This window comes from Desmodus rotundus, chromosome 1, assembly GCF_022682495.2.
Source record: "Desmodus rotundus isolate HL8 chromosome 1, HLdesRot8A.1, whole genome shotgun sequence".
In the NCBI taxonomy this organism is placed as follows: domain Eukaryota; kingdom Metazoa; phylum Chordata; class Mammalia; order Chiroptera; family Phyllostomidae; genus Desmodus; species Desmodus rotundus.
This window is the reverse complement of record NC_071387.1, coordinates 143,456,395-143,600,573: the sequence shown is the minus strand read 5'-3', so window position 1 is coordinate 143,600,573 and position 144,179 is coordinate 143,456,395. Positions and strand designations below refer to the sequence as shown.

At 36.8% G+C, this 144,179-nt stretch overlaps 1 protein-coding gene across 2 annotated transcripts; it reads left to right on the top strand.

Moving 5' to 3' along the window:
- The first annotated feature begins 72,319 nt into the window (after positions 1-72,319).
- PJA2 (praja ring finger ubiquitin ligase 2) lies at positions 72,320-142,646 on the top strand. Of its 2 annotated transcripts, none has more exons than XM_024563253.3 (10): positions 72,320-72,471; positions 88,167-88,284; positions 89,913-90,113; positions 91,491-92,541; positions 103,061-103,243; positions 117,343-117,528; positions 122,815-122,926; positions 136,293-136,407; positions 136,820-136,941; positions 139,454-142,646. In XM_024563253.3, the coding sequence occupies exons 2-10, from the start codon at positions 88,254-88,256 to the stop codon at positions 139,577-139,579; spliced, it is 2,127 nt and encodes a 708-aa protein (XP_024419021.2). In that variant the 5' UTR covers positions 72,320-72,471; positions 88,167-88,253; the 3' UTR covers positions 139,580-142,646. The 2 variants fall into 2 exon arrangements, with proteins under 2 accessions (XP_024419021.2, XP_053767278.1); XM_053911303.1 differs by lacking the exon at positions 72,320-72,471 and adding an exon at positions 72,664-72,821.
- Positions 142,647-144,179: the final 1,533 nt, after the last annotated feature.

Sequence of the window (144,179 nt, the reverse complement as noted above, 5' to 3'; positions counted from 1 at the left end):
GGGGTACTGAGGAAAAAACCAAACTTCTGCCTTGGTGAAAAGGATAGAGCAGCTGTGTTTCTTGCTTTCTGTGCAGTCAGAGTGATGTCAGGCTGCATGTAAAACCCATAGCTCGATTTCTAAGGCGTAAACTTGCGAACAAATGTGATTGAAGGATGCCTCTTGTACTATATTTATACCTCTGTAGATAGTGTTGAGGTCTCTGAATTAGTAAAATTTTGTCCTATAGTCAAAACTGTGGATAGGGCCCAGTTTCCAATTTTCTAAAAAGTGGAGATACTTTATCACTTACTACAATTTAGGTCTCACACTATGTGTTTTCACATTTCTCAACTCATTTAAGTCTGACATCATTCCAGAGAGGTAAGTAAGCTGCTTCGACTTTTTTAAAAAATACATATTTAATTGATTATGCTATTATAGTTGTCCCATTTTTTTCTCCCCTTTATTCCTCTCTGCCATGTACCCCACCCCCCACCAGCATTCCCCACCTTAGTTCATGTCCATGGGTCATACATATAAGTTCTTCGGCTCCTCCATTTCCCATACTATTCCTCACCTCCCCCTGTCTATTTTGTATATACCATTTATGCTTCATGTTCCCTGTACCTTTTCCCTGTTCTCTCACTTCCCCCTCCCCACTGATAACCCTCCATGTGATCTCCTTTTCTGTAATTCTTTTCCTGTTCTAGTTGTTTGCTTAGTTCATTTTTGTTTTTGTTTTTGGTTCAGTTGTTGATAGTTGTGAATTTGTTGTCACTTTAATGTTCATATTTTTCATCTTCTTTTTCTTAGATAAGTCCCTTTAACATTTCATATAATAAGGGCTTGGTGATGATGAACTCCTTTAATTTGACCTTGTCTGAGAAGCACTTTATCTGCCCTTCTAAATGATAGCTTTGCTGGGTAGAGTAATCTCAGATATAGGTCCTTGCCTTTCATGACTTTGAATACTTCTTCCCAGCCCCTTCTTGCCTGTAAGGTTCCTTTTGAGAAATCAGCTGATAATCTTAAAGGAACTCCTTTGTAGGTAACTGTCTCCTTTTCTCTTGCTGCTTATAAGATTCTCCTTTTATCTTTAATCTTGGGTAGTGTAATTATGATGTGCTTTGGTGTGTGCTTACTTGGGTCCAACTTCTTTGGGACTCTCTGGGCTTCCTGGACTTCTTGGAAGTCTATTTCCTTTGCCAGATTGGGGAAGTTCTCCTTCATTATGTTTTCAAATAAGTTTTCAATTTCTTGCTCTTCCTCTTCTCATTCTGGCACCCCTATGATTCAGATGTTGGAATGTTTGAAGTTGTCCCAGAGGTTCCTAAGCCTCTCCTCATTTTTTTGAATTCTTGGTTCTTTATTCTGTTCTGGTTGAATGTTTATTTCTTCCTTCTGCTCCGTTGATTTGAGTCCTGGTTTCCTTCCCTGCTCTGTTTGCTCCCTGTACATTTTCTTTTATTTCACTTTTCATAGCCTTCACTCTTTCCTCTATTTTGCAACCATTTCTGTGAGCATCCTGTTTACCAGTGTTTTAAACTGTGCATCTGATAGGTTGGCTATTTCTTCATTGCTTAGTTGTATTTTTTGTGGAGCTTTGATCTGTTCTTTCATTTGAGCCATATTTTTTTTGTCTTGGCATGCCTGGTAGTAGTAAGGGGCAGAGCCTTAGGTATTTGCCAGGGCGGGGCAACCCACATTACTGTGTTGTGATGTTGTCTGTCGGGGAGGGGTACAAGAGGGAACAATGCCGCTTGCTTAGCTCTTGGCTTTCACTCACTTCCCCCCACTACCCACAAACAAATTGGGCCCTTCTGGTGCTGATCTCTGGGTGGATGGATGGGTTTGTGTATGTTCTAGGACGCTGTTGTTCTCTTCAATGAACTCTCCTGTGAGGCTGGGAGTTTCTCCCACCTCCTCAACACCAAGTTTTTTCAGTCAGAGGTTTTGAGGCTTTCTTTCCCTGTGCTAGAACTCTGGGTTGCATGTTCTGTCTCGCTCTCCAGCTATTCCTCCTGGTTTATCTGTACCCACATGTGGGACCTCCTGCTCACCAGCTACCTCTCTCCACTCTGGTCCTCCAGCTGCCACCTTGCTGTGAGTCCTTTCCACCCCAGCTGCCCATCTCCACCCCTCCTACCAGTCTGGATGAATGTTTCTTCTTTAACTCCTTGGTTTTTGGACTTCCATACAGTTCAATTTTCTGGCAGTTCTGGTTCTTTTTTGTTTTTAAATTTGTTGCTGTACTTCTTTTGGTTGTGCAAGGAGACAAAGTGTGTCTACCTATGCCTCCATTTTGGCCAGAAGTCTGCTTCTACTTTTTAAAAAAGATTTTATTTATTTTTAGAGAGAGGGGGAGGGAAGCAGAAAGAGAGAGAGAAACATCAATGTGAGAAACTTTGCCTCTCGCATGGCCCCAATGGGGGATGTGGCCTGAAACCCAGGCATGTACCCTGACCAGGAATCAAACCAGTGAGCTCCCACTTTGTGTGTTGGTGCCCAACCCATTAAGCCATGCCGGTCAGGGCTAACTGTTTCCATTTTAACATATGAGGGAACTGGGATAAAAAAAAAAAACCAGGAATATATTAAAAGTTAACCTGTTAATAAATGGAAAAGCCAAAATATAACCTTAGGTCTCAGGAACTCTAAAATCCTTTTAATGTACCCTTCTCATTTTCTATTTGCTTCTTGATTTCCCCTCTTTTCTGAGCTGTTCCTGTTCAAATTGACTTTCAATCAGCTTCCTTATTAGAAGGAATTTAATAGTTCACAAGTGTGTATTACCTTTTTAAGTTCTGGTTGCATTTGAATAGAAAGCAACCATGGAATGAAATTTCAACGATGAGACTTTAGATATGACTGACAGTTTGATACAGGAGATATTTCACAATTCTAGTATGAGAAGAGGAGGCTGTGGTTTCCAGTGGGACCCTAAAAGTCTCAATTCTAGAAGATGATGAAGTCAAAGACCACATGCCTTTGTCCATCTCTGTTGTAGTGACATTGACAGAACATGCTTTAAAAATATCTTCTGAAGAGAACAATGAAAAATTGTATCAAGGTTTCAAGGAGAAAATAGATATAAAGGAGGAGAAGGTAGTAGAATAAGAATTCCTTTGTATGAACATCAATATAATTTGCATTTCTTTAAATCCAGCCTCTCGAAAATATCACTATAAACATAAAACCTCACCTATCTCTTTCAACCCTAATTTATTAACATGAACACTCAACATAACTGAGTGTTAGTGGAAATGAAATAGTTTTCTTGTCACTAGATAATGTGTCGTGCAAGCCTTTTTGAGTGTATGTGTTGTGCTAATGCTGAGAGAAATTATGAATTAGAAGTAAAAGTTAAAATTTTTCCTGAGTTTACATAAAAAAATGTTAGCTCAGACCTTATAATGAATATGCAATTGAAAAGTTTATAGAGCAGATATTTAGCGACCAGGAAAAAAAGTGCAGGAGATCTAAGCCAGCAAAGAGCACTTGGTTATCATCTTCCACACTAAAACAAACATTTAATATTTATAAAAACCAGAAATAGACAGTGGAAAAATAAAAGGTAGACAATCTTAAGATTTACTCTGGGACATAAACTATACCTATGCACCCACCTACACATTAAAAGGGAACAAAGACAAGTGGATACTATTTTGATGAATGTCTTCCTTAAAACACCTCAGTTCATCCAGTGTCTTTATCATGTTACCTAATTATCTTTGCTTAGGAAGAGCAAGCTCTTGTATTTTCTCACCTTTTAACGTTATTACCTAGCATGGGAAATAAAGCCAAGGTTTTATCACTATGATTAATAAATAACTCACTTTTATTTTATTTTATTTTATTTTATTTTATGTCTTCTACCCTTGTTTCCTTTTTTTCCTTCTTATTGGATTTAATGGCAGCGACACAGGCTAACAAAATCACACAGGTGTCAGGTGCGCAGTTCCACAACACATCATCTGTGCACTGTACTGTGTTTGCCACCCCAAGTCTTTGCCCATCACCATTCACCTCCCTACCCTTGTCCACCTTCCTCCTCCCCTCTCCCTCATAACCACCACACTATTGTCTGTGTCCATGAGTTTTTTTCTCTCTTTCATTTTTTATTTTTTTAAATTCTTTTTATTCTAAGATAATTTGGGGCTTATAGAAGAGCTGAAAACAGTACTGAGAATTCCTGTGCACACATCATGCAACTTCCCTTAATGTTAACACCTCACATAATGAAAAAGAAAAGAGTATTTATCTCTAAACTAAGAAATTACCATTGGTACTTGCTATTAAACTATAGACTTCATTCAGGTTATACCAGTTTTTCTACTTATGTGCTTTCTTTTTATGTTCCAGGAGCTAATTCAGGATTCCACACTGCATTTGGTTTGCCATGCATTTTTAGCCTGCTCCAGTCTTTGACAGTTTCCTCAGTCTTTTGCTGTTTTTCATTAGTTTGCAGCTTTTTAAATATTTATTTTTCAATTATAGTTGACATACAATACTATATTAGTTTCAGATGTACAACATAGTGATTAAACATTTATAAATTTATATACCCTATGATGTGATCCCTCTGATAAATCTAGTATGCATCTTATACCATACAGAGCTATTATGATATTATTGATTACATTCCCTATACTGTACTGTACATCCTCCTGACTATTTTTTATAACTGGCAATTTGTATTTCTTAATCCCTTTCACTTGTTTTGTGCATTCCCACAACCTCCCTCCCATCTGGTGACCCTCAGTTTGTTCTCTGTATCTATGAGTTTGTTCTGTTCTGTATATTCATTTCTGTTCATTAGATTCCACATATAAATGAAATCATGCAGTAGTTGTCTTTCTCTGTCTGAGTTATTTCACTTAGTATAATACCCTCTTGGTCCATCATGTTATCACAAATGGCAAGATTTAATTTTTATGGCTAAGTAATATTCTATTGTATATATGTATAACTTTTTAATCTATTTATCTCTCAATGGACATGTATCTTGTAAATGATGCTGTTCCCTAACTTATAAATAATGCTACAATGAACATAGGGGTGCATATATCTTTTCAAATTAGCATTTGAATTTCTTTAGATAAGTACCCAGAAGTGGAATCACTGGGTCATAAGGCAGTTCCATTTTTAATTTTTTGAGGTAATCCCATACTGTTTTCCACAGTGGCTGCTCCAGTCTGCATTCCCACCAACAGTGCATGAGGATTCCCTTTTCTCCACATTCTTGCCCATACTTGTTCTTTGTTGATTTATGGTAATAGCCATTCTGTCAGGTGTGAGGTGCTATCTCATTGTGGATCTCATTTGCATTTCCCTGTGATTAGTGATGTTGAGACCTTTTCGTGTATCTGTTGGCCATCTGTATGTCCTTTTTAGAAAAATGTCTATTCATGCCCTATGCCCAATTTTTCTTGTAGAATTCCCTCAGTTTGGGGTTTTTCAATGTCCTCTCGTACTTCGATTGAGATCATGTATTATCACAAAGAATACTGTGAAAGTGCCGTGCCCATCATTACCATATCGCGTCAGGGCGGACAGGGAACAGATGTGCCTCCCTAGTGGTGATGCTAATCTTGGTTAAGGCTTTGTCTTTCCGATTTCCCTAATGCAGATCTTCCTTTGTAATTAACAAGTGTTTATTTACTTATAATAAGAACTACTTCAAAATTATTGAAATGTCCTATTTCTCCTTAAATTTCACCCACTAAAAAACTCACTTTTGAAGGAAAGGCAAACATAATCCATAGACAGGAGTATTCTACCAGTGACACTAAAAGCCGGAGTGCGAGAGTGATTGGTGGTTGTTATGAGAATTCTTAAATAGAAAATGTTCAGATTGCTAAAGGCAGAGCGCATGAAGCTGAAAGCTCTCTCAAAAGGGCATGAGGAGTCACACAACTTGCTGTTAGTATATAAAAAAACTCACCTCTTTTCAAATTCAAGGGCAGAGCTAAAATAAAGATATAAATCATGAAGAGAAACAGAAGGAATTCCAGACGGATTCCACAGTTATCAGAGCTACATTATCATTTGTATTTCTTAACTCATTTTTGCATCGGTAAGTTATATAGTTCACAGATGGTTTAAAAATCCTATTTCCACTGTTTCTCAGATCAAGTACATAAAGAACCATAGGCTTTGGTGATTTTGAGTCCTAAAATTTTGGCAGACTATTGAATGCCATTTGTATGAGTGGCTTATTAAATTTCTCTTTAACACTCAATTATAACTTTGCAAGACCTATATTTAAGTTATACTGTAAAATATGCCTTCAGAATTATTTCTGTATTTCCTGCCCTAGCTACAAGAGGCAAAAAATTCATGAAGCCTGTCTTTACAGACTTGACCCTCCAAGAGCCCCAATTGAATTAACTGTAGCATATACAAAGGAATGTCATATTAGTTTATCACATGCAAAAAGCAATTCAAAATTAATTCTTGTAAAATGTCAAAATACCCATATTATTAGTGACCCAATGATGTATTTTTTTCTGAGACAGTAATAGCATCAATATCCAAAATATATTTAGTATTTTCTACTGTGCCAGTCACAAAATTCTTTATGCAGATTTTCTCATTAATTCTCACAACTAGACGAGGTGTCAAGAATTATGAAGAGTTTGAGATTCTTACCCTACTTGTGAGCTCAGATAGCCTGCTGCAGTTTTATGGATGGGGCAGCAGACATGAGACTTGGGTCAGACACACAGGACTTTAGTACCCACAGAAATAGCAGTAACCAAAGTATTGGCGTTTCCTTGAGCCAGTTCTGTAAGCCCCAACTCCCCGGGACAACAGCAAGGCGGTCAGGTGACACAAGCACACCCACACAGTGGCTGCATTCCCGAAGAGGAGCCCTGAATTCAGGGAACCCGAATGTTTTCAGATGAACAGTTAGCATGCTGTTCTTTGCTCCAGGGGGGTAGACCATCAGTTCATTCCAAGGCTCTTTACTGTACAGACGTCCTGGAACAAATAGGCCAGAACAAAGGCAGTCAGCGCACCTACTTACAGAACAGGCAGGAATGTAAGACACTCATGGAGAATTATCTCCCAACATGATATAAGCACTTTAATTATTTCTCTTACAAATGAGAAACATTAAGCTTAGAGAGAACTTAAGGAGCTATTCAGTGAAGTCATGTAGTGTGTGCTTTTTCATGGGACTTGTAGTATTTACATGCTCCCCATAAAGTGTTGCAAATTGCACCTGGGTGAGTTTGCAAACTGTACGGGTGTGAGATTGGGTGCAAAGATGCACCCAAAGGAAATTTTCCATTAGGTGTTTTGAAAAATGGACTATGCCAACATTAACTTTCATATATAGTTTAACACCTACTTGTGCTAAAGCAGGAAGTACGCCACTGTAGACAAACACATGCTCTGAAATGAGACAGCATCAAGTTGGAATTTCAGCTCACTGCTCACTAACTTTTCTGATGCTCATTTTCTTCATCTGTGAAATGGGAATACCTTGTGGGGTCACTGTAAGAATTAAGTGAGGCCATGGATGTAAAGCTCCCAGCACAGTATGCTGACACATAGTAAGTATTTAACAATAAAGAGCAATACGGATCACTTGTAGGATGATTATTGTAGAGTCCCTTTAACTTCTGTTGCTCTCACAATTCAGAAAATTCAGCAATAAAATCAGAAAAAGATTTGAAAGCCTTGCCTTTCCACGTAAAAGCTTTGTCAGGCATTGTGGATCTGTCATATTGAATTTAACTTTTGTGTTCAAAGATTAATTTTAAATATGGGTAAAAACTCTTCAAGCTGTCAAAGCATTAGCTTTTAGCATCAGAATGGATGTTGTTCATCTGAAAGGTCTCCTAATATTTTTTTTACTGACTTTGAGCAGGAAAGCTTGTCATTTTCCCTAACACGATGTGAACAAAATACAACTGTGTGGGGGGAACCGGAGTTGAGAGGAGTTCAGTAATCTACATTTGCCATAATGTGTGTCCTAGTGATCGATTCAAAGGGCCCTATGACTACAGAAGGGAACTGTGCTGTGTTAGAGACAGCTCCGTTGAACTTTCATCCATTCACATGGAGAGGTGTTGGAAGATGAAATTGTATTTTGCATTCACTTAAAAGTTACACCACAGCCATTAGATAAAAGCAAGAATAATTGCCTGCTCCGTGGGCAGGCTGCTACAGAAGAAGAAACACACTCATCAAACAGTTGTGTTTTTCAGCTTTGACAGATGGAACATCACATTCTTTGGTGAGTTCCTCCACCCTGTAAAATTTAATGATTTGCCCTCCACACTGATTGCTGAACAAATTATGTCCACAATAGCTTGATGTAGATTTGCTTTCGAAAGCCTCTCAACTTTAACTAATAGTTGCAATCCAAATTAACAATAACCAAGGAAGTATGGAAATTATGGGTGCATCCTGGTAATTCACTCCAAACTAAGCTTGTTATCTGCATGAAATACAGCCATGGCTCTATGAATAATTCTCAAAAACGTTGCATTTAAAATGAGCACTGGGTAGGATAAACAGTAGTTAAATAATACTTAAACTCCACCATCTGGTATTTTAGTATTTTAATGTGAGCTGAATTTCTTTATTAGGTGTTTATTTCAGATTCTTTCTGTATGGATTCTTTTCTTATGCAGAGGGAGCTCCATGATTTGGGGAGGAGTAAGAGTTGCCATTCAGTACATTTTTCTTTTGTAGCAATGTTCTTAAAGAAAAACACAGATTTCAGAATCCTGGCCATTTCCCCAAAGGGGCAACTAAGTAATTCCTGAAAGATTGTGTCTTAACTCAGAGCACGTATTTGTAAGCCTACCTAAGGCGGCTGGGTATACGAGAAGGAAGGAGTTACTCGGGTAGTTGAGTAAAAAGGAGCATATGGTAAAGATCGATGTCAGGAAACAAACAAATAGATTTGATTAATAGTAGGAGACAGGTCAGGACCAAAAACTAAATATATGGTAATAGTCTTTGGAAGAAAAATAAGAGAATAAAATGAAGAATATTTGAAAAATGAAATGGGTGTCATGAAAGGAAGATTTAAGGGGCACATCATTATGGGAAAAAATCTTTTATTTCCCCTAAAATTTTATACTAAGCTATTCCAATGCCTTAATGTGAATTTTTTATAAGAATTTCTTTTCTTCTCCCCAATGTAAAAGGCAATATAAAGTCACATGGAGGAAGCAAGAGACAATAATAATGACATGGACATAGCTCCTTATTGTTTACCCAAATACTTTCACAGACATTACCCCCTTTGCTAGACAAAACGCCCTGTGGAAGCCAGGTAAACTGATCTTACCATCCCCGTTGTACACACCAGGAGCAAGCTCAGTCAAGGAGTGCCTTGAAGTCATTTTATTTTTTCAAAACACTTGACTTTAATTGTTATATTCCAAGTTAGCACTAACCAAAGTGGCAAGGACATTCTGGGGATGCTCCAAGCTAAACTACGATCTGCTTGAAATGTACCTTCCTCCTGACCCCAAATTCAGTTTTACTTGATCACACTAACCCATCTAAGGAAATCTGGCTCTAGACCCATTGAAAACCAGGCCCTGGAATAATCCCTTCATTTCTCTAAGCACCAGGTTACTGAACTAACGTTGGCAGAGCATTGACAAAGCACTTTCACATCCCTCATCTCTCTTAATGTTCACAGTAACTGTATAAGGTAAACATTTGTATTTTAATAGAGTAAATTTAAATGCAGAGTTGGTAAATGACTTACTCAAGACCATGCTGACAATGTTAGATCCAGTTCTCCACTCAAGATCTCTAAACCACCACCTTATCATGAAATCTGGAATAGGGTTAGATGCTTTTTAATGTCTCTTTCAATTCTACCTTGTCTGACTTCAAGGACTGACCGGGAAAATTTATTGTTATTTACAGGTGAGGAGTATTTTACTGGTGAACTGTATATTTGGAATAAAAAATAAAATAAAAATAAAACTATTTCCTGCCACCCCCTTTCTACAAGTATGGTGGGAAGAACAAAAGACGAACTAAACCCTCTCTCTACCCTTAAAGACTGCATGCTCTGGTTTGGGTTACAATATAGAAACATCCGCTGGCAGTACAGCACCGCAGACAAAGTGCTCTGGGAGTCAGAGCAGGGAGGTAGCCTTAAGGCTTAAACGACAGGATGGGTTTAAATACTCAGAGGCACTCAGAGTAAGGGAACAGAATGATAACCCAGAAAAATCTTGTATTCTGTCTTCCTTATTATCATATCTCTTTACCAAAAAGATATTACAATATATTTTCTAGTGAATGATAATAATATTATTGTCATCTTTATTGTTATTTACTGCCAATGTGAGCCTCCTAGTAAAAGAAAGTTAGGCAACATTCATTCATTCAGTACCTGAAACATGATTGGCATGTACACTCAGATCCAGAGAACATGCAGATTTTAGACAAGAGCTTCAGCTGTGTCTTCAAAGTAACTTTTTTCATCTATTTTCTTGCATCTTTATTAAGATCTGCCAAAAACTCATTCAAGTGACCAGTTCAATCTTTTTTCCTCTGTGTCTAACTTCTGAAGTCAAACATTGGAATGAATTTAAGGGAAAAGGACAAAATGGAGAATGGCAGTTACCCCTGAACAATTGAGTGTTGGCAGACTTTTCTATTATCCATAATTGTTCGGTGTTATTAAGTTGTACTCTGTAACATTACCCCAAAGCCAAAACAACTTGCCCACTTATACTTGTAACAATGTACATAGTGCAGATTTTCTCCACGAAACAAGTAAGATGGATGTCAGAGCAGACCTTGGAAGATATTGAGAACCAAGAGCTTGCTAATAGATTTCTCTGACAGCAGATTAAATAAGTAATACACGAGCATCAATTTCAAACACTTTTTCCATTTAAATTTCAGCACTGCATCAAACATCAGGCAACTGTGTAAGATGAAGTAGAACCAAAGCAAGAAGGAAATTATAATAATGTCGCTTGCAATGCAACTTCATTTCAAATAACATCTTTCATAAAAACTGATGTCCAAAGTGCTTTACTGAATGAAATAGTACAAAGAAGTGGACAGCATTTGATATAAATTACAGAAAACAGTGGTGTAAGGGTATTATATGTGGAGCAAATTAAAGCATTCCATCAGAAAGCCAGCAGCAGCGGGAAGGGGCATGGGGAGGAGCAGCAAACTGTGTAACTTTAGATGAGGTGGAAGAAACTTGGACATTGATTTTAAAAAAAAGTCATTTTTCTCCCCATTTATGTTTTCTAAAATGATTTAAGCTGTGGATCTTATAAAACTGAACTTTTGGATGTTTCACTTGAACATTGCAAATCAATCAGAAAGAATGAGGAGTTTGGTATGAATAAACATCCCTTCAAATGCACTGAGTGGCTAGAACTGTCTGGGCCACAGGTGACAAAACCCTCTTCCAAGCATTTCCTGCTCGTAGCTTAGAGCATGGGCATGGTAAGCAGGCCACTCAGATCCATGCCTGAACTCTGGATGGTCCTGGACCATGTATAACCTCTCTTTGCCTCAATTTCTTCATTTCTAAAATGAAAATTACTATAATATCTATGTAACAAGACTGTCATAAAGATTAAATAACAAAATACATATGAAAAGTGTAGCACAAGACCAGTAGCACAGCCACTTAAACCATTAGCTGCTTTAAATATTACATATAAAGAGGAGGTCTGAGTCCCCATGGGAACTCCAGAACCTCCAGTGAGGAACTAGGGATTTATCAAAGCCCAAAGGTGTTCAGAAAAGGTGGTCAAGATTCACCTCAGAGCACCCCCACGAGGGGTGTGCCGCCCACACAGCCGCCTCCAAGAGTGCTACAGCGAAGTGTGGGTACTCAAGGGTGTGGATCCCTGTGGTCACAGGACTTACCGTTTGCGGTCAAGAATCAAAACCACAGAAAACTGACACTCTAAAATTTGGTAGCGGATCCAGAGTAGGTCTTCTGTTAAGAGGTTCTTGAAGGGAAGTTAGGGCACATAAACCCATTCATTTAACACGCAATATTGAGGTTATAGAATCTGATGTCCCGGCCACACTGCTTCCTCCCTGCTCTGACTGGCTCCCTAAGTTACAGCTTTGCTGTGTGGCTGGTCTTGTTCCTCTCTGTCTTAGATGACTTCCTTGAATGTACTGTGTCCCACCCTGTCCACCATTCCCCCTGGTATTAGTTAAGTATTGCTACATAAAAAATTATTCCCAAACTCAGCAACTTAAAACAACCAACAATTATTATCACAGGACTCCTGAGTGCCCGGAGTCCAGGAGGAACTTAGCTGTGTGGTTCTGGCTCAGGTCCCTCAGGAGGTCTGTGCAAAGCCAAGCTGTTGGTCAAGGCAGCAGGACTTTTGCCAAGTGCACTCATGTTGTTACCAAACTGGAATTCAGTTGCCTCTCTCCCTCCCTGTCTCCCTCTCTCTCTCTCAGTGAGCACTTGTGGGGCTGGGTCTCCATTGCCCCTCCCCCTGGCTAGGGCACAATGCCAGATCACTGCAGCCTGTGGTGCCAGGGTCTCCGTCCATGGGTCCCCAGCGTCCAAGGGTCCCCAGCGTCCAAGGCTGCTCGTGCCCTGGGGGCCAGCAACTGCTCCTGACCCGCACATCTGTGTGCTGTGCTCAGAGCGAGAGAATGGGAGCAGTCCAGGGCCCGAGCTGTGTGGCGCAGGGCCACAGTGTCCTGTGGGCTGCTGCCAGGGAGGCACGTGTCCCACACAAGCCTGCTCCCAACTGGACCAGCAAGGGCAAGACAAGACCACGAGCAGGGCCCAGCATCCACCTGGCCCCATGAACACTGTGGCTCCTCCCGACCTGGTGGGCGAGGGGAACACAAGGAGGGACAAGTCTTTCCATGCCCCCCATTTAAAATCTTTTGTTCCAAAATCCTCCAGGCTGTGAGAGCGTCCAAACTTGTCAGCCAATTCAGGCTACCGTCCACCACTCCCAGCCCGCACAGTGTCTCTGCCCCTCCTCCTGCCACCGGGATCTGGAAGCAGGTAGGAGGATTTTATAGCCAAGCTCAGCAGCACAGCCTCTCTGCCCACAACAGGGCGTCACCATGTTCACCTCTACGATCCACGTGTGTTGTCACATTTTCAGCCCACGCATACTCAGTGCAAGTTGTGTCACGAGCCGTGTCAGGTGTTTTACCCTTCCCTGGGGGTAAGGAGATCTGTCATGCCTCAGCTGCAGCTTCAGCTCACCCCCTTGGGGGTTCCTGCAGCCCCTCCCTCATTTGGGGGAGTGCAGCCTTTCTCCTGTTGAGTCACACCCCACTCCTCCGTTGCTGGGGCAACACACACACACTGGCAAGTGCTAGCTTATTTACTGTTGCCCCAGGCAGCCTCCTCCTACCACCCCTCCCTTCTCCCAGGGAAGGCAGGCTCAGGGCTTTTCCCACCACCCCAGGGATCTGGCCAGATCTCCCCTGTTACAATGTGGCTGTTGGCAGGAGATTTTAGTTCTTCACCATGTGGATCTCTTAATAGGACTTATCATTTTATTTGTGATATAATGATTCCCCAGAACAGGTAATCCAAGAAAGTGAGAGACACTGGGGTAGAAGCCGCAATGTCTTCCATAAACCAATCTCAGAAGTGACGTGGCATTACTTCTGCAGGGCTCTATACAGACTCCCCTGGGTGCACTGTGGAAAGGTGTGAATAGCAGGATGCAGAGAGCCTTGGGCCCACCTAGGAGCCTGGCTGCTATACCTCCTGGTGGCCCACTGTTCTTCCGCCCTGGCCACTGCTGGGCATGCTTAGCCTGTTAATGACTCTGATCCAGTTTGTCTATATTTCTCTGCCCCTTCCAAGCTAAACTTCTAGTAAACTATTGAGTGATATTGAAGTTTTCCTTTCTCAAAGTACCCTATTATATATAACATAAATTCTGAAGGCTTTTATCCATTTGTTCGTCCAGGTAAATCTGAATATGTTTATTAGAGAGCATTAGCTAGTAGAACTCAAGGGTCACCTCTCTGTACCTGACTATACAGCATCGAACATGGCATCCTCATTTTTGAGACGTTAAACATATAGAGTTATCATCAATAAATGAAGCTTCAGAGGAATGCTTGCCTCGAACTGCCTTTCCTCTGGGTTTTTGCTCTCTATTCATTCAGTGGAGGTTTCTAACTCTTTCCTCCAAGTATTCCTATTCTTTCTCACGGCCTGACTTCAGTGACAGCACCTTCAGGGAGCTCCTCCGACCCTTCACAACTCCCTCTCCTTTAGAGCTGTCTTTACATTTCCTCTGTGTTTCTCTCTCCATTTTTGAACCATCAGAGAGGAAGAGGGCAAGGACGCCGCTCACATGACTGAACTTTGTACAGGGGAAGTGCTGGAAGACAGTCTGTTAGACAGGGAGGCATGGTGAGGAGCCCCGCTGATGAGGGATTGTCAAATTGCTGATTTAGGGGGAAAAACCCCACAATTTCTCAAAGGTCATTAGATAGGTTCATCTCTAGGATCATAGGATAACAGGTTTGTCTTCTTGGAAGGAAGGGATGTTTACCTTCCTGCAAGCCCCTGATTGTTAATGAAACAGCTTGACCTTTTAGAGCTGTTGGCTCAGTGACCTTCCCAACTCTCAGTCCAAATTTGGCTGTGGCTGAGGCAGAGCCTAGTGGGCGCCCTAGAGGCAATAGGTGGGACTGACCTCGGTTTCCTCAACCCTGACTAGCTCCGCACTTCTCCAGGGCCCAAATCCTGAACTTTCTGCTTCTGTGTATGGCATATTTTTATCACTTTTTATTCTAAAAACAATGTAGCTGCTTTTAGGAACATTTGAAGAAAAATACTGGAAAAGCAAAACTACAATAATCTCATATGCAAATGCATAGAAAACAGTCTGTGAGTTCTGAACCTGTGCATTCTATGTGCTATGTGCTTAGTAAATGAGTTCAAGTTCCCCAGCTACTTTTCCTTCTCCCCCCCCCTCACACACACACACACACACACACACACACTCAATCTTTTTTGGACACAAAAGCCAGCGGCACATGGCATGTGCTCCCTTCCAAGCCTTTGTCCATATGTGTATAAAGCTTCCCATAGTTGCATCATAGTCTGCATACAATTTCCCCTTTTCTTTTAGCAGCTAACATATAATCACGAGCAGTATGTCAGTGTTGCTACATAACCTTCCTAATCCAGTGTAGGGAGTTTTGGTGTCTAACAGACCTGGGGGCAGGTCCTACCCCTGTCGTTTAGGAGTCGTATTGCCCTGGGTAATTATCCTCTCAGGGAATCACTTTGTCTCTGAAATAGGGTTAACAAGACCTGCCCATCCTGCCAGGATTAATACATGAGTTACAGGATGAAAAGTCATAATGCTGACCTACACTGAATGTCCAATAAATTTTAGCTAAACATAACCTTCATGAAATATAAATGTTTATGTGATACAGTATTCCAAGTAGAAAATAAGTTATTTTTGATATATAAACACTCTAACATATGATGAAATGCTTATTATGTACGCACAGTCTTTTTAAATTCCAATTTTACATTTTACAATAGAAATGTATAACATCACATTGTTATACATTGCACACCTTAAATTTGCACAGTGTTTTACGTCAAACATTTCTACATAAACCTGGGAAAACAATTCCATTTCAGCCATTTGAGTCTGATGCACGTCTCTTGTCGCTGAGAGCGGTGGCCTCTAATTATAGTCCTTTTATGTGGGAATGTATTTCAGTAGATTCCCTTGTGTCCTTTCCTTTTGTCATCCTGGCTACACATTGCTTCTAATAAAAACATTCACCTCCTGGTGTTTATATTTACATTGAAGATATTCATCAGCTGATCCCTGGGTTTTCCTGTGACAGTCAACACTGCCTGCGATATGAAGTAGAATTTAAGGGTGTTTGCATAACTGGGAAGTAAGTGGTTAACCACCCAGTAAGTAAATAGAGGTTTTGCAGAGATCCAACAAGTGTTAATTAGGAAATTGTCACTTCACAGATTCTGGTTGAATTCTTGGATTATTTCTGAAACCAAGGAAACAGGAAGAATGAATTCTGCTGATCACTGTAGAGAGGAGAAGATTTGGCCAGAAAGTTCTTGTTCTTGTTCTTGTTCTTGTTCTCGTTCTCGTTCTCGTCCTCCTCCCCCCTCTCCCTTCCCCTCCTTCTCTTTCTCTTCTTCCTTCTTCTTCTTCTACCTTTTCTTCTAGTTGCTAAAGCTCTGTAAATAAATAAATAGCACTATTCACATTTAAAATTTTCTTGTTAATATCTATAAATGTGGTTGGTCTGCGTGGTAATTAAACGACAATCAATGAAATTGTACCAGGATCGGGCTTTGTTTTGTTCCATTTTGCTATGAGGGAGGAAGGAGTGTTTTGATTGGGATGATATATTGGGCAGAGTGCTTGCTTGCAATCTACAGAATTCACTTTTGCAAATTTAACCAGAAGAGGAATTGATGAAAGAATATTAGACAATTCACAGACTATCTGGTAGGGCCAGAGAACCTGACGATGAATCTGAATATCCTTGAGCAATAGCCAACTTCTCCTTTTCTGGCAGAAACACCACTGACACTAGCATTTAGCACTTAGGATGCTTGGGACCGGATTCCAGAAGCACTGCTGCTCCCCGCCCCCAAGAACTGGATTCTTCCACACACCTGGCCTGTTGAAAGACCAACATTTCTAGGTGCACCTGACTCCTCACATGCTTTCTCCAGATCTCTTTCCTAAGAATTGCGTGATTAGAGGAAGACAGGTCTCACGCAGGGAGTCTGGGATGCAAGATATCTGGCTTCCTCTTTGGGAAAGTGAGACAGAAGTGGGAAAATATCACAATATAAGAAAAGTGACTCAGAGATTTGAGGTAGCTCAGGTGATAAATGTACATCACAGGGCTAGTCATTCTGAGTGTTCTGTTTACACTAATTGTGGGGTTCTGTCCCTGAGGAGAAATTTCCCACTGCCTAGTATTTCTCAGCTCTCTGGAGATAGATTCCACGTTCCTCAGAATCCAGGGACATTCAAACCCTTTGCTGTCACAAAGAAAACTTGCCATTTATAAATCATGTATCCCTACTTCCTCCATCCTTCCCTCACCAACATACCCAATGTTAGCTGGGATACTGAGATGATGAAAATGAAACTGAGAAAGATGAGTGTGTGTGCATGTGTGTAGATGTACTAAACATCACATATTGCCATGGAGGAACTCACCACTGCTTGATGGTTAGACACAATTGTAATAAAAGTAAAAGTAGTAAACTGTTTCTTAGAAAGTTGATGGCATAAAAGGAAAATGGAGTGGATGGGTAAGATAATTAGAAAATGTCTAGTAATGCAAGAAACATATAATTTCACCATTATTAGGCATGCGATCCTAAGGCAGAATGCTAATTACTCACTCTAATTGGAAATACAATTACTAAAGTGGTCAATGTTTCCAAATAATAACTTGTAGAGTAGATGGGAAGAAAAACCTGTTCTTCAATGCTATATTTAGAAACCTTATCTATCTTTGATCTTCATAATTAAGAAGGACTGAATCTATTTTTGTTAAATATAATTGTAGGCCAAATAATTAGTGCATAGAGAGAATTAATGAAGATAAGTCAAAGTTATCACAAAACAGATTTGAATACCTGATTTTTACTAGTGATGAGTTTCTTACTAAATCATCTATATTTGCTGGAAATTTTCTGTAATACTATTTAAGATATTTTATAATATCTCATAAAATTACAAGCATAATATGTCAGAAAATACTTAGAAATATAGATAAGCAAAAAGGAAGAAAATAAATCTTATCATCTCATGTATATTAGTGTCTTCAGGCTGCCATAACAAAATGCCATAGACTGGGTGGCTTAAAATTTATTTCTCATATTCTGCAGGCCAGGAGTCCCAAATCAAGGTGTTGGGGAGTTTGGTTGCTGGGGAGACCTCTCTTCCTGACTTGTAGATGGCAACCTACTCACTGTGTTCACACATGGTGGAGAGAGAGAAAGAACAAGCTTTCTGGTGTCTCTTCTTATAAAGGCACTAATCTCATCATAAGGGTTTGTCCTGATGACCTCATCTAACCTGTAAAGAATATTCCTGTAATTGTATCTTTGTTGCGGCCCATAATTATTCTGAGTTGTGGAATTTCTGGGGAAAAGGCTATGCATATTTTGAGGCTTTTGATAGTATTGCCTAATTTCCCTTGAGAAAGTTTATTCCACGTATATTCTCAACTAGTAATATAAGAAAGCCTGTTCTTGATGTCTTCACCCTTAACCTTTATTAAGATAAGGAATCAACATTTTAGAATTTTCACCAAAGATATACTTGTTTTAACTTTTTTATTGTTCTATGGAAGTTTTTTTATCAACTTTTTTTCTTAGAAATTTTGTTCATCAGTAGAAAGGTCTTCCACACTTCAAAATTAAATAAGCTTTCATATGTACTTTAATCTTAAACTTTTAAAACCTGTTTTGTACATGCACATTTAAATACATGTTGAGATTCTTTTAGAGTTAAATATTCTTTTTTCAAGTGGTTAGCAAGTTGTCGCCATGTTTTTGAAATTCAATACAACTATACATAACATGTTATATCCTACACAAAGAAAAATTTTAATTGGTAAAGTATAAAAGTAGGCCTCATTTTAAAGGATCCTTAACTACAAGTAGTCCTCATTGACTAGATGCTGAGAATTATGTTATTATAAAGGTTATATGGATTGACTCTGGCCAGTGTTGGTAGTTATTTTTAAAACATTATCTGAACATGATCTATGATAACTCCCTGAATAACTATCCTGAAAATTAAATCTCCACATACACAATTTGGCTCCAGCATGGGAGGTTGTACATAATTTTCTCTGTAAGCATACCTCATTCTAATCTTGAAATCAGCAACACTTAAGACTAAAAGCATAATTAATTTGATGTGTCAAATTAATCCTTGCTGTTTCTTGACACTTCCAACAAGGATATTGATTGTTATGATTTTTTAAACACAAAGAGCTATCCAATAAAACCTGGAAGTGCATTTTCCAATTCACTTAGAACTTCAAATTGCCACTAGATGGGGTTGTTAAGTCTTTGCCAAATTGGATCTAATATAATGTACTAATCTTAAAGCAGAATATCTGCAATGTTTTAGTCAGCACTCCTATGCAGGTAATTTTAACTCATCTCTAGAGAACCATGACTTTAGCAGAATTAGAATGAATGTAAAATTTATGTAATAAAGATTTGTTAGTAAAAATTGCAAGTTGATTTGAAAAGCTTTCACCTCAAATGAGCATACAAAAATCTCTAGCACTACTATATAGTTACTCACAATAACCAATTGGAAAACATATGAGAATATCCCGTTCACAATAGGTACAAAAGTATAAAGTTCTCAGGAATAACTAACAACAGAAGTAAAGGCCTTTATACAGACTACTGTCAAGTATTATTAAGAAGCGTTAAAAAGTCCTGAAAAAAGATAGCTATACAATGTTCATGAATGGAAAAGCTAAATAATATAATGATGTCAGTTTCTTCAGATTAATCTACATATTAGATACAATTCCAATCACGATACCAATACAATTGTTTGTATAAGTTAACAGACTGATACTAAATTCATATATAGTAGCACATGACTTAAAATAGTTTGTTCAATTTGAAGAAGAACAATATAGGGGTAACTTGCCTAATTTGACCAATGAAATGAAATATAAATCCAAGAAAAAGAAAATCTGGAGTTCCAGCCAAGATGGAGTCATAGGTAGATATGCTTGGCTTCCTTCCACACCCAAAAGAAGAACAACAACAAATTTAAAAACAAAAAACAATCAGAACTGCCATAAAATTGAACTGTATGGAAGTCCAACAACCAGTGAATTAAAGAAGAAACATTCATCCACACTGGGAGGAAGCATAGACATGGGCAGCTGGGGCAGAGAGGACATGTGGCAAAGAGGCAAACCTGGCAGGCAAGGCGGTGGCTAGCAGACCAGATGGTTCCACATTCACAAGTAGATAAGCTGGGAGGAACGACTGGGGAATGAGACAGACTGCACAACCCAGGTTTCCAGCAGAAGGAAATAAAACCTCAAAACCTCTGGCTGTAAAAATCTGTGGGGGTTGTGGCAGTGGGAGAAACTCCCGGCCTCACAGGAGAGTTTGTTGGAGAGACCCACAGGGTCCTAGAATGTACACAAACCCACCCACCCAGGAAATAGCACCAGAAGAGCCCAATTTGCTTGTGGATAGCAGGGGAAGTAACTGAAAGTTGGGAAAGAGCCAAGCAAGTGAGCAAGGAGCATTGTTCCCTCTTGGATCCCTCCCCACATAAAGCACCACAACACAGCCAAGTGGGTTGCCCCACTCTGGGGAATATCTAAGGCTACCCACCACACAACGTAACATTGCACCAAGACAAAAGAAATATGGCCTCAATGAAAGACACATCAAAACTCCAGAAATAGACTAAGAAATAAGGAGGTAGCCAACCTATCAGATGCAGAGTTCAAAATATTGGTAATCAGGATGGTCACAGAAATGACTGAATACAGACACAAAATAGGGGAAGAAGTGAAGGCTATGCAAAGTGAAATGAAGCAAAATATATGAGAAATCAACACTGATGGGAAGGAAACCAGGACTCAAATCAATGATTTGGAACAAGAGAAAGATATAAACATTCAACTGGAACAGAATAAAGAAACAAGAATTCAAAAAAGTGAGGAAAGGCTTAGGAACCTCCAGGATAACTTTAAATGTTCCAACATCTGAATCTTTGGAGTGCCAGCAGGAGAAAAGTAAGAGCAAGGAATTAAAAACTTATTTGAAAACATAATGAAGGAGAACTTCGCCAATCTGGCAAAGGAAATAGACTTCCAGAAAGCCCAGGAAGCTCAGAGAGTTCCAAAGAAGTTGGAATCAAGGAAACACACACCAAGGAACATCATAATTATACTACCCAAGATTAAAGGTAAAAGGAGAATCTTAAAAGCAGCAAGAAAAAAAGGCTACAGTTACCTACAAAGGAGTTCCCATGCGTCTCTCAGCTGATTTCTCAAAAGAAAACTTACAGGCAAGAAGGGGCTGGAAAGAAGTATTCAAAGTTATAAAAGGCAAGGGCCTACATTCGAGATTACTCTATCCAGCAAAGCTATTATTTAGAATGGAAGGGCAGATAAAGCACTTCTCAGATAAGGTCAAGTTAAAGGAGTTCATCACCAAGCCCTTATTATATGAAATATTAAAGGGACTTATCTAAGAAAATGAAAACAAACTCACAACTATCAACAACTGAACCTAAAAAGCAAAAACAAGCTAAGCAAACAAGTAAAACAGGAACAGAATCACAGAAATGGAGATCACATGAAGGGTTATTGGCAGGGAGGGAATGGGGGGAGGTTGGAGGAAAAGGTACAAGGAATAAGAAGCATAATTGGTAGGTACAAAATAGACAGCAGGAGGATAAGAATAGTATGGGAAATGGAGAAGCCAAAGAACTTATATGTACGGCCCATAGACATGAACTAAGGATGGGTGGAAATGCTGGTGGAAGGGGAAGTACAGTGCAGAGGGAAATAAATGGGAGAAAAAAATGGGACAACTGATAGCATAATCAATAAAATATACTTTAAAAAAAGAAAATGAAAAATCCTCACATTATCCCAAAAATCAGAAAAAAGAGAAAATGGGTTATTTATGTGGGAAAACATTAATATAAATAAAATTAAATTTTCATGTGACGTGAGTGTAAAACATTCCAGGACAACTAATAGTCTTGCATATCTTTAAAATGTAAGAAGAAAATGTAGCGCTTTTTTCTTCTCATGATAAAGAAGAATCTCTCTCTTTTTTATATTCTAATTTCTTTTTTTATTATTGTTGTTCAGTTACAGTTGTCCCACCTTTTTCTCCATTACTCCCCCCTGTCCCACCTACCCACCCCCACTTCCACAGTCAGTCCCCACCCCATTGTCCACGTCCAGGAGTACTCTATTCATGTTCCTTTCCTTGCACCTTCCTCTTCTTTTGCCCATTATCACTCTCCACCCTCCCCTCTGATCCCTGTCAGTCTGTTCTTTATTTCCATGTCTCTAGTTCTTTTTAGCTCATTTGTTTGTTTTGTTGATTAGATTCAAATTATTGGTGAGATCATATGGTATTTGTCTTTCACTGCTTGGCTTATTTCACTTAGCATAATGCTCTCCAGTTCTATCCGTGCTGTCCCAAAGGGTAGGAGCTCCTTCTTTCTTTCTGCTGTGTACTATTCCATTGTGTAAATATTCCACAGTTTTTTCATCCACTCATTTACTGATGGGCACTTTGGCTGTTTCTAGCACGTTTGTGTTGTAAATTGTGCTGCTATGAACATTGGGATACATAGGTTCCTTTGAATTGGTGTTTCAGGATTCTTATGGTATAAATAATCCCAGTAATACAATTGCCAGGTCAAAAGGCAGTTCCATCTTTAGTTTTTTGAGGAAATCCATACTGTTTTCCACAGTGGCTGCACCAGTCTGCCTTCCCACCAACAGTGCACTAGGGTTCCCTTTTCTCCGCAACCTCTCCAACATTTCTTTGTTGATTGTTTATATTGGCCACTCTGACCAGTGTGAGATGGTACCTCATTGTGGTTTTAATTTGCATTTCTCTGATGGCTAGTGATGCTGAGCATCTTTTCATATGTCTCTGGGCCCTCTGTATGTCTTCCTTGGAGAAGTGTCTGTTCAAGTCCTTTGCCCATTTTTTAATTGGGTTGTTTGTCTTCCTGGAGTGGAGTCGTGTGAGTTCTTTATATATTTTGGAGATCAGGCCCTTGTCTGAGGTATCATTGGCAAATATGTTTTCCCATACTGTTGGTTCTCAAGAACTAGAATTTTTATTTTTATTTTTTTTCTTGAGAAGCAGTGATATTTCTACCTTCAGAGGCATAAAGACTATTAAAATAATGTTTCCAGGGCCCTACACTATAATGGGAATTTTTAAAGTATATTTTCAGTTATCTGTTTGGTTATTGGAGCCACTCATCTTGCAGCCACCCTAGGCCAGCCAAGAAAAAGAAATTATAATTGTACCCTTTGTGCAACAAAGATACAATTCTGCTGAACAGATTCCTCCAGCTCATGCCTCTTTCTTTTACATACCCATGTCATTTTTCAGTAATAAATTCAGGGCTCTAAACTACAAATTACCCTATTAAAGTATATACTAAGTAAGCATGAAAAAAATTTAGTCATAGCACTCCTGGAACCTGGATCAATGGCAAGAGCTACTTCTCTCATGCTGTTGAGTCTTCACCAAGTCAATTTGCAAGAGACTTTTGTGCTTTCAGTTTCCCATAAATTATACCCTAGTTACCTAAAATAATGGTAGAATAGTTGTGTGTCTGTTAGATGCCACTGAGTCATCTCTGAGTCCTGGTGATGAGTGATGACCCTGTGAATGAGAGTGATGTTCACAATGTCCTGCCCTCAACAGCCCTGCTCAGCTCTTGCAGACTCAGGCCTATGGCATCTCTTATGGAGTCAGTCCATCTCATGTTTGGTCTTCCTCTTTTCCTGCTGCCTTCTATTTTCCCAGCATTATTGTCTTTTCCAAAGAACCCTGCCTTCTCATGATGTGCCTGAAGTAGGGTAACTTAAGCTATGTCATTTTTGTCTCCAGCAATGTTTCAAGTTTAATTTGCACTAAGATCCACTTGTTTATCTTTCTGGTGGGTCATGGTATCCATAGAACTCTCCTCCAACACTATATTTCAGATGAATCCATTTTTTTCCCAATCAGCCTTCTTCACTCTCCAACTTTCCCATCCTTATACAATAGTGTGGATGATCTTAGCCTTGACCTCTAATGACACATCTTTACTCTTGACCATCTTCCCTAATTCTTCCACTGCTGCCCTTCTGAGTCTCTGCCTTCTCTTGATTTCTTGGCTGCAGTCTGTATTTGAATTCATGACTGAGCCAAGGTAAGCAAAATCTTTAACAATGTTAATGTCTTCATTATCTATGCTAAAGTTTTATATTTCTTCTGTACTCAGGATTTTTGTCTTCTTCATGTTGATATACAGTCCTGCTTTGGCACTTTCTTATTTCACTTTTATCAGAAGTCATTTTAAATCACTGTTTCTTTCTGTCAATAAGATGATGTCATCTGCATCATCTTAAGTTATTGATATTTCTTCCACCAATTTTCACTCCTCTTTCCTCTGAGTCTAGCCTAGTTTTTTAAATAAAAATGTGTTCTGCATACATATGAAACAAATAGGGAGATAAAATGCACCTTTTTCTGACACATTGGCCTATGGGAAACCATTCAGTCTCTCTCCATATGCTGTCCTGACAGTGCTTCCTGTTCACAGTACCTGCTATGCATCAGGACAATCAAGCGCTGAGGCACGCCCATTTCTTTCAGAGCAACCCATAGCTTTTCCTGGTCCATGCAGTCAAAGGCTTGGTCTATAAAACACAGACTAACTTTCTTCTGAAATTCTTTGGAGCACTCCAGGAACCACAAATGCCATAAATTAGATATTGAATGCCTCTTGCTTTTCTGAATCCAGCTTGTACATCTGGCATTTCTTGCTCCATATAAGGTTAATCCTTTGTTGCATCACCTGCGCACCACTTTACTTGTGTGGGAAATTAGAACAATGGTTTTATAGTTACTGTACTTTTTGGCATCTCCTTTCTTAAAAATTGAGATGTATAAAAATGTTTCCTGTCTATAGACCATTGTTTTGTGTTCCATATTTGTTAACATATTCTTGGCAGACTCAGTCTCTATGGCTTGAAATGATTGTCAGTATCCCATGTACTCCTGGTGATTTGTTTCTTACCAATACTTTTCAGGGCAGGTTTCACTTCTCTCTCAAGAATTACAGGTTCTTCCACAAAGCACTCTTCTTTAAAGGTATCTGTCATCCTTTGGTCTTTTCTTATATAGATTTTCAGAATACTGTTTCTACCTTCCTTACATTTTCTTCTGGTCAGATAATGTGCTTCCCTGTTGGTCAGGCAGCATTCCCAGTCAAGGTTTGAATTTCCCTTTTGTTTCTTGAATCTTCTGGTAGAAAAATCTTGTTTTTTCTTTTTTGTTGTCTAGCTCTTCACATTGACTATTGTAATAGTTCTCTTTACCGAACATGATCATCATTGAAAACCTGCACTCACAATGCTAACCCTACTTCTGCCATCTTTTACTTTTGCTTCTCACTTGCCCTGAACAATTTTTAGTGTTTCTTCTGTCAAGCATTTTGACTTTCCTTTCCTTGTTACTTCCAGCATTGTCTTTTTCACATTCTTCTCTAATAATATTTCTAGTTCCAGTTCATAGTTCTTCTAGTTCTTGGTCAATTAAGTTTAATAATGCAAATCTTTTATGTGGCCTCTGAATACTTCAGGAATGTTATTTATATTACACTTAAGGAAAGTTTTAGTGATCCATTTATATTTTATGTGAAAGAAGACTGATGTTTACATCTCTTCCTACATATCTTCACCCTAAATCAACTATCCTCTATCATCATTCCACAAAATCATGGAGTTCACATGGATTTTCATCTGATCCAGGGAAAATTTCAAAATATAAATTCTAACTTTGTTCCCCATCTTATATTTGTAAGAAAAGGGGGAAAATATGAGGATCAACAAGGAAGAAGGTGCTTGTATAAAAGAGAGATTTTCATTTACTCTGAAAAATTGCTTTTAGGGAATATTCACTAATATGTCAGCAGTTCAACTGTGGCAGTAGTTTAGAAGACTATGGGATGGATCTCCCAGCTTCTGGTTTATATGGCCTGTCTTCTAAATTAGGATTAAGTATGGATTCATACTAAATTAGGATTAAGAATTTGCCAGTTGGAATACTCTAAAAGTTGTCCACAGTCTTAACTATTTACAATTTTTTCTGATTATTATAGAAAATTTGGAAAACATAGTTTAGTTGCAATGTTTTCACTTAACATTGTTTTGTAAAAACATCATATTAAATAAATACAAATGTTTAAAAGTTTTAAAGTTTTCAGATTTGAAAATTGACCAAATAGAAATAAAATGTTAAGTAAAATGGGTAACTATGCTCCAGTCATATTTTATTGGTATAGTTGGATATAAGTTGATCAGTCTAAGAAAGTACCTACCCAATTCAGGCTTGAAAATTCTTCTCAAAAATCATTTGTCTACATAACATTATATTATGTTTAAAACTATTAAATTGGTCTCATTGCCATTCAATAATCACTTACCAAGAATTCATTGAGAGTCAAGTTGTTGATGCTCTTCCTGCCCCTCCAATTCTTTTTGTCATAGGATTGAGGAAAACATTAGCCCCCTGTAGAGTTATAAACAAAGATAAGTTGGGGAACAATATATTAAATTCCATTCAGTGTCTTCCCCAAGTTCCATTAGAATCATTATTTGTCTTGTACCTGATCCAGTGGTTGGTTGCAAGGTGCGTTTCAGTGTTCACTCAAATGCTGGTCTGTATACTTTCCACTTCCTGAAACAGTACAGGTAGGCCTTGTTTATGTCCACAGTGCAATCCTGGAAACCATATCATACAGTGATTTGTGGTAACCTCTCTCCCCCTTAAGACTAGTGTCTTAACTGAAGGTCACAGTCCTAAATAAGGGACCCCAAAGCAAATAAACTGTAGCTCTTTCCAGCTAACTTGCCATAAAAACAAAGATCCAACGATGAGATACATCCATAATAATTTCAACAGTGGAAATCATGCACCACATTTTATAAAATAAGCATGATTCTACCATCTACATTGGTTACACAGTGGGCAAATGTACCTATAGCATATAAAAATTGAAATTTAGCTATAATAAAGTGATCATAAAGGAATTTAATACATTCAATCAACACTAATTTTCTGTTCATTTTTAGAATTTGAAAAGGGAGGGTAACTTGTTTTTGTTGGTCCAGGTGTTTTTTAAAATCCAAGGAATCCACCAATGTGTCTCCTCTTTTTTTTCTCTATAAATATCTACATACAATCATTGAAAATCACTCAACAGACTAGGAAGTTTTGTGAATGGTTTTAAAGAAGATTATAAGAAAAAAAAACATGGCAATGACAATGGTAAGGGCCTCAGTTGAAAGTATTTTTTACCTCTAAGCTCCTCCAGTGCTTCAACTCAATACGCATTGCTGCAAGGGTCTTATATCATTTCTTTCTCGGATCTTTTGGCACTCCCCAATGCAGTTTACTTATTTACTTGTTTGTTGCTTATATTTATTTTTTTGCCTGCTCTGTCCCCCTAAAATGAATGGGTGGATGAAAGTTTGAGGAATGGCTTTGAGAGATGTTGTAACAGTAGATTCAGCAGAACTTGACATATTAAAAATGTGTTCAAATTCTTTACTACTTCTTCCAAACACAAACTCAGTGGTATTAGTGACTTGCTTGATCGATGTGGCAAAGGTAGCATGTTGGGACTCATGAGGTCACAAGAACTGTGACCTCATGAGTCACAGTTGCAGCTTCCTCCCTGGCCTCTTGGAACACTCCTTTTTGTTACTTAGCTTCTATGCTGTGAAGAAACCCAGGTAACCTGCTGGAGAGGTCCATGTGGAAAGGAACGCAGGCCCCAACTGACAGCCCAGCTAAGCTCCCAGCCTCTGGCCAGCACTGTCTTGCAGGATGTTAATGAACCATCTTAAGCCACTCATACTAGAGGACACCATGGGAGCAGAGCAAAGCTGTCCCTGCTGGGCCCTCCCCAAACGGCAGATTTGCAAGCAATTCATGAAGTCCTACTAAATGATTGTTATTATTTTAAGCTTACAAGTTTTAGGACACTTCGTTATGCCCCAATAGCTACCTGGAATGGGGAGAAAGGCAGAAAAGAAAAATAATTTTAATGTTTCAAGCCTGGATAAACAAAAAGATAATACTTTTTTCAAGAGTGAAAACAGAGGGGTAAAGATGAGACATTTGATTGGAAAGGTGGGAAAAAACTTGGGTGTATGAAGGGTATTGCCGGTGGGCCAGTGAGAGTTATAATTTAGATTCAGTTTTATTTATTAGCCATGGTATCATGCCTACCTGTCTGAAATCCAATTAAATCTAGAGTGAATTGCAAGTTTATTTAAAAATATACATAACAAAAAAAGGAAGCTTTTAAGAAAATAATAGACCATTACTAAGTAATTTGACTGGATAGTATAATTGACTTCTATAAAATATGAATTGTGAAAATAATAAATCATATCAGCATTGGTCTTCAGTTCTTTCTAGGAAACAAATTATCTGAAAATTCATTAAATAGCAACATTCAAAATTAACTTTCTCTTTGTCTCTGGTAGTTGTGAAGGGGCCTCCAGGTTTGTACATCTGCAGAGGGGCCTGCAGAGGTCATTTTTATGAAAATGTGTGATACCAAACATAAATTTCAAGAGAGTATTGTTATATTTCAAAAAAAATCAATATATTATATGTAAATAAGTGATACATATATATATATTAAAAGTTGTTGGCACCACATTTAAGTGCTCTACTCGTAGCCATATGAAAATTGTAGACCTCCTTTTTCTCTGAAAGTAGAACTCATAAATAAGTTGTCACTTTAATCAATAACTTTGGAGATAAACTATCGCTAAATAACATGAAGCTAAACATTTGTGTAGAACTATAAATTTCACTCTTAGTTATACCTCATAGTAATTTCCAAGAAATGATTTGCATCAACCCATTTAATATGGAAGATTTGCATTTTGTACTCCATTTTGATAAGATTATGACAACTATTTTTTAAAAATACTTCAGTGAATAGACTCTAAAGATCAAATTGGAATTATTTATATTTAATCTTTTCATATGTCAAAAATTTTTAAGGAAATATTTCACAGCATCTCTCTAGTGAACCAAGAGTCAATGTACTTTTACAGCACTTAACTTTTCATGGAATGGCTTTCACCTTTTTCACCTTAATCCCTTTCATCTGCTGTCCCATCAACTGTAAATATTCCTTGTATGCACAGTGCCTGGCATACCTCAGGAAAGAAAGGTGAAATGAAGGGAGGAAAGCAGGGCAGTCTCTCTTAGAAACGTGTTTTTGCATCATATTAAGAAAGCAGTGAAGGGATTAGTAAAGGAACATTTATGAAGGACCCATGGACATAGACAACAGTGTGGGGATTGACTATGGCAGTGGGCGGTGGGCTGGGTGGAGGGGAGGGAAAGGGGAAAATTGGGACAACTATAATAGTATAAACAATAAAATATTTAAAAAATAGAGCATATATGAGTAAAAAAAAAGAATTAACCTGAGACTTTTTTGTTCAGTCTCTGACTATGATTTACAAAGTGCAAATATACACTTATATCTGTAGGAAAATATCTTGTAGACTGGGAGGATGTAATTCCAACAAGGGAACCTGGTTTGACACACTAATCCTGTCTCATCTCTCACTATCATTAATACTATCTGGGTTTGCCGCACAGGCCTCCTGGCATGACTTTTATTAGGGCCACCTCCTACTATCCATGCCAGCAATCTACTTCTTGTCCAGTCCTGCCGCTGGAGATATAACAGAAAAAGGAGCACCTTTTACCATTCTGCTGCAGTGACTACCCAGGGCTGGAGGTAGAGTTTGGCTTTAACTTATAAAGCTTGAAAGGGTTGAGTTACATGTAACCGAGCCTGTTCTCTGTGCTGTATAATATCAGAACAGCTGATGTCAGGAGTGGTAACAATAAGAGTCATAATAACTACCCCTTGGTGAGTGACCACAAGAACCAGGAACTTTGTGATAGCTAAATTATAAGCTATTTTTTTAATTATTGTACTCAATTTATTATAACAGTCCTGCGAGGGAGTGTTGTTGTGCCTTTTTGAAGATAGGAAGGTAGAGTTTAAATAATTTTGTAAGGACCCAGGATTTCAACTCCAGAATATCTGTCTTCAAAATTCCTTCTCTTTCTACAACCCCTACAGTTATATTGAACTCCACTATCTTCATTGAAAAATCACTGAATGGCCATTGCCATAAGTGGTATTTGGTGTAGAGCACATGTGAGCTTCCAAATTTATTTAGAGACAACTACTATTAAAGTTCCCCTTATAGAAGTGCAAGCCCTAGAACTTATTTCTTCTTTATCACAATTTGATGGTTTTATAATTTATGTAAGACCAGTCAAAGTACCCAAATTTTGAGGACTCTAAGAGCAAATATTGAATCTCAGATATTCAGGATAGATTGATTCATTCATTTCACATTGACTGTGTCAAGCACTGGGTTTAACATAGAGGATATAGTAATAGCCTTGACCTTGATGAGCCCACAGCGATAGCTCTTCTTTAAATTCCAGTGAAACAAAAGGCAATAATGTTATTCAGGTGCGGAGAATATATTAAAGGGAACAAATGACACTAATCATTTAGAGGTCCCAAATTGCTAGGTCTGAAAATTGTTGAACTGCTAAATTCAACCCTAGATTATTCTATGACAGGTAAAAATATTGATCTCTCTAGGACCAACACTTAGGTTCCCTTTTTCAAAATAAATGTCAAAATATCATTCTGTTATGAATTCTCAGACAGAAATTGAAACTCACTGATGCACTTTAAATTCCATCAAAGGATTAAAAAGGAGAACTGTAAGAGAAGCTTTGGACATGCTTTGGTACCCTTAGATATGGTTAATACATCTTAATTCTGCTTACAAACAGTCTTGATATTGAATAACAAGGAGAAATTAAGATGTATAGTGAAGCATGCTTTGCCGGGAGAAGCAGTTTAATCTGTGACCTATCATATGGTCTTTGTTATCTAATACACTTGACCTTTGAACAGAATGGAGGTTAGGGGTGCCAACCCCCTACCCAGTCAAAAAATCCACAGGTAACTTTTTTTTAATCCTCACCCAAAGATATGCTTTTGGTTTTTTCTTAACTGATTTGAGAGAGAAAGACACACACACATTCAGAGAAAGAGAGAGAGAGAAAGACTGAAAGATTGAGAGAGAGAGAGAGAGAGAGAGAGAGACATCAGTGTGACAGAGAAAAACATCAATCAGTTGCCTCCTGTCCATGCCCAACCAAGGATCAAACCCACAACCTAGGCATGTGTGGGACAATCGAACCTGCGACCTTTTTGGTGCGCAGGATGATGTTCCAACCAACTGAGCCACCTGGCCAGGGCCATGTATAACTTTTGACTCCCCCAAAACTTAACTACTAATAGCCTACTGTTGATCTTACCAAAAACACATCAATCAATACATATTTTGTAGATATATGTATTATATACTGTATCCTTACATTAAAGTAAACTAGAGAAAAAATGTTATTAAGAAAACCATAAAGAAGAAAAATACATTTAGAGTACTTATTGAAAAAAATCCACGTGTAAGTGAACCTGCACAGTTCGAACCCCATGTTGTTCAAGGGTCAAGTGCCCTTCTTTCTGAAGCCTTACTCTGCTACTCATCTGCACAACTGTAAGTACATCATCCTATTTATTCATCCTGTTCCATGCTTCCAATTCACATGTCTACCTCAAGTTAGGGAAATCGGCTACCCCTAGAGTCAAAATAGTACCGACGACTCCAAAGTGAAGACAGTTCTAGTGGGAAATATCCTGGCACTTCTGCAGGGGCTGCCAGCCTGGCTGCTCCTGGCTCTCAGTTAGGAACTGGCAGATGTTACATTGACATATGTTAGGAAATAGCTTCTGGAGACTCATGTTTCCAAACACAAAAAAGAAGTCCAGATGATATTCCCCCATTTTTCTTTTCTTTTTTTTTTTCTTTTGGCTTAAACTGGATAACTAGAAAATCACACCAGATGTGTTAAGATGTTTCTCTTTAAAGGCATTTTTGTTTCCTGAGAAAGAATGAGCAAAAGCAGAAGTGAGAAATATGCTCCTCAAAATGTACTTTAGTTCTTTTTTCATACATTTTACATTTCTATTGTTGTTAAAATATTTGACCAAAATTGGTGAGTCCAAAAACAACGAATTCAGTAATTTTACAATAGGTATACATTTTATAAAATGATAAATTACTCAGTTCCCCATAAGAATTGGTTAGTGGGAGATCTAATAAAATCCCAAGGGAAAGCACATCATGGAGAAGCCTGAAATATGTAGGATAATTGAAGAAGGTTACTTATTCAATTCATTTGTAGAATAATTGAATAAGGTTACTTATTCAATTCATTAAGAACTGAAATGTTAACTCACTTGCTTGTGTGACATTTTTATCTTAAATGATTCATTCTTACAGAGTTAAGGTATTAACATAAGAAAAGGTACTTATGCAAGTTGACATTTTCACTGTACAGATTACAATGTGACTAGGACATTTGTTGTTTTTGCATGTTTTGTCACTCTGCTCCCTCAGATGACAGCACCTTTAATGTATATTTGAGGACAATCCCTTTCCACACTCCTTGTAGCTGTTCTCTCCAACTGGGTTACCTAGTCTCCATGGGTGGTATGTTTTCTGAGACCAGACAATGAATGGATTATAACCTCATGACTACAATGATTGATTTAGTATTGGGCACATGGTCCAAGTTAGTCCACTTAGACACATTTCTTGAAATCTTTGGTAGGGTTATGAAAAAAATGAGGCTTCTCTTTCTGTTGGAATTCAATTTGTTGGATATAATTATCATTGAACTCCCAGAAGACATTTTGCCATCATAAAAAAAGGTTATATTCAAAAATTAAGGCAACACAGAGTAAAGCAAGGGGATGGGGGAGGAAGTTTAGAGGAGGGAGGGGAGAGGGACAAAGAGAAAGAGAGAGGGAGGGAGGAAGGGAGCAAGCACCCTGATTGTATGTTTAGCCTCTGGATCCAACCTCTCTTTGAATTTCTCAATCAGATGAGCTAATGCCCTCTTTGTTTAAGCCCAGTTTGGGTCAGGTCTCCTTCTACTGCCTTCCAGGGAGCATGACAACTACATGAGAAATCAATAGGCTGAAGGAATTATGGAAGGTTCTGTGGAAATAGTGCTGGGAAGGATCTTAAAGGAAACTAGATTGGAGTAAGCAGAGATGGAGAGAAGGGCATTGCTGATGATGCCACTGCAAGACCCAAGGCATTGGGGTCCATATGAGAAGGGAAATTGCTTCAGGGTCACTGAAACTCAGGATACATGAAAGACTCCAAGCTGGGTCTTGGTGCCAGTCACCCCATCTAGACTCCAAACAGCCCCTGTTGACTACACAGTATTCCACGGGGTGGGATGTATTCTCCTAAGGAGAGTGACCCTGCTTTCTTGTGAGGAGACACACAGCTGGAGCCTGCATGAATAGGTCTCTATGTACCTTATAAGGGGTAATGGAGACACAAGTGGAGGGATGAGCCTTAAAAGGTGGGAACCCCAGATCCATGGTCTGAAAATACTGGCCCAACCAGGAGAGGAACTTCAAGATTTCCCTATTAACATATTGGTTGCTCAGGGACAACTGTGGAAGTCTAGATTGGCTGAGAAAGGTCACCACTGAGGATGGTAGCATTTTCATTTTTGAGTATAGTAAGGAAGCTATGTTATGTCATAACACATATATTAAAAAAATAAACAAAAGTTCACACAATAGGACTAACCTTCACTATGGGTTATGTAATCTGAAATTTTCTCCTCCTTTTGTTTTGAATGCTGGTTGGATCCACTAAATTGATTTCATGGCCTACTTTCAAACTAGCAGTTTGAAAAACACTGACCTAAAAGAGTTGTTGGAAAGCACCAGCAGATGTCACTGTGAGTGACCACACCACTGTAACAGCTGCAGTAGGTGACCATGGCAACAGCCAACAGCTCACTGCCAGAAACCACAACATCCATACATAGTCCATGAGGTGTTTGTTTTCATTTATTTAATTTTGTACAGGCTATGTAGTCATAAGGTTTTACATTCCAAAAAATATAAAAGGGCACTCAGTGAAAACTCCCCTTCTCATTCCTCTCTCAACTAACCAGTTCTCCTCCTCAAAGGCAAATCAATGTTATTAGTTTCTTCTGTCTTCTTCTAAAGGTATCTTCTGCATGTACAAGTATACTCAGATACATTCTTTATTCCATTCTTTTACACAAAGGATAGAATAATGATAAAAACTGTTCTATACCTTTCTTGTCTTTCCTTAGCATATCTTAGTGATACAGATACAAATACAAAAAAAAAAGAAAGCATCCCCATTCTATTTATGGCTGCATAGTATTCCATAGTACCTTGTGCCATTATTTATTGAAACAGAAACATAGTGACTATACATTTAGGTTGTTTCCTATATTTTGCTCTTACAAACAATGGGGCACTGAATAACTTTGCTGACTCATCATTTTCCACATATAAGAATATCGATCCTAACATCCTTAGAAATGTAATTCCTGACTGAAAGAGTAGATACACTTGTAATTTTAATAGAGATTGTCAAGTTGTCTTTCAGAAGCTAATATTCTAGTTTGTGCAAGTTTTATACTTAAATGTTCTTTAAAATATTATTATTAAGTTTCCTAATCTTTGTCAGTTGATAGGTAAAAGCAATATCTTAACGTGGTTTTAATTTGTTTCTTTTATTATGAAAGAGATTGAGCATTTATTATGAAAGAGATTGAGCATTTGTCTATATACTTGAGAGCCTACTGTAAATTTCCTGTTACTCTGTTTCACATCTTCCATCCACTTTAAAGAGTAATCATCAGCTGTCAGGTAAAGCAAGCATCAGCATTTGGCTTAGCTGGTCTAAATAGCAAGTAATTGTGTATTTAGTGAGGAATTATATCTTTGCAGAGAATTGTACAAAGTACTATGGATTAAATAAAAAATGTATCCTAGTAATCATTAATCTGCATAGAGCCAAACTAATTATTCCATCTACTTTCACAGCCAACATACTCTCAAAGTCCAGACAACTTACTCGTCCAATATCAACAACTGGGGCAGATAGAATGATTTGTCATCTAAATCCCTACTAGAAACAGACAGTACACTAGGTGATGGAGATGCAAAGATGAGTAAGACAGAGTTTTGAGAGGAAAAAAAGAAAATAAAGCAACAAAATTAACGGTGTTTGCACTGAAAGTTGTTCATGGTACAAAAAAGGATAGTTGGGGGTGGTCAGTCCTGGGGGGTGGAAGAGTTCACTAAGGGGGTCATGCTAGATAAGCCCTTGAAACTTTCTGAGAGGCCTCCTTGATTAAACAACCCTTCCTGGCTCACCAACCTTGCTTGCTTTAAATTGTTAAAACATACCTGGTTTTCTCGACAACTTTGCTCATTCCTTCTAATTACTTGGACATTTGCTTTACACTGATCATTTATCTTTCTTCTAAGCTGCAGACACCTGAAAGGCAAGGAGTGGATCTTACTCATACAAATGCCTGTACAATGTAGGCCTTCAGGAGATATTCTTGAACGAGTATAAGATGGGTAGATGGGCAAATACATTTCTCCCAAAAGGTCTTCTCTCATGGCAGTTACACAACTCATCACATTACTGATCAGCCAAAGTATTCTTGGCAGGTGCAACACTCTGCAGAAGTGAAAGCCAGGCCTGTCCTCTGCTCAGAAGCCACTGAGGAACCTATCTCTCTAAGGGTGCCAATCAATCCCTATTGAGCAATCCTTGACTAAGGAATATTATCAGGATAGTATCATCATGTTCTCTAGGGTGTTTATGAAAATAATTAATATGTATGTCTACTGTAGATATGGTCTTATATAAACTATTAATATCACTTTTTACCTGGGAGATATATGCATATAATATATATAAATATATACATTATTTTTTTTAATGAACAACTGGTCTGTCTTTTACAGGTGCCTGATCTTCAAATCAAGGTCCACAACCTTGGACCACCAGCTAGAATGTCCATGGCTGGTTCTTTAAGCCTAAAATTTAAGGATACTTCCATAACACTCCCAAATCTCTCTCATAATAGTACACAGCTTAACCCAAAACTATGCTAGCCAATGGAAGCCTTAAGCCAATTTGCTAACATGAACGGGATTGACTACAGAGTGTTCCATGGCTAGATCAATCTTGGTTTCTCCCACCATTGACTTTAATGATTCCTGTGGCTTATGTTTCACAATATTGTAAAGATAAATGTCTTCTGTCTGTATTTTGAGACTAGGAAAAATAGCTTACAGAAGAGAGCTACTTTTTCTGAGTGCTTTTCTGTTTTCATGCAAAAATTTCCCTTGGCACCCTGGTCCACAGTTATAACTTTGCAAATAAAAACTGCAGGAATTAACAAAAATCTTTATCTTTTCAGATCACTATTTCCAAGTCAATGGGAACTAAGAGATCAAAATGTGTTTTTTATGGTTTTTCATTCATTCTTAATTAGCTTTTGCCATCAATGTTGTTAATAGTAATGTGAGATAAGAAATCTTTCGTGGAATTTTTTTAAAGCTTTATTTAGCTTCCTGCTTCTTTGTCTGTTTGTTTATTTCCTTACTATTTGGGGTAAAGTAAGACTTTGCATCACTTCCAACAGTAAACTTACTGTTTTCAGGATCTCATCTGTTACTTATTTGAGACTGTATAGTCCAGGAACAAAGCCAGAACTCATAAATATTGCACCAATGCTCACATCTGCCAATCCAGCTGCCATATATAACCCTTATGTTGTACCCGGTAGGTTAACCCACAGACCTCAAATGACAGCTATATAGTTCGTTCCAAGTGCCCTGTGTGCCAAGAAAATGTCTAGGTATGTTAGATACATAAATATTGATTCTCTTCTGTACCCAGGATGTCTTCACATTCATAAAGCAAACCAACAGCAAATATTTCAACCTTCTCTGACTATACTTTAAAGTTTAGAAGGAAAGATTTTGTTTAAAAATATTCATTCTGTTGGAGTTCAAAATATCCTGAAACTGGAAAATTTCAGGAAAATTTTTATTCTTATTTTAGGTAAAAAATGTTCCCAGAAGAGAGAGAATTTCAAGTTATGAAAATACTCATTTATCTCTGTGACATTTATAGAGTATTTTTATTAGATATAATTTCATTTCTGTTGATATAAGTTCTCAACTTCATCAAATGCTTAATGCAGTAAAAGTTTTAAGACCATGTTTACCACCAGAGGCACACAAACCATTTCTGATGGCAACATTTTTAATAATTTATTTATTTATTTAAATATATGTTATTGATTATGCTATTAGAGTTGTCCCATTTTTTTTCTCCCCTTTACTCCCCTCAGCCCTGCACCTCCCTCCCACCAGCATCCCCTGACCTTAGTTCATGTCCATGGGTCATACATATAAGTTCTTTGGCTTTTCCATTTCCCTTACTATTTTTAACCTCCCCTGTCTATTCTGTGCCTAATTATGCTTCTTATTCCCTATACCTCTTCCCCGATTCTCTCCCTTCCTCCTCCCCACTGATAACCCTCCATATGATCTCTCTTTCTGTGATTCTGTTCCTGTTCTAGTTGCTTAGTTTGTTTTTGTTTTTGATTTTTTAGTTTCGGTTGTTGATAGTTGTGAATTTGCTATAATTTTATTGTTCATATTTTTTATCTTCTTTTTCTTAGATAAGTCCCTTTAACATTTCATATAATAAGGGCCTGGTGATGATGAACTCCTTTAACTTGACCTTGTTCGGGAAGCACTTTATCTGCCCTTCCATTCTAAATGACAGCTTTGCTGGATAGAGTAATCTTGGATATAGGTCCTGGCCTTTCATGACTTTGAATACTTCTTTCCAGCCCCTTCTTGCCTGCAATATTTTTAAAAGCTCAAGTCATTATAGGAGATTCTGCTTCGCAACACTGTAAACTGATACATTCTTGCATCTCCAGTCCCTCCTCATTTGCAATATCCCATCAAAACAAAACAAATTATGACATTAAATCTTGAAGACAATAATAAGCCACAGATGTTCATAAATCCCGTGATTGGACAGTCAATTGAATTTGGTACATAGCTTGTTGAAACATTTTCCATCATGAACAGAAGGAGTCAGAGATGAGTACAGTTCTAATTTGGTTTCAATCATAGAGGCTCCCCTTTTCCAAGGAGAGTTGGTATTGGAGAAAGTACTTTCAAAGGGTTTTGACTTAAAACTGTGGTGAAGGCAATGCTTTATGTTCACCTACTCTGGTTTTGTTTTCTCTTCCTGAACACACACACACAAAAATAGCATTTCACAACTTCCCTTATAGTTAGGTTGTGGCCATGCAACTCATTCGGGCCAATGGTCTGTAAGCGGAGTTACAGGTTCTGTCCACAGCAGTCAAGGCCACTATTGAGATGGAAGATCTCAAAACATGAAAGTTGCCTGAATCCCTGAGTCACTACTATATAGCTGACAGTATCATTCTTGCATTAGAATTTTTATGAACAAGCAATAAGCCTTTGTTGTGTTAAGTCATAGAGACTTCAGCATTACTTTTTTATGGTAGGATAACCTGTCCTAACTCAATTGGGAAAAAATTTTCAATATAAATAGTGGAAAAATTGTTTACTTGGGACATTATCTTATAAAGAAAAACAAAATTATAAAAATAAGTTTAATTTCTCTAATAGTTAATAAAGTATAGATTATAATGTAGTTGTGAACAAAACAGAGAATGAATCAAGTGTTAGGCTTTTGACATGTTTTTTCCCTAAGGACTCATATGTGCCTACAAGCTTCACAAAACTACTCTAAAGATGAAGCATGTCCCTTTTCTCCACTCTTTGAAATTAGTACATTAAATATAATACACATCCATTTACATATCCTAAAGATTTCTCTTAGGTGAAAATGCAAAATTTAACCATTGGAAAAAGCCTTACTTTAAAAATGTTAAAATCTGTTAAGCTCTTAGAAAGTCCTTTTGGGGAAAGACAAAAATCACATGATTATATCAATAGATATGGAAAAACCATTTGATTAGGTACAGCACCCATTTATGATAAAAACACTCAGCAAAGTGGGAGTAGAGGGAACATACCTCAACATAATAAAGGCCATATACAAGAAGCCTACTGCCAACATCATACTCAATGGGGCAAAAACTAAAAGCTTTCCCCTTAAGATCAGGAACAACACAAGGGTGTCCGCTTTCACCACTTCTATTTAACATAGTCTTGGAAGTTCTAGCCGTAGTGATCAGACAAGAAAAAGAAATAAAAGGCATCCAAATTGGAAAGGAGGAAATAAAACTGTCATTGTCTGCAAATGACATGATAGTGTACACAGAAAACCCTATAGACTCCACCAAAAACTACTCAATCTAATAAGTGAATTTGGCAAAACAGTGGGATACAAAGTCAATATTCAGAAATCAAAGGCATTTTTGTACACCAACAGTGAAATATCAGAAATCAGGAAAAAATCCCATTTGCTATAGCAACAAGGAAAATAAAGTATCTAAGAATGAACCTAACCAAGGAGGTAAAAGACCTGTACTCAGAAAACTATACAACACTGAAGAAACAAATTAAGGAAGAAAAACTAAATGGAAGCATATACCATGTGCATGGATTGGAGAATTAACATCATCAAAATGTCCATACTATCCAAAGCAATTTATAGATTCTATGGAATCCTTATGAAATTACCAATGACATATTTCACAGATATAGAAAAAAACATTTCAAAAATTTATATGGAACCATAAATTACCCCAAATAGCCTCAGCAATTTTGAGAAAGTATAACAAAATAGGAAGGATCACAATACCTGATATCAAACTATATTTTAAGGCTACTGTAATCAAAACAGTTTGGAACTGTCATAAGAACAGACACATCAATCAATGGAACAGAATAGAGAGCCCAGAAATAAACCCATGTCTCTAGGGTCAATTAATATTCAACAAATGGGGCAGGAGCATCAAATGGAATAAAAATAGCCTCTTCAACACATGGTGTTGGGAGATCTGGACAAGTACATGCAAGAAAATAAAATACAACCACCATCTTACAACATACACCAGATTAAACTCAAGATGGATGACAGACTTAAATATAAGTCATGACACCATAAAAGTCCTAGAGGAAAACATAGGCAGGAAAATTTCAGATATTCCATGCAGCGATATTTTCACCGATATATCCCCTAGAACAAGGGACATAAAGGAAAGAATAAACAAATGGGACTTCATCAAATTAAAAAGGCTTTGCATGGCCAAATAAAACATCAGCAAAATGAAAAGGGAACCAACCATATCAGAAAATATGTTTGCCAATGACACCTTGGACAAGGGTTTGATCTTCAAAATATATAAAGAACTCACACAACTCCACGCCAGGAAGACAAACAATCCAATTAAAAAATGGGTAAAGAACCTGAGCAGCCACTTCTCCAAGGAGGACATATAGAGGATCCAGAGACATATGAAAAGATGCTCAGCATCACTAGCCATCAGAGAGATGCAAATTAAAACCCCAATGAGATACTACCTCTCGTCAGTCAGAATGGCCATTATAACCAAATCAACAGACAACAAGTGCTGGTGAGGATGTGGAGAAAGGGGGACCCTATGACATTGTTGGTGGGAATGCAGACTGGTTTAGCCACTTTGGAAAACAGTATAGAATTTCCTCAAAAAGCTAAAAATGGAACTGCCTTTTGACCAGGCAATTCCACTACTGGGATTATAACATAAGAATCCAGAAACCTCAATTCATAAAACCTGTGTACCCAATGTTCATAGCAGCACAATTTATAATAGTCAAGTCCTGGAAACATCCTAAGTGCCCATCAGTAAGTGAGTGGATCAAAAAAATATGGTACATTTACATGATGGAATACTATGCAGCAGAAAGAAAGAAGGAGCTCCTACCCTTTGAGACAGCATGGATGGAACTGGAGAGCATTATGTTAAGTGAAATAAGCCAAGCAGTGAAAGACAAATACCATATGATCTCACCTATAAGTGGAACCTAATCACCAAAACAAACAAGCAAGCAAATATAACCAGAGACATGGAAACAAAGAACAACCTGACAATAACCAGAAGGGAGGGGGGAGAGGGATAACAGGGGAAAGAAGGGGATGGGTCATCAAGAAACATGTATAAAGTATCCATGGACAAAGACAACAGGGTTAGGGGGAGGAATGAATGTGGGAGGTGGGGGATGGGTAGAGCCAGGGAGAGTTATAGGGTGGGGACAACTTTAATTGTACAACAATAAAAAAAAGGAGGGGAAAGGAAAATTCTTTTAGAAGTTTTAGAAATGTTAGTATATAAAAATAATATTTCATATACTTCTAGAAAAGAATAGTTACGGATACATTTTCTGAACTTTCTGACTCTGGATTTTTATAAAAATATAAAAATAAATTAGAATTTATTTGTCTACTCAGCTAAAATCAGTGAGAAACAATCTCTCCTTCAGCTGCAAATAAACACAGAAAGGAGGATCCGACAGGTTGGGTGTCATCCCAAGACCCCATAGGGAGTTTTGATACAGAAAGAGATAAGAATTATAACACATGGGATAGAAACATTTTGAAAGCTTTAACACAGATAAAATTACCATAAGTAACCAACACATTTACAAAAGCATTTCTACAGGCAGCACTAAGAACCTTAATGATAGAATACACCACACATAAAACTAGAAAGAAAGCTTTAGCATACAACTATAATTGAATAACAATAAAAATTAAAAAAAAAAAAAAAGCTTTAGCCTACCCATGGGACCTTCTGAACACTAACACTTTGATACATATTCCTTGGAAAGCAGAACAATTCTATCATTTTCTTTAATACTTCATTTCTCCAAATGGAAAAGTATCTTTTTTTTGGAAGATATCTTTTTTAAAATTCTTAATTCTTAGATAAACTCCATGACAAACATAAAGATTTGATCCCTAATTATATATGTAAATCTTATAATTTTTGGTCAATTCACCTACTTATAAATAAACTAAGAGGATTCCAGAAGCTTTGTAGCATCAAGAAAATGCTTCATATGATTTTAGAATATTTTGATTCCAGTCCAAATGAACTGGAATGCATTCTGTTTTCCAATTTGTTTTCCAACAAATGCAATAATGATTTTTTCCAAGGATTTATTACACAAATTTCAGGCAAGTATTGATTATATCATTTGACCCATTAAACTCGATTTTAACTTATATACAAAATTTTGGAAGTTTGTATATTTTGCTAATTTGATTTGAACATTAATAAGAGTTACAATTTATTTAATTAATATTAATTTAATATATTAAATATGTGACATTCACATAATTCAAAACTCAGAAACTTTAGAAGGTACACAAAATATATGAGTAAAAGTCAACCTTCTATCCATATTTCTCATCTGCCCAGGGCCTACTCTCCTCTGTGGATAAACACTGTTCTTAGATTTGTATGAGTGATTCCAGCATTACTCGCTGTGCATGTGAGAAGATACAAATATGTACCAATAATGGTTTTCACTTCCTGGCTCATCAGTCTTCCCTGCAGCAGTAAACACAGTTCACTACGCTCAACACCTGGCAACAGTCTTAGCTTCTCCTCTAGTTTTTCTCCTCCCTCTCCAAACATTCCTTCTTCATTTCCCCTGTGAGCATTGCTTCCTCTGTGTGTCCCTTACAAAACAATTCTTCTGTGTTCATATGACATGTTCTTCCTGATTTTGTCAATTTCCATTGTGGCATAAATAAAAGTATTGGCATTGAGGTAGTTTGTGGGCTAAGAAAGCCTTTACACAAGAAATGAATTTGCAGGATTAGAAGGAGTTATGTATAAAAGAAAGAGGGTAAGATTCGTAGAGGGAGGAAGAGTATATTTATAGAAAGACACACATGGATAAAAGAGGGACAAGATTTGTACACTGAACGATTAGTTCAATGTCTAACTTAACTATCTCTTGTGAATAGTGAGTGAAAAAATAATAATATCAATGAAATTTTTATCAGAAAAAAGTATTGTGTTGCTAAATCAGCCACACAAATTATAGAAACTGAATGAGATTTAAACTAAATCTAAAAGAACTGGATCTGTGAGTGATTTGAGTAGGAATAGAAGCTAAAACTGTCAGATGCCCTGACCGGTAATCTAACGCCCAATCTGCGGGTTGTGGGTTGTTGCCAACCTAGCACTCTGCGTTAGGTCACCTTGATGTGGGGGACGGTCGTCAGGAGAGCTTCGCAGACTGACAACCTGTGAACCCGTCTCCACATTCTATGAAAGATTTTGCAGCAGGGATTTAAAGTTCACTTCACCACAGGGTGGAAGACCTTCATTTTCAGTTGCAGTGATTTGTGTCTATCAGCCATAAAAAAGGCAGGGTGCTTCCTAACGCAACACCCTGGTGACACATTAAATGGTCTGAAAAGCATTTGTTCCCTTTCGGATACAGTTTTTAAAAATTAATATTTTCACTTTTTATGCCAGCTGAGAGAATAGGCAAAATAGTCTCTCAAAGTTACAAATTTATGTCCAAAAGCAGAATGAGGGGAAGCAACTTTCAATGCATATAGCTGACCCTGAGAGAACAGGGTTTTGACAACCTAGGTCACAGGATTTTTGCCCTCAACAGAATGCTTTCTGTTCTTTTTTTTTTTTCTGATTTTATCACTCTTCATAAATTATTATTTTTTTTAATTTTAATTTTTTATTGTTATTCAATTACAGTTGTGTGCCCTTTCTCCCCATCCCTCCACCCCACCCTGGCTGACCCCCCTCCCTCCCCCACCTCCACCGTCCCCCTTGATTTTGTCCATGTGTCCTTTATAGCAGTTCCTGTAATCCCCTCTCCTCACTGTCCCCTCCCCACTTCCCCCTGCCCATTGTTAGATTGTTCTGAACTTCAATGTCTCTGGTTATATTTCGCTTCCTTTTTTCTTCTATTTATTATGTTCCAATTAAAGGTGAGATCATATGGTATTTGTCCCTCACCGTCTGGCTTGTTTCACTTAACATATCAACAAGGGCCAAGAGGAAATGAAGAATACAATTTCTGCTTTCTGTTCTTAATCTTTACATCCTTCTGGACCGAATGTTTCCATCTCTGCAAGATTCCTTTAGCTGCACCACAATGGACTAAGAGCCCACAGAGCAGTTCCTCCCACAGAGCCAGGACCATGAGAGCCCTGCTGCTTCATTTCTCTGGACCTCATTGTCCTCATCTGTGCTAGCATCGCAGGACCAATAAGAGGATTATAGAAATAAAATATCTTTTTAAATCCTAGAATGCTATCATACAGTTGTTGTAGGAATTTCCTAAACTTGGAATTACCTCCCGTTTGGGTTAAATTTCATTTTATTGCAATGAGAAAGAATTAGCAGAGTGCCAACCGATAGAGCATCTCATATAGAGCACTTCATTCCCTGTAAATTCCCAATCCACAGTGAGATCGCTTCCAGTTCTCTGCCTAAAAGTGAGAATCTTCATCTTTCTGAGCTGTGCTGAGCCCCACGACTGAGGTATAGATGACAGGAAATGTTTTTCCATAGTTCTAAATCCATCTGGTCTGTATAGGAGATCCCACATAAAGAAGGGTATCTCCTGACCCTTTTTGTTATTTCCCACAGGGTAAAACTGTGACCTCAATGAGAAATTCAATTATAGCTTTATTGCAGGAGGTATACAGATATTACCCAAGTGCCCTCAATACAGACATATGGCATCTTTTTCAGAAAGGATGGCATACTTGGCTGAAGAGCAATGGTCATGACCTAATAATTTCATATTCCTGTAAGAAAAAAATCAGTGCATGGAAATCTCAGAGGTCTCAAGCCCATTTGGAAGTCTCCAGGAAGCTCTCTCATTACAAGTAGTAGGCATGATTGGACAAGAACTCCCCCAAAATGAGGAGAGCTGGGTTCTACTCTGGCTATCCCAGTGTGTACTGTGTAACCCTGACAAGTCACAAACTTTGCAGTGTCTGTTTTTTACCAGCAAAACAGGTCTATGTGATCTCTGAGATCCCTTAAAACTCCACACACATTGAGTTTTCTCATCACAGCAGTCTTTAAATACACAAATCCGGAGGTAACATCCTGGGAAGAAGAACAAAATCTAGTTTGAGTTCCTCAGTCTGTTTCAATGACTTAAAAAAAAAAAAAAAACTACAGTTTTTAATCAGAAAGGCAAAATCTTTAGTGATGCTAATAAAGGCCTGATTATGGTGTTTTCTTCAAGTAAATGTGGAAGGATGCTATCTGCATACAGGCTAATTTTGTTCACAGCTGAAGCAGAACAGATCCAATGACTCTGCTTGAACATCTCTCTCAGTGAGATTGCAAAGGCCATTGATGAAAGAGTAGATGAGTCGCTGTATCAAATAAATCGTCTATTTGCATCTAAAAGCCAAGGCGGCTATTCAAATGCCACGTTTTTGAAAGGGGCAGATATTGCTTGGCTAGTTTTAAAGCTATGAAGCAATTCTAGGATTTCTATTTAATAGAATAAGAGGCAAGAACCAAGAGTCTAAGTTTAGTTCAGTACTGAAATACCCCCAAGTGTCAGGATGCAGCTAAATATACTCTAAATGCATACCTTCCCAGACATCATGGACTATGTCACTCAATATACTCATAACTTCAAAAATGGATTTGACTCAGTACAGTATTTGTCAACATATATTATTTTAAGGTGGTGAGAATTGGGTCTCAGCATAGGGCAAGTTGTCTTACAGAAAGATTGAGCCAAACAGAAAGGGCTTAAGTACCCTGGCTGGTGTAGCTCAGTGGATTGAGCGCAGGTCTGTGAACCAAAGGATCACTGGTTTGAGACCTAGTCAGAGCACATGCCTGGGTTGCAGGCCACGTCCCCATTGAGGGACACATGAGAGGCAACCACACAAAAAGGGCTTAACTTTCTCTATACAGAGGTAATCACGGTGAATTCAGATAGAAAAAATTAAAGTCACCTGCAAGTCCATCAGCCCATTAATATTTTCATGTGTTTCCTTATATTCTTTTTCTTACATATGTGGGGGTGGTTGTTGTTCAACAAATATAGGGCCACAGAGCACACACAACACTGTATATTGAACACCTTCACATATCCCTGGATTTTCACGTATAAACAGTTTCAAACCAGAACTCTGATGAGACCTAGAGCTGCCGCTGATATGCCTGAGGGGTGCTCCGGGTGTGGAGTGTGGCTGAGTGGACAGAGTTTGATCTATTCTCCTCCAGTCGAGAGCCTACCTTCATCAATAGGAGGTTTTTTTTAAGTATGCTTTACCTTTTTTTTTCACTCATCTGTTTAAAAGTTTCTGTTTTGAAAAAGAAAAGTTGAAAATCACTGTTCTGCATCATTTTTAATGTCTGTAATTTCCAGCACACATATATACAATATTCTGATTCACAAGTCTCTTTTGCATAGTAGGTAAGACTCAGCAGCTTGGCTACAAGCATGGTTCTCCAGCCTTTACAGCAGTCCTGTCACTGGCTTTAAAAAACCCACAAATTCTTTGACAGTCCTTCTATAAATATAGATATAGGTAGATATTAATCAAGATTCTATACTAATCAGAATGCTTCAATTTCAGACAGATAATCCAATCCAAAATGATTTGTGCGATAAAAAGAATTTTATTGACTTACTTATCTTACTTATTAGGTAGGTAAGCCAATAAAAAATTTCTTTTTTATTAGTTTTTGGCAAGGCTGCATCCAGGCACTCATCTCAGTCTCTAACTCTTGATCTCTTACCCATCCTTTCTTCTATGCTAATTGCATTTTCAAACAAGCTATCTTCATGTCAGGGTCCATGAAATTTCCAGCTTTATATCTACCACCTTTACATCATAGTCAGAATTTTACTTATAACCACAGAGTCAGGATTGAACAGAAAGGGGCTTGAGTGTGGCTCAGTTTGTTGAAACACATCCCATAAACTGAAAGTCACAGGTTCAGTTCCTGGTCAGCGCACATACCTAGGTTGTAGGTTCAATACCGGTACAGGGTGCATAAAAGAGGCAACCAATAGATGTTTCTGTCTCACATCCATGTTTCACTCCCTCTCTGTTCCCTTCTTTCCCCCGCTATCTAAAATCAATAAGCATGTCCTCAGATGAGGATTTAAAAAAAAAGACTACTCCGTAGGCTATGGAACTGTTGTAAAGGCTAGAGAACCGTGCTTGAGGCCGAGCTTCTGAGAAGCATGATCTAAAGAAACTACTGCCAATGCTGCATCTGCCACCACCAACGCTGGGTGCTTTTGTTGGCACTGGTGCCAAGAGCTCAAATGCTGCTGGTACCAAGGCCACTCCAGGTCCAGAAACTCAACCATGCAACCACTGCCACCCTCAAAAGCCATCCCTAAATCTATACATCTTAGTTAATATCCTTGCCTGCCAAATCGGGACCCCAGAACTTCCTTCCCTGAGTTGTTGACTTCCCAGAGTTTCACATGACTGAGTGATGGGTAAAGTCATGGAGATCATATAGACTGTTTCCTCACTGGACTGAATTTCTATAGAAAAGCTTTAGATATTTTGTTGCACCAATTAAATCACTCCTTCTCTACACCTAATGACTGCCCTGGAGTTACTGGCTTAAATACAGAGCCAATTGCCCTGTGGACCCATGAAGATAGTTTCCCTAGCCTCCAGGGTCAGAATACTGGTCTGTATGAACTAAATACAAGATTGATGTCTCCCTTTCAAGGATCCTTCCAGCAGACAACCTATTTCTTACAACTAACATATTGTGAGTTTCTTAAAAAATGTCCTAAAATAAGGGCCATGTGAAAAATGAAATTAACTTGGCAAGTAGTCAAAATATAAAATTACAAATGAGTTGGTGACATTTCAGAATTTTAAGCTTTCCCTAATTGAGAAATAATTGAGCATATCATTACCTCTTACATGAGAAGTTTAAGAAAAGAAAAAAAATGTGCAGACAACAGTATCTGAACAGTTCTTAGTTGACAACATGATTCCTTTGGTCTTGTTAACATGTTTGATCTTTCATTCAAACAAGGGCTATGATCTTCACTAAAAGGTTTTAGGACATTATTCACTCATTCTAGAAACAAACTTATCCTCATCTGATGCTAATCACTATCATACAGTTATTAAGATAAAAGTGCATCAAATATTGAAAACCAATTAAATCACAGAAAACACAATGAATGATCCAAAAGTACTGCATGCCATCTAGGCTAAGAATAAATTTCTGCTCTGAATATTTCATGGACATATCTTTTATAATTAATTTAACTTGACAACATTTTACACCTGTCTATTGCATTTTCATAATATAAAGATAAATTCCTAAGGCTATTATCCATCAGTTCGTTACAAGTTTTTCTCCATATGGCAGCAAATTGAAAGTGCTGTGCTTGTCAGAAGCTAGGTGTGGTGTGGTATAGCTCTCCTTGTATATGGAGAGCCATACAAGGTCTCTCCAGAAAATACCCAGCCATGTAATGTGAAAAATAGAGACAATTATTGAAGAAGATACAAGATACAAGAAACATTGTACTTAGGACAATGACACATAAGTCCTCTTCAAAGCAGGAACCTTGGGACCTCACACAGTTCTCCCAATCACCATCAGCTTCCCTCTTGTATTTCCCTGAATCTCATCAGTGGTCTGAAGTATCTTCCCTTTCAAAGGTGATCTTAGTTTTGGGAAAAGTCAGAAGTCACAGGGCACCAAATCTGGGCAGTAACAGGGCTGAGTCACCTGGGTCATTTGATGTTTCACCAAGTAACTTTGCATGAGATGTGATGCATGAGCAGGCATGTTGTTGTGATGAAGCTGCAAATCACCAGTTGCCCATAGCTGCAGCCTTCTGAATCATCTGAATAGTTTCCGCAGAGGAATGTTCAAGCTTAACACCAAATTTGATGCAGATTCATTGCTCTACTTGCTCTGTCATTTTGATTGAGATGACCACACAGTACACATGCTCACTCTACAGCCTCTACTGCCCCCACTGACTAGTACAGCGAAGTAGTCATCGTTCACACAAGCACATTCCAGTCCAGTCTTCCTGGCTGCCAGGTTACATTGATGTCATGCAAACTGTTCTTGTTATATTAACAGTGGCTGGACTTTTTCTAGACAGACAGACCTTGTATATAAAGGTGGCCCTCAATAACTCAGAAATTAAGGAAATAGGTTGATTTTTGAGATTGGAGCAGAAAAGTCAGCATAATTACCATATCTTTGGTGGGCATATTCTTCTGCAAAAAATAATATATCCTAGACCTTCAGAACTATAATGTAAACATGATGTTTACGTGTACACCAGTCAGGTCAGTCAAGGAAACTCAGGAAAAGAGGGTCATGAAGGTTAGTTTGGTATCGTTGCAGCACACACAAAGGAAAGTTATAGAAGATAATGTTGGCAGTGTCCGTCTTAACAGGTTCTTGATGAGAGGGGGTCTCAGGCATCATATTGTAAGTGCACTGGTCCCTTATGGCAAAACTATGTCCTTGAAAATATGGACACATCAGCCCTCATTGTAACAGATATTTGACTTTTTGTAATGACCATTGTTTAAATTCCTATGTTTGTCAGATAATCTTTTAATCTCACATATTCACATTCTGATACTTCTGGACAGTTTAGGTTTGATCAGTGTCAGACTCCTAAAAAAGGACCATTATCATTGGCCTCTCCCTGAGCCCACTTGCAAATGTGGACCTCTGAGGATTTCATACTGGGATTCTAAATGAGGCTACTACATCTACAATATTAGAAATAAAAGGATAAGAAGAAAAAGAAAAGAAAGAAAAAGAAAAAGTGTGTAAACAAAGTGATAAACCACAGCTTACTAGGAAAAAAAGAATTGGGGATGGCTGATATTACAATAGGAATTTCAACATCCACCACTGTATAGATGGGCCAGTCACTAAAACCAGAGCCTGGGACAGAGGTGAATGTGGCTCAAGCAGCCTTTGAAGTGAGATATTTTTCCCTGCATCTTTCTTAATTTTATCGTGGACAAATTATGTGTGTGTGTGTGTGTGTGTGTGTGTGTGAGAGAGAGAGAGAGAGAGAGACAGAGAGAGAGAGAGAGAGAGAGAGAGAAAGAGAGAGATTGATTCTCTAAATAGATTTTCCTTATGGCTGGCCTAGAAATCAAACTAATACCAGCCCAAAATTTGCACTGTTTGTTAACAGACAAGCACCATCAGGAGTCGGCCCGCCTCAGGCTGGCCTATAGTGTGTGGGTTCTTGACTTCATATAAGAAAAATTTCACAATATGAATCCCGGTGATTTCGAGAATATGTGTATTAAGGCTGGGGACAGTGAAACAAAGGAAGGACTTAGGGTGGAAGAAGTAACAGGAGAGAGCCTAGGCAGGGCTGCTGTCAGCTCACTTGGAAGTCAGAGGAAAAGGGGGCCTTGACCATAGGATCAGAGGGTAAGTCTGGGTCACACTGCTGCTGCCCACTGCTCCCCTGGCTGCAAGTCTCTTGGGGACCCTTAAAGTTTAGGAAGAAATAAAAAGTTCATGCCTGGGAAGGGGCATGGCCAAACTTCTGAGTGAGCCCATGCTGCGTCTTTGTTCTGAGGGCTTTTTATCTTTTTTCTGAGGATGAGAATCTTAGAGGAGGTTTTCAGCAGAATATTCATTAGCTTTCCAGGTCATTTTTAATATGCTGATGCATGAAAATGAGCACATATGGGGGTTTGGGAATATTCTTTAGTTCAGTTTACTGTTTTACTTTTATTTTGAGACTTTCCGGCTTTTAATGGGATTTCTGTTATATCTTCCCCTGACTTCATCCGTCCTTGGGTTTAGCTGGCACAAATGACATTAGTTGGGTCTCTGTTCTCTGTTTCCCAGACCAGGGAGACTTAAGCTATGTATTCTCTGGTTACGGAGGAGGGATATAAACCATTCACTCTTAAGTGTCCTCTGTTAGGGAAGATAAGTTCTTGTGATTCGCCAACTGGCTGTAAATTGCTCAAACTGAGTGGCCTTGTTTAACTTTCTTGTCTCAGTTTCCCCATTCCACTTGCCCAGGAATTTTTGTAGCTTCTTACTATCTTCATGGTGACCAATACGAGTTATTGGTCATACAGGTAGGAAAGGGGGAGCAATCAGGGTAACTCCCTGTGTAGGTACATATTATGTATCCTGGGCCAGACCCAAGAGAGTATCCTGGAATATGTATAATAGAATGTGTCCTGATATAATTATAACTCCCCTGCTTGAATTGCTGCCTCCAGCATGGCCACTATAATGACTATTACCTTCTTTCCCATCTCCTAGGACCAGGAGGGGACTATGTTTCAATTTCAAGCCATCCATGAATAGAAATTCTCTCAAGTGTGTGTTTGCCACAAGTCAGGTAATGATTTATTAGCTAACAGCAACTGAGTGCTTTGTTTGTATGGAGTGGTTGTGATCGACAGTTTTAACTAGAACACAGGGAGGGAGGGGGGTGGTAGAGTACTTTTTCACACAAAGGGGTACAGTCTCCAAAAGAGGAAAGATGTTCTAGAAAGAGAAAATAAGAAATGTTTTAATTTGCATTTTTCTAAATATGAGTGAAATTGAACAGCTTTTCTTAGATTTAAGGGCAATTTTTATGTCTTTCCTGTGAATTTTCTGTTTCTCTTTGCCCCATTTTTAATGACTTTGAACCTATTCCTCTCTACTTTTATCTTATTTTAAGTAGACTTTATGTTTCAGAATAGTTTTAGATTTACAGAAAACTTGAGGTAGTACGGAGAATTCTATATACCTCACACCTAGCTTTCCCTATTATTAACATCTTACATCGGTATGGCACATTTCTTACAATTAATGAGTCAGTGTTGATTGATTATTATTAACTCCAGTCCATAGCTTATTAAGATTTCCTTACTTTTTACCCAATGTCCTTTGCCTGTTCTAGGGTCACATCCAGGGTGGAACATAACATTTATCTGTCTATCTCTTTAGGTTCGTCTGAGCTGTGCAGTTTCTCAAACTTTTCTTGTTTTGGATGACCTTGATAATTTGAGGGAGGGACATTTTTCAGGATGTACCACTCTTGAAATTTGTCTTACATTTTACTCATTTTACTGAGGTTATGGGTTGGGGTAGGAAGACCACAAAAAGGAAATTGTCATTTTCATTACAACATATCAACGGTACATACTATCAGCAAATGATTTATGAATATTGATGTTGACCTTGATTATCTAGCTGATGTGGTGTTTTTCAGGTTTCTCCATTGCAAACTTAATCTTCTCCCCACTTTCTATACAGTACCCTTCAGAAGGAAGTCACTATCACAGCCTGAAGGCCTTCACCGAGGCGTGCGGAGTTATGCTCCTCCTGGGCGAGGGCGGAGTATCTACATAAATTTGGAATTCGGTACAGATTTATCTCTTTTCTCTCATTTATTACTTTATTTAATCATTTATTTATATCAGTATGGACTAATGGATTGTTACTTTATACTCTGGGCTGTGATCCAATAATACTTTATTTTGTTGCTCAAATTGGTCCGGCTTTGACCATTAAAACCACATGGGCATAGAGATTCCTTTTTTTTTTTTTTTTTTTGAAGGTCTTAAACTACTAATTCAATTTCTTTGGTAGTTATCTGACTATTAATTGTATATTTCATCTTTTGTTTTGTGGAATTTGTCCATTTTGTCCAAATTGTTGATTTTATGTGTGTAGAGGTTTTTTGGTGGTGGCCCTTTATTACCCTTTTAACTTCTTCAGGGTCTGTAAATGCCCTCTCTTGAGCTCCTGATATTGGTGATTGACATCTTCTCTGTTTTTCTTTGTCAGGCTTGCTAGAGATTTATCAATTTTATTAATCTTTTCAAAGAAACAGCTTTTATTGTAATTATTTTTTCTATTGTTTTTATGCTTCCAATCTCTTTAATTTTGGTTTAACTTTACTATTTATTTCTTCATGCTTACTTTGGGTTATTTTGTTTCCCTTTTTTTAGTTTCATGAGGTAGAAGCTTTGATTATTTATTTGAAACTTCTGCTCTTACGCAATTATTTAATACAACAAATTTCTTTCCAAGCACTGCTATAGCAGCATCTCACAGATTTTACCAAATTGTATTTTCATTTTTATTTAGTCTAATATTTTTTATTCCCCTTTAGAATTATTCCTTGACTGATAGTTTTAGAAACATATTTTAAATTACAGGTGTTTAAAGACTTTTTCTGTCATTTTTCTTTTATTGATTTCTAGTTTAATTTCATTATGGTCAGAGAATATATTTTGCATGACTGCAATTCTTTATAATTGTTAAAGTTGTTTAATGACCCAGAATATGACCTATCTTGGAAAATGTACTCTTCAAAAGAACATGCATTCTTCTGTTGTTGGGTGGAATGCTTTATAAATGCCAACTGTATTCAGTTGGTTGATAGGATTCAGGTTTTCTCTGTCCTTGCTGCCTTTCTTTCTACTAGGTCTATTTTACTGAGATGGGAGAGTTGAAGGCTTTCCTCCTTTCTTTAGTAACAAAACTTCTAAATTATAGCTGGGCATTTTACTGCCTAGCTAGAGGACACATTCTCTAACTTCTTTGTAGCTGAGTGTGAACTTGTGATGAGACTCTGTCAATGGGATAGGAGTGGAAGCGCTGTATGCCACTTCCTCATTTTACCAAACGCAATGGAACTGCCTTACTTTGACCTTTCCTTCTGTGTCTGGGAAATGGGAAGAGCTGGAGCAGAACCGTCTTTATCCCACAGACGGAAAACACACATTGGGGATGACAGCACAGCTTTGTACCACCCACTGGACTATTATGTGGGAAAGAAATATACTTTTATCTAGTTTTGAACTGCTTATTTTGAGGGCTTTAAAATTTTTTTAATTAAATTTATTGGGGCAATACTGGTTAATACCATTATATAAATTTCCGGTGTACAGCTTTATAATGCGACATCTGTATACTCCATTGTGCTCTCCAACTAAAGCCTAGCGTCCTTCTGCCACCATACATTTGACCCCCTTCGCCCCCTTCATCCTCCCCTACCCTCTTCCCCTACAGTAACCACCATTCTGTTGTCTCTATCCATGAGTTTATTTCTTTGCTTTGTTTGTTCATTTATTGCTTTTTGTTTTATATCTCTCTCACATATGTGTGAGACAATGTGGTTCTTGTCCTTTTCTGTCGGACTTAGCACAGCACTCTCAAGACCCATCCATGTAGTCAAAAGTGGCAATACTTCATCTTTTATGGTTGAGTGATATTCTGTGTGTGTGTGTCATATCTTCTCTACTCAATCACCTGTCAAAGGACACAGGTTGCTTCCATGCCCGGGCTGCTGTGAATAATGCTACAGTGAATATAGGGGTGCATGTATATCTTTACAAATAAGTGCTTTCAGATTTTTCTGGTAGGTATTCAGAAGAAGGATTGCTGGGTCATATGGTAGCTGTACTCTTAATTTTTTGAGGAGACTTCATACTGTTTCCCATAGTGGCTGCACCAATTTACATTCCCACTCACAGGGTGAGAGGGTTCCCTTTTCTGCACATCTTCAGGATTTTTATTTACTACTATTTTTAGTTTACATCTTGCCAGGTACCAAAACTGTAAGAACTTAATTAGGTTTATATATTTCATTACGGATAAAAGCCAAACATACAATTTTCAGTGAAAGAAGTGAGTTGCTGAATGATACATATAGGTTTATATAAATTTGAAATGGTGAAAAAGAAAATTATATATTTCTTATATAAATAATAAAATTATATAAAAACTGAATGGTAAACATGTGTATCACCATAAGTTTATCTGAACTTTTATATATGTTTGAAATATTTTACAACTCAAAAATAATTAAAAACACAAGCCTTCATGGCGAAAGTGATATTTGCCTTGAAGGATATATAGGATTTACACAATCATATTGTATCGGTCTATATTAGTTTCCTATTGCTGCTGTAACAACTACCACAAAACTAGTGGCGTGAAACAACATAGATTATCTTACAGTATTGAAGGTCAGAAGTCTGGGAAGATGTCGGCAGGCCTGTGTTTTTCTGGAGGCTCTAGGGAAGAGTCCATATTCTTACCTTTTCCAGTTTCTCGAGGTTGCCCTCTTTCATTGGCTTATGGTCCCTTTCCATCTTTAAACCCAACAATGGTGGGTCGTGTTTTTCTCAAGATGTCTCCTGTCTCTGACTCCTCCGTTTCTCTCTTCCTGGTTTACATACTGAGTGATTACATTGGGCCCATCTGGTTTAAGCTCTATCTGAAAGTCAGCTGAGTAGTAATTTTAACCTCATTTGCCACCTTAATCCCCCCTCGCCTATAGCATAATAAGATTCATAGGGGATTAGAATGTGGACATCTTTGGGAAGCCATTATACTGCCTACCCCAGGGTCCACCAGTATTCTTTGTTTATAAGCAATTGAAATTGTCTCTAATGTAAGTAGATAGGGAACTAATTAGGAGGATAAAGCTTTAGCTTATAGAATTACAGAAAAGCTGGGTAATTTTATGTTGAAAGGAGAGCAGTTCTGGATATAGAGAAAGTAGGAAATAAGTGACAATCTTTTTCGGAGACACTACAATCTTGACAAATCAGCTCCAATTATGTGTTATTATTATTCTGATTAATATTTAAATCCCAAGAAGAGGTAGAATCTAACTGGCTTGCCTTGAGTAATGAATGTATCGACACCTTAGCGAGAGATGGGATGAAAATCTTGATTGAGGGACCCATCAAGGTTGTATGCAATGAGAGGAGGTTCTTCCCCAGTGGAAAATCTAGATACCATGACCAGAAGAAATGTATGTTAGGCTGGCAAAACAAGGCCCACTGTAGTAGAGGGAGTTATACTGGGTAATAATAGCAGAGTGTGCTAGGTTGTACTGGAATCATAATAAACTGTATGTTTTTAAAATAAGTTTAGTTTGGCTAGCATGGAGATTAAATAGACCTCACAGAAATTAGGGTCAGCTGTGTACAACTGTCCCTGAGTGTGCAGGTGAAAGATCTTACCCAATGTCACAGGGAATAGACAGCTATCAAATTTTGAGGCCTGAAGAATAGTATAGTATGACCTGTAGTTAAGAAAGCTCAGGTTCATGGCTTTGGTAGCAAATGGAATAGGAAGTGAGATTCAGAGATACAGTTATGACACTAAGAGGTGAGAACAAATCTTACCTAGTTCTTTCCACACTTCTCTTGCATAAGAAACTGAACTTCTAGTTCATGTAACACTAGTCTGATTTCCTCGAAATCAATGATTTCTCCAGACCTTTGGAGAAGGAGAAAAGATTCAAGTTTTTCTGTGATGACAGAGCTAAAAACACCCACACACAGACAGAGCATAACCCCCCACTATGACCGCAGAAACAAGCACACACAGTACCTTCGTTATCCTACTCTCTTCATTTTTGTCTGTCAGACCCCATAATTATCTATCTCGTTGTTCTTCCTATCCTGTAGCCATTTTTCCAGTTACTTAGTAAAGGAATTATACATTCATACTAGCCACATTCTTAACTAGAATATGCTCCAAATAAAATTGCTAGATGATTTTCAAGGAAAGTAATTTTAAAAAATCAAAAATTTGAAGGTTGACATTTGGGCTTCATAAGGAGAAATTACTAAAGTTAATTGAAGGTCAAAAATGTTTGCAACTTACATACCTGATAAAGATAAAAAGAATTTCTGGTCAGAACTACTTCTCGGAAATCCTAGAAGCAATGTGAGATTCAAGCTGTGAATCTGAAAAGAAATGTAAAGTAATAGCAAGTTCCATCAATGTACCATCATCATTGCCTAGAAATATTTTCCTCTTGCTTCTGAAACATCATCCATTTTTATCTGGATTATAGCAGCTCCTCTTCTCTCTCACTTGTTTTTCTGGCCAGTGGAATAGATGAGTCATTTTACCATCTGGGCTTGAGGAAAAGGAGATGTATGGCTGAATAAAGCTGAATATTATCTATATAATGATGGCTCTACAGTCCAAAATATCTCTCTTTCTCAGCATCCTTGTCTACACTTAGGCTTCTTCCAAAACAAAATTAGGGACTATTCTACAAAAGCAATTTTTGGATACTTATTCCTACCTCTAAGTTAACATTGCCAAACTTTTGGAAAACTTCAGGTAATACTGAGTTTTCAAAGGTTTGGCAATGGCGGAAAAGGCTGAATTAAATTAAAACATTTTTTGAAGTGCCATTCAAAATTCTAAATAACACAACTCCCCAAAAGCAAGGCTGATGCTTGATGAGATCATTTCAGTTTCTGCTTAAAGGAAGAATTGTGTGTCCATGAGTGTGTCCATGTGTCCATGAGCAAGTACCGTTTGCTAACACAAGCAAACGGTGGTGAAAAATAAAAATATCTTGCTCTCAGAGAGTTTACAGACTAAGCTATATAGTTTATACATTATATGTACACTATATTTCAAAGAATATGAAACCTATATTTAAAACATTTTAAAATGATCAATTTTGGCTTGTGTAAGATTAGATGAATTTCTTTTAGTAAAGAGTTAATGTAAGCCAGATAGTTCATAGCTCCTTATTGTTTTACTTTGTACACACAAATTTGTTTTATTTTCAATTTTTAAAATATGAGTAAGAATTTCAGTCATCTGAAGAACCAATGCTGATGAAAGGTGACAGAGGACATGATGAGTCTGTTAATCGAGTATATTAAGTATATGTGAGTGAACTGGCAATATTCAGTATGAAAACCTGTTGACATACAGTTATAGAATCTCAGAAATTTGGAGCTGAAGGGATCTTATTAAGATCATTTAGTCCAAATATTTCATTTTAAAAAAAGAATAATATGGGTCCTGACTGATGTAGCTCAGTTGGTTAGGCGACATCCAGCAAAGCAAAAGGCTGCCGGTTGGATTCCTGATCAGGGCACGTGCCTGGGTTGTGGGTTTGGTCCCCAGTGGGGGTGCATTTGAGATTTGAGAGGCAACCAAAGGATGTTTCTCTCGCACATTGATGTTTCTCTACTACTCTTTCTCCCTCCCTTCCTGCTCTCTCAAAAAGTAAATAAATAAATAAAATCTTTAAAAAACCGAATAATATAGTAACTTCTTTTAGATTATGGAATTAGTTAAGTAGAATCAAGATTACAATGGAAATATCACATCAGTTCAGTGTTCCTTCTCTAATGTCATTCTGCATTTCCATGGCAGCTGACTTTAAATTCCAGAAATACTGCCGTCGTGGTCATCATTATTAATTATTACCATCACTGATACTTATTGAATGCTTACTGTGTGCTGGTTACTGGTATAAGCACTTAATTAACTCCATGTACCTCACAATAACACTTTAGGGGATAATCCTCATTTTCCAGTTGTATTGGGTTGGCCAAAAAGTCTGTTATGTTTTTTCTGTATGATGGCTCTAGTAGTGCTGTTGTCTTTAAGTTTATTTGAAACAATTTTGTTAGACTGTATAGTGATAACTGCCATATCAGTATGCATTTAAACAAAGCTTATCAAAATTGGTGAATTTTGGTACAATCACTTTAAAATTGAAGATGAAAGAAGATACAGAACATTTTTGTCTTATTATGCTTCATTATTTCAGGAATGGTAAAAATGCAACTGAAATGCAAAAAAAGATTTGTGCAGTATATGAAGAAGGTGCTGTGACTGATGGAATGTATCAAAAGTGGTTTGTGAAGTTTCTTGGTACTATTGACATTTAGTCAAATAATTCTTTGCTGTGGGGCTGTCTTATGCATTGGAAAATATTTAACAGCCTCCCTGGCCATTACCCACTAGAAGCCAATGGCAGGAAATAGCCAACACACTCAAAATATCCTAATCAATAAAGTTATTGGTGAAAATGAAAAATGTGTCTTTTATGGAAAAAACTAAATGGACTATTTGGCCAACCCAATAGAAAACCAGAATTAGAGAGGTAACTCAGCCAGTAAGAAACAAAGCCAGGGGAAAAAATAAAATGGAAAACAGACTCATGGACATGGACAACAGTGTGGTGATTGCTGGGGGGGAGGGAGATATAAGGGGACTAAATGGTAATGAAAAAAATACAATAAAGATTAAATTAAAAAAAACTAAAGTCAGATATTCATTTGATTCCAGTAGTTAAAATAAAACGTTTAACAACACTGCCCCCCCCATCTCAGGAAATACATTCTAAGACCTCCAGCGGATGCCTGAAGCCATAAATAGTACCAAACCCTACATGAACTATGTTTTTTCCTACACATACACCCTTTCTTTCACTTAGAAGAAGCAATTTATGGCTTCTCTTTGTCATATCTGAATGACCAGCATCACTACTCTTGAGCTTTGGGGGCATTACTAATAAGGGTTACTTGGACACAAGCATGGTGATAACATGAGGATCAGTGTGATAACCTAGCTGGCTACCAAGTGACTGAAGAGTGGGGAGTGTGCGCAGTGGTGATACACCAGACACAGGGATGACCCCGTGTACCAAGCAGGACAAGTTGCATGGTGCGCGATTTCATCACTCTGCTCAAAACAGCACACATAAATTGTTTATTCCTTGAACTTCCCATTTAATATATTCGAACTGCAGTTGACTATGAGTAACTGAAAACACAAAACGTGAATCACAGAGAAGGTGGACGACTGTACTATGCTCCGTTTTTGAATACCTATAGCCAGCAGGTCTGGGACTCATAGATGGATGTTACAAGAAGGAAAATTTCATCTGACATAAGGAAGAGATCTCTAACATTCCACTCCTAACAATGCAGAGTTGGAGAGAAATCCTATTTCAATGAGCTAGCTCCCCAAATACTACAAATGTTGAAATGGATCTTGAGGTAAGATTTCTGCATTTAGTAAGGAGTTGAACCTGTTGATACCAACTCTTTCTTCTAAACCTTCATTCTTTAAACATTTTCACTAGTCATTTAATCTCACAGCCTATTTACATTTTGCAATTACTATAATAATAGAAATGTATTTTCTGAAAGTATCTAAACATTTACATTTCCGAAAGTTATGCTGAATGTGGGTTCTGGAAATTGGCTATGTATTCTGAAGTGGACATTTGTGTTTTCTTGGGGCTGCTTGGAATCTACATTTCTTTCTGTTTGAGGAATTCCCTACTATACAAATCTTTACGGGTGGCGGAGCTTCCCATTGTAGTAGCAGAAACGCCAGCATCTACTTTCCTACCCTCTACTGGCACTTGACTCTGGCTCTGGCGATACTCAGATGCCCCCTCCAGGGACTTTGACTCGGGAGCTAGTAACATGCGGAAGCATGGTCAGAGAAGAACTGACAACACCAGCAGCCAAGTGTGAGTGCAGAGCTGTCAGGAACAGCATCCTGTGTTGGTGTGGGCTGTGTCACCCGGTGTTCAGGGGGCAGCAATGTCCTCACCAGCCTAGCTCTGTGGCATGCTCCAGTTGTGCACGCTCAGCCTCCATTTATTGTGGCCGGTGTTCCAAGCTTCCTCTCCAGTCTTCTGAGAGCTACCCGATATTTTTTCAATAATCTCCTTTTTCTCTTTAATTAACCAGTTTTGGTTATTACAACCCTAACTCAAATAGTTCCCATAATAAGGAAACAGAATGCATTACTTTCAGTTTAACTAGGTAGTCTCTTTATTTTACAAGTATGAGATTCATTAGCAATTAAATGCATCACTATTACACTGAGTGCTCTGTGTCAGGCAATGCTGAGGACATACCCAGCATGTGATCCAGAGAAGCTCCTCCAAGTTTGAATAGTCCAGTATGTAAAAGGGTATGCTCAAAACAACATGTTATCTCCTCTCCTTCCTGAAACTTCCATGTTATTTTCTCTTCTTCCTGAAAATATTATTAAATTTAGAAGTATAAATCCTAAAATATAAAGATAACAGGAAGAAGGACACCAGCACATAAGAGCTTTCAACAAATTTTAAGAATACAGAACTCAAATAGAAGAATGTAACCGATGGAGCCAGGCAGGAAAAAAGCTAAAAACCCAACAATACTTGGAAGGAATTATAGCTGAGGTGGGAACCTTGCAAACATAAAGAACCAAGAGATAGTTGGTATTTTAGAAAGTGAGGTATTAGTACTATGAAAAGGTGAAGATTCAAAACTAAAGAAAGATCCTTGAAAGCTACATATAACCAGTGAACAATAGAAGTATTCATGAGCCACATATACAATTTTAAATGTTATAGTAGCCAAAGTAAAAAGAAGTGGTGAAATTAATTTGGATATATTTTAATTACCCCAACATATCTAAAATATTAATAGTTCAACATGTAATCAACGTAAAATTATTAGTGTAATATTTCTTTTATTTTTGTACTAATTCTAACAGAGCTGTCCAACCCATGGCCCATGGGCCACACGTGGCCCAGGATGACTATGAATGTGGCCCAACAGAAAAATCATAAATTTACTTAAAACTTTTTTTTCCTCATCAGTTTTCATTAGTGTTTGTGTGTTTAATGTGTGGCCCAAGACAACTCAACTCGTCTTTCAGTGTGGCCCAGAGACGCCAAAAGGTTGGACACCCCTCGTCTATAATTTCGTATGTATCCTACACTTCCATGCATCTTAATTCAGACCAGCCACACTTCGAGTGTTCCTTAGCTATATGTGGTTAATGCTACTGTATTGGACAATGTAGCTCTATATAAAATTCCATGCAGAAAATTAACAGTCAAATCTCTATCTCTAAGAGAAAAGTTAAATCTGTTTCACTCCCCTGAAGAAATTAAATGACCCTGGAAAAAAATTTTGGCATTTTAGTATTTATAATCGCTCAGCAAAAGGGCAAGCTCCTCTTAAAGTGAAATTTTCCAGTCAACAACCCTAATTATATTCACAGAACTTGCAATTTACTTGTTACTTTCAAATCAGAATACAAATGAAGAGTTATCATATATGTGAAGAAAATTTACAATAAATAAGAAGAATATTAAGATTAAAAATACTATAAATAACACTAAAGGAAACAGAGATAGTTCAAGGAACAGAAGGGTATAAAACAGAATTAAAAGAAATAAAAACAGAATTATTTTTAAAAAGTCTGTTTCTAATTAAAGACAATTCTAATTATTTTTAAAAAGTCTGTTTTTAAAAATAATTAGAATTGTCTTTAATTAGAATCTTTGGGATTAGGAAGATGCCAGAATAGGAGTTTTCCATCATCATTCTCCCACAGAACATTGATTTTGACGACCACCCAATGATATCAATACCTTTGTGGGAGGTCCAGGATTTCAGTGGAGAAGTTGGAGCAAAAAAATCTGTGAACAGATGCAAAGAAGAGGGTAAGAAGAACAATTTCACTTTACCCATGCCGCCCCTCCCTCAGGGCAGCACACTCTTGTCAAGAGAGACCTCTGTAACCCACAATGTCTCCCACAGGGGAAAGTGAGAGCATAGTGGTGAGTGCCCGTGGAAGTGTGAGATGTACGTATCTCAGAGAGAGAGACACACACACACAAGCAAACAGAATATTGTTTTCCCTTAAAGAAGATGGAAACCCTGCCGTTTATCCAACATGGATAAACCTGGAGGACATTATTCTAAAGACACAAAGAGACAAATGAACACTAAGTGAGTGCCAAGTAAACACAAAAAGACAATACTGCATGATCTCACTTATATTTTGAATCTCAAAAAGTGAACTCATAGTGACAGAAAGTAGTTGGTGGTTCCCAGGGTGGAGGGACAGGGAAGATGTTGGTCATAGGGTACAGATTTTCAATTATAATGTGAGTAAGTTCTGGAGTGACTCCAGTTAGTAATAATGTGTTATATGGAATTTAGTGAGAGTGTATCTCAAGTGTTCACACCAAAAAAGAAAAGGTAACTATGTGATGTGATGAATATGTTAATCAGCTTAATTGTGGTAATCATTTCACAATGTGTATGCCAAAATATCACATTATATGCCTTAAATATACACAATTTTAATTTGTCAATAATACTTCAAGAAAGCTTGGAGAAGAACCTTTGGAATGAGTCAAGAAAAGATTATATGCAAAATTTAAGATCGCTATTGAATGAGAAGGAAGAAATCTTAGAAATTAAAAATTTAATGGGTAAAAAAAATAATTCAATAAAAGGAATTACAGTTTAAGAACTCTTAACAGGTTGGAGAAAAATGAATAAGATGAAAGGGTGAGAGAAGAACTGGAAGATATCTAGAGAGCAAAGAAAAGAGAAGGGAGGAAATTATCAATGTAATGATTTAGAAAAGGTTCGCTGGCCTCAAAGTTTTAATTTTTTTCCTCAGCCGAGGACATTTTTCATTGTTTTGTTGCAGAGAGAGGAAGGGGGAGAGAGAGAAAAACATCCATGTGAGGGAAAAACATTGATTCATTGCTTTCTTGGATGTGCCTCAAGCAAGGACCAAACCCATAACCTGGGTATGTGCCCTGACCAGAACTTGAACCTGTGACCCTTTGGTCTATGTGATGATGCTCTAACCAGCTGAGCCATGCTGGCCAGGGGTGGCCTGAAAGTTTTAAATTTTATACAGAAAAGATTTACCCAACACCAAAAATAGACCCACATTTAGAACAAATTGTTGTAAAATTTTAGAACACTAAAGATAAGGGAAATTAAAGTTCTGGGGCAGAGGGGAGGGAGGACAGGTCACCTACTGCATCATTTAGAATCAGTTTCAGAAAACTTAATCCTCTTCAATAAGTTTAAGCAAAAAAAAATGATATAAAATGACTGGGAGGGCTGATGAATAGGCTCTAATTTGGGCTTCCAAGAACTACCCCCAAAGTCACATTGCAAAACTGGGCCACCAAGAGAACTTCTGCACTTACCATGAGAAGAAAAACAGAGTATCAAGACCTGTTTATCAATTCAAAGAAGCCGTCACCACAATCCCCAGCTCCAGAACTGCATCTCCACCAAATCCACATCAACAAAATGAATGTCTCACTCCCTAACTTTGGATCGACACAGAACTGGAGACCAGACATAAGAATCTCTGCCACAGATAAAGATAATTTTGATTTCTCCAAACAGGGCTTTCAGCAGAAATAACTACAGCAGTACAAAGGTAACTTTGTCTTAGGACATTCACTTTGACCTTACAAATCTCATGTGTGTACATCTAATTAGCAGAACCTAAATTACATCTGGAACCCTAGCCGCAATAGAATCTAAGAAGTTGAGTTCTTAACTTTCTGGTTTCCACAGCTTAGGAAGATATGTTATAAAGTTGTAAGGAAGGCTGAAGAACCCAGTTGATACTACTTGTCATAGCTCAGCCCATACATTCCCTTTTTTTCTTTTTTTAGAAATCCAATGTGTTTGTTTTTATTGTATTTTTTCCATTACCATTTATCCCCCTTATATGCCCTTCCCCCTTGCAATCACCACACAGTTGTCCATGTCCATGAGTCCTTTTTCCTTTTTGCTCCATCCCTCTACCCCCTAGTCTGCCCCTCACCACCCCAGAGTTGTTGGCCTGCTCCCTGTCTATGAGTCTGTCTCTATTTTGCTTGTTGGTTCAGTTTATTCGTTCAGTTTTACATATGAGTGAAATCATATGGTATTTGTCTTATTCTGACTGGCTTACTTCACTAAGCATAATATCCCCCAGGTCCATCCATGCTCTCACAAAGGGTAAAATTTTCTTCTTTTTTTACAGCCAAGAGGTATTCCGTTGTGTAAATGTCCCATAGTTGTTTATCCACCCATCTACTGATGGACATTTGGGCTGCATCCATATTTTGGCTATTGTAAATAACACTGCTATTAACATAGAGGTGTTTATGTTCTTTTGAATTTGTTTCGGGTTTCTTCAGATAAATTCCTGGAAGTGGAGTCACTGGGTCATGAGGCAGTTCCATTTTTAATTTTTTGAGACATCTCCTTACTGCTTTCCACAGTGGCTACACCAATCTGCTTTCCCACCAACAGTGTAAAGGGTTCTTCCACTTTCTCCACAACCTCTCCAGCTCTTGTTGTTTGTTGATTTATTGATGATAGCCATTCTGACAGGTTAGAGGTGATACCTCAATGTAGTTTTAATTTGCATTTCTCTGATTATTAGTGATGTTGAGCATCCTTTCATATGTCTATTGGCCATCTGTGTGTCCACTTTAGAGAAGTGTCTATTCAGGTCCTTTGCCCATTTTTTAATTGGATTGTTTATTTTTTTGGTGTTGAGTCTTATAAGTTCTTGACAGAGGAAGCAAGCATATACAATGGACTAAAGATAGTCTATTCAATAAATGGTGTTAAGAAAATTGGACAGATACATACAGAAAAATGAAACTAGACCACCTTCTTATGCCACACACAAGAATATATTCAAAATGGATTACAGATTTATTTATAACCAAAACCATAAAGATCCTAGGAGAAAACATAGGCAATAAAACCTCAGACATTGCTTGTAGCAATCTTTTTTTTCCTGATATATCTCCTCAGGCAAGGGAGACAGAAGGAAAAAATAAACAAATGGGACTACATCAAACTAAAAAGTTTTTGTACAGCAAAGGAAACCATCAACAAAATAAAAAGACAATCCATGGAATGGGAGAACATATTCACCAACACATCTTTTCTTTTCATACTTAAAGTTTCACAGGAAAGAACAGAACCAAAGTCTTGTCAGTCACCACACCCAATTCTCAAATGTTGATATCCTGAGACCCAGTGGGTCTCAAGTCTTAGTTTAGCATGCTTTAAATGACCTGAGGGGCTCATTAAACAGAGTACTAGGTCCCACCCCCAATGTTTCTGATTCAGTAAGTCTGGGACACAGCCTTAAAATCGGCATTTAAAACAAGTTCCCAGGTGATGCTATTGCTGCTGGTGCAGGCTCAACAGTTTGAAAACCCTCAACCAGGACTTACTTGGTCCAAGTTGTTTAACTATTTGGTGGGAATTCTCAGAATAAACTTGGAACTTGGGCTGGAAGACAGCTCAGCTTCTGCCAGCATAAGTCAATGAATCATGGTATAAAAAAGTACCTCTCTCCCGCAACCTCTTTCTCCCATCACTAGGTGGACCTTACTTATATCTTCAGGAAATACCCTTCTATCAAATTTCTTCATAACATTTTAGGCTTTATTTGTTACATTGTCTAGTGTTGATTAATTAATACAAGATTTCTTCTACAAAATATTATAAATACATAGCTTTGGCTTAGCAGTTGGTCAGTGGATGGTGAAGCCACTTATACCAGATGCTAGAGAGAAAGAGATCTACGTTGTGCAGTCTCAGAGATTTGGGTAAATAACAGCTATCACTGTAGTAGTTTGGGAGGCAGGTAAGTGCCTCTAGAGTCTGTAACTCCAAAGATAAGGATTTGAAAACTGAATGTGTGTTGTTGCTGCTACTGGCTGTTTAGCAAAGTATAAGATGAAAGACAGGAGCTCAGGCAAGAAATGGCAAATAGAAATGAAATGGAGAAATTCTAGAAGTTTGGGGCTGCAATTAACTGGAAAAGTGGACTTCCACTAAACCCTAAACTGGGAGAGAAAAGACTGAGAAAGATTATGATCAACACAGATTAATTAAGATTAATCTGTATGAGAAAGTTCAGCCTTTAGAACTATGGGTTTCCCACTCAAGCCTGATGGCCTTAAAGCAGTCACCATTAAATTGAGAGGGAGGCATGGAGGTTAGAAGCAAAGAATAAAACCAGGCCTGAGAATTAAATCTGGGAAAGAACTTTGGATATGACTAATGACTTATACAACTGCCTGGAAGGAAAAATATCAGAAGTGTATCAAGATCTGGAAGGAATCCTATTGATGAAGAACCATGAGTCTAGACTAAAACAGCATGTCCCAGTTCAAACTTTAAAACAACCATCTGGTAGACGTCTGCTCCCAACAAGAACAGATTAACTTCTATCGACTGACCTTCTCACTAAAAGCAACAATAAAAACAGGGAAAGTATACAGAAACAAATGTTTGAAGGCATTGAAGAGTTTGTAATGCGAGTAGAACTTGACAGCCTATGATTCTTGAGAGAAGTGAAAAACAGGTGAGCTTTACATTATCCTGGCTTTTTTTCCTGAGAGGATTTACAAAAATTGTGTTGCTAAGGACTAGAGTTCAAGCAGAGAGTGGTACACAGAGGATGAGGGGTAGAGTAAAAAGTTTCCACAAGTGGCTGAACTCAAGTGGAAAAATCTCCAAGAGGAGGGAATTGCAAAGAAGGAACCTCAAATCCTGTATTATTTCCCATTAAGCTGTTGGCTGACTCTTAAATGATGCATGCAAAACCCCGGCAGAAAACAGCAACTGAAATCATGAAGAATGGAGCAGAGATTTCAGCAGGCATTTGTCAGTCTGGATGTCAAAGATAGGAATTTAAGTCCTGCCCTGAGAAAGAGATCTTGATAAATGTCTTGGTCTTTCGTTTGGGACTCCAGAAGGGTAACTTCAAAAGTCAAAACCACACCCTAGAAATAAGAGCTACATCCTAATATTCCATGCTAGGTCACTAAAAACCTCAGAAACTTTTCACATTCCCTTACTTTCTCCATTCTCCTGGATGGCTGTTGGTGCTCAGACTTACAGCAAAAGCCATGTATTAGAGGCACAGGTGCCTGAAGGTGAAGCAAAGCTTCTCACCCATCCTGCTGAATGCACTTTTAATAATAAATAATCTTGCATTGTGCTATTGAAATTTGAGGGTTTTATTTGTTACAGTGGCTTAACTATTTATCTCTATATTTATCACCTCACTGAAATGTGTTGACAAAGGTATTATTTTATTATCTCTGTTTTCTACCTCAAGAAGCTAAGGCTCAAGAAAATTAAATGACCAACTTAAGGCCATTCAGTTCGTAAATGAGAAGGCTAAAATTAGATTTTCTATTTCTTCTTGAACCAGTTTTTATGGTTTGTGTCTTCCTAGAAATTTGTTCATTTTGTTTAGATTTTCTAATCTGCTAGGATACAAAGTTCTGTTTCCCCATACAATAACTTTATTTCTGTAATTTTACTAGTAAAGTGTTTTCTTTCATTCCTGATTTTAGTAATTTGAGTCTTCTCTCTTTGTGTCCTTTATTCTAGCTGAGGTTGTCAATTTTGTTGATCTTTTTGAAAAACCAACTTTTAGATTTGTTGAAAACCAAACTTTTAAAAATTATGATGTGAAAACTGTGGAAATCAGATAATTTCTCCTGCCCAGCGAATTTTGTAATTGCTGTTTGTTATAGTAGTGGTTTTCTATTTGTTTAGTGATTTTTCTTACTTTTCTAAAGTCTGTATTCTCCATGTGTGGCCATGGAAGATTCTGCTTGGTTACTTAGTACTCAGCTAATGATTAAATGGAGATTTCCTTAAATCCCTAGAACCAATATATCTCCCAGTGTTGGTTGAGGGTCTGTCTTTGTGTGTCTGTGTGTGTTTGGGGGCATGGCTTCAACCCTAACCAGGCAGTGCCAACTTTCCCTTATTCTTCACTTTTTGCTTATAAAAAGCCTCAAGGTCAGACTTAGGTGATTGCATGGGGCCTTCTCAGGTGTTTCCTGGCCTGTGCACAGTTTAGCACAGCCCTGGGCGTGTATGCAGGTTTTTGGATCCCCATGAATATGTTGAAGCTTTTCGAAGTTCCTACAGACATCCTCCAGCTTTATTTTTTCAAGCTTTTTGGTTAACCTATGGTTGCCCCAATTGTTTCCATTGCACAAGCAAGTTAATCAATTCCCTCTCATTGTTTTTTTTAATCCTCATTCAAAGATATATTCATTGATGAAAGAGACGAGAGAGAGAGAGAACACTGATGTGAGAGAGAAACATGATCTGTTGCCACCTGTACTTGCCCTGACCGGGACTGAATCTGCAACCTAGGCATGTGCCCTGATCGGGAATCTGTAATTGGAAAAGTCAGTGTTCATGCTGCCTGTCACTACCAGAACTAATAAGTAGAGGCAAGGATTGAATCTTCATGGGCACTTTATTCAGATGCCGGTGATCTGAGAAGGTGATCTGGGAAGATGGCAGGTTATATACCCTCAAAAACCTTCTTAACATGTCATGTTGAGCCAACCTTTTTACAAGGGGAAGAAAAGGGTAGGTAAGGGGTTTGGAAAAAGTTTAATCAGATTAAGAGTTGCAGTCCAGTGGTGATTTTCCTAATATTTCTTTATCTGCTGATCAATGATATTTTATCTGCATCACTGACAGTTCCCTTCCTGGAACACAGTGGCTCAGATAACCCCCGGGGCACAAAGGTTGAATTGCTTGTTGACCTCCTAGACTCACATAGGCCATATATTCCAGTTCTTGGAATAATGGTTTTCCCCCTGCATTAATCTCTTAAACCTATCCACTGTAAATACAGCTAAAATCCTTAACTCTTGAGTTCCTCTATCAGATTGAACCCACAACCTTTTGGTGCAAGGGACAAAGCTCCAACTAACTAAACCACCTGGCCAAGGCCACTCTCATTGTTGTTTACAAACACTTCTAGGGAAAATGCTTTTTGCACTGGGGTTGGCTCTGAATCAAATCAAGTGAGATCTTTTAGGGAACCACTGGATAGGTGAAATAATGACTATTCTCTTGGAATTAGGCTTTGAAAGAATTCCAATCTCATTCTGCTTTATCTGGCAGCTGCCAGGCTGCCGGTTTTCACCATAATTGTGGGCTATTGTTTTTCTTTTTTGTAAAGATTTTACTTATTTATTTTTTTTGGGGGGGGAGAAAGAGAGGGAGAGAAACATCACTGTGTGAGAGATACATGGTTGCCTGTTGCACACCCCCAACATTGGGGACCCGGCCTGCAACCCAGGCACATGCCCTGACTAGGAATTGAACTGGCAACCCTTTCGTCTCAGGCCGGCATTCAATCCACTGAACCATGCCAGCCAGGGCTAGGCTATTGTTTTTCAATGCTACAGCTGAGCTGGACACAAGGGAATTGGCTTAGAGCAAGTCAAAACATCACAAAGCTCACTGTTCTTTCTGAAATTCAGCTGTTTTTGTTGCATCAATGCCTTCTGGACTGCTGCAAGCCTTCGGTTAATTTCCAGAGTTCTGAAAAAGTTGATTCTGATGACCTTGCCAGTTTTCTTAGTGCTTTGGTGAAGAAAAAAATTTTCAGAGGTCCTTATGCTTCAATTTTTGCTGATGTCAGCTCTAAGGATATGATTAGAACTCTCGCTCCTTGATCAATCCTTATTCTATTATAATGCACATATAGCTTCACATGCATTAGAATCACCTGGAAGGCTTGGTAAACTACAGATTGCTGGACTCTATACATAGACTTTCCAATTCAGACCTGAATTTGAACATACCTGAGAATTTGCATTTTAAAGAAATATTTAGGTAATGCTGATGATGTTGGTCTGGGGGAATCACTTTTTTTAAAAAAAGATTTTATTTATTTTTAGAGAGAGGGGAAGGGAATGAAAAAGAGGGACAAAAACATCAACATGTGGTTGCCTCTCACCCACACGTTCCTGGGGAGCTGGCCTGCAAACCAGACATATGCCTTGACTGGGAATAGAACCTATAACCCTTTGGTTCACAGGCCTGCTCTAACTCTGCTGAGCTACACCAGCTGGGGCAGGGGTTGGGGAATCACTCTTTAAGAACCACTGCATTACATTGCATGGTATCTTCAACCCATTGCCTTAGGGAGTGCTTCTCACCTCTACAATCAATAATAATAATACACATAAGTCAATAACACATATTATCTGTCCATACACTTAGTAATGTAATACATAAGCTAATAACAATATATTTAGTGTTTACTACATGCTAGGCATGACATGCTTTACATTTATTAGGTTATTTTAATCTATACAATGACCATTGGTAAGTGTTATTACCTTCCCAATATTTAAATTGGAACTTGAAGCCAGAGAGGTAAGTAGGTGGCCCAGAGACCTACAGCTCTAAATGCAGGTACTAGTATAAAAATGTGGTCTGTTTGATTCTAGAACACATGCTTTAAGCCTCCACAGCAATGTTTCCCAAAGAGTAACAGAGATCAGTTCTGATGCCTTAGATGACTTTAGTTGGGACTTGCATGAAGAATTAAAAACAATGACTCACATAGTGAGAAAGTGATTCCTATTTTGGTTCTATTTTTCTATCCTTTGATTACATCATGATTAAAATGCCATTTGCATGCTTGGTCTTTATATATATATATATATATATCTAATGTTCAGTAACCTACCCTTTTAACAGTGAGTGGGCGTTAGGCTCAGAGACTTGAGTAGTCAATAGTTTCTAGCCAGAACTTAAAAACATGGTTTTCTCTTCACTTACAGTTACTTTCAGCTTAGGATAATTGTTGGAAGTTTTTTTGTTTCTAGTACTTTTATAAAGTTTCCCCTCTAAAGAAATGGAAGAAAATGCACTTATTTAAAGAAAATAATAAATAATACTGTAAGTAGGATACACAGATATGATATGAAAAATATTGACATTTGGGTAAACTTGCCCCAACATACAAGTTAGTGTATCCAACTGGATCAACATGCAACATCCTAAAGGGAGATTAGGGAAATGTGATTAAAGTATGAATTCTCTTTAAAGAGGATGAGACATAGATGGAAAAGAGCCACCATTTCTAGAGCAACATATGTAAAGCAGAGAAATCTCAAGTGGGAAATGTTCTTCGGTAAGAAATGGGCTGCAGGGATGGTCTGAAACTTAGATCTGGTTTTACAATACGTCTAGCAAATTCTCATAACTTAAATTTTATAGTAAATCTTGGATAATTTGTTTTCATCAACACCAAAAAGATAGGTTTTGGTTCACTGGCAAGAGATTTTGCCGTTGTCATAAACAGCACAAGTAGTAGGGCTCTTAATTCTTGGGGGAGGGGTGTGATAAATATATCCTGAGCACCGGGTGTGTGTGTGTGTGTGTGTGTGTGTGTGTAAGGGGTGGAGGGCGTTGGGAGTAAGAGGAGGGGAGGAGAGAGGGACTGTAATTAGAAAAATGAAAAGCAGACATGTTCAGGATGAAAAGAGGGCATGTGCGGGACGAAGAAACAATTTAACGTCACTGACATGATTACCTAAACTGTTAGCCGGGTTTAAATTAAGCAAGGTGTTCACGGACTTTTCATCTTGAGGTGTTCCATCTCGACGACCGAACAGCCTCAAGATGAAAACTGGAAGGCTCTGGTCAGGCCAAGGCTATAAAAAAGAAAGCGAAGGCCTTCCCTATAACCCGCCCCCGCTCCAATAGAATCAGAAATGAGGGTGCAACGGTGCGACTGCGGGATCGGAGGGGAGAAAGCACTATAGAGTGCGCAGACTCAGGGCAGACAAACGTACCCTTCCTTAAGTCTATTTTTTCCTCGTGCCGCTCCTATCTGAACTGCAACGGAGCGAATATCATGCCAAGTGACCTTAACCTTCCTAGTCAGGTTTCCAGTCGAATTAAAATTGATTTTTAATGCCTCCATTTTGGTTGCTGTTGTTACAATTTCCGAAAGTCTAGCTGCGCCAGTCCAACCCTCAGTTCACCACAACCCCTTCCCTTTCCCCGAAACCCCGCCCTTTTTTCCCGGCCCAAACCACAAAAGGCAGCGCTGTTCCACCCCGGCGCGGTGCCCCGCCCCTCCCCGAAAGTCGCAGTGCTGCAGGGGAAGGAGGCGGCCCCAGACTGCGGTGCGGGGTGCGACCGAGTGTAGTTTCTGCTTCCTCTCTCCGGCCAATCTGAGAAGTCACCCTGACCGAGAGGGGAGGACTAGGGTGCAGAAACAGTGTAAGTACCTTTTCCCTTTTTCTGCCACGTCCCAACCACTGACGTGACCCACTCCGCGGGTTCCGATTGGGTGTGTGTACCCCCCCCCCCCCCCGCAGAAGTCCTTTAAAGTATTGGTTGACGTTGTCTTGGGGGCAGGGCTTGCGTGCCATCCTCCTTTGCCTCTACCGCGACGCAAGGGGCGGGACCCGCCACCACCGCCTCTGCTTCCGCCGCCGTCGCAGCCGACGCGGGTACCGCCACCTGCCGCTGTGCGTTGGGCGGGGGAGGAGTCGGAGGCGGAGAAGAAGGCGGTGGTGGCGGGTGGAGGATCAAGCGCTATTCTCGCTCCGGAGCCGCTGCACAGTTCGGTGAGGGTTTTTTTTTTTTTTTTTTTTTTTAAATCTGGTTTGTTCCATTGTCGGGTATGTGAGGGTCGAGCGAGGAAATTGCTGCCTTCAGCTGCTCCATTTCTTAATTTCTCAAAGAGGGAGCGGGGCCTGTCCCTGGTCCGCTGCGCCGGCCATGGTGGGTGGGGTTGATGGCTGTTAAGAGGCCTTCTTCGCCTCCAGGGCCGTGTCCAGCCGGGACCCGGTGCCGTGTTAGTGTCCAGGCGGATGACATCGATTGGTCTTGGGGGTCTCCACCGTCCACTTTTTCCTGCTGCCTCTTCTGCTGTCCTTGGTGCCTTGGCCAAGGACCCCGCTGCCTTTCTCCGCACACCCGCAACTGTATGAGTTTTCTCCCACTAATACCGCTCACCCTCCTTCCCTACCCATTTCCAGTCACCCTACATAGAGCTGATCCATCTTACGCCATAGGCCTGCTGCCCACCTCTCCCGAAAAACCGTCCGTTGCCGTCGCTGTGCTGGCTGTGTTTGCATTTTTCCCGATTGTCACCGAGGCTCGGGCAGGCAAGCATCCTGTACAAACCGTAGCAGTCCTTCTTCTCCCAACACTAGCACCATTCCATCAATCCTGCTTCCTACTAAAGATGTCTCTGGTCGGAGCACGTCTCTGGCAGAGGCACCTTCAATGTGGCCTCCCTAAGATTACTGCTTTTAATCATTTTGCGCACGTTCAAAATGGTGAGTTTAAAGCCGCTCAGCCAAGTTAAAGAAAAGGGGAGGAGATAATCTTTTTTCAGGAAGGAGGAAGAATACTTAGGAGATGTCCCTCTCAAGGCATTAATTACTATTATTTATTTTGCATAGGTATAGACACTGCTGTGAGTCTTCTGGTTCTGTGAAGTTTGCGATTTTTTTTTAAGGCTTAATATAGTTATTTTTATCATGAGCTATCAGTTAAATTTTTAAAAATGGCAGTCACCTCTGCTGAAGACAGATTTTTTGAAGAGTATGTAAATGTGCGTGAGGATAACAGAAATAAACGTTTGAACTATTTTTTCAATTTTATAATTGACCTATGGAATTCATGTCATTTTTTTATGCAGTACCTTTAATTAAAAAAAAAAACTAACCACAGACATGCAAGCTTGATGCAAAATTCTACAGTGTAGAAAAAGAATGATAAGATAAAACGTGAACATTTCTTTTAATCCCCCAGTCCTATTTCAGAGTGGAAAGTTAACACTTTACATGCATCTTTCTAGGCACTGTAAACACATATACATATATATAAGGTTGTTTGGAGGGGGTGTATACCAAACACATTGACATATTGCTTGCTTCCTTAATTACATATCTTGGACCACTCTACTTGTTATATATAGGTCTCTCTAATACTTTTTTCAAAAAAAGGCTAAGTGATATTTCATTAGTTTGAGCTATAATTTATTTAACCATGTCCCTTACTGAGGGACATTTAAGTTATTTTCTTTTTGCTGTCACAAATAATGCTTTCTTTAAAGCCAACTTTTGTATTTGTTGGTGTTTTTAATTACAAACTTTAAATCTTTCTAAATTTTAAAATCTCACACAGTATGAGAGAATGTAAAGTTCTCCCACTTACTCTGGTTCTACCTTCAGAGTCAACTATTCAGGAAACTTCTTCTGTCTGTATGTGATTATTTCTGGAGCTCGGATTCCTAGAAATGGAATTGCTGGGTTAAAGGGTATGCATATTTAAATGTTGATAACTATTTCTTTCTCATTATTCTTTTCAGGGTTACACATTACTGGTTTTTATGCATGTCTTCAGATAAACTTTAGACTCAACTTCCACACTAACTAAAAAATCTTTTAAGTATTTTGAATAAGGTTATATTGAAATTTTAGATTAATATGAAGCAAATTGACCCTTATGATGTTGAGTCTTCTCCCCTCAGAAATGTATGTGGTTATGGTATCACTCTATTTTATTCACATCTTGCTTTATATTCTTAGGAAATGTTTTATATATTTTTCCCATATATTACAGTCCTTAATATTTCCAGTTATTTTATGATTTGATTGCTCTAATGCATGGAAATTTTCAGTAACATTTTCCTTTTTTCTGCTGATAGGTCAGCTTTTGAATTTTTTCCCATTTAGATCACTTTTTCATGTATCAGATCACTTCATTGAGTTGATGACAATATTCACCATTTTGTGACTTTCTTTTCAATTTTTATAACTTACATGTTTTCCTCGTTGCTTTGCCTATTTTATGTCCTATGTAATGTTGAGTAGTAGCAGTGATAGGTAAAAACTTGGTCTTGTTTCTGACTTCAAGGGGAGTACTTCTGATGCGGTAGCATCAATTATGTTGTTTGCTGAAGGTTTCCCATAGAGACTCTTAGGTTAAAATTGTTTCTTCCATTCTTGGCTTTCCAAGATAATTTTGTTTTTCATTTCTGATGACATTTTAAAAATCATAAGTGGGTATTAAATTTTATTGATGTTTTTGACATCTTTTGAGTGGTTACATGAGGGGCATTACTAATATTTCCTGGTTAATATTTTCTCGAGAGCTCCTTTATAAAGAATCAACTGTAGTGAGGATAATTTACTTATAATAAAATGTAATATTTAAAAACAGCAGCTCAGTGTGTTTTGACAGATGTTTACAACCATGATACCACCACCACAGTCAAGAGTAGAATATTTTCATTATGACCATCAGGATCTAGAATATTTCTGTCATCCCCAAAAGTTCCCTTCTCTGCCCCAGGAAATCATTCGTCCTGTTTTTCTCACTCTGAGTTGGTTTCATTTGTCTAGCAGTTCTTATAAATGGAATTATGTAATATGTACACTTGCATCTGACCTTTTTTCTCTGAGCATGTTTTTTAGGGTCATTCAAGTTTTTGTGCCTAACTGGTTCACAACTTTTTACTGCTGAGGCCGTGGGATATTGATTTACCACAGTTTGTGGACAGTTTCACTTATTTATGGATATTTGGATTATTTCCAGTTTGGTGCTGTTGTTAATAAATAAAGCTGCTGTGAACATTCATTCATGAGTTTTTGTGTGAACATGTGTTTTCATTTCTTAGATAAATACCTAGAAATGGATTTGTTAGGTTGTATGGTAAGTGAATGTATAAATATAAGAACCTGCCAAACTGTTGCCAATTAGACAGTTCCAGTTGCTCTACATTCTCATTAACACTTGGTTCTTTCAGTCTTTTTAATTTTTGCCCCCCTAGTGGGTGTGTGGCAGTATCACACTGTAACTTTAATTTGCATACATCTGATAAGTGACACTGAGAATTTACTCATGTGTTTATGGGTCATTTTATGTCTTTGTGAAGTATTTGTTAAAATCTTTCACCATTTTTAAAGATTGAGGTATTTGTCTTACTGAGTTGTAAGAATTCTTTGTACATTTATTATATAGGTCCTTTGACCCACACAGACACATGCACACAGATTGCTGTCTGAAGCTTACTTTTTCATTTTCCTAACTCTTAAAAATAGAAGCACTTCCAATTTTGATGAAATTTAGATTGTCATTTTCTTTTTACTATTTGTGTTTCTGTGTTCTTACACAATGAAAAGTCATGCAGATTTTCTTTTGTCTTCTACAAGTTTTATGCTTTGGCATTTATGTCAAGATGTGTCATCCATTTGAGTTAATTTTTTTATACTGTCTGAGATAAAGGTCAAGGCTCATTTTCTGAGTTCTAGCACCATTTGTTGGAAACACTTTCCTTTCCCCCTTGAATTAATTTAGTCAAAACTGAATTGACCTTGTTATGTGAGTCTGTTTCTGGACTATCCCTTTGATCTTTGTACCTATCATTTTGCTAGTACCACATTGTCATACCATATTGTTGCTTTCTCAGAAGTCTTGAAATCAGGTAAGGTGAGTCTTTCTACTTTATTTATTTTCAAAATCATTTTGGCTATTTTACTTCCTTTGCTCTTCCATAAAATGTTTTAAATTTCTACAAAAAGTCTTGAAGGGATTTTCATTTAGATTGCATGAAATTCATTGATCAATTTGGGGAAAACGGACGTCTCAGTATGGAGTCTTCCAAGTAATGAACACATGGTATCTCCATTTATTTAAATCTTTGATTTCATTTATCAGCATTTTATAGTTTCAGCATACATATATATTCTGGGAAAAAATCTCATTTTTGCTAGGTTTATATGTAGATATTTTACCACTTTTGATCAGGTATAAATGATAATTTTCTTAAAATTTAGTATGCAGTCGTTCGTTCATAGTACGTAGACATACCTTGAATCTTGCAACCTTGCTAAAATCACTTAATCTAGTAAGGTCCCCCCCCCCCCCAGTTTCTTTGGGATTTTTCTCTGTAAATGATCATCTGCAAATATAGAGTAGTTTTTTCTTTGTTTTCAATTTGTGCGTACAACCTCCTGTCTTTTTTCCCTTTTATTTTATTGTGTAGGAACTTTAGCATGATATTAAATAGGAGTGGTGAGAACAGATATTTTTGTCTTGTTCCTGATTTTAAGAGGAAAGCTTTTAGTCTTCAAGTATAAAGGGCCTTTTATGAAGTTATTATATATATTGTTATATTTAGCGTAATAGGTCTTTTACCAAGATAAGGATGTTCCCACTGTTCATAGATTGCTGAGAGTTTTATTGTGAGTGGACATTGAGTTCACTCAAATTTTCTTGCTCTATTTATTGAGATGATCATATGGCTTATCCTTTTTGGTCTGTTAATAAGATGAACTACATTGATTTATTTTCACATTTTGAGCCAACCTTGCATTCTCTTAGGTGTGCCTCTCTTGGACATGATGTATTATCATTTCATACATTAGTGTATTTGATTTGCTACTGTTTTGTTACGTATGTCTTTGTATCTATGTTCATGAAAGATACTTTTTCATAATTGTATCAGGATAATGCTGGCCTCCTGGAGTTAGAAAGTGTTTCTTCTATTTTCTGAAAAATTTGGGGTAGGTTTTATATTTATTTCATAAATGTTAGAGTTTGCAAGCTAACCCATTTGGGCCTAGAGTTTTCTTTGTTGAAAGATTTTAAAGGATAAATTTAATTAATAGGTTGATTAGGGTTATCTATTTCTTTTTGAAAACTTTCAGTCTTTGTATGAGTCACCTCTCACTGTGTGAGCTTTAATAATTTGTGTCTTTCAAGGAATGTATCTATTTCATCTATTTATTGCCATAAAGTTTTTTCTTTATTATCCTTTTAATGTCTGTAGCATCTGTAGTGATGCACTTTGTTTCATTACTGATATTAATGTTTCCTCTTTTTTATCTTTATTAGTATATTACCAGGTTCATCAAAATCTGATTACTTTTTCCAAATATCCAGTTTATTTTATTGCTTTTTAAAATAAGTTTGTAATTTCTTTGACTTCTGCTCTTTTAGTATTTCTTTTTGTATGCTTTGGGTTTAAATCTATTCTATTTCTTAAGGTGTAAGGTTAGGCCTTTGAGACCTTCTTTTTGTATTCAGCCCTACTTTAGATGGTCCCACGAATTTTATGACAATATTTTCTAAGTTCTTATGAGACTTCCACTTTGACCCATAGGTTATTTAGAAGTATGTTACTTAATTTCAAAATATTTGATTATTTTCTCCTTCCCTTTCTGTCTTTAAATAAAATCTCTAAAAATATATTTTAAAAAATTCTTACCCACAGTTCAGTGTTACAATCTTAGAGTTATCAGAAACCTGCATTTTAGAGTACTTGTCAGGGTCCTTTCCATTAATTTCTTTGAAGGTGGAACACTTTTCCAGGAATGTGCTTGCAAAAGCAAGTAAAGCAGTAACTGTCTGTAAATGGGAGGAGACTTGAAGATGGCTATGGTTAGAGATCTGTGAGAGAATTCACACACACACACACACATACATGCACACTCACAAATGATTCAATTGACTTAGATATCCATTCATCCAAAGTGAGAATTAAAAGGTTCCAAAGGCAAGTACAGAAACTTACATTGTTGTAAAAGAACCTTAGCTCTTTTAATAGAGAAGACAGTTGTTTTTCTAAGACTTGGTAAAGACATTATGAAGCACAGGAAATAATTTAGTAAGACATAATCTTTGTTTCCTAGACAGAATGCATTCAAGGGGGGGAAACCCCTTTGTTTTTTTTTATTTCTCATGCAGAGCAGTTGAATAATCCAAAAAACAAAACAAAACAACAACAAGAAACCTGTTATTTCACCAGAGTAAAAACCAAATTCTAATTTTGCAATAGAATACTTTGGATATTAAAACTCTTTCTTGTCTTTAACTTTAAATAAATATTCTGGTCTTAGCATGACTACACATAAAATTCCTTTCTCAGTTACTCATTTTCTACAAAACTGCAAGTCTCTATATCCAGTCAGTTATTATCCTATTTCTAACAATGATTTTACTTTAGGACAAAATTTACTTTCTTTCCTTTACAAAACAAAACAAACAAAAGACATGCCATTTGTATTTTTCCTTATCCAAAAATTAAAAAACATACTCTATTTCCTTTACCTACTTTTCATATACAGTCATTTTCTTTCACTCTTGTCATTTCTGGTAGTTTTAATTACACATGTTAAAATTCATAGTCCTTAAGAATCCTTAATTCCTAATGAAAAACAAGCAAGCAATTGTGGACTAGAAAATTTATAAATACATTTTATAATTACTAGAAGTATATTCTTCCTCATAGTAAATTTTTCAAACTGGCACAAATGTGTTTATTAACAGACCCAAGAATCTTTTTTTTGACTTTGTAAAAAAAGTTTAAAAACCATAAGTAGATAAACTTATTGTTTAGCATTTAATGTTTATCTTACTTGGAAGTCCTTTAGATATTAAATGAATATCCACTATTCAGTTTAACTTATTATAAACTTTATTTTTATTTAATGTACTTGCTTTTAATAATTATGTGTGGATTAGGCATTAAAAAGCTAACCATCATCTTGTTATTTTTCTTATTGACAAATATTGAAGATACACTTCCTTTTATTGAACCAACAAACTTAAACTTTTATTTATCAAAGATTATCTTAGATCATGTGATCATAAAAAACATTTGGGCCGTTTCTGTAGTCTGAGAGTATACGTGATTTGTATAAACAATTTTTTAAAGACAAGTAGAGCTTTTTACAAATTCATCTTGGCAATACCATTTGGAGACAGTAAAAATATCTATAACATAGATCGACATACATAAACATAGAGGACACAGAGATCTTACAGCTTTTGTTTTAAAATGTTTAGCCACATCTTATGTATAAAACTCAAAAGTATTTGGATATAAATTGTGTTTCTCATGAAATAAGTTAATGTTACTTTCTCAAATAGCCAATGTTTTACTAAAGATTTTTTATTTGCATGATGTAAGGATCCTTTTAGAGCTGTTTGTAGAGTCATTTTTGTCTTTTAGAAGCTTCTATTTGAAGAATACATTTCATTGTTTCATAGTGGTTTGGAATCCTTTTAAGGGTACTCCTTAAGGTGGAATTTTCTAAGTTAAAGGTTCTCCCAGAGTGGCCACTGCAATTCCAAAAATTCACCCATTTTCCAAAAGGCACAAGATCGTCATCCATCAACCAGGTTGCGCTTATCTTTGCCTTTAGATTTCTGAAGATGTCTTAATTATGATGAACTTGTTTTCCAACAACCTGTATAAAACACAGGGAATCATGTATTCTACCCTCTTATGAATAGAGTAGGGAAACTTACCAAGAAGCTTCAACAAACTACAGGTAGGCACAATAAAGTCAGAGAGCTCAAAACTCCAAGAAAGTGGAGCTTAGATCAAAGAGAGGCTTCGCCTCAAACTCCAGGGTTGGCAAGAAAGCAGTGAGCTCATTGGGTCTGTGGGTAACAGTGCCTGTTTGCTTGTCCATCTTGGAGTCATTGGGGGTCTTTGGATTCTACTTCTGATGCCATGAACTGTCAAAAGTTCAGAAATAACAGAAGTAAAACCAATGAATCACTGAAGTAGTAGTAATTAGTAAAAGTTTATTATGTATACACCAAAAACAATTTGTAAACCAGGAGCACTCAAAGCAAACATGGAATGAGGTTCAGTGGTATATTGTTACAGAACAGCTTATGTAGTAAGAAAGTTATTGGTTACGATACAGATGATCCTATTGTAAATTGATAATGCATTTAATACACCTAATCTACTGAACATCATTGCTTAGCCTAGCCTATAATAAATGGGCTCAGAACACTTATGTTAGTCTACAGTCAGACAAAATCTTCTAACACAAAGCCTATTTTATAATTAAATGTTGAATATGTCATTTATTGAATACAATATCCAAAAAAATGCCACAGAGTACACTATAGAGTATCGGTTGTTCACCCTCACGATTGCCTGACTGGGAGCTGCAGCTCACTGCCACTGCCCAGCATCACAAGAGAGTATCATACTGCTAGCCTGGGAAAAGATCAGAATTCAAAGTGAAGTTTCTACTGAATGCATATTGCTTTCACCCACCATAAAGTTGATAAATCGTAAGTCAAAAACCATTGTAAGTCAGGGACTATCATAAGCAAAAAAAGGGACAGATCAATTTAGCCTCGCAGAATAAGCTAAATTAAGCTTTGTTTGTATGACTAAACTGGTTTTGCATGTTCAGAGAACTTTCAAGTCTCGTCTGTTTTTTATTTTAACACAACCAAGAGTGTGAAACCAAAGTTATTAAAGTACATTAAGAATAGCATCAAAATATGTAAGACACCTAAATAAAACTTTTACACTGAAAATTACAAAACAGTGCTAAGAGACCTGTTAAAATAAATAAATGGAGAAATATTCCATCTTTTTAAAAGGGTTTTATTTATTTATTTTTAGAGAGGGGAAGGGAGGGAAAAAGAGAGGGAGAGAAACATCAATGTGTGGTTGCCTCTCACGTGCCCTCTACTGGGGACCTGGCCCAAAACCCAGGCATGTGCCCTGACTGGGAATCAAACCAGTGACCCTTTAGTTCGCAGGCCAGTGCTCAATCCACTGAGTCATACCAGCCAGGGCATCCATCTTTATGTAGTAGAAAACTGAGTATTACTAAAATAATCACATTCCTCCAAGTTGAGCTATAGCATCAGTAAAAATCCCCGAATTTTTTAATTTTGGTATGAATTCCAAAATTGATACCAAAATGTAAATGTTTCAGATGTCAAGACTGGTTATGCAGTTATAGTAATTAGACAGTTTGTATTAGAACAGCAGTTGTCAACCAATGTGCTGCAGGATGCACACTGGTGTGCCACAAGAATTTTTAAAATATGCAGTACCTGGCCATTTGATCAGGGGCACTGACTCTTCCTTTAGATTGTTAAATTAAAAAAATGACAATGGCTCACATAACAATAGCCTTCTGGTGTGAATCAAAAGTATATCTAATTTTGTGTCAGATCGGCAAAAAATATATTTTTGGGGGTGTGTTACAGAATTATAGTAATTAGTTTATGTGTGCCATGAGCTGAAAAAAGTTGAAAATCACTATTATAACAAGGTAGACAGACTGAGGAAGAATAGAGTGTCTAGAAACTATAGACCTTCACATACGTGGTTTCTTGATCTATGACAAAAGTTCCACTGAAGTTAAGAGAAAGCATTTATTTTTATAAATTATGTTAGGTAAACTGGATGTCTGTATGGACAAAAAAAAAAGAACCGTGACTTTTACCTTATAATTATATTTAAAAGTTTATTTGAGTTGGAAAATAGATATAGATGTAAAAGCTATACTTATCAATCTTCCAGAAGAAAACCTAGGAGAGTATCTTCCATCATCTTGGGGTAGGCAAAAAATTCTTAGAATATAAAATTGATGTTAGAATACATAATATTAAAAATTTCTATTCATCAAGACATGATTAGGAAAGAGAAGGCAAGCCACCTACCACAAGAATATATTCATAATGAATCTGGTGAGGGACTTGTATCCAGAAAATATAAGTAACTCTTCCAAATCAAAAAGGAAAAGGCACAAACAACCTAATTTTTAAAATATGCAAAAAAGTGAGCAGGTTCTTCACAAAGGAAGGCATCTGAGAGGCAAATATGCATAGGTAAAGGTGCTCTACATTATTACTTATCAGAGAAATGTCACAATGCAGAACCATCACACCCCTATCAGAATGGCTGAAATAAGAAACTGACAAGTGTTGCCAAGAATGTGAAACAACTGATGCTCTTCTGTGTTGCTGGTGGGAATGTAAATAGTTTCAGCCACATTGGAAAACCAGCACTACCTGTTAGAGCTAAACTATGCTCTATACTGTGATTCCAGGCCATATGTACCTAATAAAGGTAAAAAAAACCCCAAAAACCAAACCCCAAAACCCAAAACATAAAAACCATGTGCAAGGATGTTTATAACAACGTGAATGAATATCGGAAATACCTTGTTTAGCAAAAGTAGACAGACACAAAATAATTTTTACTATATGATCACACTGGTATGAGGTTTTAAAACAGGAAAAACTAATTTGGGGTAATAGAAGTCAGGACATTGGTTGACTCCAGGTAGGAGGAGTTAATGACTTAGAAGGGACAAGCAAAAACCTTCTGAAGTAATGGTAGTGTTTAATGTCTTGAGCTAGGTGGTAGTTATTCACATGTTTATATGTAAAAATTCATTGAAGTACTATGTGCTCAAGAGTTTTATGCTTTATTATTGTAAACAATTCTTAAGTGAATGATTAGAAAGAAAATACTTAAAAGATTTGCCATGAAAATTTCCTAATTTCCGTAGAGTACAAGAAACCCCATGTACACTTCATCTCGTTTCAGCATTTTGCCATACTTGTTTCTTGTGTCCCCAACTCATGTGCTTTTTTTTGTAGTTAGCACACATTTGAATGTCTAAATATCAGATGTATTAATTTAGTCTGATCATATTTAGCGACTTTATCATCAAATGTAATTTGTAACATTTTGGTATGCATAACATTGAATTTTCTATTTTCTATTTCCTGTACCCTTCTTTTTTGCACTCCTGGCTGTGATGTGGAAATAAATCTCTGCTACCTCTTTATTCTGAACTGATTTGACTTGTGCATCTCAAAGGAGAGTGGGTTGAGGCGGGTCCTTCTTATTTGTACCACATCTGAATCAGAGATCTTTTTATCTAAATGAGAGAGAAGTTTGAACCATATTTTTCATCTTTTTAAATGGAATAGTATTTTATTCTTTCATCTCAGTTTGTCTTTGATTGTCCTTTAAATTTTTATCCTACTTAGCCAATTTTACTTCCATTAAACTATAGAAAATTTTTATTGTTCTAGTGTGTCGAGTATATGAGATCTGTCCAGAAGGTATCCAGCTATGTAATAGGAAAAATAGAGACATTAGTTGAAGAAGATACAAGATACAAGAAACATTGTGCATAGGATGCCTCAGTCCCCTTCAAAGTAGGCACCTTGGGACCTCACACAGTTCTCCAAATTGCCATCAGCTGCCTTGTCATATTTTCCTGAATATCATCAATGGTCTGAAGTCTCTTCCCTTTTAAAGGTGATTTTAGTTTTGGGAAAAGCCAGAAGTCACAGGGCACCAAATCTGGGCTATAGTGGGGCTGAGTCACCTAGGTGATTTGAAGTTTCACCAAAGAACTTCTCATGAGATGTGATTGATGAGCGGGTACGTTGTCATGGTGAAGCTGCCAATCACCAGTTGCCCATAGCTGCGGCCTTCTGAATCATCTGAATAGTTTCCATGGAGGCATGTTCATACTGAACACAAAATTTGATGCAGATTTGTTGTTCTACTTGCTCAGTCATTGTGAATGCAGTGGCCACACAGTACACCTGAGCACTTAATGGCATCTACTGCCCCCGCTGACTAGTACAGTGAAGTCGTCATTGTTCATAAGTGTGCATTTCAGTCCACTCTCCTTGGCTGCCAGGTTACATCAATGTTGTGCAAATCATTTTCATTATATTAATAATGTTTGGACTTTTTCCAGACCCCGTGTGTGTGCGCACGCGCACATGTGTGCGTGTTTGTGTAATAGAATATTCCGCAGCAACATGTATGGATCTTGACATTATGCCAAATGAAATAAGTCAGGCAGACAAAGACAAATCCATTTGATCTCACTTATATGTGGAATAAAGACTAAGCTGATAAAGAACAGACTGGTTGTTGCTAGAGGTCAGGGATGGGGGAGGAGTGCAGTAAAATGGGCAAAGGGGTTCAAAAGGTACTAATTTTCAGTTATAGATAAATCATGGGGATATAATGTACTGCATTATGACTGTACAGTTAATAATGCTTTGTAGCCTATTTGAAAATTGCTGAGAGAACAATAGGTCTTACAAGTTCTTTAAAAATTTGTGTAATTTTGTACGGTGATTCTTGTGATTGTTTTGCCATTTACACAAATACTGAATATTGTGTTGTATACCTGAAATAAATGTAATGTTTTATGACAATTGTACCTTACTTTTTTTTAAAAAAGTGAGTTCTTGCTCTCTAGATGGGTCACAGGAGTATACAGCCACACTTTCAGTTGAAACTCTTCTTCTGCAATTTCAACTGATTTCTCTCTCCCTCTGTGCAAAGCTTCATTTGAATCAGTTAGATTTAAATTCTAAAAGTAAGTGTCCCTGATTCAGTAACTATTTAGTGATTGTCTGCCAGATGATAGGTGCAGTATAGGTGCTAAGCAGCATTTCTGATATTGCCAGCAGCAAGAGACCAGTAGTGTTCCTTTTGATAATGTCAGTCACAACATGGCACTTTGCATGCTGAGAAAAAGTAGAGTCTAAAAAAGGGGGAAAATAAACGTTCATGAGATGGTATTAGAAAATATTTGTTATAGTAATAGGTGCAACTATAAGAAAATATATGTAAGTACATGTACTCTTAATTATTTGCATTATAGTGCAAGATAATTTGTTAAGCTGCAATAGACTTAACAGCTCAGAACATTTATCATCTCATAGTTTGAGTGGGTCAGAAATTGAGGAGCAGCCTGGCTGGGTGGTTTTGCCTTGAGGTCTTCCATAAGGTTACACTCAGGATTTAGGCCGGGAGTGCAGTCATCTGATCACTTGATTGTGGTTGAAGCATCCGCTTCCTAGCTGGTTTGTTACCATGGCTATTGCCAGAAGACCTCAGATCCTTTTGACTGTGGGCAGGAACTGCCAGTTGCTCATCACGTGGACCTTTCCATAGGACTGCTTGAGTGATCGCGTGATGTAGCAGCTGGTTTCAGAGAGCAGGAGCCAGGAGAGAAAGTAAGGAGGAAGCCATAGTGCCTTTTATGTCCTAATTTTGTACATCATGCACTGTTACTCCTATCACATTATATTCATCAGAAATAAGTTACTAAGTACAGCTCACACTTAAGACGAGCAAGGGAGACTGCTTTTTTGAAGGGTGAAGTATTAATCTGTGCACATATTTTAAAACCACCACTTTATTCTAATAGAGGTATGACATTACTGTAATTTTTGGGTGGCAGGAATATTTGTCCATTTTGTTCATATTGTATCCTCAGCACTGCAAAATAGTGCTCTGGAACATGTCAGAATAAAGCCTTATTCCAAAAAAAATAGGTAAAATACTTGTGAACTTGTATCCATGGTTAACCTTTAAGTTTGCCATGTATCTATGAATCTGTTAAGATTTGAGTTATTTCAGATTATTTTTCTTATTATTAAAACAGTATTAATTAGGCCTGTCTGGGTGGCTCAGTTGGTTGAAGCCTGTACACCAAAAGGTTGTGGATTCCACCCCCAGTCAGGGCACATACCTAGGTTGCAGGTTTGAACCCTGGGAAGGCAACTGATTAATGTTTCTCTCTCTCTCCTCCCCCCCATCACCTTCCCCTCTCTCTGAAATCAATAAACATATCCTTGGGTGAAGATTTTTTTAAAAACAATATTAATTAGAACTTGTATTTTTGCCCTTTAAGATTTTTAAAATATATTTTTACCCTTTACTATTGCAGACAGTCTGACTTAATTCAGATAGAGGATCATAACCTGTTGCTAAATTTATAATTTCTATGGGGAAAATGTGTTGTATTCTCTACATATGTTAATAACTATCCATGACTAGACATAACATATAGTTAAATTCATTTGCACAACTATCATCTTCTAATAAATTTGAGTTGGTGATAGGCAATTAGCTATATCTCAAATGTTTAAATAAATCAGGTGTTTAAATAAAAATTGTGTCCTGCCCCGACTGGTTTGGCTTGGTTGGTTGAGTGTCCTCCCGCAAAGTGAAAGATCGCCAGTTTGATTACTGGTCAGGCCACTTGCCTGGGTTGTGGGTCCGGTCCCCGATTTGGGAACTTATTAGAGGCAACCATTTGATGGTTCTCACATCGACATTTCTCTCCCTTTTTTTTTCTCCCTCCCTTCCTCTCTCTCTCTAAAAATAAATAAAATCTTTAATAAAAATAAGTAAAAATTAAGTCCTTATCAAAATATGAGAAAAACACTTAGCAACTGTTGAAATAGTAAATAATTGGATTATTTTCAAAACTATAGATGGTCTTTCTATATTTGTTACATGGTAAATTTTGATTTTTCTAATTTAGAATATAAGTTCTTGGGATTAAAATATCTGATCAATTGACTAAAGCATAAGTGTATCATTACACACATTAATTTGTTTAATAGTTTATTTTTTATTGTATACACATTAATTTTTAATTGTCATAAGCCATTATTACATTACTTCTCATTCATTATACATTGTATACTTCATATATTAATCACCATAAACCTAAGTTTGTTTTCTTAAGGTTAACTTCTAACTGGCCAGGGCTAAAGGAACAATACAGTGCTTGATGAAGAAGCAAAGATAACCTAGTGTAATAGATTCCCAAATAATTTGACCATGAACCCCAGTGAGCACTTCTCTAAATATATAGGGTCTGGCAGAAGTAATGCCATTGAGTGTGTGGTTGGTAGGGTACATGAATATCTCATAAGAGATGGGCAGCAAAACATTTCACTTAAAATATCATATGGTGTGGTTGAGTGATAATTGTTATGTTATAGAATTACATGCTTACGATTTTGTAATAAAATATTTTTATGTAATAAAAAAGGGGTGTTATTTGTGCCAGACCCTGTATTTGCTTGTTTACTTATAAATTATATGTCTTGTTATCTTTGTCAGTCTTAAGGATGAAATATACTTGGCAGCAAGATTTTTCAAGTGGAGATATAAAACTGTTTTCAGATGGCCATCTTTTTGATTAACTCATCTGATCAGTTTTTTTGTGGTTGGTTGGTGTTATCACGGGCCTAAATGGTTTCACTAGAAGGAAGAGAAGTATTAGTTTGCCTTTTGTTTGTGCTTGTATTAATATTTTGTTTAATACATGGTTTCGTTTTAGGAATCTTCTGCAGCTTACCAATTTTGTGAGTAAAAACTAAGTCCCATCCAAAATTCCACTGAACTGGGCACGCAAAAACTGCCATATATGTCACAGTATAGTGAGAAAGAGCCAGCAGGTAAGCAAGGTGTCTGTCATTTCCTGTACATTAAGGACTTTGTGTTTTTCCTTCAAGGCACCTTCAGTACTATATATATGACATGTGATTATGGTCTTACATAAGGCCAGTTTTGATCCACATATTAAATATTTGTAAAGTTTAATTTCTAATTTTTGATGAAAATAATTGCAGATAGGAATTCTTATATTTTCTTTTCACATTCCCTTGGCTTCTCTTGTGCTTTCCACTTTGGAGACTAATGCATTATAGGACAAATTACTTAAAGGGTATCAAACTCATTTTCACCAGGGGCCACATCAGCCTTGCAGTTGCCTTCAAAGGGCCGAATGTAATGTTAGGACTGTCAGATAAAACAAGGTGGAGGGCCGGATTCAGCCTGCGGGCCTTGTGTTTGCCACCTGGGACTTAAATACTTAATTTTAACCTTAATTTTTTAATCTTTAAAATAAAGTACAGTATCTACCTCATTAGGTTGTTGAGGGGATTAATTAACCTAACACTTGATACTGTACCTTACAAGTACATGCTGTTTTTTTCCATGCTTCAAAGCAATTATATTGCTTATTTTAATGCAAAAAAGATACGTTAAGTGTTGTATTTATTGACTATTCCATATACTGTGAGGTAATATTTTGTTTAGTTGCTGCATTGTATGTGTAAAATCTAATTGAATGACTGAACTTCATGTATATAAAATACTGTCATATTTAGTAAAAGATGCTATACTATATATTTACTACTATTATTTATTTGGCATCAGAATTCAGTGTTCAAGTTAATCAAATGTTTATGGCTTATCTTATCATAATGTATGCCACTGGTAATTTTGAAAGGTAGGGTAGCATGTATTTGACTTGGCTCATCATTGTTTTCTTTTAGAGAATTTTATCTGACCCTAACTTTTGGGATATATTTATTGTGATTCAATTGGTTCTTTGTGATAGCTTAGATATTGTTTAAAGTTACTTGTTACTATTGACAGGAATGTATTCACTCTTAATGTAGTTGAAACCATCATCATATCAGGTGCTAGTAATTCACTCAACAAATATGTATTGAACACTTATGTATAAGGTACTTTACTTAGATAATTTGGAGGATCATTCTCCAATTCTTAATGAGCTTTTTGCACTGTAGCAGTTTGCATGTGAAAATCTTTTTTGGTAGGTCACATTTTAAAAATCTTAAGTACCTTAAATTAGAATCAAACTTTAAAAGATGTTTTTGCTGCCCTGGTTTGTGTGGCTCAGTGGATTGAGTTCCAGCCTTGAACCAGAAGGTTGCTGGTCCCATTCCCAGTCAGGGCACATTCCTGGATTGTGGCCCAGGGCCAGTAGGGGGCGCATGAGAGGCAGCCACAATTGATGTTTCTCTCCCTTTCTTTCTCCCTCCCTGTCTCTCTAAAAGTAAATAAATAAAATATTTTTGCTGGTAAAGAGGCTATATAACTCATAACATAGTACTTCATATTTATTTTTTTACATATGTTCTATAGTACTGGTAAGGTACACTTGATGTTAAGTAGCGTATGTCTTGGCAAAAACTACCATGTATAGAAACAATACCCCTACAAGTCACCAGAATGAAGGTCATTGCTCTGCCTCTTTTATTTTTAACTTTTTCAGCAATGGATCAAGAATCCAATAAGGCTGCCTGGCCCAAACCAGCAGGAGGATATCAAACAATCACAGGCAGGAGATACGGAAGAAGACATGCATACGTCAGTTTTAAACCTTGTATGACCAGGCATGAAAGAAGCTTAGGTCGAGCTGGTGATGACTATGAAGTGTTGGAACTAGATGATGTTCCAAAGGAAAATTCCTCAGGTATACAACGTGGAATTACTTAAGAACTTTTCTAAGCATGTGGGAATTGATCTTGTAGTATTTGAAATTGTCATTGAGTTTATATGTCTATGAGTAAAATGCTGTATATTTTTTACCAAGAAATTCTATTTTGAAATTTTTATTTAAATTTTATTGAATTGATATTAATACTTAAACATAGAAGAAAATAGAATATGGCCAATCATTAAAATATAACTACACTGGCATGTCAGGGATTACGTTGTCACATTCTTTAGGCAGAGGAAATTTTCACCTTTTAATCAAAAAATACTTTTAAGATATGAACTGAGTATATTTTCCCCTGCATATTATATTTAAATAATTTCTGGGTTTTTAGCTTGGCTCATTTAATTTTTTTTAATTATTTTATAAAATTAAATATCAAGTAATAGTTATTTATTCATTTAAAATTTCTTAATCAGTGGTTTGAAAAACTGTTTTGCAGATATGCATGTATTATATCATTTTGGGCTAGAATGTCATCTTTCTCTTGTCCTGAGCAAACTTGATAATTCTAAATTATTTTCACTGCTATTTATATATAAGAATCTGAATTATGAAGGTCATTCTGGTAAAGAAGCCTTTATGTGATATGACAAGACTGACTTGCAGTTATTTGTAGTTTATAAACTTTTTTCCAAAAAATCTCAAATGTCTTCATTTTTATAATTACATTAGTAGTGATAAAAAGATAGTATTGGTAAAGTAATTTATAGAATATATATGATTTTAATCTTGTGTCAAGTTGCTGACAAACTATGGCAAAGAGAATCAACACTGACTTTTGTTGTTTTTCATTTATCGCTGTAATATATCTAAAGTTAACTCATTATTATAGCTGTATTCAACAATCCACTAGAGACAGAGATATAATCTTCTGAATTGACATCAAACAGAATAGAGTCTCATTTCTGTTAGATCTATAATCTGATCTTATATCTGTTATAAGTACTCTTGAAGTTTTTGTTTTAATCTGCATGTAATAAAAGAAGTTTGAATTACGCACCCCAACAGTTGAGAGGGCAGTGAGTTCACTTATGCCTTTTATTGTTTGGTCTTTCATTAGCCTCTCCTTTTAATGACTTTTACAGAATGTTTTACATAATAGGACTTAAGCGAGAAACCTGCAAAAGACATCTAAGTGAGTTGATACTGAGTGTCTACACAGTGGCATAAATGAACCATAGGGTAGCCATTCTGCCTTCCCAGTTAAGTTAGGGCACATAGAAGCACCTGTCAGAGAAATCCTTTTATGTTTTTAAGTGGGTAATAATTGGTATGATTTCTACTTTAATAGCCATTATTAAATCAGTTATCTAAATTAATAATTCTAAATATTTTTTGTTTTCTATGAAGGTTCCAGTCCATTGGATCAAGTTCAGTCTTCTTTACCCAATGATCCTTTATTTGAAAACAGTGAAACAGGAATTCCCATTTGTGATACAGCATTGAATCAAACCATTGAGAGCAGTCCATCCTTTGCTGCAGTACATCATAATGAGGAAGGCAGGGAGACCTTAGGAAGCAGTACAAATCTTCATAATCACTCTGAGGGAGAATACACTCCAGGAGTTTGTAACGCCTCAAGTGTCCAAAATGGAATTGCATTGGTTCATACTGACTCTTACAATCCAGATGGCAGACATGGAGAGGATGATGACCGTCTTCAGCTTTCTGCAGAAGTTGTGGAAGGTAGTAGATATCAGGAAGCACTGGGCAATACAATATTTGAGTTGGAAAATGGAGAGGTAGAGGCATATACTGGTCTTTCACCACCAGTTCCTTCTTTTAACTGTGAAGTACGAAATGAGTTTGAAGAATTTGATTCAACGCCTTTAGTGAAAAGTTCTACTGGTGATACTGAATTTGTCAATCAAAACAAACAGGAATTTCGGAGGTCCTCTTCTGAAGAGGACGTTATTAGAAAGGAACAAAATAATCCTAGCCAGGAGACACAGAGAGAAAACTCAACTGAAGATTCAGCCTGTGCTCTGGGGCATATTTGCCGTGAACAAAATACCAGGGATAGGGACAGCAACCAGGGAAGTTCTCCTGAACAGGTAGTGAGACCCAAAGTTAGAAAACTGATCAGTTCAAGCCAGGTGGACCAAGAAACAGGTTTTAATAGGCATGAGGCTAAACAAAAAAGTGTTCAGAGGTGGAGGGAGGCTTTGGAAGTTGAGGAAAATGGCTCAGATGACCTCTTAATAAAATGTGATGATTATGATGGAGAACATGACTGTATGTTCTTGGATCCACCTTACTCAAGAGTTACACAGAGGGAAACAGAAAATAACCAGATAACGTCAGAAAGTGGAGCCACAGCAGGAAGGCAAGAAGTTGTGGATAACACCTTTTGGAATGGTTGTGGAGATTATTACCAACTGTATGACAAAGACGAAGATAGGTAAGGTTTTACTCAGTGATTTGCCAGATTGTGTAGTGAGCAAAATGGTTTATTTCTAGTACCATGATGTGTGATGATTGGGCGCTCAGACATAGTCATGTTTTGACTTATCAGGTATTCTTATTTACCAAGTACTAACCATATGTGCAAACTAGTGGTTAGTTTTTTACAAACTTTTCTTTGAGGTGTTTCAGGAGTTTACAGAAATTAAAACCAGGTAATGATTATTACTGTAAGAGAATAGATACAAATTATTTTAATGCTTTGTATTTCAATGAATAAAATCAAGGTATTGTATTTTTTAAAATTCTGTGCTAAGCCAGTCTGGGCTTAAAAGGTAATTAAAACCACAGAAAATTTTGATTGATAATATTGTGTTAATTTTGCTAATATTTATTAATATCACCTGTTTCTTTATTCTTCCTGTTGCTTCTTCTATCACTGTTTTTTTAAATTATTTTTACTTAGCATTTAATTTTCATTGAAATTCTATGTGGTGTATACTATTTTTTCCCCATTCGTGAATGAGGACACCAAGGCACAAGAGAGTTAGTTAACATCCTAAGGTCACAGAGCTAGTAAGCCATAGAGCTGGAATTTGAATATCTGCTTATTGCCTAACTCCAAACTCTCTGTTCTTCACCACTACAGTTTACTGTTTTCACAAGAACATGTAACTTTCCTTACAGTAAGCATTCTGATTCCTCTTCCATAGTATTTTCCCCACAAACTGTAAAATGACAGAAAGCGGAGGGAAATGGAGAAATTTCTTTGTCCAACTGCTGACTTTCATTATTCCAGAGTCCAGATGTCATTTTAAGCTAGTTGTAACCTGAACTATATTCAATTACAGGGCAATTTTAAGATTTTATTGGTTTGTGGAAATAATTTTTTAACTAGAAAGTACATCAAAGGAATAAATTTATCCTTTAGAATGCATTTTGTGTGTTTTATTTCATACCATAAAATTAATAAAATATATGTTTTCTTTTTTGTACTTAAAAAAATGAATTTATTGGGGTGACATCAGTTAATAAAATTATATAGGTTTTAGGTATACAATTCTATCATACATCATCTGTATATTATAATTATATGTTAATATACTTTGGACAATGAATTAAGTAACTTGTAGAAACAATGGAAATAAAATTTTTACACTATCATGGAAATTTGTAAATTTTAAGGATTAGCAGACAATTATTTATGTGACCTACTGCTTTTTAAGCTAAAGGTAAAGGTAGCTGAGAACTTTTGCCTGACTTATTTCTATTTTTTTCAGTTTAGGTCCACAGTCTTTTATCCAAAATCCAAAGTTCTAAAAACGGATATTGGCAGCAAAACCTGACCTGACTTTTTGACGGCAGATCTGGGTCTGAACTAAAATGACACTTTTTTTCCAAGTATTTATGTATTTTATTGCAATAATATGAGTGCTTGATTTCTGGGTGTTGGCTTTGACCCCACTGGGAATTGTTAGATAGTGTTTCTAAATCTCAGGGAGAAAAAAATCTGAATTCCAAAACATATTCAGCCCTAAGATTTTTGGATTGGTTTGTGAACTCTACTATACCTCGAGGTAACTATTAAAAAAATAAAACAACTTACAGTTTTATGTAACTTACCTCTTTGAAAGTATGAAGTTGTTGGCATTTCTTTCCTCTGACATACTTTACTTTTTAAAGAAAATAATTTGGCTGTACCTTCTCCATTGTGGACACACTAGTCAAAAATAAAAACCTCTTTTGTTTGCTTTAAAGAGTCAGGCCTAATATCATCTAATGAAATTGGAATTTTTATGCTATTTGCCAACGTATAGAGAGAGTAGTTTTCTTGACTCTTGGTTTTTAAATTGATTCTTTTTGTGAATAGAAGTGTTTTCTTTGCCTAGAACGACTCTGGACTTTTTAATGATTATAGGTGATATATTAGCATATTTATTTATAGTGTTTTTTTCCTTAAGTGAAATGTCAGTAAAGTGGGGGGACCCCAAAAACCCCGGAATTATCTTCTGGAGGGCAGCCCTGCTAGGTGTGTGTTCTAGGAACCCATGTGTATCAGTGTACTAGCTGGTGTTGTGTTCGGCCTTAGTGAATTTTTTTAAAAGACTCTTCCAATATGTTTGCCCATTTCATGACGAGTGATTTACAAGTGCATCTGCCCACATGGTGCTGAGTGTTCAGCAGTTTTTGACCAAAACTGGCAGACTGCCATGCCCCACCTTCCCTATTCCCCTGACCTCACCCCTAGTGACTTCTTTTGTTTCCCTGGATGAAGAAAAGTCCTCAAAGGGAAAAATTTTGCCTATGTGGAAGAAGTAAACAAAAAATGGCAGAAGCACTAAAAGGCATCAAAATCGACAAGTTCTAAAACTGTTTTGAGCAGTGGGAAAAAACATCTCGATAAATGTATTGCATCAGATGGAGAGTACTTTGAAGGTGACTGACATTTAAACGTAAGAATAAATACTGTTTTATAAATCAGTTTTTTTAGGTCCCCTTTCGTATTCTGAACAATGATAGTTTTTTTTTTTACAGACAGAATATGCAGATAAGAAAATCACTTACAGTTTTCTTTCAACCTTTAGAAATTTCAACAATAGAAACTTTTTTCTTTCAACTTTTTAGTAATAAATTGACTAACAGAACCTGTAGTTGGGTGTGCTTAAATGATGAAACCAGTTTTGGAGCATTTTTTTAAAAACACATTGTTCTCAAAGGTAATGTTTCTACCTAGGATTCCACTAATATTTGCATCTTTAAGGACCTCATTTCAATAGTCCTACAAATTTTAAGGAGTAATTCTATCTTACTGTTTCCAGTTCCTCTGCCTTTACTCCCTGCAAAGCATCACTGTTGACAGATACCTTTTAATATGGTGCCGGATAAAAGTTGGAATTTAATAGTTTTACACTTCTATTTAGTTTCATTTTGCTACTTGTTCATCTACGGGATGTTTTACTGTAGTCCTACTCAGTTCTGATATTATCAGGTTGGAGAAATGGGAGAACACAGTGACTCTACCATAAGTATCTTGAGAAGGAAAGTGCAAATAGCTTGTTTTGAGCATGCAATATTTTTTTGAGTTTTCACTGCTTTGTAAAACTTAATGTACTTGAAAAGGTTTTTGTTCTGTTTATAATATTTAGTTATGAATTGAACTCCCTTATCAAGAACATAACTAAAATTTACTGTGACATACGTAGATATAGGAATTTTGGCCACTTCAGAAATATATAGTGTATATATTCTTTGTAAGTGGAAAGGTGTTTTAATGAATGCATGACCCTTTTTCTGAAAATTCTAAATGATCACTTAATCACATCTGAAACACGACAGTCTACGGGATAAACGTTGCAGCTGGTAGCATTGCTCTGAGCTGTTTGACGGGAACTGAGCACCACCTTATTAAATTAGAACTGCAAGGGGAATTTTAATAGGCAGCATATAATTACCAGACTTGGAATTAGACCAAAGAGCTAAGGTTAATACCCTGTTCTTTTGAAATACACCCTGAGAATTTTAATAACTCTTTGAGTACAAGATCTTGAGTTTAAGAGGACCTTTCAGCCATTCCAGCACATTTTAAACTTGGGCCTAACTGTTCTGAAGAGAGGCATGCCATCTTCTAACCATTTATTATCCCCTTGAGGTTTCTTTCATGGTGTTTCTGTCCCTAGTCCTTAACCTTGCGTAAAAGGTGAAAAACCTTACCCAAGATAAAAATGTCAAGACAGCTTTTTTTGTTGTTGATGTTGGGAGAATAAAAAGAATAGCCAGTTAGTTGATGTCAACTTGATATATTCAAAAAAGATTTACTGAAATCTTAATGAAATCTCCTAGTGTCAGAATTTGTTGAGTATTCTTGAATTCTTTAATGATTGCCATTTCCCTGGAGTTCACCAACCTTATGAGGAAGACGATATACAGATAATTATCATGAGACTAAATTAAGCTGCTTTCCTCTTCCATATTGAGTTAGCTAAAGGCCACGAAGAAAGGGCTTCTCTGATCTTCCTGTATCTCGACAAATAAAATGTCTGTGAGCGACCAAGACAAAGATCTTAAAGCACGTGTTCTAACATTTTATCTTGTTTCCAAGTTCATAGAAGCTTAGAAGGAGTAAATTAGAGATAAACAGCTTTGTTCTTTGGGCATCGTAGGGAATTACAGATTTTAATAGATATTAAGGGAAATAACTAGGAAGTTGTAGAAGACAGGCATGATTCAAAAAGGACACCATGTGGTCCTTAAGTACTACATGAAATAAGCGGGCTTGTATATTTAAACAACTTCCATTTATACTGCTGTATTACAACATGGTTAAATGTTAACAGTGGTTCCTAGACTGCTTAGATTATGTTCAGTGTACTGTCTTTGAAAATACAAAGAATCATTTGTTTTAACACAATTTCAATCCAGAGTATTTTCAATAAAAATTTTGAAAGTTTTTTTTGATCCTCTACTAGTCAGGTAACAAAATTATTTAAAATTTCTTTTTTCCCTAGGCTTCTATGTAGCTGAGTATTTACGCATGTGATAAATGCCAGGGGAGACAAACCAGTTCCTTGAGGGATTTAGTGAAGAAGTTGCTTTTGTCTGGTTTTACCTCTAGATCTTATTTCTACCTAGGATTTGTATATAAATTACTTGTCTAAAAATCATATATAATTTCATTCCACATGTGAGAAAAGGTTTTTTGGGTTCATGATTGGATGTGTAAAGAGTGTAACATTCCAATAAGTTACAGTTGTTTGCTGTGGAATACAGCTCTAAATGCTAATGGAAGACAGTACTAGTAGTAGACCATATGAACATTAAAGAGGTTCTTAATTTATTTTTTTTGAGAATTTGAAATGTTTAACCCGTGTGCTTTTGTAATCAAGAACTAATGGTCCTCTGTGCCACAATTATTTTGTATACTATTTGTTCCGTTGCTTATTTTCTTTGAAAACTTATTTTTAAATTCTTTCTCATTTTGCTTTTAGTTTCATAAACTCCTGTCACTCTTAGTAGATAACTTTGTCTCCTGCTTTCCTGGGTATACTGAAATAGTTAAACATGAACTTTCTTGTCTTCCTCTTCTCCATGTTAGAATATCTCAGTATCTATTCCTGTTTTTAATTTATTCGATGAAGAGACGTAACTTTTCTAATTCTGTGCCTAAAATCATACCTGATACCTTGCTTTTTCTGTTATCCTCATTCCTGGATTGCTTCCCTCTCCTCTCATTCTCCAGTTTTTCTAATTCTGGGGAGAACCTTCACTTGACCTTGTTCCCTCTATTAACCACTTGCCTGTTTGTTTTCTCTTTTATTGCTGAATTTTCAGAGTAAGTGTTCCACACCCACAGCTTCTATTCCTTCACTATCCATTCTTTTTGAATGCCTCCAAATCTGACTCTCAGTATTGTCTATTGTGTAATGTTAACAGTGACCTCCTAATTTCCAGTCAGTTGACTTTTTTCAGCATTTACTTTCTTTGACAACAGTGCTACTACTAAGCTGTTCGTTCCCCCTTCCTTGCTCAACGGTTTCTTTTCCATTGACTATGTCTCCTCTGGACCTGCAGGGTTTGGCAAACATTTTAAAAAGATGACCAGAGAGTAAATATTTTATGCTTTGTGGACCAAAAGATAAAAGCAAGGATATTTTGTAGGTACTTAGGTAACCATTTCATTTAAAAAAAAATTTATTGGGGTGACGTTTGTTAACAGGATTATATAGTTTTCGAGTGTATATTTTTATTATATTGTCCATATATTGTATTGTGTGCCCACCACCCAAAATCAAATCATCTCCCACAACCATATATTTGGCCCCCTTTTCCCTTTACTCCTCCCACTCCCTTCCTCTGGTAACCACCACACTGTTGTCTGTGTCTATGAGTTTCAGTTTTATATCCCACATATGAGTGAACTCATATGGTTCTTAGCTTTTTCTGACTCACTTATTTCACTTAGCATAATATTCTCAAGGTCCATCCATGTTGCAAATATATTTTATCTTGTGGCTATATTCTCAAGGTTCATCCATGTTGCAAATATATTTTATCTTATGGCTGAGTAGTATTTCATTGTATATATGTACCACATCTTTATCCAGTCCTCTTAACAAGGACACTGATTGTCTCCATGTCTTGGCCACTGTGAATAATGCTGCAGTGAACACAGGGCTGCATATATCTTTGTGAATAAATGTTTTCAAGTTTTTTGGGTAGTATCCTGAAGAGGGATTGCTAGGCATATGGTAACTCTGTTCTTAATTTTTTGAGGAACCACCATACTGTTTTACATGTTGATTGTACCAGTTTACATTCCCACCAGCAGTGAATGACGGTTCCTTTTTCTTCACAGCCTCTCCAACATTTGTTATTCTTACCTGTTTTGTGGATAATAGCCATTCTAATAGGTATTTCATTGTAGTTTTTTAAAAATTGTTGACACTGTTAATAGATGCCCTCCATTTTCCCTCTTTTCCTGTTCCACCAAGCCTCTGCCTTCCCCCCACCCCAGCCTTCACCACATTGTAGTCTGTGTCCATGGGCTTTGCATATGTGTATGTTCGTTGGCTAATCTCTTCCAGCTCTCCCCACCTCCCTCCCCTCTGAGATATATCAGTCTGTTCCATGTGTCCATGCTTCCGGGGGTTTTTTGTTGTTGGTTTATTTTGTTCATTATATTCCACATATGAGTGAGATTATACGGTATTTGTCTTTCTCTGACTGGCTTATTTCACTTAGCATAATGTTCTCCAGGTCCATCCATGCTGTTGCAAAGGGTAAGAGTTATTTTTTATAGCTGGGTAGAATTCTGTTGTGTAAATATACCACAGTTTTATATCCACTCATCTACTAATGGCCATGTGGGCTGTTTCCAGACTTTGGTTATTGCAAATAATGCTGCTATGAACATAGGGATGCGTATATTCTTTCTAATTAGTGTTCTGGGATTCCTAAGATGTATTTGCAGAAGTGGGATAACTGTGTCAAAAAGACAGTTCCATTTTTAATCTTTTAAGGAAACTCTATACTGTTTTCCACAGTGGATGTACAAGTATGCATTCCCACCAACAGTGCACTGGGGTTCCCATTTTGATTTGCATTTCCTTAATAGCTAATGAACTTGAACATCTTTTCATGTATCTGTTGGCCATTCATATGTCTTCTTGAGAGAGGTGTCTGTTCAGGTCCTCTGCCCATTTTTTAATTGGATTGTTTGGTGTTGAGTTGTATGAGTTCTTTATATTTTTTGGACAGTAACTCCTTGTTGGAGCTGTTGTTTGCACATATTTCCAATTCGGTTGGTTGCCTTTTTGTTTTGCTGTTGGTTTCTTTTGCTGTGCAGAGCTTTTTAGTTTGATAATACGCCTTTTTGGAATGTATTTGGAATAGAGAATTTATGTATGTAACAAGGGTTGCATGTAAGAATGTAGTAGTAACTGGGATCAGATTGTAGTAACTCAAATGCCATTCAAAGCTTGAACTTTTAATTTTTTATAGGCCAGAATTTTCCAAAATGAGTGAAATATATTAACTGGTATGCAGACAAGAGTTATTAATATTTATCATTAAATATTTATTTTAATGGGAATCAGAATAAATATAGCTCATCAAATTTGGAATTTTATGGCTATTGCTTAGGAGGTAACTAAATGTATTTGAGTTAAAAAAATGTTGTTAAAAAAAGATTTGCTAACAGTTATTGATGGCTTATTATTTACCAGGAATTGTTAGAATATTTTGTATACAATATCTCATTTACTCCTCACACAAACTCAGTCAGCTATTAGATACTATTATATTTATCTGATAAGTGAAGTGATAAAGGCACAGAGAGGTTAAGTAACTTTCTCACAGCTAGTAAGTGGTGGATTCAAGTCAGGCAAGTTGACTCATGTTCCCAACTATGGTGCCTTAAGTCACACTGTTAATCTATGACTGTAGCAAAAATTGTGAGGACAGTAGGCAGATGGCTTAAGTTTGTGAAATACTGATTTAGGGGAAAACAGCTGTTAAGGGTTTTGGAGTAATATTATAAATTTACTATTTGATATAAATGAAAGTGATAGTGTATTCAGAATGAATTTTTAAGTGAGTTGAGAGTGGATTAAATTTAGGAGCACCAATTAATAATTGGTTAAAGTCTAGGTTTGGAGAAAAGCAGTTGAATGAGGGATTTTTAGGGAAAAGGAGAAAAAGGAGCTAGGATAAAAGAGCCATTTACAGAAAGAATGGAAGGTTAGAAAGGACTTAATTGTGGGGAATTTGTGAAGAGACAAAAGACATTTTTCCAGCTTAAAAGGGTAATACCATTAGCAGTTAGAAAATGAAGAAAGGGACTTATCTGGCAGGTGAATTACCTTTGAAAAAGTAAAATATTAAAATATTTGTCAGGCAATTAGTGATTGTGAAAGCTTAGTATGGTGGTCAGGGCTGGGGGAAAAAAACAAAACAAACAAACAAACAAACAAAAACGCAGGGTGCGGCACAAATCACGCCCCTTTTTTAGTACACAATCATAAGCATGTAATTCTGTAACATAACAATATCACAGTCAAGCACATACCATATGACAGATTAGGTGAAATGTTCAAATTAAAACTATAAATTATTACACCCATATTATTACCCTACCAAACACACTCAAGCAAGCCTTACCTCTGCCAGTTACTGTATTTTAAAATTATCTACTTAGAGGTGAGGGTTATGTATAATGAGTAATAAAGATAGAGGCTAAGAGTCTGCAAACTTTTCTTTAAAGGGCCACACAGTAAATGTTTTAGAGTTTGCTAAGACAGAAACAGAATCAAAGATAAACATGTAAAAAACCATTTTTAGCCTACATACCATTTTTTAAAAGCCAGCAGGGCCAGATTTGGCCAAAAGGCTGTGGTTTGCCAGTCCTTGACATAGGCTTCTTAAATACATTGACTATTGATGATAGATACTCTTTCTCTATTAAAATTTGGAGATAGTCTATTAATTATTTCATTAATCCAGAAAAATTCCGAAGTTTCGTGTGTTAACTTTCTGAACAGAATCATACTCTGAGTGAAATGTTTATAAAATGAGGTTTTCTTCAGTATGTCAAAAATTACCACAAATTAATATAGAAACCTTAATTGTTAAAGACTTATCAAAATGGGAGTTGGTAATTTAGCTTTGGATTTCAAAAGCTTCATAGTCAAGGAAATTTAGCTCAATAAACTACTTTAAATCTTTTTTTTTTTAATGTAGATTTTGACACTAAGTCAAGCCTAGAATTGATTTACTTGATCTTAGATTATTCTTTGGGTCATAAAAAATTCTACAGGCATTTTATTTGCATTTTATTGCCTTTTATATGCTATTCTAGAGCTATATTGCATTCCTTCACCAGGGTGTTTGTGCCCTGCCGCCCATCGTTTATTGAAAATTGGATATTGATTTTATTTTTTCTTCTAACATCTCAGAGTTCAGATGAGTGCTGCCGTTTTTGTTAATAGCATTTTGATCTCTTGAGTTCATCTACTTACAGAAGGGACTCATTAACTAGATATTAAATATATATTGTCATCATGAAGAAAAGATAATTTCTTACCAATTTCTAAGCACTTCCTTTGAAAAATATAAACTAAAATTTGTTATTTTTTGGTTTCTCAAAAGTCAATGCACAAAAGGAAATCTTTAAGGGATTCTTGACCAGAATGGTTGATATGGTTGGAAGGGGCATTTAAGATTTATTTTTAACATTGGTAAGTAATTTTTTTGCCTTTGGTAGTATGACTAGTGTTTTAAGAGTAGTTAAATGTAACAATTAACCAAAGTTAAATATAACCAAAAGTAATTTTCTGAGGTTATTAACCCTTTTATTGTATGTTTTGTCTCCTGAATTGAATTATATTCAATATTTTATGTTCATAGTCCTACCAAAGAACTTCACTAAAGATTTATCAGTACTACTTCATATGAATTTGAATCTCTCTTCATTTTAAAGTCTGTGGAAAAGGAATACAAGAAATAGTTAAGCTTTTAAAACATGATAATAGAAATTTATTCATAGAGGATATTTCATCAGTTTGTCAATATGTCATTAGAAAGTTGGTGTAGTCAGGCCAGGTGACTAATAAATCTATTATCATTTATTCCAGATAGTATTTAATTTATAATTACCAAGTTATGTTTAAATGTTTACTGAGAAACATGTCTAAAATATGAAAACCTATATTTAAGCACCATTTAGTTTAGTGAAGAAAATAATAAGTTGATAATTCCATAACTTGCCATATGCTATATTCATTTGAAAAAGTCATATTCTGCTGAATATATTTATTTCTAAAATATTTCAGAAGTTGATTATATTATTATATAATAGCATAATCAATAAAATATACTTTAAAAATAAATTTACATAAAATATTTTAAAAATTGAATTGGCATCTAATGAAGTATGGGTGGCATCAGTAGTCCACTTCATACCATGGTGCCTGGTTAATACTCCAAATGACAAATGCACATATATTTCTGTTCTAAATTTGCAGTTCAGAGTGCAGTGATGGAGAATGGTCGGCTTCTTTGCCTCATCGATTTTCTGGTACAGAAAAAGATCAGTCCTCAAGTGATGAAAGTTGGGAGACTCTACCAGGAAAAGATGAGAATGAACCTGAACTACAGAGTGATAGCAGTGGTCCCGAAGAAAACCAAGAATTATCTCTTCAGGAAGGGTACGTTTAACCGCGAGATTTATTATTTTTATGTGTATTATACAAGAGTGCTGTACATCACATTCAAATGTTGGGTATGCTATTAATTGCATTTTCAAGCCCTGTGGAGGACCAGTGTGTTACAAAGAACAGTCAAATCAAAAATACAGGTAATTTCAGTATCTTCTATTGAGATACAGTATGTGTTTCCACTTTGCTTTATTAAGAAAACTTGGTTATTTAAAAGATCACTTTGGTTGTGTTAGGTATGAATTAATTAGAGCTGCCATTGCATACAGTGGATATAATAGCGAGAGAGAAGCGGCAGCCTCAAAGGGAATCAGTGATACATTCACCGAAATGGAGGGAGTTGTAAAAGTTAAACCTTAGTTCAGTGTCTAACTGCATTAGATGATACCTCCAGAAATCAGTGCTTGATGGTAAACATTTCTGTCTTTTTCTAACTTGAATGGGAATGCTTTAGTACCAGGATTGTTAAACTTGCACTTTGAAGGGCCAGATAGTAAATATTTTCAGCTCTATCAGTGTAGTGTAAAAGTAGCCACAGACAATGTGTAAATGAATGGGAGTAGCTGTCTCCCAACAGGCTAGAACAGGCTAGAAATAACCTATGGGCCATAGTTTGCCAACCCTTGCTTTACAACAGTAAGAATGATTCTGGCTTTTAGATTGATTTCACACACACACAGGCACACACAACTTTTTTTTAATTGCGCTAAGGAAATACTCCCGTTGTTATTTTATAGATTTCTAGGAAGAATGCTTGCTGATTTTATAAAGTCTTTTTAGCATCAATAGAAATGATCATAAAGATTTTTTACTTTTAACCTCATGACCATGATGAATAATTTTGTTACTAGATTTCTTAATATTTAATTGCTCTTGCTTCTTTACATAAACCCAGCATGATCCTGAAGTCATGATTTATTGTTATAGTGAGCTGCTGGGTTCTGTTTGCTGATATATTACATAGGATTTTTATGTAGAGTCTCTTAGTGTGAACTAGCTCTAGTTTTTTGTCTTGATAAGTTGCATACTTGTTTTGCTGAAAGATTGTGTTTCCTTTTTTTTTTTTTTTTTAATCCTTTGGTGTTTAAATAGCTTACTTATTCCTTTAAATACCTTATTTATTCCTTTAAATGTTGCTTAAATAGCTTATTGTTTAAATAGCTTATTTATTATTTTTAATGTTGTTAGTATTTGCTTGTGAAACCTAGGCTGGCAACAGAGTATCCAGAGTATCCGATTAAATTGATAATTTAATTTTTTTCTATAATAATTAGCCCTTATACTTAGTCTCTCATGGAATCAACTTTGGTGAATATGTGTCTTAGGAAAAACCTTTCAGCTTGAGCTAACATTAAAATTTGTATTTCTCAAAGGGTATAAATTTCCAGCTTAAAAATTAATTCTGTAAGAAAATCTGGGAGTAAAATATATTTGAAAATCTGTGAAGAAAGAGATTTACAAGTATAATTCGTTTTGACAGTGGTAGATTGAGGTGGAGTGTTTTTGCTCTTCCTGATTGTATGTTCTATCATCTTTAATCACAACTTAGTTTACTGAGATTATTCAGTGGTTCATATGTATTTGTGATAGTAATTATTCATTCAGCAGCTACTTTTTGAGCGTTTAATATATGCCAAGCATTGTGCTGTATCCTGTATCAGTTTACAAGACAAATGAGATTCCCTTGTGAAGCTTACATTATGGTGGGAGAGACAAATAACAAACAAGATACAAACATGATAAGTAACAAACTGCGATGATTACTGTGAAAGAAATAAAACACTAATTTCATAAAAAGTAACTGATAGGGGCCTACATTAATTAGAACATTCCGGGAGGACTTCTCTTAGGAATTGACTGAGCTGGGATCTGCAATATGAGAGAATTAGCAGTTGAGGAACAGCTCTCTGGGCAAAAGTAAAGGTCAGAGAAAAGGTATTGGAAAGGAAAGGGCTTTGCATGTATGGAGTGGGGCTGAAGTGAATGAGTGAAAAGAAGGATATGATATGAAGTGAGCAGGAACCAGACTGCAGGATGTATATATAGCATCTGGAGTTTATTCAGAGATCAGTGAGATTTTAACTGGAGAAGTAATTGATCTGACACACGTTTAAAAGATCACTCTAGCGTTATGTGGAGATTGAATTGGAAAGGGACTAAAGTTTAAAAGGGGAACAGGGATAAGTTTGGCTTTTGGACTAGGAGATGACACTGAGGATTAAAAAAAGTGAAGAGGTTTGAGAATATTTTTGAGTTATAAATAATAGGGTGAGTTGCATGTAAGATGAAGAAGAATGAGGAATCAGTCATGACTGGGTATTTTGGTTGAGCATTGGGTAGGTGTTAATGTCACTGACTGAGACGAAGAAGTCTAGGGAGAGAAATAGGAAATAACTTCTTTGGGGAAGTTTTAAGTGTCGTTTGGACAGACGTGCAGTGTAGATGGCATGTAGGCACTTGCATATTTAACTTCCTAGGTTAAGGAAAATGTCCTGATTGTAGTTAAATGTAGAGATATATGAGTATTAAACACAGTTGTGAGTCATCAGCTACTTTCATTGATACCCTACAATAATAAAACTCAATAATTTGTTTAAAAGATAAAAGTGGGAGGTGGGGAGGACAGAACTGAAACACTGGACAGCAGTTACATTTAAGTCGACAAGGGGGAGATCAGAGTTGAAATGTATTGTTTGGGAGAGGGCTGAGAGTTAACTTCTGAGAAAAGTTTAATTTGCATGGCAAAATTCCAAGGATAACCACCGCAAGAGTAAATATGTACTAGAATCCTATAGCGTAGGAGAAAGGAATTAAGATAGGGAAATGAACATTTAAAGTCACTTTAAATAAAAGTAAAGAAAGGAAGAAAAAGGCATAAAAGCAGACAAAAAATAGACTATAGATTATATATAGATTATATTTTATGCATGCAGAGATACAATACTGATTGAAAATAGCTATTCCTGGAATCTGTTTCATAAAGCTTAAAATGAAAAATATAGATTATAGGTATAACAATCCTGCAATAAATATACGAGGTCTGTCCAGAAAAAGTCCAGTCATTGTTAATATAACGAGAATGGTTTGTGGGACATCGATGTAACCTGGCAGCCAAGGAGAGTGGACTGGAGTTTGCATGTGTGAACACTGACGACTTCGCTGTGTTAGTCAATGGGGGCCGTAGACACCATTGATAAGCATGTGCACTGTGTGGCTGTTGCATTCAAAATGAGCAAGTAGAGCAACAAATCTGCATCAGATTTTGCCTTAAGCTTGAGCATTTCTCCACGGAAACTATTCAGATGATTCAGGAGGCTGCAGCTATGGGCAACTGGTGATTGGCAGCTTCATCACGACAATGCTCTGGCTTGTGCATCACATCTGGTGCAGAGTTTTTTGGTGAAACATCAAATCACCCTGGAGTGTCAGCTCCCCTACAGCCCAGGTATGGCGCCATGTGACTTCTGGCTTTTCCCAAAACTAAAGTCACCTTTGAAAGGGAAGAGATTTCAGACCATCAGTGAGATTTAGGAAAATATCATGGGGCAGCAGATGATGATTGGGAGAACTGTGTGAGGTCCCAAGGTGCCTACTTTGAAAGGAGACTGAGGCATCATTGTCCTATGTACAGTATTTCTTGTATCTTCTTCAATAAATGTCTCTGTTCTTATTACATGGCAGGATACCTTCTGGACAGACCTCGTAAATTGCCTAATCTCTGCTTATAAAAGACAGCTGTGTATCAGTTGGATTTCTTTAAGTTAACTGCTATTTACAAAAGACACTGAAAGCATAAGTATACAGAAAGAGTGAGAATAAAAGGGTAAGAAATGGTATTTCAGGCAAATACTAACTAAAAGAAAATGGAACATTTTTATTAACATTAGCAAAATACACTTAAAGGTAAAAAAAGCATTCAAAATTTGACCAAACTAGACAATATTGACAAATTTACTCTGTCACATTACAAAATTTTTAAATACCTTTCTCAATTACTGATGATTCCTGGATATAAAAAAATTAATCTATCTTTAACAGATTTTAACAACTCATTCAAGCATGATTTAATGAATACTGCCTTATTTGGAATGCACAAACACACACAGCCTGAACATATACTAGGTTACAAAGTACAGGTTAACACATTTCAAAGAATCAGTATCCTGCAGACTGTATTTTCTGGCCACATGCTATATTAACTTAGAAATAAATAACAGAAATATAATTTTTCAAAACCCTATGCATTTTAAATTATTCTTTCTTCTAAATAACCAGTAGGACGAAGAACAAATCATAATAGAAGTTTAAAATGTTTACAAGTCAATGATAATAAAAACACCACCAATCAACATTTGTAGGTTGCAATGAAACTGGTATTTAAAGGGAAATTTATCTTTAAAAAATACTTGAGCTGAAAATGGAGCTGTACATTTAACTTAAAATAGAAAAGGAATATTAGAATAAACAAAGAAAATAAGGAGATTAGAATTAGGAAAAACGAGCAAAGGTTAAAGAAATCAGAAGTTGAAACTTTGAAAGGGTTAAGAAAGAAAGATAATCTATTTGGGTAGTGAACAAGAAGTTAAAGACAAGGCACAAATAAATAAGACTGAAATACATAAGTGAATACAGCTGAAAATACAACAAGACTGCATATTAAAAACTACTGTAGACTTTGTATCAGTAAATTTGATAACTTAGAAGAAATTGACAAATTTCTAGAAAAACAGAATTCATCATAACATACTCAAGAAGAAATAGGAAGCCTGAGTAATACTGTAATTATTACAGATAGGTAATCAATGGTTTAAAGTCTTCCCATGAAGAAAAACAACTGATATGGATGGTTTTAGAGCTGAATTCTCTTAATCTTAAACTAATTCTCTTGATCTTAAACTAAACTTTTAAGGATCATGTCACTCTACTCTTAAGGAGCATAGAAAAAGAGCTATTTCTCCAGATCATTCTGATAAGGCCACAGGAGGCCAATAAGGCCTAATACCAAGAATATGTAAAGAAAAATACACAGGGTTGGGGTTTTTTTTTTTTGCCCCCATTAAAAATACATGCCAGCCCTAGCTGGGTGGCTCAGTTAGTTGAAGCATCATCCAGTACACCAAAAGGTGGTGTGTTCGATTCGTGGTCAGGGCATGTACCTAGGTTGCAGGTTCAGTCCCCTGTTGGGGTGTATATGAGAGGAAGCCAGTCAATGTTTCTCTTTACATCAGTGTTTCTCTTTCTCTCTCCCTTCCTCTCTCACTCTAAAAACAATAAACATATTCTCTGGTAAGGATTTTAAAAAATGTAAAATACATGTCAAAATCTTAAACAGAATTTTTGGAAATTCAAATTTGGAAATTAATATTTTAAAAGATAAAACTCAGTTACGAATCTGAGTTTATTCCAGAAATGCAAAGGTAGTTTCATGTAGAATACCTGTAAATGTCATTCACCTCATTAGCAGAACTCGGGAGAAAATTTATAGTAGATTCTATAGATGGAGGAAAAAATCACTTAAGATGTTCAACATCTCATCATGATAGAAACTCAGAAACTAGGATTAGGATAGAATATCCTTGACCTGATAAAAGGTATCCTGCAAATAAATAAATAAATAGAAATCATCTCCAATGAATAGTTTTTTAAAAATCTGCCCTTAAATTGGAGCAAGACAAGGGTGCTCATTAGCACCATTTCCATAGCCATTGTTGGTGGAAGTCTTCATCATTATGGCATAATGGGAAAATAAAGGGTAAACAGATACAAAAAGAAGAGGAAATGAAAAGGAAAGAGAAACTAGGAGAATGTATTTATAGAATATAAAGTCTTAATGTGTAGAATGTATAAAGAACTAGAAATTAGTAAAGAAAAAAAAAACCACTAATTGCAAAATGATCAAAACCTTGACTAGATGATTCACTAAAGAGGAAGTATTAATGATGAATAAAAGATGTTTTTAATACTAATGTATCAAAAGATGCTTTATTACTATTTGGGACTGTACATTAAGATCACAAAGAGGTATCATTTTTTATTAACCCATTAGATTAGCAAAAATTAGGAAATTTGACAATGTCAGGGGTTTTGGAAGATATAAATTAGTTCTTTTTTTTGAAGATTTTATACACACACACACACACACACACATATTTTTTTTTTAAGAGGACAGGTAAAAGAGGGAGGGAAACATCAATGTGTGAGAGAAACATTGATCAGTTAGTTGCCTCTCTCATGCTCCTAATTGGGGACCTGGCTTACAACCTAGGCATGTGCCCTGACTGGGAATTGAACTTCAGTTTGCAGGCTGGCACTAAGTCAACTGAGCCACACCAGCCAGGGCTGAATCAGTTCTTACACACTGCTTGTTGAGATACAAAGTAGATCAAACTCACTGAAATTATGTAAAAAATTTTAACATTTGCATGGTAGACTACCCAGCTATTCCACTTTAGGTATATACCTTGAAGAAATTTCCCCGTATGGTCCAGGAGTTGTATATAAGAATGTTTCATTGCATTACTTCTGAGTATTACCCAAATATTGATTAACAGAAAAATTAATGGCATATTCATACATGCAGTATTATATAGCAATGGGAATGAATGAACCACAGTTATGTGCAAAAACGTGGATGAATGCAGAGATACAATACTGATTGAAAACAGCTGTTCCTGGAATCTGTTTCATAAAGCTTAAAAACAAGCAGAAGTAAATATCTTGTTTAAGTTTGTAATAATAGTGAAAGCTTTTTTCAAAAGGCAGTGGAATGACAACAGCAATATCAAGATAGTACTTTTTTCTGGGGGTGGTGGGGGGTGTAGAGTACAAGGTGTATGCTAGTCAGTGGTAATATTCTGGTTTCCTGGTTTGGGTGTTGGGTTTATGGGTGTTCAAAATAATATATTTTCTAACTTAAATAGATTGTGTATATTCTGCATTGGGAAAAAATGAATTAAAAAAATAACAGACCCTGGCTAGGTGGCTCAGTTGGTTGGAGCGTCCTCCCGTACACCAAAGGTTGCGGGTTTGATCACTGGTTAGGGCACATGCCGAGATTATGGGTTTGATCCCCAGTTAGGGAACATACAGGAGGCAACCAATTCATGTTTCTCTCTTACATTAATGTATCTCTCTTTCTCTCCCCCTCCCTCTCTAGTTAAAATCAATTAAAAAACATACCCTGGGGTGAGGATTAAAAAACAGTAACAGGAATTGAAGACGAGAAAGTGGAGACAGTAGCTGTCCCAAATTCTTTACAAAAGGGAAAGGACCACAGTTGGATGTTGAGCCTCAAAAAGCATTTTCCCCAGCCCCCCAAAATAAGAAATATGATGGTTTGCTTATAGAATGTTCCAGAAAAGAGTATCTGATAATTGTAGGAAGATAAGGTGAAGTCCTTAAGAAGATGATAAGGGTTGGGGTTCAGATTTCAAGGAGAGGGCCTTTAGGATCAGAGACTCCTCCATTGTAACTAGTGGGAAGATAGTGTAGGTCAGTGGGTCTGTTGATTTGCTTCTGGGAAGAAAGCTGAGTCTAGTGATTCCAGTGTTCTCATCGTTACTAGATGTTGAGAGCTGCTGAGGACAGGAAGGTTGTAAACTTGAAGGAAAGAAGAAAAGGTGAGAAATAGGTTTTCAGAGAGCTGGGCAACAAAGTTATTAGGGAAACATGGAGTAATTGCTGGACAGTAAGTAGTGAGTGTCCATTTGAGATTTGGGTTTTTTAATTTAAAGTTAGTAACATCACACTTTTGTGTTTTCATTCAGGCTTTTTCAGCTTTTCTGGTGACTTTACAAACTGTAAATACTCTTTAAAATTTTTAATAAATTGTTTGCGACTGGATGACATGGAACAGGGTACCCTTGATTTTGTAAGCTCTAATTCCCTTTTAGGATTTTTGACTCTTGATTCAAATTTAAGTTACTTTCCTTCCAAGATAGGGATTTGAAATCTTAAAAATTTGCTATACAATTAGAATTATTAAAAGTGAGCTTATACCTAAAGCTTGGGAACTACTTACATGTATCTTGAGTTATAAAATGAAATCAGTTAGTTAAATACCAGTGAATTGGGAATATTTATTATACTCTTCAGAATTTTATAAGTAAATTTTTTATAAGATAGCTTTATTTTATGAAAGCCTTGGCCTTTTAAAATGTTGGTATTAACCCAAACATTTGAAATTCTGTGCTGCAAATAATGGATACTCTAATTGCTGATTTTAAAGGAAATTACTCAGATTTGTGAATCAGAACAGTTAGTGTTTTCAGGTGTTTAATTTGATCTGTCTGCCTTTTGTTTTTTTCTCAGAAAATTTTATGATGCATGACTATATGATAGCAAAGTTTAATACTTTGCAGTGAAAATTTCTTTAAAATATTTAGGTTTTAATATATTTTGATAATTTTAATAATTGCATGCATGGAATGTTATTAAATTTAGTTTGTTATTGAAAAGGGGTCTTCATCGTTTTCTGGGTAGGAGCAACGGTGTGTCTCAGGGAACAGTGTATGTAGCCTGTGGTCAGGAGAATAGATGGTGCAGGTGGTCTTCTAAGATTTTCACTGGGAATAGGTTGTGGCGATACATGCTGGGTATTTTCAGCTTTCTGTCATGGCAGCAGCGTTCATTTTCTCCAAGTTGTACTGAAAAATCCTCAGAAAGGAAGGGCAAGTTGGCAGTTTCCCTTCCCAGGTGGAATGCCTGTGACTCTGGGGTTGGTAGTGGTAGTTACAAGCTTCCAGTCTTCCGTATACTGGATTGCTTTGTCAGAATTGACAATTTGGAGACATGATTAGATAATTTGTCTTCTTAGGTCTCATACATTACTACATAACATTATAATGCCATTTTATTGATTTTTGAATTGCCAAAATGAAGAAAGGACACTGAAGATCTAAATTTTTGTGACTGTGTAAATAGGCTGTGCGTCCCTGTGAATGTATATGGAGAGAGAAAGACTGAGATACAATATGCTTACAGTCCCAAGGGGATATTTATTTCTGCCGTTAGCTAAACAAGATGAAAGATCCTTTGACCCTATTGTTCAGAATCTTTTTTAAAGAGCAAAATTCCTTCTTTTACACTATCAAGGTAACTCTGGTCTGGCACATTGCCATTCTTCAAGCTTGTGAAGATTCATTTCAAATGGTAGGAATTTATTTAACTTTGTTTAACATGTTGAAAGCACATGCCATATACCACGTATTTCCTATAACTGTACGAAAATGAATTATTAAAGACAGAATCAAATGTTTAAACAAAATATTTAGCCAAGAATTGGTAATATAGTAAGAGTATTAATGATGTATTATAAATTGTTTTGACTTATTATGATGATTTCTTATTTTAGTTTTCTTCTTTGAATTAAAAAAACCCCATACCTTAATATTTTTTATACTGAATTCTTTTCACCAGTGTATTTGAGTTTTATGATGTATGTCTGAAGTATGGAGTTGCTTGAGTCATTTTGATGTCTTCATAACAGGAAAAAGAAATGTACTTTTAGTAGGAATACATTAGAAATAACAGAAATTTCCAAGGTCTATTCTAGGCTTGATAAGATTGTTTTTCAAGGATTTATTACATTTGCAACACGTATAGAGTATCTGTTATGTACTAAGCAGTTGTTACAGGGGGTGAAGCTACAACGATGAGACAATATTGTACATGCTTGAGAAACTCCCCGTCTCAGGAGACAAGTGAGTCAACAGAAAAGTTCCAACACCGTGTGGTGACTGCCCTCATAAAGTTGTGCATAAAGATCTGTTGCTTAGGAATTCTTAGTTTGATTTTTCTGTTTTAAATCCATTATGGGTTAAATTTTCACTGGACTAATTATGCACAAAAGGAAAGCATACACTATCTTTGTTTATTTGATGTTAAACTTTTAACAAAATAAATATATTTTGTTATGCTAATTTCTCTGATTTTACTAGACGGGCTGTACTAGATACTAAATCTTATAAACCTGTTATCCTGAAGTATAGTATAGGATCTGAAATTAAAGAAACATGTATGAGTTTAGGTATGTAAAGAGATACTCTTTCCTATGTGTTTAAAATGTGCTAATTTTTTTATGTGGACATTGTCTGCCTCCCTTTCATAAATGTTTTTACCCAAAACTTAAAGTTACACGTTAAAATGAATAGAATTCTAATTATAGTTGCTCTTAAAGTTGAAATATATAAATTGTTATATAACGTTTCTCATCTTAAAACACAAGTTGAATGTTACATGCTCTAATATTTCACCAGCTTTTGATATATTAAAAGGTATTTTCTATTAAATAAAATGAATAAGGAAATCCTACCAGTATAATTTTTTAATTTGCAAATTTATAAAGTACCATTTGTTCAGTTCATTGCAGCCTTGAAATGCCTATTTTAAAATAATATTTTATTGATTATGCTATTACAGTTGTCCCAGTTTTTCTCCCTTTGCCCCCTTTCACCCAGTGTTCTCCACTCCGTCAGGCAATCCCCACACCGTTGTTCATGTCCATGGGTCATGCGTGTAAGTTCTTTGGCTACTCCATTTCCTATACTGCACTTTACATCCCCGTGGCTATTCTGTAACTACCTATATGTACTTTTCTTAAACCCTTCACCTCTTCACCCATTCCCCATACCCATCTTTCATCTGGCAACCATCAAAACATACTCTTTATCCATGATTATGTCTCTTTTTCCTGTTTCTTAGTTTGTTTTTTAGATTGAATTGTTGATAGACATGTATTTATTGCCATTTTATTTTTCATAGTTTTGATCTTCTTTTTCTTAAGTCCTTTAATATTTCATATAATAATTACTTTGGTGGTAATGAACTCCTTTAGTTTTTTTTCTTGTCTGGGAAGCACTTTATCTGCCCTTAAATTCTAAATGATATCTTTGCTGGGTAGAGGAATCTTGGTTGTAGGTCCCTGCTTTTCATGACTTTGAATATTTCTTGTCAATCCCTTCTAGCCTGCAAAGTTTCTTTTTAGAAATTAGCTGACCGTCTGATGGGAACTCCTTGGTAGATAGTTATCTGCTTTTGCTGCTTTTAAGATTCTGTCTTTATCTTTAACCTTTGGCATTTTAATCTTGATGTGCCTCTTTCCATCTGTCTTGTTGGGAATTCTCTGTGCTTCCTGGACTTGCATGTCTATTTCCTTCACCAAACTAGGGAAGTTTTCTTATATTATTTTTTCAAATAGATTTCCAATTCTTGCTCTTTCTCTTCTCCTTCTCTCATCCCTGTGATAAGATGGTTGGAATGCTTGAAGTTGCCCCAGAGGCTGCTTACACTATCCTTGATTTTTTGGTTTCTTTTTTCTTGTTGTTATGATTAGTTGTTTTTTGCTTCCTTATGTTCCAAATCATTGATTTGATTCTTGGCTTCATCCACTCTACTGTTGTTTCCCTGTAAATTGTTCTTTATTTCAATTAGTGTATCCTTCATTTCTGACTGGATCTTTCTTATGATGTTGGGGTCCTCACTAATTTCCTTGTGCATCTTTATAACCAGTGTTGTGCACTCTGAATTTGATAGATGCCTTATCTCTATTTTGTTCAGTTATTTTTCAGGAGTTTTGATCTGTTCTTTCATTTGGGTCATGTTTCTTTGTCTCCTCATTTTGGCAGCCTCCCTGTGTTTGTTTGTATCTTAGGTGGAGCTGCTAGGACTCCCTTTCATAGTAGTGTGGCCAGTGTAGTAGATGTCCTGTAGTTCCAGTGGCACAGCCTCCCCTTTCACCCAGGCTGGGTCCTCAAGGTATGCTCAAGGTGTGGGCTGAGTACACCCTCCTCTTGCAGTTGAGCCTTGGTTGCTGTTGGCAAGTCAGTGGGAGGGATTCACCCAGGCCAGTCAGCTGCAGAGACTGGTTGTGACCACTGACCACCAAACTCTGCCTTTCTGTGGAGAATCAGCTGTGCAGGGGCAGGGTGGTGGTGCTCTGACATGGTCTGTAGCTGTCCACTGGGTGCACAGGCTCTGGGGTTTCCCAGGTGGTACAGGCCAAGGTAAGCCCCCACCTGGCCCAGGGCCACCCTGCCTGAGCTATAAAGCAATCTAAGATGGCTGCTACTTGTGCTGGGCTTGGAGATTCCCAGGCAAAGCCAAGCTGTGGGTCTAAGCTGGCTGCTGCTAGTGCTGGGCCTGAGTCATGTAGCAAGAGGTACAGGGCTAAGGGTTCACTGAGGCTGGCTGTTGCTTGTTTGATAGGATTTAGGAAGTTGTGAAACCTGAGCCAAGACCAGCCATTCATATGGAAAAGTCAAGGTTAACACTTGGGGTGGGCATGTAAGTTGGGTGGGGTGGAGTCTCAGGAAATCTCCAGTGTGGGGCAAACAATGTTATGGAGGTTGATATAGTCTCAGATACACCTGCCTGCCAGCTCTGTTGCTCTGTGAGGGGAGGCCTCAGCAAAGGGACGATGGCCTCCACCCTCCTTTCTGTCTGGGGGAAAGCTGTTCCCCAGCTCTCACCCTGAAGCCAGACTCTTCAGTTCCTCCCAGTACACCTCTGGTGACTTTTCAACTCCTACCCCAGTGCTGAAGCTCAGAGGGAATGAGTCTGAGTAAATCTGTGTGTAGGTTCTTTAAGGGGAACTGCTTGGGACTCCAGAAGTTTCTTCCATGGACTCAATCCCCACTTGTTTTTGCAGCCAGAAGTTGTGGGGACTTATCTTCTGTCACTGGAACCCTTGCTGGGGGGCCTAGTATGAGGCTGGGACACCTCGCTCTCGAGATATCCCTCCTGGATTTTCATCCACCACACATGGATGTGAGACCAGCCTGTTCCGCATCTCCACCCCTCCTACCAGTCTGCATAGATGTGGTTTCTTTAATTCTGTAGTTGTCAGACTTCCATTCAGCTTGATTTCTGATGGTTCTAAGTGATGGTTTTCTATATTTTGATTGTAATTTTGATGTGGTTGTGCGAGGAGGCAAGTTGTGTTTACCTATCTGAAATGCCTTTTGTTTCTGATGTATTATAATTAATTTTACTCAGTTTGATTTTTGTGTCCAAGTTTTTGGTGGTATAACTTTCCCGCAAGTGTTTAATGTGCATGTTGTAGAATTTAACAGTCTGTCTTTGACGTCAAGGTTTTATATCATGCTTAGAATGACAGACTTTTTGTGAAAGTTGCCTCAGGATTCTTTTAGTGGTGGAGGGGATATGTGACCATTTTTAAAAGTAGATCTGGAATTTATTTAAGGGTAAATAAGACTTTGAAATTTAACCTCCATTCTTCCAGGTGGGTACCCAGTTGTCCCAATATCATTTATTGACTAATACTTTTCGCTGCTGTTCTAAACTGCTCCTCTTCCCTGTTTTCTTGATCTGCACCAATAATTTGTCTGCCTCTGTCTATATGAGCTTATTTTCTAGTGGAAGAAAGACTGTCAATAAACAGATAAGAAAATGATAAGTAAAAGTAAGCTCTATAATGAAAATGAGCTGAGTGACGTGGTGGTCAGTTAAGGAGAATTAGCTTAATAAAATGAGTGGTCAAAGACAAGCCTTCCTGAGGCGGTGACATTTACTCCTACTTGAATATCAAGGAGTGAGTAGCTGTGCAAATATCTGGTGAAAGAACATTTCAAGTAGAGGAAATGGCCCCAAGGTGGAGATGATGTCCATGTAGAGAACAGTGGAATACAGTGAGAGTCAGCAGTTGGAGAAGAGGGCCAAGGAGGAAGCATGTCTTATGTAGGGATTTGTAGGCCAGGCGGGGGCATTTGGATTTTATTGTAACTGGGAAAGGAAACTATTCAAGAGCAGTGTTTAACAATTCAAATTTTCTAAAATAAATTTTATTTTTCTTCTGCAAAAGGAGGAAATACAGGAGAATAGATAATTTCTATATCAAAGAAATAGGTCTTAATGTAATTAAGAGGTATTTCTACATACATGTGACCCTATAACAAAATTACTTCCCTTTTAAGTACTTTTACATTTAAAGAAAGCAGATTTATAAAATCATAAGTACTGAGAGTTTAGAACTCAGAAAGAATCTACTTGTACTAAATAGAACTCTTTAAAGAAAGAATTCATGATGTGTTTTAAAATAATATTTTTTCTTCTCTTAAAAATGTTTGTATTAGGGAACAGACATCTTTGGAAGAAGGAGAAATTCCTTGGTTACAGTACAATGAAGTCAATGAAAGCAGCAGTGATGAAGGAAATGAGCCGGCCAATGAATTTGCACAGCCAGAAGCTTTCATGTTGGATGGTAACAATAACCTTGAGGACGACTCCAGTGTGAGTGAAGACTTGGATGTGGACTGGAGGTATGTAGTACAGTGTTATGACTGTAATTGTTCATTGAGTAGAATCTGTTCATGATTCTAAATTATAAAATGGAATCTCTGATATCAAAGAAGTATTCTGATTTTCTCATCTGTCAATCTTCCTCCTCTTCAAAGCTCATTTCAGATATTACTTCCTACAGGGACTTTATTCCAGTCAATGACCTGTTCCTTCTTTGACATTTAGCTCTCTTGAAGCTTACCTTATATCCCGGTGAATTATACACTTAGGGTTTGAGATTTCCAACTTTTAAATTTACCCTTATATACTAAATATAGTACTTAGTATGATCCTTTAAAAGAAAGAAAAGATCCTGAATACTATTTGAAGAATTTCAAAACCTGTGATTGATTCAGAATCGTAAGAATATAGTTTTCCTTCTACATATATTTTATGTGGAAAATATAATTGTACCTTCCCGGAGATGTTGAAAGTATTAAATATATGCTGACAAAGAATAGCTTCAAATAAAAGCATATAAATGAAGTGGATTATAGTCGTTACTTATGATATGTAATGGTTAGAATTTAACTGTTTTTGTTTATAAAGTTAGATGTATCTTTCGAGTGTGTAGTAGCCCTTTGGAAGCAGCTAATTATTGAGATGAATAGGGGATGTTTGTTCCCACTGATACATTTTTGTAATATTTTTCTGGAAAAAAATATGGCTTAGTACTACCCATGTTTTCATCTCTGCACAGATATATTTTTAAAAATTTGTCTTGTTTTTCCAGTTAAAATGTCTTTACAGAAAACTTAGAAAAATAAAGATAAGAAAAATTCATTTATATCCCCTGATAACGCTGCAGATTTATGTAAGTCTTTAAGGCCTCCTTTGTGTCTTCAGTTTCTCGCTGTGTGTAGCTACTTCTTTGCGCTTCTCCAAATTGCTCCAGACACGAAACTCAGCATCTCTGTGAAATCCTCTGTACCATTTTCTATTTTGACTTCCAAGGGGGAGAGAATTATATGTGTAGAGCAGATTTTTATTGACTATTTTGTAGAAGTATAAGTGCAGTTTTATTACAGCCACCAACAATTTGTAATTCTATCTTAAACATTCCCGCCTTCCAAAATCCACTTCCTAACTTCCCAAACATTATGGAAAATCAGTGACTTCCTCTAATCGTAGGCTTGCTGATCCTGATGCTCCCTTCACTTCCTCCTCTATCTGCCCATTACCCTTTTACTGAACTTGTTTATTCTCTTGTCTTATCTTTCCATATGTGAAGTCATTCATTCCTCAAAGAACTCGGCAGGTAACTTAACAGAATTATCTATATAGCATCATTTGTGTATATCAGGAACCAATTATGCTTTCATTTTTTTATTGCACATTTTTTCAAAATTTTGTAAAAATAATTATTTACAGCTCCATTATTTAGACGCTCCATTCTATAGACGCACTAAAATTTCATTGACCATTTCCCCATTGAAATACTGCAGTGAAATTCCCCCACCCCCCACACTTACCCCATGAAACTTGTTCTGATGTCAGGTAATTTCTTTAGGACAGATTCATAGGGGAACATTACTGGGAATTATTTTTTTAAGATCTTGATATGTATTCCTAAATAATTTTCAAAAAGGGCTGTTCTGCATAAAAATTTGAATAAATAACTGAGGAGGACTTTATTAAATATAATTTTAATTTAAATTTGAAAATTTTTAATTTGTGTTCTAATTTATTGACTAACTTTCTGGATATGGCTGTTGTGTTAAGAATTTAGAGATGTTACTAATTATTCCAATTAGCAGGAGTTGTATAGTACTTGTTTTTTGTTTTTTGTTTTTTAATATAAATAGCATTTTAGCATTGATTTTTTAAGACAGAAGTTTTGAACTTTATGTGGATATAACAACACTTCATTACATGTTTATATTGTGATATATCCTGTGGTGGTAGCGGAAGGTTCATAAGGTGAAAATAGCATGTCATTTTCATAACTAAAAGGAAAGGCTGTGGCAAAGAGCAGCAGTTCTTATCTCTAAAGCCAAACTTTGACACTTTTTTTTAGTTTTACCATTACTTAGGAAAAAAATTTAAGCTTTGGGGGTTTTTTTTCTGTTTTTTTTTTTTATTTTAGTTTAAAGGAAAATGGAAAAAGTCTTCTATCAAAAGTTTATTAGTTTTGGTGAAGTGACAGAAGTCATGCAGAATAATACCCAGAGAGTGTCTTGTAGATTGGTGTGGTAAGAGTTGATGTGGAGAAAACGTGGGTTTGGGATTTATACAAATCCCAACTGTACCATTTATTTATTCTTTGATAACTGCGTAACCTCTCTGTCTCTCTGCAAGAAATCGGGGTTTTACTTACTAACCTGAGAAAGTTCTGAGAAATTAATTTTATATGAATATAATCATGATTTAATAGTAAAATTTTTAAAGCTCTTTGACATTATTTCACTTACAGAAAAGTTACAAAAATAATGCAAAGATTTTTCCATATACCCTTAACTAAGATTCCCTAAATGTTAACATTTGCCACATTTGTGTTTTCATTCTCTTTTTTTCTTTATTTCTCTTTATATGTTCTGTATTTATGGCATTTTGACCCATTAGCAAGTAAGTTGCAAACATGATGCCTCTTTCCCCATAAATACTCTAGAATGGATTTTCCAGAATCAAGATTTTCTTATCTAACACCATAAAATTGTCAAAATCAGGAAGTTAACACTGATAAAGTAGTTATCTAACCTAGCAGTTTTCACCATTTTCCATCTCATGGCACACACAAACAGCTACAGTTCTGCAGGACGCTAACAAATTTTTTTTTTGCTGATCTGACAAAAAATAGGTATAATTTTGATTCATTCATACTGAACAACTATTGTTGTGTTGGCTGTTATCTTTTTTTTTTTATTTGAGAATGTAAGGGTAAAGAGGTCAGTGCCCTGACTAAATTGTCAGGTATCTCATGTTTTAAAAATTCTTGCGGAACACCAGTTGAAAATTGCTGATCTAACCTATAGACATTATTCAAATGTCTGTAATTAGCCAACTAATGCTATTAGAGAAATTTCTTTCTACTTGAATCCAGGACCACTCATTGCATTTGTTTACCGTGTTTCTTTAGTCTCTTTTAGTCTTCAACATTTCCTCAGTCTTTCTTTGTCTTTCGTAAACTTGATATTTTTGAAAAGTATAGGCCACTTACTTTGTAGAATGTTTCTTAAATTGAATTTGTCTGATGTCATGATTAGATTCAAGTTACACATTTTTAGCAGGAACACCATAGAAGTGATCTTTTGTCTTCTCAGTTTATTTCAGCAGGTGCGTGATGTCAAATTGTGCCATTACTGGTTAAGGTGTTAAGGTGCTTTCTTTCAGATTGTTTCACTGTACAGATGCCATTTTTTTCATTTATAAATAGTAGGTGTTGAATGAGAAGATACTTTGAGACTATATAACCAATTTCTTCTCAAACTATCAAGTTTATATCCACTTGTTTTAGTATCATTAGTAATTCTTGTCTAAAGTAATTACTACCATGATGATTGCCAAATGAATGATACCGGAATTTTTAATTTTAGCTGATCATTCTGAAGTGACCAAATTACAACCAAATGTAATGCTTTGAGTGTCTGGATTTGTTTAGCCTGGCAAATAAAATAATTATTGGGAGATAGTTGACTATTTGAAGCAGTTTTCTATGGAAGGAAAGTGGTCATACTTTGTGTTGCTTCAGCAAGCAGAACTAAGCGCTTCACAATAAGTTTCAAACTTCCAATAGGGCTTTCCCACCCTCGCACATGCCACCTCAAAAAGCAGTGTATTTTCCATATGGAGGGAATAGTAGTACTATTTCCTGACTACCTACTCTGGTGCCAACACTGCTAAGCACCTGAGTGCATCTACTCATTTAGTTTGTTTTGTAAATGAGGAAACAGTAAAAGTTAAAATTTTCACATTGTTTAACTGTGACTCAGTTAACTGAAGTTAAATTCCTGCCTGACTGACTCCAGGGCTCTTCTTCCTCTTTGCACTACATCTCGCTGCTAGATGCAGGAGGTCTGGTATTGCAAGGGAGGTTGGACTCACTAATTCTTAGTTTTAATTACCATTCTAAAATCTGTGATTGTATGAGAATGTCGTTCCTTTGTACCATATGATACCTGCTGATTTCTAGATACTACTCAGCTATAACATATTCTTCATAAGAATACATCCGTATCTCTGGGCAACAGATTTGTAATTTTAATGACGGCACAAAGGTTGACATCAAAAATATTTCGAGCTAGTTTTTGTGACTGTATGTTTCTGATTATGATATCCAATAGGAACACGGAAGTTAACAGTAGTTTGACTTTAGGTAGACAAAATAAGCTCAGTTTTGGAGACCTTGGATTTGAGGTGATAGGAATTCATTAAGGTAATGTGCCCCACTGTGGGCACATTACCTTAAAAAATGTAGGTCAAGAGCTCAAGAGGGTGTTTGGAGTTAGGTAGAAATTTAGAAATTACCTGCAGAGAGGATAATTGAAGAAATGGACTTGAATGTAACTTCCAGTGGAGCAAATTAAAAAAGAATAGGACTGAGGACATACTTCTGATTTCCAAATTTTGAAATGCTTAGTATTTGTAAGACTAGAGGAAAAAGAAGAATATGTGTATGTCTAGATGTGGAAGAAGAGGCAATTAGCGCCAGATGAAGACATACTTGTCTTCAAGAGGCTTACAGTCCTTAAGTAAAAAAAGAGAGAGCAGTTTAGAGCTAAATATTGTTCAAGCTGAATACTAATGGAGGAGGCCTAGTTCATAGAAGAAGAGAGATTAATGAGAAAGACTTGATAAACTCAAATATTTTAAGCCCAATGTTAGTAGTACAAGGTAAGACAAGAAAAAAGGCTTTCACTAATGATGGAATTAAAATGCAGTAATTCTTTCTATCATGTTCTCACCTAAATTTAGATTGGAAACTAAAATAAACAGAAGGAGAAATAAATGGGAAATAATTAGGAGGGAAAAAGTACTACCTTTATTCTAGCCATAAGCAGTCCCCAAAGTTAGAACTAGAAACATATAAAGAAAATTTTCCTGTGAATTCTGTGCAGCCAGTGTGGTGCTGCCGTTTGAAGAGGTAGTGGTATCTTAACCCCTTATGCTTAGCATTTAACTTCATTGGTTTTTTTCTGCCCTTCACAAAATTTATATTAAAATATTTTAAGGCTTTTAGCTAGTAGCATGTTTATTGGCTTACCAGTATGTTAATATAATTGTCTTCACCATAAAGATTTCCCAAATCATGGTCATATTTTTTTTTTCAGTCTGTTTGATGGCTTTGCGGATGGACTAGGAGTTGCTGAAGCTATTTCTTATGTGGATCCTCAGTTCCTCACCTACATGGCACTAGAAGAACGCTTAGCCCAGGCTATGGAGGTATTTTAGAGACTCTCATGCCCATGTATAAATTGATGGGGTGCAAAATGATAAATTAAAGGTTTTTTTAAACTGCTTTTAAGAAAAGGTGAATGATTTTCTCATCAATTTAATAACAACTAGTGAATGCCGATTGCCACCAGTATGTGTATATAAATTACACTTGACATCCTGCCAATTTTCCTAAAGTTGATTTCCCAGTTTTCACTACAGAAGGGAACATGTTTTGCTTACATTTAGCATATGCACTTTTCCTCTATTGAATTATATGTGTCTCTGAATCCGAATATTTTGTACATACCTGCACAGGTATATTCGTGAAATGAAATTAAAGATCACTAAGAATATATTACAACACTAATCACTTTCCTTTTTTTTGTTGTTCTTATGGATTCTAAGTGCTATCTTGCTGCTTAATGCAGTTAGAAAATTTACTCCCCCTCATCCCCACCTACACACATACTTTAATAAATGTAGCACATTTGGTTCCTAAGTTTGTCTTGCCTTTTTTCCTCTATTTGACTAAAACACAAAAACGCTTTCGTAATTGTATTTACGTAAGGTCAAAAGCCTGAGCACTTTCACTTTGGGAAACTCCCACTTCACCAGTGGGTTTCGTTATAGAAGTCTTTGTTTAAATTACTATTTCAAAAGTGGTTTCTAAAGTAAGAGAAACAGTAATAATGTGACTGAGTCAGAAGTGAGAGAACAAAAATGATTGAGGGAACTTTTAGACGCATTATAGTAGCATTTTATCCTGAAATTTTCTGAGATTATGAAGTCCAGATTAGATTCATAAGTTAGATAATAGGTAGGTAGACAGAGACAGGCACACATGCACAGACACTTAAGTTCACGGTGCTTTGGCATCACTTTTTTAAATTTGTGTGTAACTTCCATGGAGATCATTGCCCTTGGTTATGCTCTGTGGTGTTTGTTCTCCAAGTGACCATACTAGGAGAAGAGTCAAAAGAACATCATGAAACATGATACACTTAGGGCCTTTCCCAGATCATTTACTTGCCAAATTCTGACACATATGAAATAACGGCACAGCATAACTTGCATCAGATATAACATATAAAGATTAAGGATCACTAACTTCCTTGAGCTAAATAAATTCTAAGTGACCACAATGGAATACATCTAATTTAGGGTCTGGTTTCACAGTAGTTAAACAGTCCCTTCCATTCTTATGCTAGTAATTTATGACCTCCTCCAATATGAAGATATCTTTAAAAAGAAGTTTTGAGAATTAAAGTAAAATTTTGTTATTTGTTACTAATGGGAAATTTGATGTTTTGATTGTCATCTTGAAAGAGGAGCCAAGGAGATTGGTCATGGGAGGTCATGCTAAATAAAGGCGTTAGCAGAACAGGCAAAGACAAGAGGCAAGAAAGAACATAGTATGTACAGGGAACTTACAGTCCCCACATTATTGGTGTCTGCTCTCAGGGAACCCAGTGGCACTTTGAGTTATTGTTATCATCCATCCTTCTGCTTCTCATTAATAGTGTTGGGTTTCCCTTACCCACAGCTTAACAGCCTACTCAAATTTGAATGTAGCACGTTTCACCCCTAGAGAATTGATATAGCTCTGTCTTCCTATCACTCTGCAGATCTTTATTTTTCTGTGTCTGGTATGCATTTATTTAACTATTTTGAAAAAATGAAGCTGAGATCATTATAATTTATGATTTCTTTCCCTTTAGATTTAACACTAACATTCTTTAAATTAAACAAAAACAAATAAGACAAACTACATTTGTCCCCCCCCCAAGCATCCCTACCTCTTTTTGATGGTAGTAGTTTTCATTTCTGTTATTTTTCCAGTACTAGACTGATCTTTATTTTCAGGTAGTGGCTATTGTGACAATAGTGTCAATGAACATTTGCCACACAGGTGTTTCTCAAATTTGAATGAGAATAGTGTAAAATAGTTAGGATTTTTAACTGTTTGAGACAATATTGAAGCTTTTTACTGGCTCCCAAACAAATTTTGGGGGAAAAAGTATCCCTTTGCACATTTACATTGACACCTAAAATTCTTTAGTATAAATTCTAATAATATTGTTCACCCTATCATATCTCTGCAATAAAAATATATGTTCATGAGTTTAAATGTAAAAAATAAATTGTATTAAAATTGTTAGCATTAACAAAAACAATTTTTTCCATCTAAAAATAATTTTTAATTAATTTTGGGGGATAACATTGATTAATAAGATTATATAGGTTTTAAGCATAAAATTCTATATCACCTGCATATTGCATATATTAATTTTGATAAGTAATTATTTAAACATAAAGTAAAACTTTACTGGTAAAATACTTCTGTCAATGAGATGGAAGCTTTTTTTTCTTCCTAATTACTTTATGAGTGAATTTATTAGTATTCTAAGAAAGAGACATAGTTTAGCATCAGTTTTATTTCTGTTTTTTCATCTTTATGAATGTAAGATTGAGAAACCTGGCTCACATGAATACATTGATAAGGGATGGACAGAGTTGATCATAGCCTTATCATTCAAGTCTTCTGAGATATTTGCCACAACTACATCAACTTGCCAAGTTGTTTAGATCCTCCTGCAGTTTGGGGGGTTTTTTTGAAAGAGAGGATTGGAAGCCATCTACAAAGATTTGTTACTCGGTCATTAGAGATAAGTTTGACCCAGTTATTTCAGATTGCTCTTTTGAATGGGTAGGAAGTACGCTTTTACCTATAAAGTAGGGGGAAGGTTAGTATAAAAAGGAATGTGAGAACAAGAGAACCAGCATGATACTTCAACTGAAGATGCATTCTTATGCAGATAGTTTGAGGAAAGATTACATAAGACAGTTAATTGAAATTGTGTCTCTCAAGACTCTGCTTGCCCTTGGACTCCTTGGAAAGTCTTTACATTCTTAACAGAGCACCTCATGTACACGGAGGTGTAGGCCTTAGGAAGGTAATCCATGAAGTAAGGCATGGGCTTTAGAGTTAGATTCATTTAGGCTCTGTGACCTTGGACAGTTCACTTAACCTCTTTAAGCTTCTGGTCCTTGTCTACAAAATGGGGATAAAAAATTAATAATCATGGATTATTGTGAGACTGCGCTTAAGCACTCAGCAAACTAAATGAGGCAGTGGGTAAGTTCTTAGTAAATGGCTGTATTCAAAGATATATTCAAGTCAGTAGCCAACCAAATGGTAGTCATCTATCATATCTGCATTTAGTGGTCATTCAAAATCAATATTAAATCACTTGTTATAAGTCTTTACTCTTTAAAAACTAAATATTTTATTCTTTAGAAATTAAATTTTGTGCTGACAAAGGAGTGTGTTACTTTAAACCTAGATATAGTTCATTTAGGCTATTTAAGCTATTTAGTTATCTTCTAACACTTGGACTAACTTTTGAAAGTATTTTGTACTTCCTCGGGTGTAGATAGACTTTTATATCTTAACAGATTTTCATAGCAGTGGCTATAATATGGTTTCTCTAGCTCTTACTGGGTATATCACCTTAAATATATGTCATTACCAAGGCAATAAATAATTTTTACATATATGAAATTCCAGGTATTTATTAGCACTACAAATGTGTAGATAATCACTAGAAAGACTAGATAATCATTGAGACTAATATGTATCAAAGCATAGTTAGCCTGGAATCACCTCCCCAAATGGAACTTAGTATAAGTAGTATCCGTTCTTTTTGTTTGTAGCACAGAGTTCTTACAGAGTCTGTCTGGAGTGGAGGAGTAGATAAAGAATCGGAGGATATTCATACTTACAGTTTTCCGAGAGGGGGGGAGCAAATAACAGGCTCTTCCCATTTGCTATCTCTTGATAGGAAAGTTTACTATAAAGAATCATTAACTACTACAGGGAATTAGAGTAATAAGGGATTGCTTAGTAAGAAATAAAGATAATTCTAAAGAATACAGAAAACTCATATATAAGGAACAGCCAGCACCTGTAGAGCAAAGATCACCTAAGGAAGGGTCACCATTCCACTCCAGGGCTGAGATCCAGACCTTGGTGGAGATGGCACAGCTGTGGCTTAGTGAGTGGCGGAGAAGTCAGTGTGGTGCTGTGCTGGCAGAACTTGCTGGAAATCAGCCCTGTAGGGTGCCAGGGAAAGCTATTCATAGGGAGATGTCTAACTGGAAGCACTCTGTTGCAGAGCTGGCCAAGGGGGTGCTAGAGGAATCTGCCTGCCACTGTGTGCATCCCACAAGCTAGACAGTGGAACAGCTGTGCCTGTTGCAGGAGTCTGGTGCTAGAAAAAGCCACAGAAGCCTGCCAGGCAGGCACACTGGGGTCAGAAACAAAGCCCTTTTCTTCTTACAGTGTCTCTTTAGTGTCCTCTGTGCACAAGCTTAACAACATGACAGATGTCAGAAGGGAAAATATTTAAATGGCCCAAATCCATTTTCACAGAGCTGACAAAAGTAGTGAATTTGGATCATAGGATCATAATGGACAGCTGGAACAGTCATTCCTTTCACTACTTGGATTCCATATACACCTTTCTACACACGTTTGAACTCCTATCCAGCAACAATGCAACTATGTTTCTACTTCACAAAATATAACTATTCTTACAAATGAAGTTTTTACCCTTTCCCCAGAATGAACAGATGAACAGTCCCAAGAATCATTGTATCTATCACTGGCAGCATTAGTTATTCCACAAACTCAGTCATACTAAATATTCTTTCTATGAATATTAAATTTTAGAGTTAACTGCTATATGAAATAAAAATGGTCAGGACAGAGTTAAAGAAACCTACAAATAAATACATATAACAAGCAAACAGAAAATATGCAAAGCTACTACTTATTTCTGTATTTGGTCCCAGGCTGTAATTGGTAACTACTGTTTCCTTCTGTCATAACCCATTCAATATTTCCCCTGGCTTCAGCAAGAATCTTAGCTGGTTAGGATTCTTTGCTTGCTGAAGCGACCCAAACCTACGTTCCTGAAGAGCCCGTGTCCTCAGTTATCCTTTGGGGCTGCTATAGTTTTCTGGTAACTTTACTGTGGAACATAGAAGCACTAATGCCCTCCAAGTGAAATTACCACGTAATTTTTAGGTAGAGGAAGACTAGCCTGTGCAGGGTAGGCTCCTTCTGCTGGTAAAAGGAGGCTCAGGGACTTGAGGGTTCAAAGTAACAGTTGACCCTTGAACAACATGGGTGTGAACTTATATGGAGATCTTTTTTCATCTTGTAAACAGATGAAGTCAACTACAGTATTGGTAAATACAGTACAGTATTGTAAATGAATTCTCCTCATGAATTTTTAAATAACATTTTCTTTTTTTTTAGCTTTATTGTAAGAATACAGCATACAAGTATAATACATATATTGGGTTGGCCAAAATGTTCATTTGTTTTCCCATAAGATGACTCTAATAGCACTTAGTTGTCTTTAACTTCATTTGAAACAATTTTGTTAGGCTGTGTTGTGACAGTTGGCATATCAGCGTGCATTTAAAAAAAAAAAAACATCAAAATTGGTGAGTTTTTGTGTAGCCATTTTAATATGCGTGATGGAAGGAAATACCCAACACTTTCAGCGTATTATGCTTTATTATTTCAAGAAAGGTAAAAACATAACAAATGCAAAAAAATTTGTGCAGTGTATGGAGAAGGTACCGTGACCTATTGAACATGTCGAAAGTGGTTTGCAAAGTTTTATGCTGGAGACTTCTTCCTGGATGATGCTCCACGGTTGGGTAGACCATTTTGAAGTTGTTAGCAATCAGATTGAGACATTAATTGAGAACAATCAATGTTATACCATGTGGGAGATAGCCCACATACTCAAAATATCCAAATCAATAAAGTTATTGGTTAAAATGAAAAATGTATCTTTTTTACGGAAAAAACTAGACATTTTTGGTCAACTTAATAATGTACAGAATATGTGTTAATCAACTCTTTATGTTGCCAGTAAGGCTCCCAGTCAACAGACTATTAGTAGTTAACATTTGGGAGGCGGGTCAAAAGTTCTACGTGGATTTTTTTTACTGTACCAGGGGTCAGCTCCTGTGTTGTTCAAGTGTCAACTGTAGTCAGTTTCATATAAGTGCAACTAGTTGTCCACATTCTTACTAAATTCCAGAATTCTGTTCTTTAACTTATGACTGATAAAACTTTTGAAAAACTTGACAAGACTGAGAATTAAGTTCTTATTTTAATGCAACAATTTACCAATTAAATTTTATGTCTGCTTTTCGGAAATGAGGGATTTTATTAGGACTGTCATGAACACACTGGTTCGCGTACTGTGCTTCACTCTTTTTTTTTTTCTTTTTTTTTTGTGTGTGTGTGCTTCACTCTTAGAGTTAATGGGCCTGAGTGTGTCATTTTTTTTCTTTGCAAATGTTCAAGGGTACTCCAAGGATCCGTCTCACAGAGCAGTTTTTATAGCCATCATTACTCTAATAAGGTCAAGTATGGAAGCCAGCCACCTAGGCTCCTAATACACATGCTGTAGTTGGCATTCATTGCCGTCAAGCACAGTGCTAGTTTGATTAATTGTGATTCCAATGCAGGCCATGGATTGATAGCATCCTTTTCCTGTTGGCAAGGAGCTCAGCACTGAGCTCAAGCCCAAAGGCCTAACCAAATCAATCCCCATGACCCAATCTTGCTTCATGGGACCATGCTGATAACCAATCCTATGTAAGTCTGTGCTCAATCACTAGAGAGAAAACAATAGTTTGAACAGAGTAAGCTTAATATAAAAATTATCAACTGTAACAGGAGATGAGAGTTAGGAGAGATTGTAAATAGGTGAACTCTAAAGAATATAGAAATAGCAGATTAAGGAATCCCCTTAGGACTGAGATGGAGCACCCCGTCGCCCCACCCCCTCGAGCTGAGCTCCAGATTGTATTGGGGAGGACGCAGCCATGGCTCTTAAAGAAGTGTGTGTGCTACTCTTCTGGAGTGCTGGAGAAACTGTTCATGGGGAGGCATCTAACTGGAAGCACTGTGCTGCAAAACCACCCAAGGTGGTTGCCAGGGGAAGCTGCGGCTGTCAGGCCCTGGAGAAACTGCATGTGAAACTGGAGAGGCTTCTCGCACTGGATGAGCCTGGTGCTGGAAAAGCCATCTGTGCTGTAAGGCCCACAGTAGGAAGGCCTCAGCACTGCAGGGGCCTGCCCAGCAAGCCCACCAAAACTGAGGCACAAAGCCTTTTTTTTTCTATAATTGTCTGTTCAGGCTACTAACAAAGCCTAAGATCATGCTAAGGGACAAAGGAAAAATATTTAAAAGGCCCAAATACATTTTCAGAAAGCAGAAATGGAAGGTACGTTTGTAGCTAAGAGGCAATAATTCAGTTACCAGCACACTAATTTTCTTATTGCAATATCTTTCTGCAAATCCAGTCAAATTTGGTGTTTAGTATTATTAACTATATTTATTAACTCTCATTGATGAACCTTTTTTTGCTTTCTTTTTTCAGTCTGAGTTTCTTTTGGCCTTGGCCCTATCCTCTATTGTAAGTCATCTCAAATTTGTTTTGGAAAGACATGAGTCATTGCTAAAATATCTAGGCTAGATCCTGAGTATACAAAAGATTATGTTTGCCACCTATGAGAACACAATGTTAACTGTCAGGTAGAATCATCTTCCTACCTGAAGACCCAATTAGTTGGTTGATTTTTGTTGTGGTAATGTACACTTAACATAAAGTCTACCATTATAGCCGTTTTTAAGTATGTAGTTAAGTGGCACTAAGTACATTATAAATGATAATTCCCCATTTCCTCCTCTCCCTGGCCCATGGCAACCATCATTCCACTTTCCGTCTCTGAATTTTGCTACTTGAGGTACCTCAATTACATATAATCATAAGGTATCTGTCCTTCAGTGACTGGCTTATTTCATGATGCCTTCAAGGTTCGTTCATGTTGTGGCATATGTCAGAATTTTCTTCATTTTCAAGGCTGAATTATATTCCATTGTATATTTATACCACATTTTTCAACTTTATTGAGATATAATTGACACATTTAAGTTTAAGGTACGCATGTGTTGATTTGATGAACTTATGAAGTCATCATCACAGCAGGATTAGTTAACACCTTCATCACCTCACATAGTTACTATTTCTTTTGGTGAGAACAGGGAAGATTTACCTTCTAGCAATTTTCAAGTATGTAATCCACTGCTGTTAACCGTAATCCCCACGCTATGCAGTAGATACCTTAACCTATCCATCTTATAACTGGAAGTTTGTACCCTGTAATGAGTATCTCCCCATCGTCCCACTCTCCAGCTCCCATAGCCACCATTCTACGCTCTGTTTCTGAGGTCAGCTCTTTTAGACTCCACATATAATTTATATCATGCGCTATTTTTATTCCTCTGACTTATTTTGCTTAGCAAGATGCCCTCAAGGTCCATCCATGTTGTCACAGTGTCAGGATTTCCTTCGTTCTCAAGACTGAATAGTATTTCATTATGTGTATATACCACATCATCTAATCCATTAGCACTGATGGGCACTTGGGTTGTTTCCATATCTTGGCTATTGTGAATAATGCACCAGTGAGTGTGCAAGTTCAGATATCTCTTCCAGATCCTTTTTTATTTCCTTTAGATACATACTCAGAAGTGGAATTGAATGATAGTTCTATTTTCTACATTTCAAGGAACTTCCATACTGTTTTCTAAGGTGGTCGTACCATTTTACATTCTTAGCACGAGTGCACAAGGGTTTCCGTATCTCCACAGCTTCATCAACACATCATTGTCTTTTTGGTGATGGCCACTCTGACAAGTTTGAGGTGATATCTCATTGTGGTTTTCCTTTGCATTTCTCTGATGATTAGTGATGTGGAACCCCTTTTCATGTACTTGTTAGTTATCAGTTTGTCTTGGCAAAATGTTCGGTTCCTCTGCCCATTTTTTAATCAGATGGTTTGTTGTTGAGTTTTATGACTTTCTTACATGTGTTGGATGTTAACTCCTTACCAGATAATATGATTTGCAAATCTTCTTGGGCACTTTGTAACTTGGCTTTTCATTTTGTTGATTGTTTCCTTTGCTGTGCATAGCTTTTTGATTTGATGTAGTCACTTACTTATTTTTGCTTTTGTTGCCTATGCTTTTGTTGTCATAGCCAGAAAATCAGTACCAAGACCGAAGTCAAGGAACTTTCCCCTAATGTTTTTTTCTAGCAGTTCTATGGTTCCAGGTCTATGTTTAAGTATGTGATCCATTTTGAGTTAATATTTCTTGTGGTATAATGTAAGGGTCCAATTTCATTCACACGATGATCCTTCTGCATGTGATTATCTGGTTTTCCAAGCACCATTTATTGAAGAAATTATTCTTCCCCCATTGACTTATTTCTGGCCCCCTTATCAAATATTAGTTGTCTGTATATGCCAGGGTTTACTCCTGGGTTCTTGATTTTGTTCCATTGAGCTCTGTGGCCATTTTTGTGCCAGCACCATACTGTTTTTGGCTACTGTAATTGTGTAGCATATTTTGAAATCAAGAAATGTGATGCCTCCAGCTTTCATATTCTTTGCTTTGGCTATTCAGGGGGCTTTGTGATTGCATAAAAATTTTAGTGTTGTTTTTTTCAATTTCTGTGGGAAAATGCTTTTGGAATCACATTAAATCTCTCAGTTACTTTGGGTAGTATGGACATTTTAACAGTATTAATTCTTCCAATCCATGAAAATCTGATACCTTTCCATTATTTGTGTCTCAGTTTCTTTTATCATGGTCACATACTTTCCAATGGACAGGTTTTTCACCTCCTTGGTTAACTGTATTCCTAAGTATTTTATTGTCTTCAATACAATTGTAAATGGGATTGTTTCATTTATTTTTCAGAGATTTCATTATAATGTATAGAAATACAACTGATTTCTTTATATTGCTTTTGTATTCTGCAACTTCACTGAATTTATTGATTAGTTCTAACAGGTTTTTTTGTGGAATCTTTTAAGGTTTTCTATAAATATGATTGTATCTGCAAACTATTTCACTCCTTTCCAATTTGGATGCCTTTTTTTTTTTTTTTCTTTTCTTTTTCTTGCCTGATTGCTCTGGTTGGGACTTCCAGTACTACTCCGAATTGGAGTGGTGAGAGCGGGCACACTTGTCTTGTTGTTGATGTTAGAGGAAAAGCTTTCTACCTTTCACTGTGGATTATAATGTTAGCTATGGGTTTGTTGTATGTTTATGCCTTTATTAGGTATTCTGCTTTATACCCAGTCTGTTGAAGTTTTTATCATGAAAGAATTCTATGTTTTGTCAAATGGTTTTCCTACATTTGTTGAGATGGTCATCAGATTTTTAGCTTTAATTCTGTAAATGTGGTGTACTGTCCTTGCGTCCCAGAGATAAATCCCAGTTGATTGTGGTGTATGATGCTTTAACTGTTCTGTTGATTTGTTTGTTAGTATTTTGTTGAGAATTTTGCATTTATGTTCGTCATGGTTATTGGGCTGTAATTCTATTTTCTTGTAGTGTCCTAATCTGACATTGGATATCGGGGTAATGCTGGCCGCATGAAATGAGTTTGTGGGTGTTTCCTCCTCTTCCTTTTTTTTTAAAGAGCTTGAGAAGGATTGGCATTAATTCTTCCATGATTGATAGAATTTATCAGGGATATCATCTGATCCTGGGTTTTTCTTTGTTGGAAGAATTTTGATTATTGATTCAATTTTCTTGTTCAGATTTTCTATTTCTTCATTATTCATTCTTGGTAAGTTGTATGTTTCTGGGTTATCCAATTTGTTTGCACATAATTGTTCTTAACTCTGCTAAGATCCTTTGTATTTCTGGGGTATCGGGTGTAATGTCTCCTCTTCCATTTCATTTCATTACTTGAATCTTCTCTCTTTTTTTCTTTTTCTAGTGAAAGGTTTGTCAACTTTGTTTATCTTTCAAAAAAACCAGCTGTTTTGTTAACGTTTTCTGTTACTTAGATCTGTACTTCACTTATTTCTACGATCTGTACTTCACTTATTTCTACTCTGACTTTTATTACTTCCTTTTTTTTGCAACCTTTTGGTTTAGTTTGTTCTTTTTTTTAGTCTTTGAGGTATAAAGTTGTTTATTGGAGATTTCTTTCTTGTTAATGTAGGTATTTATTATTTTATTGTTTATAATCTCAGTTAGAACCACTTTCCATCTCATAAGTTTTGACATGTTGTGACTCATTGGTTATTCAGGAATATGTTATTTAATTTCCACCTATTTGAGAATTTTCCAGATTCTTCCTGTTAATGATTTTTTTTGTTTCTTACCATTTTTATCAGAAAAGATAGTTGGTAATCATACCAAGACTTGTTTTATGACCTGTTGTATGATCTCTCCTGGTGAATGTTCCATGTGCACTTGAGAAGAATATGTATTCTACTGCTGTTTTATGCAGTGTTCTTATATGTCTCTTAGGGTCATTTTATCTAAAGTATAGCTCAAGTCCAGTGCTTCCTTTACGGTTTTCTGTCTGGATGATCTAACCACTGAAGAAAGTGAAGTATTCAAGTCCTTTACTTTTATTGTATTGTGGTCTAATCTTCACCTCAGATCTGGGTTTTTTTGGTTTTGGGGGGGTTTTTAATTATTTATTTATTTTTAGAGGAGAAAGAAGGTAGAGAGAAAGAGAGGGAGCGAAACATCAATGTGTGATTGCTTCTCACATGTCCCCCACTGCAGACCAATCCAAAACCCAGGCGTGGCCCTGACTGGAAATCGAACTGGCGACCCTTTGCTTCATAGGCTGGCACTCAGTCCACTGAGCCACACCAACCGGGGCCAGATCTGTTTTTTATTTGCTTAATATATTTAGGTGATTTGATGTTGAGTGCATTTTTATTCGTGATTATTATAGTCTCTTGATGAGTTAACCCTTTATCATTATAACCTTCTTTGTCTACCATTACAATTTCTTGCTTAATGTTTATTTTGCCTGATGTTAGTATAATTATTCCTGCACTCTTTGGTTTCCACTTGCATAAAACATCTGTTTTCATCCCTCCATTCTGATCCTATGTGTGTCCCTAAAGCTGAAATGATTCTCTTGCAGGCACTATTATAGTTGAGTCTTCTCTCTTTATTCATCCAGGCACTCTGTGCCTTTTGATTGGATAATTTAGTCCATTTGCATTTAGAGTAATTTTTGATAGATAAGGATTTAATAAGGCTGTGGCATTCATTGTTGTCCGGCTGTAGTTTCCTTTTTTCTTTCGCCCTTTCTTGTTACTTTCTTTTATGACTTGATGGTTTTCCATAGCGGTATTTTTTTTTATTTCCTCCTCTTATTCTTTTGTGAATCTGATGTAGATTTTTGCTTTGTAGTTACCATGAGACTTACACAAAAACATCTTAAAAGTTTGTGCTATACTGATAATAACTTCTGTTACATACAAAGGCTCTGCCCTTTTATTTCCCTTTATATTTTTGATGTCACAATTTACCCTTTATGTTGAATATTCTTTTAACAAATTATTGTAGCTATAGTTATTTTAATACTCTTGCCCTTTAGCCTTTATACTTGAGTAAAGTCACACCATCATATTACAGTATCAGAGTGTTCTAAATTTAACCATATGCTTACCTTCACCACCCACATTTGTTCTTCTGTTCATCTGTCAATGGATACTTGGGTGGTTTCCACCTTTTGGGACTCGTGTATATGAGTCCTACTTGAAGTTCTAATAACCTAATTGTATTCGGAAGTGTTAATCATTTCCATAAAAGGATGAGGGTGATTTATACTAGATGATCTTATGATGTAATGTTCTTTCCTTCCTTTTAAAATAGCAACTTTATACAGATTTTGAACCCCTAAATAAAGTTCACACCCCAGATAATCTAGTAATACTAGTGAGCTAGTAATGTGGGTGATAGTGGTAGATATTGCTATTCAGGAATGCATTATGTGGTTCCATACCGTGGACATCTGTAACTGTGGCCACATTTTATCAAAATGTAACCCTGGCCACATTTTATGTTTCATGAATTAAACCTATCCAAAATGTTTACATTCTTTATAGTATTGATTGCATATAGGAACTGATAAGGTAGATGAGGTAAACATTCCTCTGGAAATGTAAATAGGATGGGCAAGTAGACGGTTATTGAGACAGTAGGTTTTTGTTATACTTACTGAAAAGTAGAGCTTCTATTTTTTTGGTATGTTTTTCATGTTTTGGTTTGATGGTGGTGGTGATAATTCCTTTTGAAAGAAGGCAATAGGGGCAGGGAACTGATGCAAAAGAAGCTAATAGAAAGAGACTAACGGTTGATAGAATTTTGGAAGATACCTTAAAGAAATGTTTTACATTACTACTTTAAAGTGCTTTCTAACGAAGAATGATGACTTTTATTTCTCAGACTGCCTTGGCCCATTTAGAGTCTCTTGCAGTAGATGTCGAGGTGGCCAACCCACCAGCAAGTAAGGAGAGCATTGATGGTCTTCCAGAGACACTTGTTCTTGAAGACCACACCGGTAAGGGCAAAGCTGATCGCTGCCGTTGAGTGGCGCGTTGCATGTTTAAGTCTGTGATTGATGCACCGAGAAGAGAAAATACTGTTCAAAACTTTCATTAGATTTTCTATGAAGCTAGAGTCTGACAAGATTTTGCCTACTGGAAGAATATTTTTAATTTATTAAGTGATGGGCTGTATTTTTAATTTATTAAGTGATGGGCTGGGACAGATGTTCCCTAGTCAACTTTTCTACAAAAGCAATGTTTATTAAATTTCAAATTGTCATATATTAAAAAGATGTTTGCCAATTTATTGATCAAAGTCTGGTTCATGTGTCTTTCACAGGTATCATCTATGAGTTCATATGTTGATGTTCAGTTATATTAAAGTTGAACTTCATTGGATTAACATACCAAATTACTTGTTCGCAGCCATTGGTCAGGAGCAGTGCTGTCCAATCTGTTGCAGTGAGTACATTAAGGACGACATCGCGACAGAGCTGCCCTGCCACCATTTCTTCCACAAACCCTGTGTCTCCATTTGGCTACAGAAGGTGAGTTGCGATTCACTTCTTTTAACTTAATATTTTAATAATTTCTCCTACAAGTTAATGGTGATAGTAGGGTCTTTGAAGCCTGTTTAATTTAGCTACATGCTTATAGTACTTTGGAGTTCAATTTAATTCAATTTAATTAAATGTTGGTTACCTTTTAATAGCTACTAATTAATGATAATATCAAACTATGTTACAAACATTGTCTAAGAAACAATATAGACAATACTGACTACTTAACAGACTTAACCATATCCCAGAAATTTGGTGTTTTCAAAAGTATCTCAAGAAAAGAAGTTTTTGGCACTACTCAGAGTACTGCAACAATATACTGATATTCTACTCATGTATCAGGGTCTCTGAAAATATATAGGAAAAATGGTTAATAACCCCAACTATCTTCTATTCAGATTTTCATATACTGCCCTTACATATTTATCCCAAATTTTTAAGTATATTTGAATTACATATTTTTTTAAAAAGACTTTTACCTGAATCTTTGTTAACTCCATTTTTGCATAAAGGATATTTACATGAAGTTCAATGGAAATTCCCAATTCAGTTTCCTGGTTTATTTACATATGCATATAACTCCCTCTCTTCCCTACGACCACTCCCTTCCTATCCCTTCCTTTTCTTTCTCCCCTCTTCTTCCTCTCTTCTTTCCTTTCCCTTTCTTTGCTGTTGCTCCTCTTCTGCTGCTGTATCATCTTTGCCAAAACTCTGAGTCTACTTAAAGTTTCTAAAATCCAATGCAGAAATCTCCACCAGTCTTTTATAAATTCTAAAGTTTCTGCCTTAGATTTTAAGGCCTCCTGTGATCCAGCTCCCAGCCTATCTCTTCAGATTTACTTCTGCACCTTTGCTCACGTGTGCTTAGCTTGGTGTGGGCTTCCGCCTGTGCCTGTAAGGTTAGATGGTCCTGCTTAAATTCCGCCTTTTCTATCTTTAATATTCTTTCTCTTTAAACTTTTACGAGAGCATCAACACCTGAGTAAGGATCTCTAGTGTATTTTGTGCCTGCAGCATGTCAGGCACTGTTAGATGATTCATGTGTATCTTACCATTTATTTCTCACAGCAACTCTGGGCACATACAGTGTGGGGCAAATACAGATTTACAGTTGTGAGTACGTGAAACAGTTTATTCTTGTATTATTTATTAATTATATTATTTTCCATGTGAGCAACTGTACTTTTTTACAGGGTGAATCGCCACTTTTTTTTTTTAAATATTTAGAGAGAGGGAGAGGGAGGAGGAAAGAGAGGGAAAGAAACACCAATGTTTGGTTGCCTCACTCACATGGCCCCCACTGAGGACCTGGCCCGCAACCCAGGCATGTGCCCTGACTGGGAATTGAACCGGCGAGCCTTTGGTTCACAGCCCGAGCTCAATCCACTGAGCTACAGCCAGGGCTGTAAACCTACTTTTGCCCCACCCTGTATTGGTATCCTTATTCTCATTTTCCAATGATTGCTACTTGTACAAAATTACCCAGCTAGTATGTGCTTGGTGAAGAATACACTCCTCTATTGACACTGAAATGTTGCTGTTAGGGCCCAGTCTGTATGGGAAGTGCCTAGTAAATGTTGGCAGAATCAAATTCTTGAGTTACAAACACTGTACATGTTGTGCGTCATCAGTTGTCGTTCATTGACTTTGCTGTAACTGGTGGCAGTAATGTCTGCAGTCTCTTTCCTATCAGGAAACAGCTTAGTGTGAAGCCTTTCCTCTAGGGAGGAGGTTCCCAAGATACAAATCGTTGTCATCGGTAACAGCAGGATTCCTTCAGCCCGCTTTCTATCAGACTTGTGAAAGAATAATCTATCATCAAGTGGCATATCTCTAGAATCTTTTGTTCTTAAAATGTTGTACTCCCAGTATAACTGCTTTCCCTGTCCCACCCTCCCTGCCAGGTCTGTGGTTGATTTATTTTATCATTTAGAAAGCAACTAAATCTCCATATCTCTTTGAAAAGTAATTACATGGCCTATAAACAAGGTCTGAGATCCATCTGCTTTGACGTATCTGTGTATACCGAAGTGAGACTTCAGTGAATATATGAGGAAGGTTCTAGAGGGATGGTTGGTATAATAGATATGTGAATTAATGAGGTCTGTGTTTTCTCCAATGAATGCATCATAGATTAAGTAAGAATAATCAGTTCAGTTGAGGACATGCCAGATGACTCCTTGCAGACTCTCCAGCAGCACCAGTGCCAAGCGTGGAGTATAGTAGGTGCTCAATTAATACTCACTAAATGAAAGATGAGTGATCTAAAAGACTCAAACATGATTATGAGACGCCATTTACCCTCAAAGAAATTAGTGTCTGATTGGAATGAAAAGGAAATAGCATCTGCCTCTCTGAATTGTGTAGGTTTGAAGCTTATTTGGTTTTTAGGTTGTTTTGTTTTTAGGATAATGATACTGTTTTTGTCTTTCTTAAGACACTTGTGTTGTGGCAGTTAAGATCTTTCCATGGGCTGTGAACTTGCTTTCTCTCCCTCCAGTCAGGAACATGCCCTGTGTGCCGCCGTCATTTCCCACCTGCAGTGATCGAAGCGTCTGCAGCTGCTTCCTCCGAGCCTGACCACGATGCCCCACCTTCCAATGACAGTACTGCGGAAGCTCCTTAAACCTCCACACGTGAATGAGATCAGTCTATCGAAGTAAATCTGCAAACTCCTTCTAAACCTGATGTGCAAATAATTATATATAAATACATTTAAATGCTATTTATAGTCTATGCCATAGTTTAGAAAGAAAATATTGACCTTTCTAAACTAAAATTAGGTTTGCAGAAAGTACTAACATTTTCAAGCTGAATGTTGAAGCAGAACACCCTTTTTTTTTTTTAGTTGAAGATGTTGATACTAATTGTGGAAGTCCAGCTTATCACATAGCTGTCTCCAGAAGCAGTAGCCGTCTGTGTGGCACGCCTTACTGGCTTCGTCTGGAGGACTGCCACTGAGAGTTATGATTGAGCTCTCCTGTTTGCATCAAATGTGAGGACTATGATCACAACAGTAGTAAACTTCGGTTTCATTGGAAATAAAAAAGAATTCTAAAGCATGCTTTTTCATCGGCCCCTTTGCTTTTGCTACATCAAAACCTCTCAGTTTATAATAGAGTGGTTTTTTAGAAAGGTGTCTGTTCTTCATCTTTGTTTAAAATTAGGACTTTTTAAGAATGCCAAACAAAGGCTGAAATTTTGGCTAGAGCATCACAAAATTTCAAAATCTTAAATGTAATCCCCTGTAAATGGTTAGGTAGTAAAATAAATTATTTTCTTTAAATGTTGGATGTGCTCAAGTAAGCTGCGGAAAGCATATGAACAGTCTGGTGCTCAGTGCTGGGTACAGTGAGGTGAGCTGGGTACAGAAGTTCTTTCTACTTGGTAACAGTTGTCCTGGAAGGTCCAGAACACTCGTGGCGCATTTCTTTAATAACTATTGGGTATGGTTAAAGGTAACTTTTGTTCTGAAATTACTCGGAAAGTCTGAAAACATGCATAAAGTGTTTTTTACCACTCATTCTGTTGTATCCTAAAGGAAAATCTGAATCTTCATGTTAACTGTTCTGACTTGTGTAAAGCTCAGAATTGATTGGGCATAGCACAGATTTGGCCATACCTTTTTACAACATATCTGAACTTACTGTGTTATAATTTATTTCTTCAACGTATTCCTGAACAAAGATTATTTATATTGCATTATCAGTATTTGTTTCTTAACACTAACTTATTTTGGTAAGATTATTCACCTGGAACTAAAATAAGAATAGGTAGTTTCAAATTAAGCCAAATTAAACCATGGGTGAAAGGGAATAGCTTATATGATTGCCTAGTGACTGTGAACAGAACTGAACCTGTAACACAGTTCCCTTCTTGTATTTCTTTGTTTAAAAGAGAAAAGATTTACTGACCTCAGATTTACTCTCTAAAAGAGGTCTGTTCAAAAGCTCCTGCAAAAGGAAGTCCACTTTCTTTATTCTTTTTTATGGGAAATTGACCTACAAGGTCATCTTTGTAATTGTATAACCCCGCACTAAGATTGCGCAGCTTTCTGTTTAGCTGATCACACCCAGTAGGCAATTATGTATAAACATGGACACGATAGCTAACTTACAGATAGGATTTGATACCACACACCAGAGAATGATGGCTGTCAGAATACGACGTTGAGCAAGTGAAACAGTAAAGCACACAGTGAGTGTACATCCATTCAAGCAGTACACTGACAGTTTAGTTTGGACATGTACAAGGGACATGTGGCTTCCTAAATACAAATGACATTCTATTTGTGTGATTTCTCTGAGTGTTTATATTCCATCTCTTTTCTTTATTCTTAAAAATAAATGAATTTTCACTGTTGGCACATTTGAGGCTTCAATATAAGGAACATAACACTTGCATTCTAATTTTTGCATATATTGTAAATGTGACTGGTATTTACAGCAAAATACTGTGTATCCTTTTATGAGTAAAACAAAACTGAACATTGCATGCATGTAATGTGGTGACTTTGTAATTTAGGGGTTCTTTGGGGCTTCTGTGACTTTGGAAATGCTTACATTCAGGCCTTACTGTTGCATTAGCTAGCATGTGTTCCTTCTGATGTATATAGTCTCTGCTGTATAAACTAACCTTTGCTTGTTTTCTACTCTGTGATCTTCCCATACCATGTTTCATGGATGATCAGTTAGTGTCAAGGAGTCAGACCAGACTAAAATTAATTCTCATGTGTGTATTGTGAAAATTTGTGGCTAGTATGATTTTGTTTGGGTTTGTTTTTTTGGTTTCCAGAATTTGTGGCTAGTGTGTTTTTTGTTGTTCCCTTTAAGTAATACTGATCGGTTGTGACACTTCCTGGTTGATCTGACATCACTCCAGATTTCCCTGTAACGAGCCACACATTATATTTAGGCAGTATTAAGGGACCTTGGTTTTCTTCTCCTAAATAGCAGCTGTCCCAAAGAAAACATTTCTTCTTTTCCTGTTCAGATTTAGCTGTTACCTGCCACTTGTTAAGAGGCTTTGGTTCCAAACTCAACCAGCAGTGTTGAGAGCTGAACTTAAGGCAGCTGCTGCACTTTTTGCTTTCCATCTGTTTCTGTCCTTCATTCTTGGCTCCCTGTTGTCTATAAACAGCTGCTACAGACAGGAGGAGAAAAGTCAAGTAAGAGTTGGCTTATAAAATATTTTTAAAAGAAAATTGAGGTTTTAGGATTTGCATCGTAACAAGCTGACAAGTTCAGACACCAGAATATTGTCTGATCAGTCTTTGATCTTTTTGAAAAAGTTAAGACTATATGAAGGTAAATTAGAAATAAGTATAAATAGTAATAATTAAAATGTTGTTTCCCTCATTTCTCTATTATATGTTGTGACTTGACCTAATAATTTTATTTTTTTAAACATTTTCTTCTTTTTTGTAATATGAATGCTGATATTTAAACCTAGATCCATGTGGTTTACTTTTGTGTTTCTTTATTGTTTATCTCTGAGCTAACTAACTCTAAAGATTAATTTGCGATCTGGATTTATATATAAGCTGTTAAATATATATGAACTGTTAAAATGGAATGCAAGTTTTTCAAAAGCCCAGGTCTAAATGTAATGATTGGTTTATCGTTCTACAGTCTATCATTTTCTGTGTAAATCATAAATAATAAAGAGGATATACTCAGTGGTCATTTCTAATATTTAATTGTGCAGTCGCTTCACTTCTATACTGTAGCCCCTAGAGGATTTAGCGTTAATGGCAAACAATTCAGCTGTTAAGGAAGTCTGAAATAGGCTCCAGAGCTCATGGTGTTATAGTCCTTGAACTGTGATCTGGGAAGGCCCAGACAGGGAACCCGGCTGTGTGAAAGTGGTTAGTGGACTTCCTTCTGTGAGGGCTCCCATGGAGCAGGCCCTGCTGTCCCCTGCCCAACTGCCACAGCAATCCTGTGTGCTCAGCAGGGCCTGGCTTGCACACTAACTCAGGACTGCCGGAGCCCTCCAGGTTCCGGGGTGGGTGCCTGCCTCGCTTTTGTCACTTCTCCAAATCAGGTATGGCAGTGTTATCAAAGCTACCTAAAATACTTCCTCATAGTTTCCAAGGGGTTCGAGACTCTCACCCATTTCAGAAGGGCAGCCTGAGTGCTGATAGAGTACGCCTGTGTTAAATTACACAGAAAACTATCATTTGGTTTGGAAGCCTTAGAAAGTTTGTAATTCTGATTCTCCCTTAACAAAATAAACATTTGCTAGAAAAATGTTGTCTCAGACCTAGAACAGCAATGGTCCGCCTCTTTGTAGTGCCAAAATCCATTGATAATTGTGTCATACAATTTTTTATCCAGCCACTACGTCCAGAGTTGAGTCACTCAGCACTCCTACAAGGGATGGGATTCATTGTTAGAATTGTCACCCAATGGTTACAAATAGCACGTATGCGAAACTACATAGAAGGGTCCTGTCTCCGGTGTGTTGCCATCCCTCAGGCTTCACACTTTTCTCAGGTTTTGCATGATATCTACTCCAGACCAGCCTGGCATTGGCCCTTTCAGCATCTTAAAATATATTGCTCGTGCCATGGCTGGTGTGGCTCAGTAGGTTGAGCATTGGCCTGTGAACCACAGGGTCACAGGTTGGATTCCCAGTCAGGACACCTGCCTGGGTTGCGGGCCAGGTCCCCAGGACGGGGCACACAAGAGGTAATGACACACTGATGTTTCTCTCCCTCTCTTTCTCCCTTCCCCTCTGTCTAAAAATAAATAAAATCTTTTAAAAAATAAAATATATTGCTCAGAACTAAACACAGTCATCCTGTGGTCTGACTAGAGCTGGGTGTGAAGCATTCCTGCCAACTCATACAACCATGTATGTTGATATTATCATTACTGTCATCATTAAGCAAGCATGTCGCACCGTAGTCTCTTGCTGAACTTTACAAGCATTGCCAGTAAGTCAGTAACAATTACTTAATTCATCCTTACCAAATTTAACTTATAAAGGTCCTTAGGATTTCTGCTGCTTCCTCTTAGCCTTGTGTCAGTTCCAGTTTTCATGAAGCATGCCTTTGGTGTGTAGTGGCTATGTCCAAGTTATTGATAAATAGCGACTAGAACAGGATGAAATAGATCTTCTTTACTATAGACTGCCCTCCATGGGGCTTCGATCCGTTAATCAGGGCTTTGGGTAGAGTCGTTGAAGCAACTACCAGTCACTTCTGTGCTCACATTTCCTCA

Coding starts and splice junctions, on each gene's coding strand:
- PJA2 (XM_024563253.3), top strand. CDS start 88,254: ATGTCACAGTATAGTGAGAAAGAGCCAGCAG. Junction 136,408..136,819: donor TGTTCTTGAAGACCACACCG/GTAAGGGCAAAG, acceptor ACTTGTTCGCAG/CCATTGGTCAGGAGCAGTGC. Junction 136,942..139,453: donor TCTCCATTTGGCTACAGAAG/GTGAGTTGCGAT, acceptor CTCTCCCTCCAG/TCAGGAACATGCCCTGTGTG.